Raw genomic sequence first — 144,179 nt, 5'->3', positions numbered from 1 at the left:
TAAGCAAGCCCTTACTGCTTGCTTTTGTAACTTTAATCACTAATTGACTTTTTAAAAAATATCTCATAAATAACAAAGAAAAGCAACATGCATATTAATCTTTTATTCATTTAAAGTGGGAAAAGCCTAAAATATTTTAAGTATGTAATACAGTAGCATAATATTTCTTAATACTGTATGCATGTCACAATTGACATGCCCATTAGTTTTAGATGAACATTTCTTATTCTATATATTTCATTTATTTCAAAATTCTAGATAGATAACATCACAGTGATAATTTTATAGAACTCACTTAGGGCTTAACTCTTAGGGTAATGGTATGTAAAGAATTTGAATCTATTTAAAATCAAATTAGAGACTTCTGGTCCACACAAGATTGCATAAACTTGTTTTCTACTGCTACTTATGAAAACTGAAAACAAAGAAAAAAATCCTTAAATCAAAAGAAACAACATATTACATATACGAAAACGCTAATTTGAATGACAACAAATTCTTTATCTGAAGCCAAGAAAATTAGAAGGAAACAATACATTTTTCAAGAGCCAAAACATTTTTTTTCAACCATTAATTCTATATCTAGTGATACTATCCTTCAGAGACAAAGAAAAAAATAAATGCATTCTTAGACAACTAAAAGAAAATTCAATGACTTTGTCACTAACAGAACCGTCCTTTAAAAATAGAGTCGTTTCTTCAAATGGAAAGTAAAAATTAAAGGAAGAAACCAGTGGGCATCAGAAGGAAGGAAGGAAGAAGAATAGAAAGAGTAGAAATAGAGCAAGCTCGGTTGCTCACGCCTGTAATACTAGCACTTTGGAAGTCCAAGGAGGGTGGATGGTCTGAGCTCAGGAGTTCAAGACCAGCTTGAGCAAGAGCCAGACTCTGCCTCTAAAAATATCCGGGCATTGTGGTGGGGGCCTGTAGTCCCAGCTAGTTGGGAGGCTGAGGCAAGAGAATCACTTGAGCCCAAGAGTTTGAGGTTGGTATGAGCAGTGACAACACAGCACTCTATAGCATGACAGAGTGAGACTTGTCTCAAAAAAAAGTAGAAATATGAGGATAAATAATAAATTAACCCCTTTAATTTTCAAAATCATATTTGACAATCGACAAAATTATAATATACTTTAATACAAAGGACAATAAAACTTAAAAGTTATTAGGGTAAAGGAACAACAGTAGAAGCAAAGTTTTCTCACTCACTTGAAATTGTAAAACACTGAGAGAAGTAGTCTATGATAAGTTGCATACATACATTACGATATTAATTGAGAATATTTCAGATTGTATATGAAACCAGCACATTGTACCCCTTGATTGCACTAATGTACACAGCTATGATTTAACAATAAAAATAAATAAATAAATAAAAAAGAGCAACACTAAGAAAACTATACAAGTGATATACCTAAAACACAAAGGAATCATGATGAAATCCTAAGAAATGCTCAAGTAATCCCCAGGAAGGAAGATGTCCTTTAGGTAAATGATCAAACAAATTGTGATATATCCAAACCCTGGAACAGAACTCATCAAGGAGGAACCAACTAGTAATACACTCGATGACCTGGATGAATCTCTAGGGAATTAGGATAAATAAAAGAAGCCAATCCCCCAAAATGACATTGCATTTTTATTTATACAATGTTTTTAAAACAATAAAATTGTGGGAATTGGAGAAAAGATTAGTTATTTCTAGGGTTTAGAGACAGGTTGAGGGCGGATTCAGAGAAAGGTGGGGAGGAACCATTATGAAATGGAAATACAAAGGATCCTGGTGTTGATGGAAATGTTCCACATCTGGAATATGGTGGTAGATACACAAACGTATATATATGATTAAATTACATAGAAATAAATATATATACACGTATAAAGAATACAAGTAAAACCAGAGAAATCCAAATAAAATTGGTTGATTGCATTGAGGTCAATATTCTGATTGTGATATGATACTATAACTCTACAAGATGTTACCATTAGGATAAACCAGGTAAAAAGTATAAATGATCTCTCCATTTTTTCTTACAAATGTGGGTAAATTTAAAATGATAAATTCAAGCAGGGGGGAAGGGAGGAAGGGGCTTAATAAGTTCCCACCTAATGGGTACAGTGCAGGGATATTTGGCATACCTCCTGGGCAAAGGACTCAAATATAACTCAAATTTTTCCTAACGTACACAAACAGTGTAACCTAATTGCATGTACCCTTACATTAATTCAAAATTAAAAATATATATATATTTAGAGAGCTTCAAAGAAACTCAAAAATAAAATAAAATAATTTTAAAATAAAATTTTAGTTGGCCGAGTGCAGCGACTCATGCCTGTAATCCTAGCATTCTGGGAGGCGAAGGCGGGTGGCTTGTCTGAGCTCACAGGTTTGAGACCAGCCTGAGCCAGAGCAAGACCCTGTCTCTAACAATAGCTGGGCATTGCAATGGATACCTGTAGTCCCTGCTACTAGGGAGGCTGAGGCAAGAGCCCCCAGAAGTTTGAGGTTGCTGTGAGTTGTGATGTCACAGCTCTCTACGGAAGGCCACAGAGTGAGACTCTGTCTCAAAAATAAAATAAAATAAAAATAAAAATTTTAGTTGACAATACCAAATTAGAGAAAATATCAAATAAATTGCAGAACATGAGGTATTTAGCTGTAGGGGCTACATTTAGCCAGAGACTAAATTTAGACTTCTGCGAAGTCAAGAATGTGAGTTCTGGAATCCTGCAAATGTGTCTACTCAGCACTTGTTCTGTAGGTATGAGCATTTGCTTCGCTTTCATGTCGAGATGGTGAGATGGGAACAATTCCACCCAAGTAATGTTGGGGAGGAGGGGTTTACACAAATGAAAATATATGATATTAACAAAAGAGGAATTAGTGATGCTGGGCAAGAAGAACATCAGAGATCTCTACATGCGAAGACACTGAGAGCAGTGAAGGGCCCCAACTCTAGCAGGAAGGATAAGGACACCAATGTTGGCATCATTACACCCTTGTGTAAGCAGGAAGCTGCTACAACGTGTCATAAGGACTTCAGTAATGCTTACACTATGAGGAGAAAAGAAGAAACCTTTGGGAACTGAACACCATTCCATTGAGAGGGACTTGGGCCAAGGAAGAATTAGCCATATTTCAGCTTAAAAGCTGTGGCATGAACTTGAGATTCCTGCATAAGCTCTAGGATTCTGAGTAGGTCACTGTTCATTTCAGTTACACTAAATTAAAATGTTGAATAAAACACTAAAAGGACCTGGTGAAATGCAGCATAGTAGCTCTATCTGGGAGGAAATATTAAATCAGGAAACATCATGTCATAATACATGGATAGTCAGTATACCTGTAGCTGCAGAGACTGCTTTCTAAAGCTTGGATGTAATGCAGAAATATTTTCAAAAAATTATCTAAAATAACTTTAAAAAGATAGGTTTTAGTATGTTTAAGAACATAGGACAATGAACCTCAAAATTGAATCTCATATTATAAAATCTAATAGTTTGCAAAGAGTGATTAACACAAAAAAGAAAAGAAAAGAAATCCCTATATAAGTCAAAGATTTTATTTGGTGAGTAGATATTATGTATACTATGACTCTTGATGACTGACTAGAATATATTAGCAAGTGACTTAATTGTGTTTAATAAAAGAATTTAAAGCTCTGGATTATTTCAATAGCTTTCTAATGTTACCTTTTGGTAGGATCACAATCAGATATTTTAGCTAAATTTAAAAGTTCTTCAGTTTATAATGCCATCTAGCACAGCAAGTGTTCATTAATGGAAAATTAGCACCTTAAGAAAAATATTGATCCCTCATTATAGAGTACTAAATTTGTGAAATTACCTCCCTCAGTAAAATTAAGTAGAAATAATTAAGGATGTTGCAAAGAAAAAAGATCGCCTTTGCTGTTGAAAATATCACTTTACAAACTCACTACAACTTTTATTTTCCTAAGCGAGTGTGACCATTCATTCAGTCAAACAAAAGCAAATTCTGGATATGGAAATACATTTTAAGTGATTTCTTTTCATCCTTTCATAGCTGTGAGAGACGAGCTTTCATAATATTATGATTTTATTCTCCATGTGATAGAGAGTAGATTTCTTATGAAAAGAAAATGATTGTGTGGTGCTCATTCTTAAAAGTAATGGGATGTAAACTACAGTGTGATTGGGAGCCTGGACTTCTACACAAATTCGGGGAGAAATTTAGCTCTGCTTTTGATTTTTTGAATGATCTTGGCCAATTTACCTAATTTTTCTTGGTTTTATCTTACTTATTTTAAAACAGCTGATATGTGACTTATCTATAAGTATGTAACACATAGATTAAATAAAATGTCAATAAAGTATTCAAAACGTTTGATACAATTATTTTCTCACTATCTTAAATAAAATAATGAAAATAATGGTGCTGTAGAGTGGTTGTGGTTAAAAATCTGGAAACTCCAAATGCTTGGATATATGACTCCATTCACAAATTGATTTTTGGCTAAATAATCCATAAATAACCCCAAGGTAAAAGAAACACATTTTTTTTTAAAAAAACTAAAAGTTTAAAGAATAAACAGTTTAAAATGTTTTAAATACATTGTTTCATAGGGTTTGCTGAAGTGTGGTTTAACATAGTCCATGGTTTCAAAGGGGAATGTTTCCTAGTTTATGTATTTCATATATTTTAATTTCATCTTTCTTTCTCTCTTCTGCTCTGAAAGGTAAGGGAGCTGATATAAAGAAGTTGGGTCACTTTAAAATCAAGTCAGAGAAAAATATCATGTGAATTACAGTTTAGGTTGTATTTAATGAATCTAAAAAGAGTGTTAACTATCTCAGGCATTTCAATATAGAAAAAACTGTAGCAAGGTTCTTAGCAACAGATTTTTTACCAGGGAGACATCCCTTTTGCCACAAATCGTGATGACTAAAACAGTCAAGGCATTAAGGAAATGAGCTCTGAGTTCATACAAAAGAAAGGACAGTGTCTGCCCTCTGTCTATTTTATGCAAAACCAGGAGTGGTATCTTCTTAGATGGATGGTAGTCTTCTCTCCAAAACTTTATTTTATGACTGAAAAATTATAGTATGTCAATAACAGATCACTTTTTAGAGCCAGCCCTAAGCAAAATTGTGAAGCAGGTCAGATTACCTTTGGCACTTTCCCCCTTTCCCCCCCCCCTAATAATTCTACTCTCTACTGGAGGCGTATTTTCTTCTACTCCCAGTAGGGTATGATCTCTTAACTGTCACTAATTTAGCAAGTAAGATAATTTCTCTTACAATGTCAAATGTTCAATAATAATACTTCCCAAGAGTACTATAAATATTCTCCAAAAGAAGCATCAATTCCCAAAGAAAACTGTTTCTGGAAGTGCAAGTTAGTATTACCATCCATGCTTATGTATACATGTATATTTTGGGGAGAGAAACTTTATTAACATCACTAAAATTGTGCAACATAGATACTATCCATTGGTAAAGTCTAGTCTCATACTATAATTTTTCATATATTTAGCTTACTTCCCCCCCGAGCAGACAACACAGACACACACACACACAAACATGTATGTATGTTGTTTTAAACAAGCCTTGTTATTCTGTTTTCTTTCATAAAACTGCTCTATAAAACTAGCTGCGACTTTGCTCTGCGCCCATAGCTCAGTGAGTACGGCACCAGCCACATACACTGAAGGTGGAGGGTTTGAGCCCAGCCCAGGCTTGCTAAACAACCATGACAACTGCAACTACAAAAAAAGGCTGGTTCTTCTGGTCCCAGCTACATGGTGAGACTCTGTCTCAAAAAAGAAAAAAAATATATATATAGCTGCCACTTGATCTACATGGCCCAGACACATCTGTGCACTGCTTCTAAAATAAAGCAATGTAGGAGATATGTTTTCCAGGGATGGTTCTGGCAATCATAGGTAGAAAAGACACTCAAGAGACTTTCTTTTCTTTGTCTTTTGGGGGAAAATGGTGATAGTTCAATTTTTGGTATAAAAGTTATCACCTTTATCTCTAATCTGTAATTAAATTTTCCAACAAAACTTCTCCTCTAAGCCTTTTTCCCTTATGCTTACAACGCTACATGCTCAGGAGAAGACAAACAAATACCTTCGACTTAGTCCCTCTACTTGAGTCTTTAGCTAACACTCCTGTTTGCTTTCACTGCTATCTGCTTCAAAGAAGCCATTCCCAGTGATTGCACTCAATCTCAAATTATTATTCTCAAAACCATTTCCACCACTCTTCTTCTAAGTCACTGAAATAATTTTTCAGTCAAGATTTTCCTGGAGGGAAAAAATAAAATAAAACTTGGGCTACCCCTGGGGTCCCCTGAAAGGATATACCGTAGACGCAAGGGAAAACTGGAAATAGATCAGCCCACACGAAAGTAAAAAGCCCAGAATTTATTCCTTTCCACCTAAGACAGAATTAATGTGATCGTCTACCCTAAATTTCTATTAGAATTAAAGAAAATCCTATGTGAATCATCCAGACACTCTAATTATTCACATATGATGACTGGTAATCAATAAGATATTATCAGAAAAACCAAGTAAAGAAAAAACAAGATGAAAAGACTATATAATAGAACAGGGGCACAAATAATGCACATTTATAGTTAACAGACGCAAATTTTAAATGTGACTGATATCTTCAAGTAACTAAATAATAAAATGAAAAATTTCATCAGAATCTGAAGTTTACGAAGATAATGCAATATAATTCTAAAGCAAAAAAATACAACAGTAGAAATCTAAAAATTCAATAGATGTTAACAGCTTGTTGGTTACAGGTTACTATATCAGAAAATAAGTCAATAGAAAATATTTAAAATGAAACATGGATGAAAAATACTGCGAATGTATAGTGAAGAGCTTAAGTGGCTTATGGGATTTCAGGAAAATGTCTAAGAGACATACTAAAGGATTAGAGGAAGAGACAGACAAGGGAGCAGAAAAATCACTGAAAGAGATAATGGCCTCACATTTTCCAAACTGATGGTATTTCTTTTTAAAAAGGGATCAATATTTAAGAGAATCAGAGTAAAACTGCTTAATAGAAATTGTAAAGAAAGGAAGAAAAAAAAGATCTTCAAATATCTTAAAGTAACTGCAAATTAATGAAACCTTTTTGGAGAGAAGTATGGAGAATCCTCAAAAAATTCAAATTAGACCTCCCATTTGATCCTGTAACTCCATTACTAGGCATCTACCCAGAAAGAAAAAAAATCATTTTATCATAAGGTCATTTGCACTAAAGTGTTTATCACCACTCAATTTGCAATTGCCAAAATGAGAATCATTTTTAAAAGAAACAATAAAAGGTATAGCTGACCTCTCAATGAACATTGAAATCCAGAAATACTGAAATATATTTAGAATGTTGAGAGAAACAACTACAAATTCTACCAATATATACAGACAATAATAAAGTTGAGTTAATTTTACATATTGATGAATTGTCACTTCAATTTTGGATTTTCCGACTTCAATTTTGAAGTGGGTGGCAAGAACATTTCTTAAAATTCAAAGGACAAAAGAGGGGAAAGATAAAGGAGTCATTTCTTGACACCAGGATGCAAATATATATATATTTGAAGAAAGAGATCTAAGATGGATCTTAGAATTATCCACCGCATCTGGAATTGAAGACATGAGAAGGAAAAGGATCATGGCGGCTCAGTCCTATAATCCTAGCACTCTGGGGGGCAAAGGCAGGTGAGCTCAGGAGTTCAAGACCAGCCTGAACAACAGGGAAACCCATCTCAGTTAAAAATAGAAACATTAGCCTGATGTGGTAGCTCATGCCTGTAGTCCCAGCTACTCAGGAGGCTGGGGCAAGAGGATCACTTGAGCCGAAGAGTCTGAGGTTGCTGGGAGCTATGACACTATTGAACTCTAGCCTAGGTCAAGAGAGTGTGACTCTGATTCAAAAAAATAAAAAAGAAAATAAATAAATAATAAAAAGTAGGAGAAGATTGAAGAAGTAGGTAGAAAGGAGGTTACTGATAGACGGAGAAGAGCAATCTGAGAAGCAAGGTAGTGACTGTATTAAACAGGGCTCCCCAGAGAAACAGAAATGCAAAAATGGGTGTAAGTGTAAAGAGAGAGAGAGGTCAGGACAGGAGAGAGAGAGACATTAAGGAACTGGCTTACCAGACTGTGGAGGCTGACAAGTCCAAAATCTGCAGAGCAGGACAGCAGGCCAGAGATCCCGAGTCAGGCTGCAGTTTGAGTCCAAGTGTAGTCTGCTGGAAGAATTCCCATTTATTCCAGGGATGTCAATCTTGTTTCTATTAAAATCTTCCATTGATTGATGACGTACAATCGTATTATGGAGAGCAATCTGCTTTATGCAAAGTCTATCAAATAATTTCAATATCAATCTCATCTTAAAAAAAAAATTTCATAGAAAAAAGTAGGATAATGTTTGACCAAATATCTGGGTGTCATGACCTGAACAAGTTCAAATAGAACTGTCACAGGGGTCAAAGCCAGATTGCCTTGGTTTGGAGATTATTTGGGAAATAAAAAAGGGAGTTTTAGCCATTCTTTCAGAAAGTCTGGCTATGAAAGGAAGGGGAACACAAGCAGGAACTGAGGATTATACAGCAATTAGATGGAGGAGTGGTGTCTTGTTTGCAACAGGAGAGACTTGGTGTATTTATATTTGGGAGGAAATATTCAGTAAAGAGAAAGATCGATGACACAGGCAGAGATACAAATGGGGACCAGATCTCCTGTGTAAGAGTGAAACCCTGAAAGTAATATGAGAATTAGCCCATTTTACACAGAAAATTAGCACAATTTTCTTACAGTTTACACATACATTTTTAATTTTTTTAAATATAAATGCAATATATTTAAGTAGTGATACACATATGTTGGTTTTGCAATTTGCTAATTTTCTTAGTTACATAAAATATTTGATGATGTTTGAATACCAAGAAAAATAATAGAACAGCATTTTACTATTATTTCAAGGCAGGTAGATAGAGTCGTCTATCAGGATTACACTGGGAAGTTCAGAGAAAGATTCCTTTCAAGAAACATTTTAAGCTATTCTAGAAGGAGAAAGAAAATGGAAAATACAGAAAGGATGAAATACATGAAGTTCCTAGGAGAATGATAACTTTTGAGTCTAGGAAGAAGTTTCTTTTAGCTGTGCTAAAAAATGATAATAATAATAATACTATCAATGTAACATAAAAATTTAAACTTTCCTAAATAATAATAAAATACAGCACTCTTGTAATTTGTATGTCTTTCTTCAAAATTCAAGCTGAGAATTTAGTTGAGCATAAACATAAACACATATATTTGCAGCACTTAATTATTTTAATCATAAATGTAAAAGCTTTTAGATGGAATTATTTTCAAAAATTACTTGAGATGATGCTATAGATTCAGGAATTGTGGTATTCAAAATGTTTCATATAATGCAAAAAGATCTACACGATTCTAGACCTTATGTAACTTACAATATTATAAAAGCAAAGCTTATAAACGTTATATATGATTCTATTAAATCTAATATATAGCAGTGAGTTTTATAAAAGTACTAAAATAAATAAACTCATGTTTCTTAAGAATTTTCCATCTGAGGCGGAGCAAGATGGCAGCCGAGTAACAGCTTCCTTGCATCTGGGCACCGTGGGTCTGGGGATATAGGACTCCAGGCATCTCTGGCTGGTGGGATCTGCCTATCATCACCCCTGAGAGAATACAAGGAGTCAGCGAGAGACATCTGGATCCCAAGAGGAGGACTAAAACAGTGGAAAACCGGCAAGTGGTCGCGTGTGTTCAATCTCTCTAAACCCGCCCGCAACTGTAAGTTCAGTAGCAGCGAGACTGCAAACCAGAAAGGCCTTACCTATGAACTGTTTTGGTGTCTTTGGACTTGGCACTCAGCTGAACTGCCTTGGGGAGAGCCTGAGTGGGAGTGCGGAGAACTTTGGCCTTTGTCTAGGGCCCCAGTCTGAGCCGCTGAGCCAGACGGAGCTAATAGTGTTTGGCTCTGGGTCACAGGCAGACATTGTGAGCGATCTGCCCTGGCAAGCTCCACCCTCAGGGTCGCAGAGCTGAATTGGGTGGGAGCTGGTAACCCAGCGACCAAGTAGCCTAAGGGCGGGGTCTGAGCCGCCTTGCAGCCCTAACCCTCGGGGGCAGAGGGAGACCAGTTTTGACACACAGGGTAAGTGGATAGCCACTTCAGCAGTGATTCCAGCGACAAGCACTTCCCTGAGAAAGCTTCTGCTCAGTAAGTGAACAAGTTAAAAGTGCCTTTTAAGTGGGCTGAAGAGAGCTTTAGGGTGTCTACCTGCTGGGGTTTGAGAAACTAGCAGCCTCCAGTCGTATCAGAACTGTGATTAACATCTCATACCCCAGAAGACCACGTGTTGCCCAGACAATATTCAATAACATATACATACTGCTTTGTTTTTGGCTGTGTTTTTTTGTTTGTTTGTTTGTTTGTTTGTTTGTTTGTTTGTTTTTTGGTTTGGTTGTTTTTTTTGTTTATTTTGATGTTGTGGATTGTTGTTTTGTTTTTTAAGTTCAACCATTTCCATACAGATCCTTTTTCTTTCTCAATTTTTCTAGTTTAATTATAATTTCCCATTACTGTCTATTTCAATAATTAGAACTTCATTTTCGTTAGTGTTTCTACCGCTATTATTTGGTTTTTCCAGCCAATTTTATCCCGTAAAGTTTTCTGTTTGCTTGTTTTGGTTTGATTTATAGCATTTTTGTCTTTCCTCTCTACTTGGTGGAGGTGGGGTACTGTGTCTGATCAGCTTAGCAAAGAGCTGCTGACCTCAAGGGAACCACCCCACTGGGCACCCCCAGAAGGTGGTTTTTTTTTTAAGGTTGTATCAAAGTACCCTACTGTACACCTATATTGCTCTGTCTCCCTCTTTCTGTGCTCTCTTCTTTTTGTCAATATTCCTTTTACCCACCCCCTCTCCTTTCTCTATTTTTCTTTTTTTTTTTTTTTTCTTATCACTCGGTCCTCCTTTCTTTCATCCCTTTTTTGCTCTTAAACCTTCTCACCCTTCTGGTCCTATAACCCTTAGTCCACAGGCACGAGAGCTCAAAGAGCAAGAGGAAGTGAAAGGAAAATTAGGGCAAGGAAACAGATAAAAGAAATCACCCATGAGGAAGAATCAGCAGAAAACTCCAGGCAACATGAGGAACCAGTCCAGAACAACCCCGCCAAGGGACCATGAGGTAGCTACTGCAGAGGATTCCACCTATACAGAAATGTTAGGAATGACAGAAAGGGAATTTAGAATACACATCTTGAAAACAATGAAAGAAATGATGGAAACAATGAAGAAAACTGCTAATAAAGTGGAAAACAACCAAAAGGAAATCCAAAAACAGAATCAAATAAGAGATGAACGATATGAAGAATATAAAAAGGATATAGCAGAGCTGAAGGAAAAGAAACAGTCAATCAGGGAACTTAAAGATGCAATGGAAAGTATCAGCAACAGGTTAGACCATGCAGAAGAAAGAATTTCAGAGGTAGAAGACAAAGTTTTTGAGATAACTCAGATAGTAAAAGAGGCAGAAAAGAAGAGAGAGAAAGCAGAACGTTCACTGTCAGAATTATGAAGCGTTCCAACATACGAGTTATAGGAATTCCAGAAGGGGAAGAAGAATGCCCCAGAGGAATGGAAGCCATACTAGAGAATATTAGAAAAGAAAATTTCCCAAATATCACCAAAGATTCTGACACACTGCTTTCAGAGGGATATTGGACCCCAGGTCGCCTCAACTCTAACCGAGCTTCTCCAAGACACATTGTGATGAACCTGTCCAAAGTCAAGACAAAAGAAAAGATTCTGCAAGCTGCCAGGAGTAAGGGCCAGTTGACCTACAGGGGCCAATCCATCAGAGTGACCGCAGACTTCTCTAATGAAACTTTCCAAGCAAGAAGACAATGGTCATCTACCTTTAATCTACTTAAACAGAACAATTTCCAGCCCAGAATTCTGTACCCTGCTAAGCTAAGCTTCAAAAATGACGGAGAAATCAAATCATTTACGGATATACAAACATTGAGGAAATTTGCCACAACAAGACCAGCTCTACAGGAAATACTTCAACCTGTTCTGCACACTAACCACCACAATGGATCAGCAGCAAAGTAAGAACTCAGAAATTAAAGGACAGATCCAAACCTCCACACTGATGCAAAAGATAAAACTAAGCAATGGACTCTCACCAAATAAGACGAATAGAATACTACCACACTTATCAATTATCTCAATAAATGTTAATGGCTTGAATTCCCCACTGAAGAGACATAAATTGGTTGACTGGATTAAAAAACACAAGCCATCCATTTGCTGTCTGCAAGAAACACACCTGGCTTCAAAAGCCAAATTAAAGCTCCAAGTCAAGGGTTGCAAGACAATTTTTCAGGCAAATGGAATTCAGAAGAAAAGAGGAGTTGCAATCTTATTTTCAGATACATGTGGATTTAAAGTAACTAAAGTCAAAAAAGACAAAGATGGTCACTTTATATTGGTCAAGGGAAAAATACAACAAGGAGACATTTCAATAATAAATATCTATGCACCCAATTTAAATGCTCCCAGATTCTTGAAACAGACCTTACTCAGTCTGAGCAATATGATATCCGATAATACCATAATAACAGGGGAACTTAACACTCCTCTTAAAGAGCCTGACAGATCCTCTAAACAGAAATTAAACAAGGATATAAGAGACTTAAATGAGACTCTAGAACAACTGTGCTTGATAGACGCATATAGAACACTCCATCCCAAAGATAAAGAATATACATTCTTCTCATCACCCCACGGAACATTCTCCAAAATTGATCATATCCTGGGACACAAAACAAATATCAACAGAATCAAAAGAATTGAAATTTTACCTTGTATCTTCTCAGACCATAAGGCACTAAAGGTGGAACTCAACTCTAACAAAAATGCCCGACACCACCCAAAGGCATGGAAATTAAACAATCCTCTGTTGAATAACAGATGGGTGAAGGAAGAAATAAAACAGGAAATCATTAACTTCCTTGAGCATAACAACAATGAAGACACAAGCTACCAAAACCTGTGGGACACTGCAAAAGCAGTTTTGAGAGGAAAATTCATCGCTTTAGATTCCTACATTCAAAAAACAGAAAGAGAGCACATCAACAATCTCACAAGAGATCTTATGGAATTGGAAAAAGAAGAACAATCTAAGCCTAAACTCAGTAGAAGAAAAGAAATATCCAAAATCAAATCAGAGATCAATGAAATTGAAAACAAAAGAATCATTCAGAAAATTAATGAAACAGGAGTTGTTTTTTTGAAAAAATAAATAAAATAGATAAACCATTGGCCAGACTAACGAGGAATAGAAAAGTAAAATCTCTAGTAACGTCAATCAGAAATGATAAAGGGGAAATAACAACTGATCCCACAGAGACACAAGAGATCATCTCTGAATACTACCAGAAACTCTATGCCCAGAAATTTGACAATGTGAAAGAAATGGATCAATATTTGGAATCACACCCTCTCCCTAGACTCAGCCAGGAAGAAATAGAGCTCCTGAACAGACCAATTTCAAGCACTGAGATCAAAGAAACAATAAAAAATCTTCCAACCAAAAAATGCCCTGGTCCAGATGGCTTCACTCCAGAATTCTATCAAACCTTCAAGGAAGAGCTTATTCCTGTACTGCAGAAATTATTCCAAAAAATTGAGGAAGAAGGAATCTTCCCCAACACATTCTATGAAGCAAACATCACCCTGATACCAAAACCAGGAAAAGACCCAAACAAAAAGGAGAATTTCAGACCAATCTCACTCATGAACATAGATGGAAAAATTCTCAACAAAATCCTAGCCAATAGATTACAGCTTATCATCAAAAAAGTCATTCATCATGATCAAGTAGGCTTCATCCCAGGGATGCAAGGCTGGTTTAACATACACAAGTCTATAAACGTTATCCACCATATTAACAGAGGCAAAAATAAAGATCACATGATCCTCTCAATAGATGCAGAAAAAGCATTTGATAAAATCCAGCATCCTTTTCTAATTAGAACACTGAAGAGTATAGCCATAGGTGGCACATTTCTAAAACTGATTGAAGCTATCTATGACAAACCCACAGCCAATATTTTACTGAATGGAGTAAAACTGAAAGCTTTTCCTCTAGAACTGGAACCAGACAAGGTTGTCCTCTGTCACCTTTACTATTCAACGTAGTGCTGGAAGTTCTAGCCAATACAATTAGGCAAGACAAGGAAATAAAGGGAATCCAAATGGGAGCAGAGGAGGTCAAACTCTCCCTCTTTGCTGACGACATGATCTTATACTTAGAGAACCCCAAAGACTCAACCACAAGACTCCTAGAAGTCATCAAAAAATACAGTAATGTTTCAGGATATAAAATCAATGTCCACAAGTCAGTAGCCGTTGTGTACACCAATAACAGTCAAGATGAGAAGCTAATTAAGGACACAACTCCCTTCACCATAGTCTCAAAGAAAATGAAATACCTAGGAATATACCTAACGAAGGAGGTGAAGGACCTCTATAAAGAAAACTATGAAATCCTCAGAAAGGAAATAGCAGAGGATATTAACAAATGGAAGAACATACCATGCTCATGGATGGGAAGAATCAACATTGTTAAAATGTCTATACTTCCCAAAGCAATCTACCTATTCAATGCCATTCCTATCAAAATACCAACATCGTACTTTCAAGATTTGGAAAAAATGATTCTGCGTTTTGTATGGAACCAGAAAAAAACCCGTATAGCTAAGGCAGTTCTCTGTAACAAAAATAAAGCTGGGGGCATCAGCATACCAGATTTTAGTCTGTACTACAAAGTCATAGTTCTCAAGACAGCATGGTACTGGCACAAAAACAGAGACATAGACACTTGGAATCGAATTGAAAACCAAGATATGAAACTAACATTTTACAACCACCTAATCTTTGATAAACCAAACAAGAACATACCTTGGGGGAAAGACTCCCTATTCAATAAATGGTGTTGGGAGAACTGGATGTCTACATGTAAAAGACTGAAACTGGACCCACACCTTTCCCCACTCACAAAAATTGATTCAAGATGGATAAAGGACTTAAACTTAAGGCATGAAACAATAAAAATCCTCCAGGAAAGCATAGGAAAAACTCTAGAAGATATTGGCCTGGGGATAGACTTCATGAAGAAGACTGCCATGGCAATTGCAACAACAACAAAAATAAACAAATGGGACTTCATTAAACTGAAAAGCTTCTGAACAGCTAAGGAGACAATAACCAAAGCAAAGAGACAACCTACACAATGGGAAAGGATATTTGCATATTTTCAATCAGACAAAAGCTTGATAACTAGGATCTATACAGAACTCAAATTAATCCACATGAAAAAAGCCAACAATCGCTTATATCAATGGGCAAGAGACATGAATAGAACTTTCTCTAAAGACGACAGACGAATGGCTAACAAACATATGAAAAAATGTTCATCATCTCTATATATTAGAGAAATGCAAATCAAAACAACCCTGAGATATCATCTAACCCCAGTGAGAATGGCCCACATCACAAAATCTCAAAACTGCAGATGCTGGCGTGGATGTGGAGAGAAGGGAACACTTTTACACTGCTGGTGGGACTGCAAACTAGTACAACCTTTCTGGAAGGAAGTCTGGAGAAACCTCAAAGCACTCAAGCTAGACCTCCCATTGGATCCAGCAATCCCATTACTGGGCATCTACCCAGAAGGAAAAAAATCCTTTTATCATAAGGACACTTGTACTAGACTGTTTATTGCAGCTCAATTTACAATCACCAAAATGTGGAAACAGCCTAAATGCCCACCAACCCAGGAATGGATTAACAAGCTGTGGTATATGTACACTATGGAATACTATTCAGCTATTAAAAAAAAAATGGAGACTTTACATCCTTCGTATTAACCTGGATGGACGTGGAAGACATTATTCTTAGTAAAGCATCACAAGAATGGAGAAGCATGAATCCTATGTACTCAATTTTGATATGAGGACAATTAATGACAATTATGGTTATGGGGGGGAACAGAAAGAGGGAAGGAGGGAGGTGGGTGGGGCCTTTGTGTGTGTCACACTTTATGGGGGCAAGACATGATTGCAAGAGGGACTTTACCTAATAATTGCAATCAGTGTAACCTGGCTTATTGTACCCTCAATGAATCCCCAACAATAAAAAAAAAAAAAAAAAAAGAATTTTCCATCCAAGAGAGGATGAAGGCCAAATTTATAAATTTTAGTACCTGGTAGAAGGAAGACCAGAGCATAGAGAGGTACCAACACAGCTTTATAGAAGATTACTTCTCAGGGAATCCAGGAAGGCTTTGTAAGGAAGAATTCCATTTTAGATGAACCTCAAGGATTGAGTAGAGTATCCAAGGGTAGGATGTTGCAGTGAGTGAAATTGCAGTGAATGATATCAAAAGAAAATATTTCCCTGAATTCAAAGAACAGTGGGTTAGCCTTCAAATAATTTCTGTGCGAAAAACAGTGAAATTAAGTTACAACTGATAGGAGCTTACGACTGGTCAGCATGTTGTAGAAGTTTGTACAGGAGAAAACTGGACCCTAATTTAGAGTGGTAGAAAAGGAGAGAAGAATGAAAAAGGTCTATTCCAGGGTCCTCAGAATCAGAATTTCATAAGACACTAATCCTTTTTTATTTTTTAAGTGAGGGACTAACTTAGAGCTAGCAACACTCTACTTGACTAGAAAGGACATTTGAAAAGTGAATTCTTGTATAACCTCACGGCCTTCTCTGCAGTTAATGTTGTCCACGCAGTGGTGCTTAGAAGGTCCTCAGTCAGTGTTGGGTCATGAGGCAAGACTTGCTTGTGGCTGCCCATTCAACCTGTGAATGTGTATTGTGCACCCACTGTGTATACGATGCTCTTCTAGGCTCTGGAATACTGTGATAAAAAGAAAAAGTCACCTCTCTGTTAGAGTTTATGCTTTAGCAGAGTAAGACAGATAATTTAAGTATATATTTATTAAATGTATTTATTAAATAGATATTAAAAATATATACATAGGCTAGGAGGAAAAGTAGAACTTTGGATTTTACAGAGATAGATGAGAAGCCTGTGGAGGTGCCTGGTTTTATTTTAAAAAGACAGCTCTTTTCTTGCACTATTAGAAAAGGGGGAGACTAGTTGAGACAGGAAATGAATCAACCCAGGAGAGAGGGGATGGTGGCCTGGACTAAAGAGGTAGCACTAGAATTGGTGATCAATTCCAGGTATGTTTTCAAAGTAGAGTAGATGAGATTTGCTGATGGTATAAATATGAAAGTAAGAGGAAGACGAACAGTGCCACTTGGGCGGGCTATTTCTTTGTTATAGGAGACTGTGCTGAGCGTTATAAATGCCAGTAGCATCTAACAATGTCTTGAGGCATTGCTAAATGTCTCTTGCGGGACAAAATTACCCCTCAGAACTACTGTTGTAGGCTAAAGAAGGAATATATTTGAAAAAGAATTATCGAGAATTTGTTTTAATAAATGCTAAATAAAAACAATTATTATAGCTTAAAGGAAAAGTCAAGCAGAAATTTGGAGATACAAACGTATGGCTCGGGAGAAAAGTCAAGGCTGAAGATACAAATGTGAGCGTCATCAGCAGGCAGATGATCTCAGAATCCCGAGAATTCAGTTAGAGGGCAGAGATGGCTGCGAGCTAAGCCCGGAATGCAGCACGGTTGGCTGTGGGGAAGATGACTCGAGCAGGACAACTGGGAGTAAGCCAGAATGCTGTTTCAGAGGACAAGACAAGAAGGTGTTTAAGAACAGACTTCAAACATGTCTAAAAAGTCAAGAAAGGTAAAAACTGGAATTTGAACTGATTCCCATGAAGATTACTGGGAACATTGAATCCACCAATTTTGTAGACAGGTGGAGATAAAAGTCTGGAATGAATTCAAGAGACAACAGAGGTGGAGAAGTGACGATTGCGAAAATCGAGAAGATTTTAGAAGAGATCGGAGAACGAGAGGAGCAAAGAATTAAGCAGTAGCTGGAAAGGAATGTGAAGTCACGGGAGGTTTGTTTCATTTAGTAGATGGAGAAAACAACTATATGTATACCCTTATATACAGCGTGTGTGTGTGTTGCTGATCTGAATGATACAGTGAGAGAAAGAGCTGGTGATCCGAGAAGGGAAAACCTCTGGAGTGAAGTCCTTGAGTAGAAAAGCAGTGGATATCGGGGTCCAAATCACACAGGGAGAGATGCTGAGAGGACAGATGGCCTAACGCAGGCGCACCAGGAATAAGGAACGCTGGATTTTCAAGATCCTGAGGCAGAAGTCACCACCACACAGAAACTAGTAGACGAACAACTATAGACCTAATGGGAGAAAAACACAATTAAATTCAACAGGGAGGGGGGTTGGTAAACTCTCACCTGTCAGGTACAACATAGAGACATATGGCTCACATCCTGGCTGAAAGACTCAACTCAGACTTTACCTTACAAATGCATGCAAACAATGTAACCTAATCATATGTACCCTTGTACTGACCTCAAAAAAAAAAAAAAAAAAAAGAATTTCACAGGCTTACCACCTGAGTTTGATTCCAAAATCGTCAGCTCTTAGCTTAGAGCACTCAAAGATATTTTGTCAGTCCCCACTATGAGTGCAGCAAGGGCCACTGTGAATATATCTCTTATATTGACGAAGGGGAAAAAAACCCCTGGACATCTCAGTCAGATACTAGCATGCATGCTAATATTTCCGGAGCAATATCATTCACTTGCAAAAGTTCAGCAACACTTAGATGCATACATCCTTTCCCTACTTGGTTCACATCCATACATAATTTCAGAAGCATATTTACTATGTAAAATAACCTCCACAAGAGGTACATCCCCCATCTCTTAATCCTAAAGATATCCTGTTTTACGTACTCGAAATTATTCTTTTCAGCCTAGTACCAGCACAGTCAGTGCTCTCAAGGGGTAAAAACCGAATTGTCATGACCTTGAGAAAGGCAAAAAGCAGAAATTTATTTGGGTCTATTTTGCACCCAGATTTTGTTTTCATTTACACCTACACTTAAAATTTCACTTTTAAAAATACACCAGATAGCAGCATGACAATTTTAATGACTATGAAGAGAATGTCTTGTGAAGTGACTTGTAAAATAATGTCACAAGTTTTTTAATAAAACACATTGAACAACTGTAGAAGTGATTTATTCGTGGAGGTTGTATTTGCTTCTGCAGAGAGTAGGACAGATCCTCTCTGAGGATAGTAATACATTCAGAAGAAAGGCATTTACCAAACATGTACTGTTAATTTTGTTACATGGTTCAGCTTCATTAGATTGTCTTTCTCTTCTAAGAATGGTTTGTTGAAGTTATTCCTTATAGCTATGAAGAATTCAGATTATAAAATCTTATAATGGACTTGCTTATAATTAAAAAGTTAAATTTTGACACTCTTGAACCTTTAAAATACATTCCATGTATAACCAATCTATTTCAATCTTACTCTTGAATTCATTTGGTGCTTTCCTTACTAAAGGTCAGCAATGTAATACTAATTGGATCAAATTCCCCTAAGCATATTTTCATCTCCTTCTGATGTATGACAAAATAAAATAGCTTCTACTATAGACACAATAGAAGCCTAAGAAAGAAATAAGGACAATAACGTTGGATATTTCTAAAGATATAATGATCTCTTTGTAGAGAGGCTTCTTGTGGCTTTTTTTCCCTGTTTGTTCATGTAGATTTATCTGATCATTTTAACCAAAGCATTATTTTAAAAGATGACATTGTTTTTTTTCCTATTTCATAATATTTTATCACCCTTTAATAATAAATTATAAGCTATCTATAATTATGTCCTTGTAAATAATGCTTATAACTATTCCTAGAAAAAGCACAATGCCAACATCCAGAATTTAATTCATCCACCAGGAACAATAGAAATTTCTCTTCTCTTACTATTTGTGGAGTAAAGTACTTAGGAACAAATTGAAGTTTCACTTTGTTTTAAAATATTTATTGTTGGGGCAGTGCCTTTGGCTCAAAGGAGTAGGGTGCCGGCCCCATATGCCGGAAGTGGCAGGTTCAAACCCAGCCCCGGCCAAAATGGCAAAAAAAAAAAAAAAAAAAAAAAAAAATATATATATATATAGTTAACAAAGAGTAGCTCCTTTTCCATACTTTTTAGAAAGGCTCTGTATACAGCCATCATCTTGCCCTCGTTCCCCTGGTGGCTCCACATCTTTCCCTGCTCCCTGGATTCTCTGACAAGGACCTATGAATTACATGTGTCTGACTATCTTCACTTAGCCCATATCGTCAGCCTTTGACATATACAGGGTGGCCATAAAGTTCATGTACAATTTCAATTAGTTTACTATTTTACACACATATGCCTGGATACACCTATATACATACATATATAAATACTGAGCTAGATAATCTTTATGTACATGTACTGAAATACATAAACTTACTATAAAAACATTTGAATTTGATCACGTCCATCCACCACTGTAACTTAAAACATAGAAACTATACAAAGTAAATGATAAAGGGCTAAATGTGTGTAGTTTGTTCCGCAGCAATAGAAAACCCACAGATGCTTCCTAAGCATGCAGATGAAGAGAACCTTAAAGATGGTAAGAAGTAGTTTGTGAACGGCCCCAAGGAAGAGAGGTAGAGAAAAGTATGTGTGTGTGTAAGACAGGAGCTGCTGGGGCCCAGAATGGGCAGAGTCTTGTGCTCCACATTTTGTTTCTAACCTCAAAATTTTAGGAAGACTTCCTTGGAATGGTTTTAATTTTGAGATTGGCAAACTCAATCTTGTCATTTAAACTCATGAATTATTGTTTTCACATTTCTGTGATTGTGCATTGTGTGGGTATAAAATGCAGGTGTCCTTTTTATAAAATGGCCTTTTATCTTTTAGATCCAGCCGCAGAATTGCTAGATCAAATGGTAGGTCTCTTTTGCAGGGTCTTCATACAATTCTCCATGTTTGTACTAGTTTGCAGTCCCATCGAAAGTGTAGAATTCCTTTCTCTCTGCATCTCTCAACATCTATTGTTTTGGGACTTTTAAATATAAGCCATTCTCACCGAAGTTAGGTGATATCTCACTGTGGTTTTGATTTACTTTTCCCTAATGGTTAGAGAAATCCATCCTTTTTTCATGAGTTTGTTGGCCATTAGTAGATCTTCATTTGAAAAGGTTCTGTTCATATCTCTTGCCCATTTTCTAATGGAGTTGTTTGGTTGTTTCTTGCTGATTTGCCTGAGTTCTTTATAGATTCTGGTTACCGGTCTTTTATCAGATGTACAGCACACGAATGTTTTCTCCCATTCTGTGGGTTATCTATTTGCTTTTTTGATTGTGTCCTTAGCTGTGCAGAAGCTTTTTAATTAGATCAGGTCCCATTTATTTATTTTTGTTGTTGCTGTGATTGCTTTTGTGGTCTTCTTCATTAATTCTTTGCCTAGGCCAATATCCCTAGGAATTCTTCCAACATTTTCTTTTAGGATTGTTACAGTTTCATGCCTTAGGTTGAAGTCTTTTATCCATCATGAATCAGTCTTTGTGAGTTGTGAGAAGCGTGGATCCTGTTTGAGTCTTTCATGTCTTCAGCCAGTGCATGTGGTTCTCCATCTTTCCCAGAACCATTTATTGAACAGGGATTCTTTTCCCTAGTATATTTTTTTCTGTTTTTCTCACAAATCAGATGGAAATATGGGGATGACTTCATCTCTGAGTTGTCTGTTATGATCCACAAGTCTATCTCTCTTTTTGTGCCAGTACCATCTGCTTTGGTTACTATAGCCTTGTAGTACACCTTGAAGTCTGGCAAAGTGATACCTCCCACTTTGCTCTTACTATGTAAAGTTGGCTATTCATGGTCTTTTCTGGTTCCATATGAAGCATAGAAGGCACAATCACAAAGACATGGAAATAACCTAAATGCCCACCAATACATGAATGGATTAATAAAATGTGGCATATGCATACTATGGAGTATTACTCAGCCACAAAAAAACTGACAATCTAGTATCTTTTTGGACAATCTGGAGGCAATTGGAAACCAAGTGAAACATCACAAGACTATAGAAACATTTACATGCACCAATTCCAAATTAGAACTAATCGATTGATACTAAAGTCTACACATGGAAGTAAATCTCAATGAAAATCAAGCTGGGGGAAGTGGGAGCATGGGATGAGTAAGTTCACACCTATACGGTGCACACTGACTTTACGAAGGGCATGTTCAAATATATCTCTTTGATTCAACCTGTACAAAAACAATGTAAACAAAACACATGTACCCCCGTAACATTCTGAAATAAAAAACAACAAAAAAAGAAAAAATTATGGCTTATTAAAAACACAGAAAACAAAATAAATGTTATTGAGATAGTCCATAAAGCTAAGATTAAGGAAGAGGATATAGAAAAGTGAATGGGCTTGAGAACTATTGAGGAGGCAGAATCATCATGACCTGTGATTGGATGCAAGGCTAAATCTAGAGCAGTCTAACAGCTAACATCCAGGTACTTCAACCTCGAACTTAAATCCAAGTCAATAAGTTTGGGGAGTGACTACAAACTTATTCCTGTTCCAACTGCATCCCCTAAAAAGATTGCTCACTCTTAAAAAAATGTCACTTGTTTCTGTTTAGAGAAACCATAGCTTACTAAGGTTTTAGGAAACAAGCGATGACATGGAGTAACAGTGACATTTATTTTAGAATCCTAAAGGAATCACTGACACCTAACCATTAAATATTCTCCCTTTTTTGGAAATAAGAGTGGGGCATTAATAGGTTAACAATCTGTGTTTCTAAGCACATAAAGACTTTGTCATAAATTGCTAACTTATGTCCTGGCCTCCCTGGTATGCTGGCTCCACTGTTCCACTATTTAACTTCTCTGCCAGTACAAAGAAAGGAAATGCTCTCTTCACGCTTCACCTATGTTTACTTGCTTATATCCATACGGGTCCTGGCTATGGAAGAGTCTCCTATCATGCTTTTCTTCAAAAATGAAGTTCACTTAATCTTTTGATTTCTTTTTCCACATTCTGTTTTATTAGATTTAGAAAACATTTGAGAATCTTCCAAGTAAATAACATCAAGGAAAGAGGGGTATGACATTGTGCCTACCAAAAGCTTGCAGTTTCGGAAAAGTTAAGTAATTTTTTTTTTTTTTTAGAGTGCTGTGGCATCACACAGCTCACAGTAACCTCCAACTCTTGGCCTTAGGCGATTCTCTTGCCTTAGCCTCCTGAGTAGCTGGGACTACAGAAGCCCCCACAATGTCCAGCTATTTTTTTTTTGTTGCAGTTTGGCCGGGGCTGGGCTCAAACCCGCCACCCTCGGTATGTGGGGCTGGCACCCTACCCACTGAGCCACAGGTGCCGCCCCAAGTTAAGTAACTTTTACAATGTGAAAAATAATATAATGAAGAAGTATGTGGAATCGTATCAAGAAACGTAAGAGAAGAACCAATCTAGATTCAAAATGTTTGGGAAAGCCTTCCTGGAAATTATGTCTGAACTGAAAGAATAAATAAGAATTACCAAGTAGGGGCGGCGCCTGTGGCTCAGTGAGTAGGGCGCCGGCCCCATATGCCGAGGGTGGCGGGTTCAGGCCCAGCCCCGGCCAAACTGCAACAACAAAAAAAAAATAGCCAGGCGTTGTGGCGGGCGCCTGTAGTCCCAGCTGCTCGGGAGGCTGAGGCAAGAGAATCGCGTAAGCCCAAGAGTTAGAGGTTGCTGTGAGCCGTGTGATGCCATGGCACTCTACCGAGGGCAGTACAGTGAGACTCTGTCTCTACAAAAAAAAAAAAAAAGAATTACCAAGTAAATGAAAAGTGGGGGGGGAATGTGGGGGCCTATAAAAAAGACTATTTTAGCAACCAAAATATGAAAAGGCACAGAGGGAAAAGAGTGTGGTGAATTCAGGTTTCTGCAACTCACGCTGAAGACTGAAGCTGAGGGTCGACTTAAAGAAATGCCAAAGAATGAGGCTTGTTGGTAAGTGATGCCCAAACTATGAGAACCACTGTGTGCTGTGAAAGAATCTTTTTATTTTTTAACTTCATATTAACAGGAGGGTACAAACGATTAGGTTACACTGTGTTGCTAAGGTAAAGTTCAAGCTGTCGAGCCCTTCACCCAGAGGGTATGCAGTATGCCGTGTACCCTTACACTGTGCACATTAGGTGAGAGTTTATCATTCCCCCTCCCTCCACTCGAATATAACTGTGTTTTTCTCTTGTGTGGGCCTATAGCTGTTTATCTATTGGTTTCATATTGGTGTTAAGTACATTGGGTACTTGCTTTTCCATTCTTGTGATTCTTTAGAAGACTAAAGATATGCCATCCAAAGCATACAGACAACCTTCAGAATGGGAGAAAATATTTGCATGCTACAAATCCGACAAAGGCTGATAACTAGAATCTACAGAGAACTCAAACTAATCAACAAGAGAAAAACAAACACCATTTGTAAGTAGGCAAGAGACTTGTACAGAAACCTCTTTGAAGACAGACAAATGGCCAAAAAGCACATGAAAAAATGCTCACCATCCCTAATCATCAGAGAAATGCAAATCAAAACCACTTTGAAAATCTCGGTACTGTTATCAAGGCTAGTTAACCTCCAATCCTGACTCCTTGTGCCTAGATTGCCAGCCCCAAAAGGCAAAGAACAAAACCAGTGGTAAAAATTACTCTTGTAATTGTCCATTCTCGCATGTTCTGTCTTCTGCTTTGTTGGTACTCCCAGGTAAAGGCACTTCTGATTAAAACATAGCCTCATGAAAATCAGTTTTACACGTAAGAAAAATGAGAAAGAATTAGATGAAAAGAAGAATAAATGTATGAAGACGGTCTTACCAGGACTGAACTCAGGTTCTGTCAGCTTCTGGTTTCAAAGCCTCTGCTGTTTTCTCCCTTATGCAGCATGAAAGAGAACACCACTACCCCCGCGTCTCTGACCATACCCACAGCTGGCCCCACTGACCCCACAACTGCTCCCAATGTGCCTGTCCAGTCTTGTGTTCACCCTGCTCCCTCACTCTTTAGCCATTCCTGGTGGAATATATCACAGATGGGCCCTCTGCTATGACTTGGCCCTCACACTTCCCTGAGCTTAGAAGCCTTTTATCACTTTTCTACCTGGAAAGTTATTTTCTCAGGCTTTAAAACTAAGCACAAACATCACCCCCTACCTGCAGCTTTCTGTAATTCTTTTCTTTCTTTCTTTTATTTATTTATTTTTGAGACACAGTCTCACTCTGTTGCCCTGGGTAGAGTGCATTGGCATCACAACATGAGGCTCACAGCAACCTCAAACTCATAAGCTAAGGTGATGTTCTTGCTTCAGCCTCCTCTGTAGCTGCAGGCATGCACTACCTTGCCTGGCTAATTTTTCCGTTTTTTTTTTTTTTTTTTAGTAGAAAGAGATCTCAGTCTTGCTGAGGATGGTCTCGAGCTACTGACCTCCAGTACTCCTCCCCCTGCCTGGGCATCCCAGAGTGTTAGGATTACAGGTGTGAGCCACTGCCCCCAGTCAGCTTTCTGTAATTCTGTTTTCATCTCCAACTTGACTGCCAAGCAGAAAAAAATTGCTCCTTTATCAGTCCTCCCATCGTACTTTCTGATTTGGCAACCTCTCATGCTGTGTCACATTCATGTCTGTGCCTCTGACTCCTTTACTTGGCTATAAGGTCCTCAAATATGAAAACTGCTTTTTATTTATATTCCTTTCTTAGTGACCAGATGGAGCACACCAAATACTAGATATCCCATACATGTTAGCTGAGTTGGCTTTAAAAGAATGTTGTCACAGAAGAAACAGTGAACTGGGTTGCCCATCCCATCAGTTTTATTTGATCAGATACGCGATGGAGTAATCAATCAAGCATGTGATTTCCCTGAGCGTTACAAGGCAATTCTTGCAAGGCTGGGTGTAGGGTGGTGGTGATGAACTTGGGTTGTTCACATGAAAGAGAACTGTAAAGTAAACTCAATGTGTTAATATCTGAGGAGTGGTAATTTCCCTGCATCTGTCTATTAAGTGCCTAATTTCTTTCTTCCTGCATGTAGATCCCGAGCCACCAATGCCAGCTATATTTTCTAATTCTGAGTCTGTGATCTTTTTCTCCTGAGGTCTGGGAATACAATGGTGACCAAGTCAGTGAGCACTTCCTACATGGCTGTTATTAATTAGTGTGCTCCCTGAATCAGAAACCTCACCTAACGTGCATAATGCAATGGTACATTTCAGAACTGTTAAGAATAGAGTATAAACGTCTTACCACAACAAATAAGCAAGCGAGGTGATAGTGATATTAATCAGTTCCATGTAAGCATTCCACATTGTTTATCAATTCAGCACACTGTACCCCATAGATACAGTAATGTACTTAGGCATGATTTAATAAAGAAGAAAAACAAACACTGGAGCTGTGTCACTATGTCGACTGAAAGGGAAGTGAGGCTAAAGGCCCACTGCTCTGTAATAAATAAACTCCTGGACTTCCTCCTTGTCTGCATTTCATGCAAAGGAAAAATTATGTTCCTAGCACTAAACCACATCCAGTGTGGTGGAGGCGTGACCAAGTGGCTTCTCTCTATAAGCCTGTTAGTAATGAAGTCCTTTGAGCTGGGAATCACATCTCGTCTAGCTTGACTTTCACTCTGGGAAATGTGTTTATCAACTCACAGATGAATCACCGCTGCATTTATGCTAAAGAGACAAACCAGAGCTACATCGTTATTTTCCACAGCTATAGCAGCCTTTCTCTTCTATTTGCATCTGAATCTCAGCCCATGCCTACGGAACAGAAAGCCTGGCCTCCTTCCCAAATCTGATTATTGAATCCTCCAAGGATAGGTCTGATTGGTATATACTACAGCGAAGGCCAAATCCAGCTCAGTGAGAGTCCTGCTTCTCGGGTCTAAATGGGTGTGCTATGGAGATGTCAGCCGTTCTGACTCATCAGCAAATACACGTTGGCCTAAAAGGGGTCCTGAAATGACACAGGACAAAGCACACTCAGACTTCAACTTTGCTCCCTTCTGACTGCTGGTAATGCACAAGAGATTTGGATCATTAATCTTCATGCTGATTTTTATAATTCCTTAAAAAAAATCATTTGTGAAGCAGTCTGTTGCAGTGGTTAAAGACTGCTATGATCTGAACGTTTACATCCCCCCCAAATTCATGATGTTGAAATCCTTACCCCGAAATGAATGGTATTATGTGGTAGGGTCTTTGGGAAGTGATTAAGTCATGGGGTGGAGAGAGAGAGAGACTCTTGCCCCACGCCCAGTCTGCTGTGTAAGAGTGAGAAGACAGCTATCTCCTACGAAGCTGGCCATCACCAAACACCAAATTTGCTGGTACCTTAATCTTGGATTTCCCAACTTCCAGAACTGTGAGAAATAAATTTCTGTTGATTATAAGACACCCAGCCTGGAGTGTTTAGTTTTAGCAGACTAAATGAACTAAAAGACCTAGGTTAATGAATCAAAAAGAACTAGAGTCAGATCTTATAGCTGATACTTGTAGCTGTACATCCTTGGGCAGATAAATTGGTATTACTAAAAGTTTCCTCATCTGCAAGTTTGCTTAGTGTCTACTCTATAGGGTGGTTTTATGTATTAAATGGAATAAAGCATATAAAAGACACAGCATAGACCCAAATGCTAGTTAAGGGCTCACAAACTGGTAGATATTATGGGCATTATGTCTGTATGTTTAATGTCTCATTTCCAAAAGTAATTATCTGTTTCCATGATAATCCAGCGTTGGTCTAGTTGTTACTACCATAATTCATTCCTCCTATTTAGCCATTGCTTTGGCTTAATCCTCCTCAGCAGACCCCTTCATAGCATACCTTCCCTTTTAATTCCAAACTATCCATTTATCCAAAAGAAAGAAAGGCAAAAGTTAAGCCATGTTTGAGAAGAGGCAGTAATAGTAATGGCTAACACTAACATGACTTTAAAAACCCAAAGACTAACATATCTGAAATGAATTGAACCCAAGACCTGTTAAGACTTGGCCTTGATGTTTGTTTTTGTTTATTTGTTTGTGTCTTGCTATTGTTCATCATTTCTAACAATAAAATGGACGTCCCCAGCTACCTGATTTAAGTCCATTTTTATTGTTAGAGCCTTTACTAATATGCCAGAATTGATAGAGTATTGTGTTAGAAACAATACAAATATAGCATAAAACGCAAAACAAAGAAAGAACAGAAACAAAATCTATTTGCACTTGTAGTCATGGCTTACCTCAGGGTTTTCAGCCATGCTGGCAATTGCCCGCTATTAGTACAAGGCCACGGCCCACTTTGATGTCTCCGAGAGATTTCTATCTTAACCAATCTAATCCTGGCAACAACTCTGCTGAAGTGGCCATTTGCTATTCTTTCAATCCCTTCAGTTTCATAGGCGAATTTTTCGACTACTGGTCTTTCACATATTTCTGGGCTGCCAATCTGAGATGTTCCATACTATAATACTTATATTCATTTGCCAAGGCTTCCATGCCGAAAAATTCCATCCCACAAAATACCACAACCTGGGTGACTTACACAACAGAAATTTATTTCTCACATGCAAATTGATTGCTTTTAATTTGTTGGCTACCCTAACACAAACTATGCCACAAGGAGGATTCTGTACCTGATCTCCTGTTCTGGGGGCTGGGAGTCTGAATCCAAGTAGTCCTCTCTCCTGAGGTCTCCTCCTCTGACGGTCTCTGTCTTGTATGACATTTTCTCTGCTTCATGTATCTCTCATGTCCTTTCTTTTTATTATTAAGGACACCAGTCATATTAGAATATGGCACCATTCTTATCACCTAATTTAACTTTAATACCTTGTGAAAGGCCTTATTTGTGAATATAATCACAATGCGGGGGCGGGGGGGATTAGGGTTTCATCACATGTGTTTTAGGGGAACACAATTAAGTCTGTAAGAACAGACTTTCAGACTTTTGGGTGAGGATCAGCCTGACTGTGTTAGTGCAACAAAGCCAGCTGAACATTCCAGGGGTCCTCAAACGTTTTAAACAGGGGGCCAGTTCACTGTCCCTCAGACCATTGGAGGGCCGGACTATAGTTTAAACGAAAAACTATGAACAAATTCCTATGCACATATCTTATTTTGAAGTAAAAAAAACAAACTGGGAACAAATACAATCCCACTGCCGCATGTGGCCCCCGGGCCGTAGTTTGAGGACCCCTGCTCCAAGTGTGTGATGCTCCTCTGAGTGGGGCCTGGGCCAAATATAATCACATCATTCACATAATTCTTCTTCTTTCAGAAGAAGTATAATATTACAGATTTATTTGTAGATACTCTAAATCTATGATGGATACTTCCTCCTCTCCTTCCCCACATGTAATCAAATTTTCAAGTTTGTTCATGTTTTTATACTTTTGCTTCATATGAACAGGCTACAGTTTTTCATATTAAATTTCACATGAGCGACATTATAATATAAGCATCATTCCAATATTTCCTTTTATACATACGTCATGGCTCAGAAAACCACACCCCAAAATGTGGCACTTTAACCTGCTGAGCTGAGTAAGTCTCGGGTCTCTCTGACTCTGAACTCTCCCTTCTCACTGTCTCTCAACCCTCTGTCTCCCCCAGCGCAAAGGATAAAATTGTTGTCTGAAGTTCCTTAATCTGCCTGAAGTCTGGTGCAGACCTGCTAGCTAGGAAAGTAACCACATCTGATCCCATCCGTGTGTTTTCATTAACTGAACTCATATCACAGGGGAAAGACTGAAATCTGTCCATACACTTGGATAGACTTTTGTCACAAACCATTGTCTGTGGTCCAACAAACTTTGTCTCAGGCCATTGTGTGTTCTCTAAGCCCACTGAATTCGCCTTAAAATAATTTACTAGCCCCCTAAAATCACTCACATTTCGCCAGCTCCCTTTCACACCTAGAAAGTGAAATATGTGAGCATCTGTACCCTATTTTGTGGGGTCGTCACCCTCCAGGTTTTCCCCTGCGCACAGTAATAAGTGCAGACGCCTTTCTCCTATTAATCTGCCTTCTTTTGTTACTTGATTTTTTCCCATGAGGCTTCAGAAGGTGAAGGGGAAGTTTTTCCTTGGCCCCTACACATGTAGCAGCAGTTATTTCCTTTAAATTGTGTACAGCATCTAAAGATAGACCATATCACAATGTAACCATTCTTCTCTTGATGAATACTGAGATTGCTTTCAATTTGTTGCTATTACAAACCATACCACAAGGAGAAATTTTTTACTTAATCTCAGAGTTTTGTTCACAAAGTTTCTATAGAAAATGTCCCTAAGAGACAAAGGATTTTTGTATTTCCATTTTTATTAGATATAGCCAAATCGTTCTCCACAATGGAGACACTAATTATACTCTCCCAGAAACCTCACAAAACTTGGTGTTATAAAGTATCTTCAAATTTTTGATCTTCAGTTGTGTGATATTTTCACAATAATATTTTAACTCACATTTCCCTGATCTTTCTTAAGCATCTTTTACATAAATTTTTGCAAGTTGGGTTTCTCCTTTTTCTCTTAAATCTCGTGGCCCTTTTACCCCTGCTTTGTCTATATTTTCTTATTGATTTCAGGAGTAATTAATACATTTCAGATAAAAATCTCCTTCTGGATATATTCATTGCAAAAAGGATCTGCTGATGTGTAGCTTATCAGATACTTGTTTATGATATCTATTGCTGAATAGAGAATTTTAATTTTAACATACTTAAACTTACCTCTCCTTTCCTTTACAATTATTTGGAAAAAGGAGTTAAGGAAATCCTTCCTTATCCTGGCATCACTCATTCCTCTGTATTTTCTTCTGTATTTTAAAGTTATATTTTAGTCCACCGAATACGTAAAAGATGTGTGAATCCTCCAAAAATGTTGAATAAATAAATTGGTAGGCATGCCTGCCTACTTTATAATCATTGATAGTTCTAATATCTAAAATGTTCAGGGAACTGATACGTATTTTACAGTTTTTTGTATCTGATGATTCTTGCTCATAGTAATTTTGTTCCTTGTGACTTTTGAAACCTTGTACTATAAACTTCTCTTCAAGAAGATTTTCCATGTGGGATGAATCCTGGAAACAGGGGCTTGGTATGTTTCTCCAGAATAACTGAGCTTTTGGATCTGTCAGGAATTCTAGAGTACTGCTGGGTCTGGGTCTACATTTTTTTTTTTTTTTTTTAGAGACAGAGTCTCACTTTATGGCCCTCGGTAGAGTGCCGTGGCATCACACAGCTCACAGCAACCTCCAGCTCCTGGGCTTAAGCGATTCTCTTGCCTCAGCCTCCGGAGCAGCTGGGACTACAGGCGCCCGCCATAGCACCCGGCTATTTTTTTGTTGCAGTTTGGCCGGGGCTGGGTTTGAACCCGCCACCCTCAGCATATGGGGCCGGCGCCCTACTCACTGAGCCACAGGCGCTGCCGGGTCTACAATTTTTAATGTTATTTCAGATTATGGTTTGTTGGACCATTTGTTTAATATAAATTGGAATCCCCAGTTCATACAAGACAGAAGGAGGCACATGGTTATGACTTTCTAGGGGAAACTCTTTTTTTTTTATTATTTATTTATTTATTTATAATTATGCCAGAACCCAGACTACAACTTGTCAGGTTCGTTATGAGGGAAAATTTTTTCTATTCTACTTTTTTAATGGGAGTACAGTCTTTGGGGGGCCTACTTTAGTATAATATCTTAGTTCTGATCTGTCACCCCTTCTTTAGACCCAAGAATGGCAACTTCCTCCACCTACTTTCCACTTCTTTGTTCCATAAACCTAGCATTTAAGGTAATTCAAGTGCTTCAGTACTTTTAATTTTGCATCTTGAATATTATCTTTATTTTCTTGTTTGCTCAGCTATGCATTAAAAAAATTAAAATTATCAAACCCATTCTAATTGTACTATTGCTTGTACATGTTGCTATAAAAGATGTCCTGCTTTTTTATTTATAAATATCGTACATCAAATAGGTTCACTTATTGAATCACTTTAATTGAGCAAAGCAGGATTTATATTATAGAAAAACATTACTATGAACTCTCTGTTCTTTATGTCTGTTTTCTTTGCAGTATTTGTATGCATTTTTTCTAATCATAGATCACATGGGTAACATATTAAAGGCTCTAAAATCAGGATTAATTTCCTATAATTAGTATTAATTTCCCATAAACAGCACTGCACCATGAATTATTACTTTGGAGAATTTCCATTGGCTGTTATTGGCTATCAAATTATTACTATCACATAAATTGCAAAAATACCTGAGAGATTGTGCTATCAAGAAATGTTCCTCATCCCCACCACTTGGGAATGAAAGCACGGCAATTGAAATTTTTCCAGTTTATGTTCTGAGCAGTTTCCCAGCTGCTCACTCTACCCCTAAGACCACTTGTCTAGCTATAGATAGAATCAAATGATTCAGTTCAGATAATGTCTCAATTCTCATTCTGTAAGGTGAGTTGTGTCCTCTTAAAATTCATGTTGAAGCCCTACCCCCAGGACCTCACACGGTGACTGTGTATGAAGATAGATCCTTGAAAGAGGTAATTAAACTAAAATGAGGCCATTGGGATGAGGCCTAATCCAAACTGATGGAAGCCTTTATAAGAAGAGAAAATGTACAGTTATTAAATAAAAAAAAAAAAGAAGAGAAAATGTAGGAACACCAGGAACAACCACATAAAAACACGTGAGGAGTGGCCACTGTAACCATGAAGAGAGGCCTCAGAGGAAACCAGATCTGTGGACAGCTTGACCTTGGACTTTACACCCAGAACTGTGAGAAAATAAATTTGTGCTAAGTCACCTAGTCTGGATATTTTGTTATGGCAGCCGTAGCAAACTAATGCACAGAACTTAAACTAAAGAGTCTGATCTGAGGGTGACACCTGTGGCTCAGTGGGTAGGATGCTGGCCCCATATACCAAGGGTGGGGGGTTCAAACCCAGCCCCAGCCAAACTGCAACAACAACAAAAAAATAGCAGGGAGTTGTGGCAGGTACCTGTAGTCCCAGCTACTCTGGAGGCTGAGGCAAGAGAATCACCTAAGCCCAAGAGCTGGAGGTTGCTGTGAGCTGTGATGCCACAGCACTCTGCTAAGCACAACAAAGTAAGACTCTGTCTCTTAAAAAAAAAAAAAAGAGTCTGATCTGAAAGACCAAAGCCCCAACCACCATTCTGTGGTATCATGACTTCCATGGTAGTCTTTGTTTGTCCCTGAATTTTTAATGAATGTGAGTTGTTCTAATCTACATTATTAATACCCACTGTGATCCTTTTTATTCAGCCAATTGTAGAGAGCTATTTAGGAGTCTAAAAATCACCCTGGGATCTAAGTAACTGTGATGGGTTTCATGTTGATTCACAAATGACAAACCTTGGAAGAGATCACCACAAATCTTGTGATAAACAAATTTTGTTAAAAAAAAAAGTATGTATTTTCATACTACCTGTTCTAGAAGTGATTAAATGATTTTGTTAATAAACTACATCACAGACAACGTTGAGGTCTGAAAATTAGAATCCTATCTGAATATCTCGCTTATTTTAACATTGTCTCCAATAATCCCCAAAGCAATTCTTCCCTGCTATGTGATCGAAGAAAAGGAACCCAAGGGAAGTGCCAGACTCCCTGTTGATGCTTTCTGTGCTTACCTAACGCAGTCAGAAAATCCTGCCTAACATTAAGGAAGAGTTGCCCAGAACCATACAGAAATCATCTGCAAAAAAAATAAATGACTATGCAATTGTGATTCCAAGAACACTGTCACTTTCAACCAATATAGATGGAATACTTTATTTAATGTATACCTACAATGTCCAGAACATTCATTTTCTGGTCAGTGGCTATCTAGCTTCCTAACCCCATAATTTCTTTTCTTTCTTTTAATGTATCGTATCGTATCGAGGTACGAGTCAACAGCATAGAAAGAGGTAGCAACATTGCTATAATGTAAATTGCTTCAAAACTGAATTAGGCTTGTTATTCCAATGCCTTTATTCTGAAGTTCCAAGTTTTTATGATGGCAATCAATTTAATAGACTTCTTGTACTACTGATAGATATGTTAATAACTCCTTCCTCAACAAAACAAGTAGAAATACTATACCAAAAAACTACTAGAGTAATGCTAAACTGGCAAGAAAATAAGGGAAACTCTTTAGATTATAAATGTAAAACAGATCTGAACATTTATGGAAGGCCATCTATGAATGGTGGAAGTCATCTATAGATCTTCTGCTGACTTTGGTAAAACCAATATTTTGAGTTGAATAGTTCCTGAAGGTACAAAATGAAGCTTAGATCATAAATAAGGCTGAGCATTAGAAGTACAGAACAAGGGATAATTTTCCAAACCTAAGGCTATAGGCTAGCTCAGTGTGGGGAGGGCAATGCTTGATCTCTGTCTTTCATTACACATAAATATCAATTCCACATTGGTCAAGAATTAAGTGCGAGAGGCAAAAATGTAAAATATTTTGGAAAAGAAAAGAAAGAAATTCTAAGGAAAAATACATTGTTTCAAAAAATTTAATATTAGAAAATAGGAAAAGAATTAAAACTAAAGTTTAGAAAACTAAGGAAATTTCAAAAAAGATAAAAAAGATCCACAGAATTTAACACAAACAAAGGCAAACAATGTAGATTATAGTGGAATTAGTGAAATAGGAAGCAAAAGTTCAAGAGTTTCAACTAATCTACATAAAGGAGATTTATGGCAATACTAATAAAAAAGACACATTAATAATATGAAGAATCAGAAGGAGCTATAAACATAAGCACAACACACACGTTTTAAAAAAATTATGCAAATAATTTTGGAAAACTCAGTGAAAATGGTCAATTCATAGAGAAAGGACTATTATAACCCAAACTGACTCAATTAGAAACTGAAAATGAGCCTATGTATAATATAAGCATTACAAAATGTATCTATAAGTGGGTTCAAAATGGTATAAGACAATGAAAGATTCTTAAGCTTAAAAATTTTTTTTCAATAGATATCACATTCACAAAAGTCAACAGTGAAGACAGAAGACATGGGAAGGAGAAAGTGAAAATCTTCTTCCCATTCTTGTCCAAATCTACTCAATTTCTAAGACTTACCAACAGGTGGCCAATGTTACAATGTTATTAATAACTTTATATTCTTCTGTATTTCCTTAAGAATATACAAGCAAACATGGACATTTGTTTTTATTCTCCTTCCCACATTTTTACATGGAACATAACATATAACATATAATAACTGAATCGTGCTTTTTTTCCTTAGCAGGATATCTTAGAGATCTTCCTAGTTTGGTATATAAAGAGTTTCCTTGTTTTTTAAAGAGTTGAAACTTAGTAAATGTAGAATGTAAGTGTCTTAGCCCAATAACTGAAAAACGCCAGGAAGGCTATGTCAACCAGTGTGATGAAAATATGTCAAACGGTTTATGAAGCTAGTGTGTGATACCCCATGATCATATCAATGTACACAGCTATGATTTAATAAAAAAAAGAGTTGTGTAGTATATAACATTTTCTGAATATCTATATCAATTTAAGCTGATTGTTTTAGATTTGTATAGCATCCTCTCTACTGCTATTTCATATATATTTAACATTTTTTATTTTCTTTAAATGTTTTGTTCTGGTAAACATCATCTTCTATCCTTGCACATGTATTTCTCAAGTGTGTAAGTATGTTTGAAAGATAACTTTCCAGATGTAGAATGATGAAATCAAAGGATGCTTTCAATTGTATTTTTAATAGACATCTCTAAGTTGTCTTCCATAGGAATTCCATCAATGCTATCCTCCATGACAGAGTATTTTTAAATACTGTATAGTTTGAATTTCTCTCGTTTGCACTATAATGTAGCATCTCTTCTTATTGTTAGAGCCACTATATTTTCTTTTCCATGAACCATCTGTTCTTATCAGTTGTTTATTTATCTACTGAGTTTTTCCTTTGATTTTTAATTTCTTGAAGCTTTTTAATATATTGGAGATACTAGCTTTGTGTTTGTGACATGAGTTGAAAAGTTTTCTGGTCTTTCAGTTGTCTTTTGGCTTCGCTTATGATTTTTTCAATGCAAAACTTCTAAAATTTCACATTTTCATGTTATTTAAAAAATTGTAATAAATAAATAAATAAATAAAGCATTTAAAAATTTAGGTAAAATGAAAGTGGCCAAGAAACTCCAAGGCCTCCCTGTTCCAAACTCAGCAATAAAATGTTAAAATCATCTCAGGAAACATTTGATGCAAACTTTTTTTATTACCTTGTAGTGAACCCAATTAAATAGCTTTGACAGTTAGATTAAACCAATGTATTAATATCTAAAACTTCTCTCCAAAAATTTTGTATGACTAAGAGAGTTCAATTAGTTAGTATTCTGGTCCACAAAATCACTGTAGTAAACGCTATGAGAAAAATACTCCATAAGCTAACTCGGTAAGGGTAAATTCCTGAATCAACCTATGGGAAGGACTCTCTCCCATGTAGTACCAGCGCTCTCTGAAATACTACTGTAGGAATAGGCAAGGTCTCCAATCTGCTAGCATTCTATCCACTTTAAATCGCTGGCAATGTACAGAAGAAATCAAAAGCTTTGTTGGTGGCTGGGTTGAGCTGCTCCCCTTCCTGTCAGCCAAATGAAGGTTATTTGTGAGAGGGAGTTAAAAGGGCACAGAGAAAACATTTTTCTTCTTGAAATCAGGGAGTATTTGCTCCTAAACCTAAGAAAACTGGCTTCACAGAGTGAATATCATTTGATTTAGACATATGCCTGATGAAATCTCATCTTCCCACTGACCTGGGCTCATCTCAAATCTGTTGACTGCTAAAATCCTGAAAGGCTGGGAATAGTGGATATATATGAAGTGTTTCTAATGTAAAGATTGCTAAGTGTTGTCCCCCTTTGCATTAGTAGACATCTACTTAATATAATGCTGATAGAAGATTCTAAGCAGAGTTAAGGATATAGAGAAAATGAAATGAGGTCTTGTGCAACAGACCTCATGTATAACAGAGTTTAACAGTAAAAAATTCAGAAAAGCAAGGGGAAAATTATTAACAGCAACAACAGTATCACTGGACTCATGGAGACCTTGGTTCTAAGACCAGCATTTCTCTTAATTAGTTGCATGACTGTTACTACGACAGACCTTAGAGGTCTCCATTTGCACACTAAGGAAATAAAAAAAAAACTGGATTATTTAATCTCTAAAGGATCTTCCAGCAGCAGTATCTATTACTGTCAAAGCAAGGGAGAAAAGAGGAAGCTTTTGGTTGGGGTGAGAACTAATAAAAAGGCTTATCATTTGTTTATTTCCTTAGGCGTTGATAATTATCTGTTTGCCAGTCTTTATTAATCATATATATTGCAGCATCGCCAAATTTCATCATAATTATTCTAACTTTAAAAACATCCATTCTTAGGTATTTTTAGTTCTATAAAAATATTTTGTATTATTCCCCCAGTTTGTTTTACTACCTTTTTGTTTGTTTGTCTGTTTGTTTGTTTTGAGACAGGATCTCATTCTGCTACCCAGCTCAGGGTGGAATGCAGAGGTGGGCACGATCATAGTGTACTACAGTCTTGAACTCTGGGCTCAAGTGATCCTTCTGCCTCAGCCTCCTGAGTAGCTAAGACTATAGGCCTCTATGCCCAGGAAACTTTTTAAATTTTTTGTAAAGAGGAGGTCTTAACATGTTATCCAGGCTGGTCTTGAACTCCTGGCTTCAGCCTTACAAAGTGCTTGGGATTACAGGTATGAGCTGCTACAGCAGATATTTTAGTATTTTTTAAAAAATTTTATGAGACGATATGTACAATGCCCATTAAATGACAAAAGAACAACTGTGGCAAAAGAAAGATGAAAATTCTTTGTCTTAGAAAAATGCTTTTGAATACCTTTAGTAAATAAGTCATGGGTAAAATCATAATTTATTATGTTATAGAGACTAGCTTAAATCTTCAGTATACAATCCACAAGGGAAATACATTTATAAAGACTTCATAAAGAAATCAGTTCATTGAAACAGGCGACCTGAAAGGTGTCTATACCTTCCTGCCTCTAGAAACAGGATGCTTTATTACCACCATAATAGATGCTCTGCTTCTTCCCTGCATACACCTAATGAATCAATCACCAATGGCCTGAAATATTTCATTATGGAAATCAGGATGTGAAAGGAAAATCAATTTTTATGTTCATTAATTAACACGGCATCCAGCTTGCACTAACATAGACATTCCACTGATTAACTGATTACTTCTTCTGTGAATAAAAACAGAGAAGTTCCATGTTCCTTAAGAAAGGTGTTGTAAAATTACTATTTCATTAAAAAAAAAAGAGAGAGACACCTTTTATGTTCATTAAAAAAAAAGACCTTTAATGTTCTCATAGCCCCTCCTTGATCAGTTATGAGCAACAATCCTGGGATTCTACTTTGCCCATACTTTGACACTTTCCCATCATCAGTTTCTCAAGGTGTTTTATAATATGACCACTTCACAAATAAACCAAAAATTCTCATGACATTTTACACACTCAGAGGAAATAATATTTTCAATACTACCTAAATTAGCCTCTCTAAAACCATATGATTGGGGCTTTCCTTATCTATATTATATAAATTTATGTAAACCCATCAAAGAAAACCAGGGGGTTGTGGTTCTGTCTATGGATAAGGGGAAATAACATATGAAATGGAAAGATTAAAATCTGTCAGAACTTCTTAATCTTTGGTTCCTTTTTGTCTTCTGATAGAAAATCAATGCGTATTTCTCAGTTCATTGTGAGAAATGTGTCAAAGCAGTGCAAAATGTACCTTAGGAGAGACAAAACTGCAGGTGCCAGCGTCTCTGGGTGATACTGAAGAGCACAGATTACAGGATGCATTTTCCCTGCACGTCTACAGCCAGGCAGATGCTGCCGCCAGCTCTGAGCGCAGAGACAGAAACCACAAGAACAAAATAGGCATCCTCAAACCAGAATGAATCAAAGATTATGTTGGTTTTTTCCAGGAAAATGAAAGAGGCAGGTTGTCAACGCAACAAAATCTAGATCTTAATTTGGTACAATTTATTGCCTCATTATGCAGATGAGAAAACAGCGTGCTAGAGGTCACAATATGAAACTAGTCAATCTTCACTACGCCTGCAACTCCCTGCTTTCTCTATGTCTTCTCCACTAGAATGTGACTTTCAGCAGGGCAGGGGCTTTGCTTTGTTTACTCCTTTGTTTACACCAGTGCTCAGACATATTAAGTGCTCAATAAATGTGTTGTGTAAAAAATGAGGTAAGCAGGGTGGTGTCTGTGGTGTCTGTGGCTCGATGAGTAGGGCGCCAGCCCCATATATCAAGGGTGGCAGGTTCGAACCCGGCCCGGCCAAACTGCAACAAAAATATAGCCGGGCATTATGGTGGGCGCCTGTAGTCCCAGGTACTTGGGAGGTTGAGACAAGAGAATCATCTAAGCCCAGGAGCTGGAGGTTGCTGTGAGCTGTGATGCCACTGCACTCTACTGAGAGTTAGACTCTGTCTCTAAAAAAAAAAAAAAAAATGAGGTAAACAGGTAAGCTGAAGCCATTATTTGATCCACTCTACTGCTTTAAGAGGAAGCTTTTTATAACTGATATTGTCTTATATCACAATGTTATCATTCTAGAAGTGAGGGAATTTTTTCTAGTTGATTTGGAATTTGCACCAATTTTATCATGTTTGGTCAAATCAACAATAAACTCAAAATAACATTATAATATAGCCATGCGTGTTTAAAATAAGTTTTAAAAAATTTTCATACTTCCAAATACAAACCTCAGTTTCATAGGACTTCATTTTGTCAATGCTTTTTGTACTATTTTTAGACATGGGTTTTATTGCATTGCCCAGGCTGGACTTGAACCCTTAGGCTCAAGCAATTTTCCTGCCTTAGCCTCCAGAGTGGCTGGGACTATAAGGTGGTTCCATATTTTAATGACAAAGTTATGTATAGCCATTTTATGTGATGTTTTCTAAATATACAGGAATTTAGTTATTAATGAAAAACTGAAAAGTCATATACACACACCCACACTTCTGAAGCTGAAATTTCATGGAGTAACATTTTATTTAAAAGAACTTTATTCATCTTCAGAAACCAACAAGGACAATGAAATAACTCCTCTTTAAAAAAGGAAATAAAACATTAGTCTATGATTTTAAGACTATAATAAACAATGACCTGCTTTGGAAAATTTCTAAATCTATTATACAGTAGACATAATTGATAAAATTACCAAGGAGCATATTCTTGGAGTTCAACCATAAAAGTCAATTATAAAAGAAACAAAATTCAGTGAAAGAGCATATGAACGAGCATGTGAACTTGAGCTCTTTTATTTCTGAAGTAATGCTCAACACATTCTTAAAGACTGGGGAAAAAAGAATGTCAGATGTAAATGGTTTTCGCTGTACAATGTCAAAGAGCAATCGGAAAGAAGCACAGGAAAATTCTGCCTTGTTCCTGAGTAAGAGCCATTAATTCTCCTCTCTAACGAAACGCTTTCAAACTGTTAACCCTGATTGCCATATATTTGTGTAACTTGTGACAAGAAACAATATATATTGATTAACAATGTGCTCCATAGCACACAAAGAAACAGCCCATACCCACCACAAAGCCACTAAAAGATGGGTTGACTTTCGAAAACATTGAAAAATCTCTCCTTATTCTCCAGGTTATAGTTACTTCCTCAATATCACCTGCCAATCCTTTATTTTCAGTATCTTCTTCTTCTTTTTTTCTTTGAGACAGTGTCTCACTCTGTTGCCCTGGTTAGAGTGCCAGGGCATCATAGCTCACAGCAACTCTCCTCCTGAGTAGCTGGACTACAGGTGCCTGTCATAACACCTGGCCGGTTTTCCTAATTCAGTATAGAAGAGGTCTTGTGCTTGCTCAGGCTGGTTCTCAAACTCCTGAGCCGAAGCAATCCACCCACCTCAGCCTCCCAAAGTGCTAGCATTACAGGTGTGAGTCACCACACGTGGCTATTTTCAGTATCTTCCTAATGAATAATATGGTAGAAGATTATTAAACTGGAGGCTTGAATTACCATAATGTAGGGAAAGGCACAAAAATCTAGTTGAGGGAAAGAAATAACATATGTTTGGTAAAAATGAAAAGATAAACTATAATAGATAAAACTCAGAAACCCATCACATCAAGACCCAATATGTAAATAGTTGGATGCTGAAAATTATAAGGAAGTCAGTCCAAGTAGTAGAAAATAAAAATATGAGATAGTTAAAAGCATAACTGATAGTAACATTCTGAAAAAGCCGGAATTAGGGCAGTGCCTGTGGCTCAACAGAGTAGGGCGCTGGTCCCATATGTGGAGGTGGTGGGTTCAAACCCAGCCCCAGCCAAAAACTGCAAAAAAAAAAAGCCGGAATTAAAGGCAAGAGGAGAGAGAAAGTTGGAAAGCAGTTAGAATATATGAGCATGAGCAATTCCTATCATTTTCTGTCAGATAAGTTTTCAAAATAAGAAGAATGTTAAGATATCAAATATAAAACCCGGTTGATTTAAGACTTCTGTTGAAAGGGTGTACAGACTAAATGGCTGCAATAGATTTCCAGATCATGGAAAGATCTTAGAGAGTCAAAGATTATCCTTCTCTTCTTTTTCTTTTTGTTTTCAGTAAAAGTAACTATGTAGGCATATTGTCTAAAATGGCCTACCAATTCTGAAGAAATAATAGTCTATTTACCCCCTGCAATTTTTTAAAAAATTGGAATTAACTAAAATAATCAATAAAGAATAACTCACTATGGTTTTAGTCACAAAATGACTTTTCATTTGGGGTATCTTATACTCTCTGAAAGAGTAAGCTTTGCATATGATAGATACAGGGTCCAACAGCCTAGGAGTAATTTCTAGAGACGAAACTGAAATACTGATGTAAAATGTAGGCTCTGGAGTATAGAGACACCAGAGTTGGGAGGAGTGGGATACATGTATAATTTTTGATTTATGATTCCATTATCATCACAGAAAGTAAAATTTCCCCTTTTAAGATAAGTAATAGGATTTCTTTAATGCTAAAGAAACCAAAAAAAAATCTTTTTCTTTTTTTTTTTTTGCAGTTTTTGGCTGGGGCTGGGCTTGAACCCACCACCTCTGGCATATGGGGCCAGTGCCCTACTCCTTTGAGCCACAGGCCCCACCTAAAAATCCTCTCTTTTAATGCACACTTCTGGCTACTACATAACTTGCTGAAATAATTAAGATCTTCATGAAATTTTTGTGGGTTTGCTACTGTTTCTAGGCACTGATCAAGGCATCGTTAAGGATACAGCAAACAGACAAAAATCCCTGTCCTTATGGTGTTCGTGCATTATTAGGGGAAAATTACAAATTAAATAAATAAAGTATACCGTGTTTTAGTCGATAAAGGAAAATATGAAGAACCCCAGAGCTCTTTCATTTTAAATTGGGAGAAAATGTCTTCCAAAAAAAGATGACATCAGAGCGAAGACCAGAAGGAGATGAGAAAGAAACCTTGTGGGTATCTGGGAGAAAGAGGCAGAGGGAGCAAAACTGCCAACTGTCCTCGAGGAGAGTGCCCTCGACAAGTTCCTGGAACATCAGGATGAAAGTTCAACTCAACAACAGAATATAAAGTAAAGGAGAGATTAAGAGATGATGCAAGAAAAGTGAAGGACAGGGGTGAAAGGACTCCAGAAGCCAGAAACTGAAAGTATTTAACAACTACTTTTGCCTTCTACAGGCAAAAATGTGGGCCCAGTCAGAAGCTATGCTGTTCTGCTCTGTGAATTCTTAGAGACTTCCATCAACCTTCTTATCACAACTCTAAGGATTTGGGTTTTCACTCCTCAAAAGGTTTAGCGAAAAAAGAAATGATTTCAGATACATATGAAGAGACTTATTCTTGGTAGTATGCTGAAAATTAGCTCTAGAAGCTAAGGGCAGAAACAAGGAGACTAGTTTTTAGATGATCAAATATTCCAGTTGAAAAGCGTTGAAGACTTGGCCCAAGGTAGTGATGATGAAGGTTAAAGAAATGGTCAGAGTCTGAACATATTCATATCTGTATGCACACATGCACATGCATTGTGTATTATTTTGAGACAAGGTCTTTATCTATCATCACCCAGGCTGGGGTGCAGTGGCACAATCACAGTTCATTGAGGCCTCAACTCTTGGACTCAAGCAATCTTGCCTCAGCTCCTCAGTAGCTGGGATCATAGATGCGCCACCACAAGTGGCTAATTTTTTCACTTTTTGTAGAGATGGGTTTTTGGTCTGTTGCCCAGGCTGATCTTTATCTCCTGATCTCAAGAAATCCTCTTGCCTTGGCCTCCCAAAGTGCTGAGATTACAGGTGTGAGCCACCACGTCTATGGGTATTTTGAAGGAAAGCCGACAGTATAAGAGATTGGGTATAGTTTTGAAATAGATTGGGTATAGTTTTGAAAGAGGAGAGGAAGAGATAATGACTCCAAACCTTTTAGCCCTAGAAACTAGAAGGTTGGCATAGATATTAGTACGATGAGAAGGCTAAAGGAGAATCGTGTTCAGGGTGAAAGTACAGAAGTCTGATATTGTAGAGGTTAAATTTGACATGTGCATTCAACATCCAATTAAAAATGTCAGACACACGAATGTAGAGGAAAGCATTGAACCAGTCTTCTCCGTGAATGCTGCCTTCAGAGAATACAATACTTTTCTAGCACTAAAAACCATATAATTGTATTTTTTAGAAACTTTAAGTAGTGATTTATAAATCAGCTTACAAATAGCTCAATTGCATACAATTGTGCGAATTACGTTCCTATGTGTATGATCCAGCAACTTTCCTGAAAGGCAACGAAGTGTGTGTGGCTTCTGGCTGACACCATTACGATACCAACTTGAAAAAAAAAGGGAAGGACAGAGCATATTTATTTTTTATTTTTAGAGGAAGAAGTGGTGCTCGGAGGTATGAATTTTGGTGTCGCGGTATCTGCGTAGAAACACACTTCATAACGGAGACCCCACAATCCCTTCCCGTGGCGTCTCTTCCCTGGCCAACTATTTATCAGAGCTCTTGATATCAGAAACCCTTGGAATTCTGAAATAGTTTCCTTTTTATAATTAAAACTATTTTCTCTATGATCCCAGGGGAAGGAACACACCTTTTGGTAAGGAGAAGTGAAGACCCTATCTCTGGTTTTTACTGCATTTTGGGGTTGCCCGGGGCTTATTCCCACTGAGGATACTTCCGCTGGAAACCTGGCTCCTCCAGACATGCATTTAGGAAGAAGCAGAAACTCCCTCAAAAGGCCAAATACTAATTAGTATGTAGTGGTAAATAGGAGTAGCATTTGAGCCAAATAGTAAATAGTGTATTTAGTATTGTCCGAGGACTTACATCACTTCCTTTTAGACATCTTTTTTTTTGTTTGTTTCTTGAGTGCTTTCAAAACAAAAACTATTTGATTTTGTGAGTTTTATTTATTTTTAAACAAATGTGAAATCCAAAAAACTAGATTAGAAACAAGACAATGTTTTGAATTTCTGTTATTTAAATCAATGATAGCCCACAATAGTATTTCAAGATAGTTGAGATTTGTTCACTCTTAAAATTGTTGTTAAAATTTATTTTGATTTTCTTTTAGGTCCATCCCGTTCACCACAAAATTAATTTTGACAGAATAAATCATTTAGGACAGAAATATTTGCATTGAGACTGACAAAATGCTGACAAAACACCTTCTAAATCATAACAACTTCCCCTATTTACTATAGGAGTGCATTTATTGTATTTAAGAACTATAATTATTTGGTTTCTAAACAGTTTTTTTTATTTCAAAAATATCCTTTGCATTGCATTCTTCCTCCTTTGGGAAAAAATGTCCAATTTGAGTGACTCAATCCACGGGATTACTCTTTTATATTTTTACCTACAGTCCAGGGGAAATTATTTCCATATTTAGTACATACTAGAATTCATAGCATTGCTTTCACATGTGGGGTTACTGTCCAGGTATTTATAAAATAAAAACCTGAGGCTCGGTGCCTGTAGCTCAGCAGCTAGGGCGCCAGCCACATACACTGGAGCTGCAGGGTTTGAATCCAGCCCAGGCCTGCTAAACAATGATGACAATTACAACCAAAAAACACCCAGGCATTGTGGCGGGTGCCTGTAATCCCAGCTACATGGGGGATGCTGAGGCAAGAGAATTGCTTAAGCCCAAAAGTTTGAGCTGTGATGTCATGGCACTCTACCGAGGGCAACATAGTAAAACTCTGTCTCAAAAAAAAAAAAAAAAAAAAAAAAAAAAAACACACCTGAATTCGTGAAAAAAAAATTATATTCTCTAAGCCATTAAGATCAGTATATAATAAAGTTACAAAGTCAAGTCTCTTTTGTATTTCTAGTTATTTGTTCCTTTCAAATAGTAAATAATTCCAAATAGTTCTAATAGCATATGGGAAGCTGTTTTTTTCAGGTAAAGTGAAAAGCCACAAAACAAATCCTTTTGGTTATTAGGAAGGTAATTACACACACTGGATATTTGACCAATCTTCCTTTGTTCCAATTTGTATATGAACTGCCTATTCTTACAGAATCTAATGGCCTCACAAATTTTCAAGTGTACTGCTGTGTTTCCGACTATGTACCCATAGAGCAGATCTAAAATGGAATATATTCCTATGAACTTATGGATGGACAAAAATGTAAATAGCATATCTGAGAGTTCAAGTATCATGCCAGAGCTCTTCCTGTTTTAATTTTTGTGTTGAAAATCTCTCTGAAGTGTCCTCATGGCTGATGGCAACTGTTCAAGTAATCACTAATAAGTATACACAAAAAAGAAACAAGGAAATATTATTAACCAGGCAAAGAAGGTAGACCTTTAAATAAAGCAACAGAACAGTGGACAGCTTCTCAGCGAGTTTTCTTCATGTCACTTCTTTAAAGGACCAGAGACATGTCCGTAAACCTAGCTTGTTTGTGGAAAAAGGAAAGCATGTCCTTGAAAATACACTCCATGGCTCTGAAGGCTTCCTTTCGTGAGGTCATATAGATATTTCCCAATGTCTAAAACAACTCTGATTTTCTTGATGCAGTAGAAGGTCTTCTGTTCCCTCAGGATTATTACAGAAACTTCAAATATTTAATTTAGCAATGTGACCTTGTTAATAATATTAAAAGAACCTGGATGCTCATTTTTTCTGCTGATGAAGGTATGAATTTTTAGTAAATATTTATTTATAATGTAAATAAGCATTGCACATATATGAAAAGACTTAATGAATGTCTCTGTCTATAGTTAATGCAAACTATTGTTGAAATGAAAGAAATCATGCATGCCCACTTAAAAACTTCTTGCAAAACTCTAATACTTGTATATTGTTTTGGCATAGTGCCAGGTTTGTTATTAACATGTGTTAAAGTTACTGAATTCAAGTGACACAATAGAGCCTTAATAGTGTTATGAAAATATTGAAAGCAAGGCCTCAAATATCCTTCTTCAAATTATACCTAAATTTTACCCTTATAATATAGATGCATGTGTTTACTTTCTGGAAGAAAGTACAAATAAAATCCCTATGCTGGTATTACTACTTGATTCCATTTTTCAAGAGGCACTTCTTCATATTTCTTAGAGTATATTTTCCTGATGATCTCTTCCTTTTTAAATAGCAAATGAGAACAGGTGCAAATATCACCAACAATATTATAAGAGAAGTTACTTATTTTTAAACCAACTTTGGAAGCAGCTGCCCCTGAATAACTGGGAGAGAGAAAAGATTTCAGAAATAGAAGTTATTGCAGGCAGAGTGAGAGAAGTTAATGGACCACTAGCCTACTGAAGTTAAATGTGGTTAATTCTTGGAAGTCCACAAAATTTCAAGTGACAAGACAACTAAACAAGCAAAGGGGTGTGTGTGTGTATCTAAATGTGTGTAAGTGACAGTGCATTACTGCAATTAAAATAAAGAACGCACGGGTGTTTATTTACTTGGTTATGTAGCAATACACATAGATGTGTGACACAGAATATAACGAGAGGAAAAAATCCCTAAACAGTGCTAACTAGCTGGTGCTAAGGGGAAAATTTATAAAGTTGAACTGAATATCCCTTGTCTAAGCAGCTTCAAAAACATTACTAGAAAATGAGTTTATTCACAGACTGAACTAGATATAGCAATTTCAAAAGGCATCATCGTTGCAATTTGTTCATTCATTTTTACATATTTTACACAATCTAGCCAACTCTCAATTGCTCATTTGAAGACGAGAAGCAATGCAATGCAAAATTTCCAAATGTGGGGCTGGAAGACAGTGTAAATGATACTTATAATTAGACAGGCATACATATAAAATATGCCATTCTAGTTATTTTTATATATGACACTAACTTTCTGATATGAGGAAGAAGCTGACTCTGCTGAAAGAATTCTGGAAACTGGCAATAAATGGTGCATATCAAGAGAAACTCATGAGAATGGAGGGTTGACTGTTCTCTCCTCAGATCATTTCTGCTTTATGCTAGTGGCTCACATTGCCAGACACTAGTTTATATACTAAAGCCCAGAGCTAGGGATAGGATTCTTATAAAGCCATGCTGTGACTTTTGGCTCCAATTCATTCCAATCCTTATAGTAATTACTTGAAAGTCATTATTCCCGTGCCCTTGACAGGAGACTGACATTTATCAGGTATCTTTCATTCATATTAATTAATGCATTTTTGCACACATTAAAAAGTCTAGTTGTACACTGCAGATTGGCAAACTGATCTAGCTTTTTAAGATTTTTGGCTACAGGATTATAAATGGAATATTTTAAGTTTTTGGCTAAAAAATGTAAAGGTCACCATATGGCTTTATTTTTGTTGGTTCCCAAGAGTTCCTGGAGATACGTTTCTTGCAAAAGAATATTTTAATGGTAAGCTCACAATCTCAAGATTTATCATGCTGAAATGTGATAAAAATCTTGCTTTCTCACGTTAAAGTTTGAAATATGGTTATTAATACTTGTGGTAATTATAGAATTTTTATGAAATAAAACTTTAAATAATATATGAATTCCAAATCTAGACATAAACTATTACAGGCTCTCTTACATGCCGTCAGATGATTTCTTTGAATCTCCTGGATACAATGTATTATTTTCACGTTTTATGAAAAGAAATTATACACATAAAGGATCATTAGGATAATTAACTTGAATTTGAGAAAAAATATTTCACTCTTTCTTATTGAATACTACCTATACTATGTTGAAACCTGTTGCTTCTTTGAAAAAAAATATAATTTAAATAAAATGGCACACATTCAAAACTGCATTGTAAATTCAATGTTAATCCCCTTCAATAGATATGCTGAATGTCTGTTTCACTATTTCTCATTTTTCCTAACTTCAGTGGAAGGTTTCCAGATTAGCATCTCACGGAATCATCTATAACATCTCTAAGATCATTGAGTATGTTTGATTTATTTTTACAAGCCTGTCACATCAAAGAATTATTACAGTTTAGTAAAAATATATATGGTGTGTGTGAATATATATCTTTTTCAAACAAGTGCACAATAATTAGAAATCATCCTCTTATCTGTAAGTGGCAAAATTTTATGTTCAAAATTAGCTGTTAAAACGCTATTCACATATGAGTTCTAATTCTCTTGGTCAAAGAATTTGGGGGGAAAATGTTCTTATAGCACATCAAACAGGGGTGCAATGGGATCTTGAATAAGGGGCACGTTGTGAAGATAACAGTTCAGAAAGAATCCATTCTCTGTTACAATTCTACATCTTAGTTGGGGAAACACATCTTTTTTGTGAGATTCCAAGTACTTAAACAATATGGAAAAGTTCAAGTAAGTATTCAGTTTACCAGTTCATCTGCTATTCTTTGTCTCCGAAGGCCAAGGCCAATTACAGTCATCAAGACACGTTTTCTCTGAAATGAAAATCACTACAGAGGAAATATATTAATCAGGATAATTTCCTAGAATCATTTAGTTCCCTGTGCCCATTAAAAGTACATTTGAATACTGACACAGTTTCAGAGAAAAACAATGAAACGATCACTATGATAGCTCAAATACGGCTTCATAGAAAACAGGGCTACGTTTAATTAGCTTTGATTGTTTGTGTGCCTTTTCTGCTTTTCGTTAGAGTTCATATCACTGGTATAGACTTTTGAGCCAATCCTTTCTAAATTAAACTACTACCAAAATTTACAAACTTGACATGAAGATTATATTATATTTACAAAGAACTTGGCACTTACAGAATAAATTATTGACTTTTTAAAATCCAGCCCAGGGCACCCATGGTTCAGGCAAATGGGAAAGCCTGATGCCTTATTATATATTATGCTACATTAACATGAATAAGTCGGTTTCCAGCTGATAATTCCTCCACAGTGCTGTCCCGTTGCTGAAAACCAGAATCTTCCATTTCTAATCCACAAAGGAGTGTGATGTCATTAGTCCAGAGAAAGCAAAGGCTGCATGTTTTCTTCCTCATTTTTATCCATGCGTTTTAGTACTGTAGGATCCACGACTGACTGGGATCTGGAAAGGATAAAGCCTGTGTCAGTGGGTTATTACCAAACAATCACCAACAGATATTCTCTCCTCTGTGTTCTCTGTCACATCACTTCTCCCACTAATGTAGCTCCCCTACCATCAAGAAATTTATGAACTGTGGATGTTGCACATTTAGAGAGAAAACCCCTTATGATAGTGTTTATTTCAAAGTAAGCAATCAGTCCCCTCTGGCTTCTAAATAGAATAGTGAGCAGCAAAGGAGTCTAAATAGAAAAAATAGGGTTAAGTTCTCCTTTTCATAACTAAGCACCATTCTTTTCTTTGAGACATCAAGAAATTTCTAGTGTAGGACCAACATTTTCCAATAAACAATTTTCAAATGGAAAAAAATATTATAATATTATAATGAAATGTTAGTTTGCTTGTTTGTTTGTTTGACACACAGTCTCACTGTGTTGTCCTAAGTAGAGTGCCATGGCGTCACAGCTCACAGCAATCTCAAACTTTTGGGATCAAGCGATTCTTTTGCCTCATCCTCCCAAGTAGCTGGGACTACAGGCGCCTGCCACAACACCCAGCTATTTTTTTGTTGTTGTTGTCATTGTTGTTTAGCTGGCCTGGGCCGGGTTCAAACCCGCCAGCCTCAGGGTATGTGGCCAGAGCCATAACCAGCGAGCTACAGGCACCAAGCCAGTGAAATGATGATTATAAGAAACTAAATAGAAAGGATAGGAGGCTTGATCTCTGTCTTGAAGGAATCCATGAACAAATTAAACATGAACATGCATTTTCTTTAGCCAACATTTTTTTATTTTAATGGTGGCATCGATTAAAAAAACCCAACATATGTGATTTTGTTAAATTTCTCACAAAAACATTTAAATAAAATCAACTTTACTCTTGAACCTTTCACACAATGGTTAGAGACTTTTAAAAAGTAAAAACAACACTTCATGATTAAGAGAAAACCTAATCTGAAAACCTGCTTATCCATGACTCTGATAGCAGGTGGGAATTATATCTTAATTTATCATTAGGAAACAGCATGAGAGTGGAAAGGAGGAAAATCAATGAAACATACTCCCTTTGTGGCAGGAAGCTGCCATCGTAATAGCTATGGCATTAAGGAAGCAGCTGCCCTTTTAAAATTCTCCCCGGTAATGAATTCTTCCCCTGCTGCTGCATTCCAGCCAATTGGCTTTCCCGTGGCAGTAGGCCTCTTCACAGACCTCATTAACTTTGGAAAAGAAAGACTATAAGCTAAGACACAAGTGCACATGCTAATGAAAAAAACAGCAATGGAACTAATTATCAAAGAAAAAATAATTACAGGCTTAACTAATAAATGGATTCCTTCATTTAAATAAACTTAAATTCGTTTCTAAAGAAGGAAGGAAAGGGAGAGCATTAAGAAAAGGAGAGATTTTGTTTCCTAAGTCATGTACACTATTTTAGCTCCATGTTAAATAGGCCTTATCTGCCTCTCTCAGCAAGGGGTAATAACTAAAGTCATTTGTGTGTGTGCATTTTCAAGAGAGAAAGAGGAGGAGGAGGAGAAGAACACACAGAGAGAGAGAAGAAAGATTTTGCACCAATTTTAAATCCAGTAATATATATTTGTCCTTTTTTAAGTACAGGAGCAAAATACTTTTTAAGAAACTGGACAATTGGATGAAACACTTCGTAATTAGACCCTTAACATTGTTTCTGGGTAAAACCCAAGTAAGAAAATGGGTTTCCCAACACAAATCCTTGTCAAAACTGAAAGAGATTCATTTAATGTTACTTGCTAAAACATTAATTTAACAACTGGTACCCACTAGATTATAAGTTCCATGAGCAGGGATTCTATCAGTTTCTCTCCTTAATGTAAATACAATGTGCATCAACATAAAAATGTATTTCTATCAGTGTCTGAATTTCTATCTAATAAATAATGCCCATAGTAAAAGAACTTTGGTATAAAGCATTCAAAATGAAGGTAATGAGGATAATGGCAAAAGCAATTCTTTACAAAAAAAGGAATTCTAAAATTCTCATAAAATTAAATCTACTATATAAATGTTGAGGTATGTCCTGATAATATTCCCTAATACAAGTTTGACGAGTAAGTTCACAAACTGGCCACCATGTGCTTATGTTGGCAGCACTGTACAAACAGCTCAGTAAATTTCACAACCTTGGTATATCAGTGTCTCACAGTTGTGTTTGTGTCAATGTGTGGCAATGTCTTGCTGAATGGTGTTAATTATTGTGTTTTTTTTGTTGTTTGTTTGTTTTTTTGTAGAGACAGAGTCTCACTATACTGCCCTCGGGGTAGAGTGCCGTGGCATCACACGGCTCACAGCAACCTCTAACTCTTGGGCTTACGCAATTCTCTTGCCTCAGCCTCCCAAGCAGCTGGGACTACAGGCGCCCGCCACAACACCCGGCTATTTCTTGTTGCAGTTTGGCTGGGGCTGGGTTTGAACCCGCCACCCTCGGCATCTGGGGCCAGCACCCTACTCACTGAGCCACAGGCGCCGCCCTATTGTGTGGTTTTATTTGCTATTGAAAGAATGTCAGAGCATTGAATCAGAGCACAAAACAAACATTAAATTTCTAGTTAAAATTGACGAGAGTGGAAGAGAAATCAGGGACATGTTACTTCAACTTTATGGAGATAATGCCATGAGAAAAACAGCAGTGTACAAATGGATCAAAAGTTTTTCTGAGGGGAGAGAAAGTATCACAGTGAAGAGAGGTCAGAGTGGCCAATAACGAGCAGAACTGAAAAAAATACTGAAAAATTCATCAGATTCTGAGTCAAAATTGTCAGCTGACCATGAGAAGCATAGCAGACCAACAAACATGGATAGAGAAATAGGAAAATCTTAACTGAAAATCTTGGCATGAGAAAGGTGTGTGCAAAAATGGTCCCAAAGGAGCTTACCAATGAACAAAAGCAAAGAGCTCATATAGACCCCTCTCAGTGGGAGATTTTAGCCCCGTAAACAAATAATTATATTGGAACACTCTCCCTACACACCAGATCTGGCCCCAGTGGCTTCTCTCTTTACCCAAAGACAGAAGCAATATTGAAAAGAAGACATATTGATGACATTTCTGACATCAAGGGCGATACAACGACAGCTCTGATGGCCATTCCAGAAAAAGGGTTTTTCAAAATTGCTTTGAAGTTGTGGACTAGGCACTGGCATCGGTTCTTAGCTTCCCAAGAGGAGTATTTCAGCCATGAGGTATGTAGTACTTTTTCTGGGATGAGTTTGTGAATTTAATTGTCCAGGCTCATACCAAAGCTCTTCAGATAGCAGGAGGTAATTTAAATATTTGTATTTGCCATCATATTCTATTAAAACCCACATCATACAGATGCACATGCAAGCTTTCACACATTCTTCTAAGTCCATATGTGTCATGACTTTTTTGAAAAAGTATTTTTTAACGATATAATGATTTTAGCAAAATATTTTAACTTACAGCGTATTAGTCAACTTGGGATGAGTGCCTAGTTGACTTTTACCCTGTGCTATAGATATCAAATGGTATCTGGGCACCAAATATCAAGCTGGGCACCGGTTCCCTATGTGCAACAATTCTTCAACAACAGAAGAAAGGGCAGGCAGAGACAGACTGTAAGATAAGTTTTTGATATTTTGTTGTCCAAGAATATTGCTGTTTTGGTCCAGATGTTTTGTTTTACTCTCTAATATGAAAGAATAAGATTATTTGTGTAGGGTCAAAACTGTTAATGAACTGGTCTATTCCAGCTGCAGTAGAGAAAGCTATCTATTAATACCTCATAATACATCTCAGGGGTCGCCACACAGTTCCTACTGTCTCTGCAAAGAAAAGGTTTTTTGTTGGTTTGTTTTCCTGTTGTGAAAACCAGTCATTTCAATTTAGGTATCTAGTACTCATGTATTCATTTTTATGCATCTACGATATTGTGCTATTCTATAATGTTTAAGAGGCTAGATTTGGACAGAAGTAGATTCCAATTTCAGTTGCTAATAATAATTTACTGACTCTCTGGTAAGAAGAGGGAAGGCTATTTAAACTTCCTGAGATTTTGTTCTCTTATTTATAAAATGGAAAAAATAACACCTGCATCATTGAGACAGTAATAAGCATCAGCCGTGATAATGCACAAACACTAGCACAAATCCTGGCATATGGAAAATGGTAATGGTTAAGGGAAAAGCTCATGGCACACTACTGCCGGGCTGCCCAGGTTAGCATTGCCCCTTGTAGGTATGCAGCATGCGGAAGCCACTTACCTTTCCTGTGTCTCAGTTTATCAATAAAGTGCGATAGGTACTATCCTTTTCATTGGTTTGAGAAGCAAATGAGCCAATATATACAAAACACTAAAATAAGTGCTTTTTATGCAGTAACAATAAAAATTTAATACTATTCAATAAAATATATTCAGTAATCAGAAATTCCTATCACCTCACTTAACAACATCAGTAGTACACATTACGGCTGTTATGTGCCAGCGCCGGTCTAAGCACTGAAGATACGCAGTAAAAAGTACTCCTTAATTCAAAAATACCCACAATCTAAGGAACATTGTGTCTTTTCACATGACTATACTATTACTTCATAAATTGACATCAGAGCACACAGTTTTCTTCTTACAGACTTGCTAAATTCATCCAAAGGAAGAATTACCCACAGCTCCTTGGTGAAGGAATGATATTATTTCCCTCTCGGTCTAAGAAAAATGTAAAATTGCAAAAAGCAAAAGGGCCAAAGGGAGACCGGGTGGAGGTTAGGACCAACCTTCTCCCATCCTGGGTGGAGAACGGCCAATCCCTCCCTGACAAAGGGAAAAAGGGAATCAAGTGAAACAAGCACTCTCTCAATATCAATTTTCCAATAAAACTACCAATGCTTCAAATGATGCCAAACACACACAAACGCATGAGGTCAGCCCATGTCAGAGGCAAGAAACTCAGGGCTGGGACATTGAAGTGTTGTGAGCAATGCGCAGGGATAAGAATGGCCTCATTAGTTGGAGAAGAGAATCGGGTTCCAAAAAGACTTCAAAGAGTGGACAGACGGAGCCAAATCTAATGGTGGCCATGAAAACGCTACGATCTTGGTGGGGGTGGGGAGGAGCTAAACATAGAAATAATTAAGAGGTTTTAGGTTGATAAATAAAGAGACTTTCTAGTTTTAGGGCGACTTTCTAGTTTTAGGGAGCCCACTACAGGTCAGCAATGTGCTTTGCTTCCTAAAAATCAGAACAGTGACAACAACAACCAGAATCAGAAGAAGCTAGTGATGCCCACACAGTAGAGCCAGAATTCTGGAACCTAAGTGCAAGTAGTAGTTTTAGGGTCAGATGTCATTTACAGTGATTTATAACATATGTACCCCAGCAATAGTATTCCATGAGCTATTTCCTTAACCATTACCATTCTCCATATGCCAGAATTTGTGCTGGGGTTTATGAAGCTTTGCATCTGATGCTCATTAATATGCTGCACTTTCTGGGGGCCACTGTCAGACAGCAGAACACTCCTTCACTCGTTTAACTGGTATTTAGGGAGCACCATCTGTGTGCCAGGACCTTCTCTAGCACTGGGGATTCAGAGGAGAATAGGACAGACAAAATCACTATGGTCTCTGTGAAGCTTACATGGAGAGTTGGGGTGCAGATAGAATATTAAATAAAGTCAACCATTTCACTGATTGAAAAGTGCTATGAAGAACATAAAGGATTGACAGACAGTGACCAGATGGGGAAGAAATAGAGCTAAACATCAGGCCAGTGATAAGGATGAAAGACTCTCAGGGGAGCTGACCTTTGACTGGGATGAGACATTTGAAGATAAAGGAAAAGAGCACTCCAGGCCACAGGTGACAAGCATAAAAGCTCCAGGACAGGAAGAAGCTGGAGAGAGGGGGAAGGAACAAAGAGGAGGCTACTGTGATTTAAAAGGTAGGGGAAGGAGAAGGTGAGATCATCTAGGGAGTGAGGGAGGCAGGGTCAGATCAGGTAGCAATTAAGCCATGTTAAGGAGTTGATTTTATTCACAGTAAAATCTGCAGTTATTTAAAAATTTAAATAACTTATTCATATTTTTAAATCATTTTTGAATTGCCATGTGGATGATAAATGGGGTATAGGGGAGGAAGTAGGGCTGGAGACTCTAAGAGCCGTTAAGGGATTTGGGGAGCAGGTGCAGGTGAGCTTGATGTGGGTGATGGTCGTCATGCAGCAAGGTTGTAGAGTTTATGGAGACAACTGTTGCTTACGTGATTGGACCATGTGAGTGAACACACCACAGGAGAAAGGACTGAAGGAAGAGACCCTTATTAGAAGGCAAAGAAGACAACTAATGGGGGTGGCACCTGTGGCTCAGTGGGTAGGGTGCCGGCTCCATATACCCAGGGTGGTGGGTTCAAACCTGCCCCTGCCAAACTGCAACAAAAAAATAGCCGGGTGTTATGGCGGGCGCCTGTAATCCCAGCTACTCAGGAGGCTGAGGCAAGAGAATAGCCTAAGCCCAGAAGTTGGAGGTTGCTGTGAGCTGTGACAGCACAGCACTCTACTGAGGGTGATAAAGTGAGACTCTGTCTCTAGAAATAAATAAATAAATAAATAAAATACAACCTGAAAATGGCATTTGAAACAAATTAATTAATTAATTAATCAAAAAAGAAGACAACTAATGGACACGGAGGACAACTGTCCCTCAATCCTTACATAGCTTAGTTCCAGAGTGAGGGGGATCTGTGCTGTGCAATCATGAAGGGGAGACAGGCTTTATTTCAACAATGTGAAAGACTTACCTCATGGACTAGAACCTTGTTCTACTACACAGACTACTTAATATTGAGGATACAATTGAGGATACCGCCCTGTTAACAGGGTTAAGGTGAGAATTAAATAAATTAATGTTTTTTAAAAAGGCACAAAGCATAGGCCTAATTCATGATAAGTGCATAGTAAATGATAGATTACAACAACTATTATTAGGATTATTATTTTATTGGAAGGAATCTATTCTTGGTAATTGCTATTAACCATTTTTATTTTGGAACACTTTTTGAGAATTTGATGAAATGTATGACTTCTCTCCAGAAAATGCTCAAACTATATATAGTACATTCACACACATACACACAAGATTTTGCATGCAACATTCATCACTTCACAAAATCCTTTGAGAGCCCATCCATGAATCCATTAGGTTAGGAGGAAAGAGATCTCAAGAAGCTCTGCTCTGAGAGAAAGGAGTTAAGCCTAAAGTTGGTTTAAATATAAGCTCGCCGACTAGCAAAAACCATTTCTCTACAAGATTTTGCAGCAGGGATAGTTAGACCTTTAGACAAAGACTTAGCAGAGATATTGGAAAGTGACCATTAAGTTTTGACCATGGTGTTTTTCAACTGTAGTGTTTGTGTGTGTGTGTATGTGTGTATGCTGACTGCTTTCTTTAAGAGGATGCCGTTTTTCCCCCACTGCTTGGCATGAGGCACTCCATCAAAACCTTTGGCTCCTTGGGGTACAATCTGAAAACCACTGGATTTGGTGACTTCTAAGGGTCCTGCTAGATTCTTAAATCTGGAAAAATGCTAAATTGAGTTTACATCAAAAGACTTTATCTTTTTCTTAAGTGACAAATAATTGGGTAGAATTATGGAGCAGAATGTGATGCACAAACAGAAGCACAGTATCACTTACACGCGCAATCTAAAATAGTTAAACTCATAGAACTACAGAGTAGAGTGCTGCTTACCACACAGTGGAGGATGGGGTGGGAACATGGGGAGGGGGAAGATATTGGCCAAAGGATATAAAGTTTCAATTAGAGAGGAGAAATAAGTCCTGGCAGAGTGGCCATAGTTAACAATGTGTTATACATCTGAAAACTATTCAGTAGATTTTAAACGTACTCACTACAAAAAAAAAAAAAAAAAAAGACTTTATCTTTGACTCAAATTTCCTAGACATCCAATCATGGTGCCATGAAAGGCTTTAAAATTTCACTGGAAAAACAAAACAAAACAAACAAACCTTGGAGGTTAACTCAGAATGCCTCCCGACCCTGGCCGTGGCCCACTTCCCCTCCCACCCCCCGCATACCTCTTCATGGACTTGGGAGAGAGTTCCTTCTCTACTCCCTTCGCAGGCACGCTGTAGGAGTCCACATTGTATTCGCTGTCATCATCATACTCATGGTCTAACAGTGTTCTCGCCCATGTCCCCATGTCATAAGGGGGCAGCATTCCCCCAAACTCAGAGGGCAGAATCTCAGGATGAATGAGTTGGTGTAGACTGTTCAGGTTGTTGCCATGCAAAAATATCTATAAATGCAAGAAGAGGGGAGGGAAGGAAACACACAGAGGAAACTTAATACCATCCACACGTTGAGAAGAGAAAAGGAGAAGAGGAGGAGCAAACACAAGAGTTGTCCATATCTGTTAAGATCTTTAAGACCTCAACCACTCAGTGAAACAGTTGGGGCTGGTACTTTTATCCTAATATTTCATGTAACAATGGTGAGGATCAGAGATCTTCAGCAGTTTCTGTAAGGTCAGATAGTTATTGGGTTAAAGAGTCTGGACCACAAATTTGGTTTCCTGCTATATAGCCAGGGCCCTGAGCAGAGTAAGACCGTGCATGCTGATCTGTGCATCATGCTGGTGTTAGCTGTGCGAACTCGATGATGTGCATAATAAATGCTGGGAAGAAAACAGGCCCTTCTCATAAGGGACTCATCAATTACAGAGCCTATCCAAGGTATGACACCCAAAAGCTGTCACCAGCATGACTTTCTCTTTATCATCAATAAAAATAAGAATACTGCAGCCTCTAAATTACCATTTTATTATACAAAATGGGAGATGTAAATAAAAGAAGTCGATTAGCATCATTATGATGAAAGGCTGAGTGAGGTTCCTGTCCCAAGGGACATTAAGTTCTGCAATGTTGCCAGCACCTCCTGGACTAAAGATTTCCATACTTATTGTCCAAATAGGAAAGAAGGAATGGATTGAAAATGTAAAGCTGTATGTATACATTAATCGTGGGTGAAACTGTCTACATAGTGCTTTTCTTCAAAACTAGGGAAATATTCAAGGCACATTCTCAAGTTTAGGTTCTTCATAAATTATACCAACCTCTTTCCTCTTCTTTCATTTCAATCTCAAAACTGCAGCTCAACCTTCTACGCTACAGAATTGTTGTCACCTCATATAAATTTGCATAATATTTACTTAAAATCATAGCTCATAAGTAACTTAAAAATAATTGCGTTCTCAGACTCAAGAAGAGTAGGCTAACACATTCATATTTGCTTTCTGTACTTTTAGAATCCACTAAAGCAAATATATAGAAAAACAAAGAAAGATTATGCTGTAACTTCAAATAAGATTAGAGGACGGAGTATTTTTAACAAATTATGGAAGAGTAAATGCAGATAACAGCAGGTCACTGGCCAAAAAAGGCAGAGCAAATGGCTGCCTGAAATATATAACACACAGAACAACAGGTGAATTTCTAGCTCTCCACCTTCCGGCTCCTATGTGAGAACACAACAGCCAGGATTTACATCCAGGAAAACACACACACTCCTGGGTTATTCTCATCAGCAATGAGAGAATTTTTGTGAAAAAAAAAAAATCCCCGGGAAAGTTAAGTGCTGGCATCTGAAACTTTTACTTTTTAAGGTATGTAATCCTTCTTTATGTAAGAAATCATCTCCTTCAAGTTGTGTCGTAGTTATGGCAATAAATCCTTTGAACAGCAATGTAATCCTAGCACACGGCCGCTTCCTCACTCTTCTCTAACATTCTGTTACCTCCTCCCTCGGCATCACGTCTAGCTTTGGCCCTGCTTCCACTTTCACTGAGAAAATGGGACAACCAGATGACATCAACCCACCCACGAACATCTGCGTCCATGTGTTTTGCCTTCGCTGTTAGTACAATGGAAGGAGCACCCCTGCCGCTCTCCACCTGCACACCGGAATGCATCTTCTCTCCTCTGCTCCTTCGCCTTTCTCAGCAAGTCCCTCCTGTCTCTCTCACATCATCAAATTTCCTCTCTCCACTGGATCTTTCCCACCAGAGTAAAAACATGCTGACTTCACCAACCCCGTGCAGACACCTAAAACCCTTCTTGGCCCTACATCCACCTCCAGTGGTTATCCTAGTTCTCTCCTCTCCTTTACAGGAAAGCTCACTGCAGAAGTTCTCTACGTTCATTGTCCAAATGCTCTTTCCTCATTGTTCCTAAATTGAAACAGCCTCTGGCTCCCACCATTGCATAAAACCAGCTCTTATCAGGAACCTTCTGACTGCTAAATTCCTTGTCCAATTCTCAGTCCTATTTATCTTGAACTCTCAGTAGCACGGGCTGTAGATGATTGTTCTCAATGAAACATTTTCCCCAATATCTTTTGCTTTTTGCTTCCCTTCCTAGATATTTTCTTCTGGACTATTTTGCTGATAACCCCAACATCTTAACATTGGAGAGCTTCTGGTCTCGGTTCTTGGATCCATTCTTTAACTCTACTCACTCTTTGGTGATTTTCATTTGTTTTATTGCATTCTGTCAGTAGCTTTAAAATATTGTCCATACACGAAAAATAAGTTCCCCATTTGTATTTCCATACTTTACTTAACATATCCACTTAAATGTTCAATGGACATCTCAAATTTAACATGTCCAAAATTGAGCTCACAATCCTCTCTCTAAATCCACTTCTCCCTATTTCCAGCATCAGTTAATGGTATGACTATCCTTCCAGTTTCTCAGACCACAACTTTCTGCTCATCCTTTCCTCCTCTCATCATCTAAGTTGACAGTAAATCCTTCTAGCACCATCTTTAAATGCATCCTAAAAACAATCACTCTGATAAGCCCCTCCCCTAGAACCCCAACACGAGCTTCTGCCCTTTAAGCTGCATTCCCGCACTAGCCTCTCTCTAACTGCTCTCTACTTTCTCACTTCTATCTACACTGTATTCTCAACATAGCAGCTAGAATGACAATGTCACAATATGTCACATCATCTCAATCTATTCACAATTCCCCATTTACCTTTTTTGGTTATTTTGGAGACAGAGTCTCACTTTGTCACTCTCAGTACAGTGCTGTGGGATCATAGCTTACAGCAACCTTAAACTCCTGAGCTCAAGCAGTCCACCTGCCTCGGCCTCCCGGAGTGGTAAGATTCTAGGCGCGAGCCACCGTGCTCAGCCTTGACTTCTTTTTTTCTCTTAGGATAAACCCCATGGGGCCTCACAAGAACTACTTCTATGAACACATCTCCCACTCTTCACTCCTCATTCAAACACACTCTGCATGTGCTTGTCTCAGGACATGTACAAAGGCTCTTTCTTGCCCCTGGAGATTTCTGCCTTCCAAATGTCCCCAGTTTGTTGACCCACACATTCTGCCAACATTTGCTTAAAGTCCTCTGCTCAGGAAGACTTCCCTGATGAGCTTCTTTACCACCTGCTCAACCCAGAAAGTCCTAACATGCTAACTGCATACCTCCCACCTTCTAGTATATTACACAGTTAAGCTATGCATATATTTCCTTGATAATTCATAAAATACAATATCAAAATTGTTTCCCCAAGGCTAATATTTGTTTTAAAAAGAAAGCCAAACATATATAATATGATGATGCTGTTTTAGACCTTCTTAGTTGGGAAGTGCCCTCTGGACTAGGTAATAAAGATGCATTGCAATTGCCCAACTGTTAAGCTTTGGTTTTATATTTTTCTATGTTTTGACTAGTTCTGTGTGTGGCAGCATCATTTACTGATGTTTCACTATTCATTTTTTATCCGTATATTTTTTATCTTCTTCCATTTCTTGCAAGAAATCTGGAGCTGCGGGCTCTTTTGCCTCTGACTCTTTTGCATAATTCTAAGAATTATCCTGCATAATACTTCCAATTTTTATCTTATTTTTGTACACTGTGTCATTAAAGAGATTATGCTAGGTAATCTGCAATGGAAAGAAAGAGGATCAAATTTTGAGAATTAGCAAGCTGTAGAAGAGAAAGTCCACGATATTGATAAAGAGAAAGAAATTTGTGCCAATTAGTAGGGAAACCTGTTTACCACCAGCTCTCCGTAAGTAGTTAAGACCACAACTGTGGACTCACTGAAATGCACTAGAGGTTCTTTGGAGTTTTAGCTGCAACAAATATGCCTATTTTTCACAGGCAACTTGGGAGCAGAAGGAAACCTTAATTCAAGGAACTAATATTAGTTTGAACAATGAGGATATGAGAAGTGCCCATGAGGGATGGGAAGTTTGGCTTTGCATGAAACCTCCCAGATACTGCGGAGACTTTGTGGACAAGGGCCCATTATAATAATACCTGAGGTGGATATCCCTACCAGCTCATAATGTTGAAGATTAAAAATCAGATTTAATTTAACAAAATGAAGAACCAGATGTTTCTTTCACACCTGAGTTTATGGAAAAAGGACAACAACTGCTCTTCAGGTTTTCTTTTACCATTTTCTCAGAACACAGGCTTAAAGCATGTGAGGTACAAGGTGTCTGAGTAACACTGTGATGCTGAGTCACTTGGAGTAATAGTGAGTATATAATAGTTTTGCATTGTGTATTGATTATATACTTATATATATAAGTATATAATAGTTTTGCATTGTGTATTGATTATTTGATTATATGAAATTAAAAGCATTTTAACTTGTAATCATTTTTTCATATGAAAATTTCCAAGTCATATCATTTTAATTAAAACAGTAAAAGTTCAGATACCTATCTTAGACCCAGTGTAATGCTAGCAATACATTCTCTTAGGCTTTATCAAAATTGTCCAATCCCATCACAAAACCCCCAGGCCTAGTGCACTCTTAGTTTCTAGACTTGAACTTCTTCAGTCCTTTCCAGCAGAGTAGAATCAGGTTCAAATCACATCAGAACAAATCACCCCTGTATACAATACCCTTCAAGGGTTTTTGATTTCTCTCTGTCTGAAGACCCTGATCCCTGCAATGGCACAGAAGGCCCTGTGTGATGCAGGACACCCTAGTCCCTCCTAACCCACCCAACTCCCTGCCCCATAACTCACTGTGCTCCAAGCCTTCCTGCTTCCTTCTGCTTATTAAATACACCAGTCCTAGAAGGGTTTCTACCTACACATTTGTGTTGGCTGCTGGTTCCTCTACCTGAAACCTTCTTTCCCATAAATCCACATATCCAGTTCCACTGTCTACTGGCTGTGATTCACAGTAAACTGGTCAACCTTCTGAGCTTATTTTCCCTTCTATATAATGAGAAAAATAACAATACTTACCCTAAAGCATTGTTGCAAATATTAAATGAGTTAACCTATGTAAAGTACCAGAGAACAGCATGTGGCATAGAGTGAACACCGCAGAAGCATTTGCTGGTGTAATTTGTACTAAAAGCCCCAGCAGGTTTTCTGGATCACCTGATCACCTCTTTGTAGAACAAAGCTTGATAGCTTTTGTGTGGCACTTCCATACACTTTCTGAATTCTAAAATATGAATTAATTTGATTCTTGATGGTAGAATAATTCTGAATGCAAATTATAATTGTTTATAGAACTCTTCCTCCTGAACTATGAAACATTTCAATGAAGTCATTTACAGTCAACCCTAGGCTCATGAATGTTAGGTACAAACACATAATTTCTTCTCCTTCAGGCAGACAGTGAGGCCTCCACAACACGGAGACACCTCAAGTGCCTTCTAAGTCACTGAGACACAGGGCCTAGAATTATCTTCCACAGAGATTTAGAAGTAAGCATACTGTACTGTGGAATTAATTATTTGATAATTGGGTATGGCATAAAGAGGTAAAATAGTTCTAAATGTAGAGCTGGAATATTTGGGTTCCTATGTTAGCCCTAAAACTTTTCTGCTGTGTACTTATGAGTATGCAGGTAACTTATCCATTTTAAGACTCACCTTTCTTAGCTCTGAAATAGAAGACAATGCTTAGTAAATTTCCTTTTCAGAGCTGTTGGGAGAATTAAATGAAATAAATTAAGATGTGTTTTTTATTTATTTATTTTTTTACTTTTTATTTTTTCAGACAGAGTCTCACTCTGTCACCCTGGGTAGAGTGCTGTGGCATCACAGCTCACAGCAACCTCAAACTGTTGGGCTCAAGTGATCCTCCTGCTTCAGCCTCCCAAATAGCTAGGACGATAGGTGCCCATCGCAACGCCCAGATAGCTTTTGTATTTTTAGTAGAGATGAGGTCTCATTCTTGCTCAGGCTGGTCTTCAACTCCTGAGCTCAAGCAATCTACCCCTCGCCCTCCCAGAGTGCTAGAATTACAGGCCACCACTTCAGGCTGAGATGTTTTGTTTTTAAATGACAATGCAGCCCTATGCTACACCATGGCTCTCACCACACTCATCAGCTTATAAAATTATAACCTTTGTTTAGACTTTGACTTGAATTAAGTGTTTCCACAGCATTATACTAACATGACCTAGAAGATTTTTTCTGAGGCTTTAATATATATAATGAATATGCTAAAATTTACTCCCCTTTTCTGAGAAGGTTAGAAGAGCAAGTGTTTAAATGTTTCTTTCACATACATTGTTTAGAATTAATCACAAGGTCACTAAAAATTTTAAAATGTCTTTCATGTTGAATGTTTCAACACAATATAGAAGTAGAATTCACTACAGTCAATATGATATACACACTGTACAGCATAATTCACTGAATGAGGGAGAAGAAAGTAAAAAAAAAAAAAACAAAGAAATACCCTTTTCCGAGTCTTCTCCTTAAGGAAAGGCCGGATCACGGTGTATAGGGCATGGATATACCACGGCTGATTAACGAAATGAATTCCTCCGAATCGGGCTGGAAAACTATCCTAGAGTAATATGGAGAAAAAACAAATATCAAAACATGCTTTAATATACTAAGAAGGTTTGGGGAATGTTACATGGTATAAAAATTTGTCATTCCATACACTTAATTGAGATTATCTGCACAGCTAAGGAGAAGGAAGACGACAGAATCTTACCATATTAAGCACTGTAAATTTCATACAGTAACGGAAGCTTGTGTAATAAAGCAAATCCTTCCCAAGGTCAAGGTTACTATAAGTATTGAGGAGAGTTGTATTTTAAGCCTGTAAACTGTTAATAGTCATCATAAGCCAAGGAACAAAAATAAGTTACTAGACATTTGTCAATTAAGGAATTTATGTTAAATAAATGTTTATTAAATTACCACATTGATATTAAAATATGCTTAAGTTAAACCATTTTATTAAATTCCAATATAGTCATCTATAATGTCAGCAACGTTAAAGATATTGGTATTAAAACTCACTATTTTCTCTTTAACCTTATTATTTTGTTAACTTTTAAATAAACATTCTCCCTTCCTTATTTTAACTCTCAAAAGGGAAACATGCCTAGGTAAAATAAGAACACGGAAAGTATTGTAAGAAAACTGGGAGTATATTTTGTTAATGAAAATCAAAACCCTCTGAGCTTACCCCGCAGAAGACAACTGGAGCTATCGTGCTATTAGTCTCCTCTTCAGCAAGAGCTCACCTGTGTAATCTCTCCATCTGGAGTGATGCAGAGAGGTGGTTTTTTCATACCTGTGATTAAATAAATGCTTCCCCAGCCCATTTCAAAATATGAAGGAATCCTTCAGCCAAATGAATGGCAACATTTGACAGTGAACTTGACTATGCTAAGGAATCCACATAAACAGACCTGATTCCTGCTACTGATTCAAATTTACACATTGAACTGACTACAAAGGTCTTAAAAAAAAAAAAAAGGCTAGAAATATTTCTGCAGTGGCAAGGTAATACTTGGCAGTCCTCTGGATTCTGTTCAGAGCATGAACAAGAGCAAAATAAAAGTAAAGGAGCTGAAATAATTGTAGGGTTTTTTTTTTTATTATCTAAATGTTCTCTTGAACAAGAGGTCTGGGGAAATGGAAAAAAAAAACAAACAAACATGCATGGCATAACCCCATTAGAATATTTTGTGTTCTTGTGGGACACTTATGAGCATCAGTAAATTGGTGTTTTTGCATATCGATTTGCAGAACTGCCAAACATTATTTTGCAAAGGAATTTTTTATCTCTGAGTACAGAATACTATACTACAACAGTACTTGAAGAAATAAATTAGTATAGCTGAAGGTAAAACTTGATCTTTCACTCCAGTGTCTTATTTCTTTTATAAATATGGAGTTTTCATTCAAGCAGCTCTTAAAATAATAAAAATGAATCAGACAGAAAGGCAGACATAGTATGTTTTTATGTTATGAAATGTTATACATACAAAGAAGATAAATAATATGCATATAAGCAAAGAGAAAACTAAGACAAGCACCCAGGCATTGTATTATTATTATTATTATTAATAACTTATTACAGTTATTATTTTTCCACCTGGATGTGAAAGTGACAGAGAGCTTCCGTAAGGGTTTGCTGTCCAGCAGGAGTTCTCCTAGCACATCCTTTCCCCAAGGATGCAGGGCCTTGAGGAGCTCAGGGTCTCAATCACTTCCACTCCCCTACTCGCCCTCAACGTGCACAATCCTAGTCTCTGCTCCTGAGCACCCCACACCCAAGCAGCCAATATTCCTTAAAGGTCTAGGTTCCTGCAGCTAACACGTCCCTCCGGAGCCACCTAGCCTTCACCCATTCTCCAGATGCTTTCCTTTAGATCCCTGTGTGTTCTTGACTCAGAGGACTCGTTTCATATTCCTGAGAGCTCAGCCATGCACCTGCAAACATTTTGTGGTAATTGCACCAACATCGTCATATAGCATGGCACAAAAATCTTTAAGAAATTTTAACCTGCTGTACTGCCTGAAGCAACACTATTTAATATGTTTTTAAAATATACTCCTGGATGAGCATTTGATCTTTAGAACAAAATCGAATGAACCCCAGCCATCACAGCTAGGGAGTCTTAATTCAAGTGATTCTTAAACCTTGAGAATCATAGCAGGCCATGCATCTTCCCTCTTGAAAGAATGAACGTCCACACAAATACAAATACACTTGCACACGATGCTGTGGCTTTCTTGGACACATCTTTAAATACAGAAGGTGCCAAAACAATGTATACACATTTTTAGAAAGCAGAAAACTATATTAAAATTGTAAAACTCAATATATATCAATAACAAAAGAGGAATACAAGTTATGTCAGAGCACCTTTTGTAACCGCAGAAGTCAAATGTGACTTGAGTATTACAATTTCAATAGAGTTATTTTTTCTTTTCTTAAAGGTGCATAATTTTTTTGGCATGCTCTGTACACAATGACTTGGTCAGTAACAAATTGTACTTGAGGCAGACTGAGGAAGCAGGGAAAGCCCTAACTTTATAATTAATAGATCTAGCTTAAAATTCTGATTTAATGCCGTCTCTGAAGCATCACAATCCAAAATAAGGACAAAATCCTTCATTTATTTATTTTCCTCACTGGGATCTTACTCCTTTCCAGTCACGTCCCAAGTTCGGCAATATTTATACCTGGCCTCAGTTTCTTGTTCACTTTCATGTTTACTGGGATGCCCACACAATCCCAGTGAAATCCAGAACCCAATATCCCTACTGCACGTCACCTCCCGGTGTCTCCTTCACATCTGTGGTCCCCACCTTGTCTTATAGCTGTTGACCCCTGCCCTCCCATTCGCTGGCCACAGCCTTCACTCCTTTTTGTCTGACCCAGTCTTACCGATCCTTTAAGACTTGTATCTGGGCACATCATGCCAGGAAGTTCCTCCAAGCCCTTCTCTCCCTTCTCACCCGCTCCTATCCACAGAAGCCCATTCTGTGCCTTCGCGAGCACAGTGCCAGAGCCTATCACTGCACTTGCCACATGACTCTGAAGTTGTCTTTTTATTTGTCTGCCTCTACTACTGAACTGTGAGCTCACTGAGTAAGGACGTTGTGTGTTCTATTTGGTCTACTGGGGCCTGGCCTGGAATCCATTTCCACTCATGTCACGCTCCACTGTATGGGCCAGAGGATGGAAGGTTAAGCGAGTGGTAGTTCTGCCAGTGTGATACACCTGAGCCAGACGCACAGGCCCGGAGGGAGAGATTGTTTTCAGCAGTGTCGGGTCCCACCTTCCCCTTTTTAGGAGGTGACAGCCCACTGACACAGCAACAGCACAGGTGGACACAATGTTCCTTGGCCTCTGAATCACATCCACAGGGTATGACTTCGAAACCAAGAGTTCAGCAGTATTCCCTCCCAAATTACACTGCCCCAGGTCTTCCAATGAGGCTTTAAACACTAACTCCCTGTACTAAACCCATTTATTCTTAAATTATCTAGAGAGATTTCTGTTGTGTGTACTGTTCTCTAACCAGACTGTACCTGATTCATCTTTTTGTTCCCAGCATTTCAAAAATGTAGGCGTGTTTGACCCAGAGCAGAGCTAGATAAATATTCATTGAATAGACTCAGATATTTTCAATTTCAGTAAACTATTTATCTTCCCTGATCCACAATTTCCTAACCTATCAAATGGGAACAACATTTAAGGGGATTGCTAATACCTAACCGTATCTATTAATTATTGAGCACACCTCCTAGACACTGGACTATCATATTAACCATGAGCTACCCCACTTTACAAGTGTGGAACTGACCATGGAGGTAATTTTACAGTGTGGTTCTGTCAGCAGTTGTTTGGGCCTAAATAGCACTACAAAATAATGATCATCCCATATGCTGATCACTGACACTGTTGGCCACACTGCTCTCCACAGGAGACAATAAAATGGAAATTTCCTGGCAATCAGTGACTGTGCAGCCAAGACAGGACTGAGAGACCTAACAGAATTCCAAAATAAAATAGAATGGAATTAGTCTGCCTCTACTACTAAGAGAATTCCTACCTTCCAAAAGCTTTGTCATTCACTTGCTCTCATTCATATCATATATATGTATATATCAGTGAGTTATTCATGCATTTCTAGCAAATTTGTTTGCCTCAAATATCTAGCTATTCTATAAGAAAATATGGAGAGATTAACCATTGGGTCCAGTGAATACTATTTATGTGACAGGTACCCTAAAAGCCCTGACTTAACCACTCTACAATTCATCCATGTAACAAAAAACACATGCACTCATAAATCTGTTGAAATAAAAATATTTTAAGTAAATTTGCATGAAATAAAAAAGGTGTGTTTTAAGATAAATACTATGATGTATAATATAGTCAGATGTACAAACAAAATAAATCGATCTAATTTCTGGTGCCATCAGGATATTTTACAGCCACAAAGGAGAGCAAAAGGCGAATGAAATCCACAAGTTTGGTCTTCTTTCACGAGTAACGCTGTCTAGGGCTTCTAAACCAATCAATTGTGTTAACAAGTATCCTCAGTATAAATATAGGCGGAAATGTATGTGTAACTCATCTGTTCCAAAGTTTTCAGGCTTTTTGTTAATTTTTTTCATTTCCTTTTCTGCCTTTCTTGTACTTTTCGAAACATTTAGTTTCAACTACTATATGCACCACAGCAAAGTACATACAGTAATAAGTTATAGCACCTAGCACCTAGAAATTACACCTATAATTCCTTATCTCTAACCATAAAGTTACACTGGGACTCACAACATTGCATTATTCCTATGTGATGCTTTTAGGATAATTATAAAACATTCTAATTATAGATACTTTGAATACAAAGGAGTATAATTAAAAAGTCATAAGCTTAGGGACCAGAGATAAAGCAATACTCTAAGCATCTTGGTGTATTCTTCCACTTTTTTTCAGTAAGTTTTATATAGATCACAATATTACAACTCATAAGTGTGCAACATCCACTCTTTCTGAAAGTGTGGCATACAAAGTAAAAGTAGGTGCTGGTATGACTGGTTTCTTCAGAAGCGTCCTCACTTGCCACCTGCAGGTAATATTTAAGTTTGCTAACTTTGGTTTGCCTTAACATGCTAACCACAATGTGTTTCCCTAAGTAGATCTTTTGAAGTATCTTTTCTAGCTGGCATAATAGTATTTGTGTACCTGATACCCATCTTTTAGAATGCTGTATTAGTTATTTGTAGGCATGTTCCTGCTCATCTTCTAGAAGATTCCAATTCCTGAATGAAGTCATGCTTGTCCTAGTACTAAGCCCCTGCTTCCATTCCCCACCGCTAGCAGCCTTTGCAGCATCTGGAACTGAAATGAATAGCACGATATTTGTAATCCCACATATTTAGTTTCATCATTAGTGGACACACAGAGCCGTGTAAGTCATTCACTTGCTTTCATGAGGAGAGCAAAGATTTTTACCAAAACATTCCAACTAGTGTCTCCTGCCAAATTGAGAAGAGACAGCCAGAAAACTATTTAATTATCAGATAATTAGAATGTCTTTTTCTTTGCCTCACTCATAACTGGTAATGAGCCATACTTAAATGATTGCAAATAGCAGGTTGAACACAAAAAATTTTGACCCTCATAGAGAGATGAGAGTTTAAATTAGAATTATAAGCATGCAGGAGGCTGCTTCATCTCCAGCCTCTTAACTTCCAACTCCTCATTAAAAGCACATACTATCAGGGTAGACGTACGATAAAGGAACTTGATAAGATGCAAAGAATTATGCAGAAGCAAAATTTCACCAAAATGAAAAGTAATCTGATATGTAGGGAAACAATAATAAATTTTTTTTTTTTACATCCAGGTTATTTAAAACTTAGGAGTTTGCCAAAAGAGAAAAGAGACAAAAAATTAATTGAATAGCTAAAAAAAAAAAATAAGAGTAGCCAATTCTGTTATAAATCAGTCTTCAAGGATATATCGTGTTTCAAAATAAACACTAAGGGTAGCTTTCGATTTGGTGAGCAATTTCTGAAACAAAATGCATATAAATCATTTATTCGAATTTTTGGTGATTCCTCAAAAAAGTGTCTTAATTTTAAAAAATGTTTTAAGAAAGCAGCATGGATTTATCATGATATACCTTTTAAAAGAGCGATTTTTTTTCCCCCTTTATGGCTGCCTCTCTCAGAGCCTCCAGACGCTGTCGGCTGCTCTCCTTCACGGTCAGGGCATCTTTGTAATCTCCTTGCAAGGCTCTCTGCAGACCACAGATGGCCTGGAAAACTGAATTCTCACTTTCATTCAGTTCTTTGTGGAAAATCTCAAAGGCTTGCACCTGAAACAGCTTTTCTTCGTTGGACAGGCCGGTGGCCTTCTCCACCACTTCGATGGCACTCTGCAGTTTGTTCAGAACCACGTTTTTTGGCAAAGGAGCCCAGAGAGCCTCCAGCAGCTGTCCAGCGCCCACTGCTTCCTCTGCGCCAGGGCTGCGCCCCTACCCGGTGCAGCCTGATCACGCGCTTCACCCCCTCCACGTGGTCTGCGGCCTGCGTTGCCCACTGAAGTAATGGAAGCTGCCTAAGAGAATCCTCATGATTCAAGTGCAGAGGGCAGCGCAGGGCAATCTAGAGTCCTGCCATCCAGGGCAATCCAAGGTCCCAGAGTCGACCCTGCATTTTAGATATACAATTGCAGCTCTCAGCGCTCCCCGGGGCCGAGGAGCCGCGCCCAGGGCGTCCAACGGGTCATCACCGTGCCCCAACCCGCAGCCCCAGGGCGGCGGCACAGCCTGGGCCCAACTCCGCGGCTCCGGAGCCGAGGGTGCGGCGGGTTCGACCTTCCGCAGGCGGCCCGGGGGCCGGAGGGGAGGGCCTGACCGTGCCCTCTCTGCAGAGAGGACTCTCTGGACGCCTAAAAAGAGTGATTTAAAAATATAATCATATCCCATTAATATGTGGCTGTGTAGGCAAAATTCTTACTTGAATTTTCAAATTTTGAAATATGAAAATATTTTGAAACGATTTGTTCACCCTAAATCTAAATATGCACTGAACTACACATAAGGTTTTAAGTTGAGCTTTTAAATTTGAAAACCGATGTTCTAGGTTTGCACTTACATAATGTTACAGTATCTGTTTTAAGAGGCTTGGGCAAATACCAGCTATTTTTTAAATTGTCTATCATGAATACAAGTATCTCAACAAGCATTTATCTGAAGAATAGACAACGTAATGTGTTCTACCCAAGGCAGACATATTATATCTGACATTTCTATTAAAAATGACTCTCCCATCCCTTGTGCACTAATATTCAGCTAAAATGACTTCATGACACTGCTACTTCTAGAAAGTCTTTCACTCTGCCCTGTCATTCTCTTGTAGGAAATTTAGTTTCCATTTTAGAAATTCACTAGCTTTGCTCTTTTTCAGTTCTGTCTGAGAGTGCCTCTTACTGGTTTGTTTCTTGTTGTTTTAATTAGAAGTGATGCCCAAGTGCAACGATGCTGCCCAAGAGTCTCTGCCCCAGGCTACCCAGAGGGACTTCATGGAGAGACCTGCCTGCTCAGTGAACGCCACCAGGCAGTCTCTCAGAGGAGTGTCACGTCTCAAAGAATCGTGTTCTTTAAGTTGTGAGTAGACAGCAGGTCTCACATCTGCATTTTTTTTTATTAAGTCATGTATACATAGATCATGAATACTTCTATGCCTTTGTGGGATTCAATGTGTTGATTATTTGTACAAATTGGAGTGCTTACATCCTACTAATTGACATAGCTTTAGGCAAAGGGATTTGACTGCACTGCTTTGGTGATTCCACAATCACCAGTTTGTTTGAACAGAGAGATTTTTTAACCTCCATTCAGGAGGACTAAGAGGGATCTTCTAGGCCACTCAGAACACTAGGGTGGTCAGGGCTGCCCCAGTTTATGAAGCCACAGTCCCAGCAAAGGGCACAGAGCAACCCCTTCCCCATCTGTTCCTGCCATGGCTGTGATCTTAATGTGAACTACCATTTCCCCATTTTTAGTTATGTTTTTAAAATCTGAAGAAAAAAAATTATTAGTACAAGTGGTTTGTGGCAACCTGTACTAAATAATTGCATTTCCTCTTTCACCACTACGGTATCACTTTAAATAAGAGCATGTATTGATTCCACGAGAGGCGCAAACGATGTTACTCCTTTCTTTTCATTTTCTAACGTGTTGAATGCATGTACTAAAATAACCTACACCACCCTTGGCTTCTAATTTCCAGGGATAAATCCATTTACCTCTTTAAAAATGTGTCTCTGTCAGCAAAGGTACCCCTGTCCCTCCCTCCCAGCCTCACATACAGAATTTCTAAATAGAACCAGAGGGATTATGGGTCCCAGAAAGCCTAGTTGTGAATACATTGTGTTTACACGCTGAAGGTGTCTGAAACGTGTGGGCTAGAACTGACTTTGCCCCCCTCAAAATATCAGACATATGTCAGTTCTTGACAAGTCATTTTTTTTAGTGTTTTCTGTGTCCACAGTTGATCAGCTGATGCTGTCTAACTACACTTCAAAGACAGCCTCCCACCCCCAACCTCCCCTGGACTCTGGAATGCAATGGTGAGGCATCAGTGTGGACGGGTCCCCATACCGGCATACAACTCTCAGTGTGGGGGATGCTTTATTGGTGACTTGGAGCCATGAGCTATAGATACAGAGAGGAATAGATAAGTTTGGAGTACAGTAAAATACAGACAAATGAAAGTGGAATATTACATGAAATATCGGCCACTGAAAGAGCCTACCTGGATTAAGAACCATTTCCAAAGTAAAACCAACACAACAAACTAATTTACAACATGGTCAGTCATCGTAACTGCACAGACAGGAAGACCTCCCTTTTGTGAGCAAAACAGATGCGGTCTTCTCAGCAGGGACTCTTTCTGTTGGCGAAGGCTGGTAACAGATTGAAGCAAGTCACAGCCACACAGCCTCCACGTAAAGTGTGTGCCTGTTACAAGCCTGAGTGAGCCAGCCTGGAGAATGTGGCACCAAGCCATTCCCGCCCAACCACACAACCCGCAGGCACCCATCTCAACCGAGGGTGACAGCAGAAGAGGACACAAAGTAAAAACTATAAAAGGACACATTGTCACGTTCCTACATTCGGGTCTTTATTAAAACCAATGCACAGCAGGGTAACAAATAACGTGGCACTTCTAAACAAAAGAGAATGGGTACTAATTTTCTGTGAACTGTTTTGAGGCTTGTAGGGCCCACATGTCAGGGGACAGCGAGAGGACCTCCCCGTGCCTCCAGCCAGCGTGCCAGTCAGGGATCGGGTCTCCCACTTCACTTTAAAGCACTTTAGATAACACATTCGCAAGTGCTGCAGAACTTCATCTAACAGAGCTGGGAAGAACTAATTCTAAGAATCAAGCAAAAGTCCTTTAAGGGCCCCTTCAGGCCACTCCTGCCTGTCTCAGACGTGCAAAACCAGCCAAGATGGATTTCGATGGTGAAACTATGCTGCAAGGGTTTGGCAAGACAGTAACTGTCACATTCTGTGGTGGGAACATAAATCAGTAAAACATTCCTGAAAGAAGCTTCACAACATGCTGGTTATGTTCCCTAATGTTGTTTCCAGACATCAATTATAAGAAAATTATCATTAATTTAGGTAAAATTTTATATGCAAGAATATTTCTTTCATTTTTGCCTTTTGTAATTAGGAAAACACTGAAATCAATTTACATTTACTTCAACAAAAGAGTGGATGAAGGACTAACATATTTATAACCTGTAATAGTAAAGGGCCATTAACATGGCATTTTCAAAGAATTCCTAATGCCAAAATATAATATTAGGTCTCATAAATCAGCAAAAAAAAAAAAAAAGAATTATTTGAAAAAGGAATATAAAACAAAAGACTTGGAAAATACAAACTATTAACCTGGTCACCTCTGTGGCATAAAAGATCCCTTTTAATTTTTGTACGCTTTATATTTTGTTAATATTCTGAAATGATCATGTACTACCCTCATGCATACAAATATACATACTTAAAACATGTATAATAGTAAAGTGCCACATGCTGTAGAACAAATCAGCACAAAGAAAGCAACATACAGTACTCTGAGCATCAGTGAATCTTAACAAATATTTACTGGAAACTACTCCAAGCTGGGAAACGTAAGGGTAATGCGGACAAAATACTCCTTACCTGGAAAGAGTTCACAGTCTGGTAAAAAGAAGAAATAACATAAAGCAAAGAAAGATAATTTCCCGGAGATGTTATGAGTTTTAAAGCAGAGAAAGAAGGAGAGGTTGAAAAGTTGGAGGGATGAGGAAAGAAGTCGGGGAGGAGGTGGTATTTGGAATGAATCTCACGGAGAGTCAATGAGAATCTGAATGAGAATCTGGTAGAAGAGTGTCCCGTGCAGAAGGAGCAATAGAAGCACACACGGGAAGGCTGGGCCGTCTTTAGGATACAGTTGCCAGGACCATTTGTCTAAAGTTAAGTGTGCAGAAGTCTCAGCAGCATCGCTGAGAAGACAACTGGGCCGGCCCAGGTTGTCTTGCAGGCACATTTGTATCCCAGCACTGGCCATTCCTGAGAGTGGCGTGTTGAAGTCGTGCTGCTGGAATGTTAATGGAGCGGGGGTAGGTAGCTAGGTATAGAAATGGACACTTTAATTTTTTTTTTCATGTGACCAATTTAATGGGGAGACATTTGGTCACAAGAAAAAAAAAGTACAGTTTTAGTTTAGTTAACATTTTTGTAATGACCAAGTAAGGTCATTAAACCACATGCCCAGTGCCCTACACTGGACAGCAGGGATAAGGAGGTGAGGACCGGGGACGGGTCAGGACTGGAGTGAGACTTGGGAACTGACGGAGACATGAGTGGATTCTCTATTTCTTGGGATAAAAAGTGGTGATGTTATGTTCAGACCCCCCACACACAGTTTGTTTGATGAAGACTTGCAACATTTTCTACCTCCCTGGATTTCCAGTACAGAAAAAGCCAAGACGGAGGCAGAAGCCAAAGCTGTCAGCAGTGTGCAGGTAACCAGATTCGAATCTGTGTCCCCCTGGGGGTTAACTGTAAAAGGCAGCCAAGGACACAGGCTGCGAATATGAGGAAGATGAAGGCTGCTCAACTGACAAACGATTGGATGTGGAGTGGGCAAGGAGGGAGTGGTTGAAAGCAGTTTGCATGTTTCCATCGGGGTTAGAGGAGAGATCCATTAATTGTGCTAGAAACTGAAATAGCAAAAGGACCACATCTGAGAACCAATGAGATGTGTTAAATTTCAGTGTCAGTAGATCACACCCATGAAGATGTCCCAGGCCGGAGTGGCTCAGGCTAGAGTAGAGATGAAGAAAAGCAGAAACACAGCCAAAAAAAGAAAAAAGAAAAACAAATTTAAAGGATGTGTGAAGATGTACAAAGGCATTTTAAAATACTAAGGTAACCTGGATGTTTTAAAATAATAATGATACACATTTTTCTCCCTGATTTAAAATCTTAACCAGTATCAGAGCACTGGCTCGAGTAAGGAGTTGGGAGGCAAGAGGGAGGTTCCTGAGCCAGAGTGATGATTCCCAATCATTTGCCAGAACACTTTTAGCTCTACCACCTCCTTCCAGAACTGTGTGGTGTCCATATGGATTGAGAGGCAGTAGCTTATAAAGATAGCTTGAGAGGATCTAAAGATGTTTCAGGCACATGTTCTTCAAAAAAGCTCACACGAAAAACAGCAGGACTGGGGCCCGGGTGTTGGCAGCCCCTTGGCCTGACACTGCTAGTGAGGAATCCCCATTTGATCTCTAAATGTCCCCTGCAAGGATGGTGGGGAGAGGGCTGATGCTTCAGTTTAGCTAATTTGGGAATATTTGCTTTCTCTTGCCTGCCAGTTTTATAGCAAGAAGGAAGCAAGGTGTTCAGCTTAGGATCAGAACCCCATTTCCAAAATCCAGAAACACTTAATGAAGGTACCTCTAAATACAAAAAGGAAAACAGAAAAAGAACTTCTAATTCAATGCTTCAAAGATTTTACTGTGCTCTTCTTGCATTTATTACAAAATCTTGTAGTACTTATCAATTTTGGTTCATTTGGGAAGATTCTAATTAAACCACCAGGAAACACATAGGGCCTGAGTAGGATTTTTCTTCCTCTTGCTTTACCCCCTGTGACTTTACTGGCAAGTAAAGATAACCCGAAGCTATTCCCTTGAAGTTTTCTTTCATATTTCTGCAAAGTTCCTCCTACAAATAAAGCTTCTTAGAAAGTCCTACTCAAATAAGTTGTTGAACAAGGTGCAGGTCACTGGAAGAGAGGCACTGTGCATTCAGGGTCTCCAGTCACACTTTTACTTTTGTTTGTTTGTTTTTAAATTTCAGGTTAATGTGAGGGTACAAACAACCAGGTCACAATATTTGAACTTGGTAGGCAGAGTCCCTCTTATAGTTGTGTCCTGTACCCAAAAGGTGTGCCACACACCCCTACATTGTGCCCATTAAGTGGGAGCACCCCAAACTCCCCTTTCACCCGCTCGTGTTCCCTCTGGCCCCGATTTGAATTGAAATGAGTTTTTCTCCTATGTGGGAGTGAATTAGATCATCTGCTGGCTTCATATTAGTAGAAAACACATCACAAAGTCCCCAAGTTGCAGATGCTGGCGCAGATGCAGAAGGGGGGGAATGCTTTTACACTGTTGGTAGTACTGCAAACTTATAAAGCTTCTTTGGAAAGAAGTATGGAGAATCCTCAGATTAGATCTCCCATTTGACCCCACAGTCCCACTACTAGGCATCTATCCAGAGGAAAATACGTCATTTTATCATAAGGACATTTGCACTAGATTGTTTATCACAGCTCAATTTATAATCACCAAGAGGCGGAAACAACCTAAATGCCCACCAACTCAGAAATGGATTAACCAACTGTGGTATATGTATGCCATGGAATACTATTCAGCCATAAAAAAGACAGTGACTTCACATCTTTTGTAGTTACCTGGATGAAGCTGAAACACATTCTTCTCAGTAAAGTATCACAAAAATGGAAAAGCAAATATCCATTCACTCTCAAATTTTATCATGGAATTGAAGAGTTCAGTCTTTGACCTACCAATATGCATGAAGAAAACACGCAAGCCTCCCAATCTGTGCAAGCATTCAGACTACACACAACTGCAGTCTTTTCTTCTATAATCTCAGTCTCATAAAAAAGTCTTCCATTGTATCCTATGGAAAAGGTTCAGGTATTAATTCTTAAAAAAAATCCCCATGTTCATAAAAGTCATCAAAGAATCCCCTCACATGTAAAAGTTAACAATTAGGTGGATTTTACTCTTAAGAATTTTGCTTTGTTCTCTCAATATTCTCCCTGTCATATAGATTTGATCAAAACCAAAATAAAACAGCAACAAAATGCACTACTTCTTTTAATGATGCAAAATAAAAATGCTTTCTGAGCATAAACCTATGGGGTTCTTCAAAGGAGATAACATAAGTAGTTTTTCCCCCCATTTAACAGGTATTTATTGGGCCTCCTATATGCCGTACTGACATGATGTTAGCAGTGAGATACTGTGATATTTTTACTTTTTTTTTTTTTAACCATTCAGAAGGTACCTGAATCTATTCACACACTGATTTTGTTTTTCATTTTGAAATAATTATAGACTCACAGGAAGTTGCAAAAACTGAGCTGTGTGATCTCATGCACTTCTCACCCAGCTTCTCCTAATAGGACACTTTACTAGAACAGCCACCAAACCCAGGAAATCAACACTGGTACAATCTGTAGAGCCTATTCACATACCACTAATTGTGCGAGCACTCTCTTGTATGTGTGCGGTTATATAGTTCTATCCAATTTTCTCATCTGTGTAGCTCTTTGTAACTACTACCACATTCAAGATACAGAAATATTCTATCACACAGGGCTGCCTCATGTACCCCACTCAGAGAAATATCCAACCTATCTGACCCCAATTCCCTTTCTAACCCCTGGTAAAAGTCTACTTTTGTTGTTTGGGAATTTTCTGTAAGTAGATGATACAGTAGGTTACCTTTTCAGACTGGCTTTTCTCTCTTGCATAATGCCTTTACTAGCCATCAAAATTGTTGTGTGTTTCAATAATTTGTTTTTTTTTTCTTTCTATGCCTAAGTAATATTTTATGATATGAGCATACTACAGTATCACCTGTTCACCTATGTTAGGACATTTGATTTGCTTCCAGTTTGGAGCTATAATGAATAGAGTTTCTGTGAACATCTGTGTACAGGTTTTAATGAAACATACGTTTTCATTTATCTGTGATAAATATTCCAGAGTCATACGTTGCTGGGTCATATGGTCTCATGTTTAGTTTCACAGAAAAGTGCCAAGAGCTTTCCAGAGTGGCAATACTATTTTACACTCCCACCAGCAATGCAAGAGGGATCCCGATCCTTCATATCCTTTCTGGCATTTACTATTTTCACTTTTTTTTTTTTTTTTTTAATTTTAGCCATTTGGGGCTTGGCGCCCGTAGCATAATGGTTACAGTGTCAGCCACATACACAGAGGCTGGCAGGTTAATCCAGCCTGGGCCAGCGAAACAACAATGACAACTGGCAACAACAAAAAAAAATAGCTGGGCATTTGTGGTGTGCACCTGTAGTCCCAGCTACTCAAGGGGCCGAAGCAAGAGAATCACTTGAGCCCAAGAGTTTAAGGTTGCTGTGAGCTGTGACGCCATGGCACTCTACCAAGGGTGACAAAGTGAGACTCTGTCTCAAAATAAATAAATTTTAGCCACTTGAGAGTTACGTGGCCTTAAATATTTAGTGGTAACTTGAAAAGTCTCTCATTATAGACATTTTGGAATCATGTTTTTCTGAACAAAAATGGAGTCTGTTTCCTTTTCCAAGTTCTAAATAAACATACACTCGGATTTCATAGTTTCACAGAATAAAGGTACTTCATGGATAAAAGATTTTCCTTCAAAAGCAGCTACAATGCTGCACCCACTCTCTATGTGCCCCTGTGACCAGCGGTGCCCCTTGCAGGATCAAAGCACCTGGCGTGGGGCCAAAATCCCCTCAGTATATCTCCATGATTAGGGCCCTTTTCACTGCGTGATATGTCATTGTGGTTTAATTGCATTTCCCACATCCTTCCGTGTGGGTACTGACCATATGTCCATCCTCCTTGTTGAAACGTCTATGTGTTTGACCACATTCTTATTATATGTTTTTACTATTGAGTTTTTAAGAGTTTTTTATATGTCCTACATAAAAGTTCTTTCTCAGATATGTGGTTTGTAAATACTTACTCCCAGTTTGTGGCTTGTCTTTTCATCCTTTTAAATGGCAATTTCTTTTTTAATTTTGATGAGGTTCAATTTATCAACTTTTGCTTTTACTGGTTATGCTTTTGGCACCAAATCTAAGAACACTTTGCCTTGCCCTAGCTTCCAAAAATAGTCTCCTATTTTTTTCTAAAAGTCTTCCTTCCATTTTTGTGTTTTACATTTAAATCCATTATCCACTTGAGTTAATTTTTGCATAAGGTTTAAGGGTTAGACTGAGTTTCATTTCTTTTTGTCTGCAGATGTCCAATCACTTACAGCAACCTTTGTTAAAAACCTAAATGTCATTGCACTGCTTTTGCACTTTTTTCAAACATCAGTTGGGATATCTGTGTAAGTCTATTTCTGGGCTCTCTACTCTTTTCCATTGATCTATATATCTATGCCTTTTTCATTGATCTATGTATTTGTGCTTCAATTCTAATATTTATTTCTCTAATACTATTGCTGTGATATAAATTTGGAAAAAAAACAGTTTACTTGCATTAAGTATGTATATTAAAAATATTTTCCACGTATTTTCCTATGTTGTTCTATGAAAGACGGATAAAAGTTAATTTTTTAAGGAAACAATTCCTTCCCCATAAATAGGTGATAAATTAGCTTGTCAATTGAAATATTTAAATTTAATGAACCAAAAAATATCAGTTTGAAATATTTCCTATAAAAACAATTACTATGTCAACATGAAAAAGATAAATCATAATCCTGAGTCAAAGATGTCTATCTAAGATTGAGAAAAATTAATAGAAGAAAACACAACTAAGAAACGACTAATTTAAAACAAACAAACAAACAAACAAACAAAACCCTGATGTATATAAGGAAACAACAGTCAGAAATCTTTGGTAGTTCTGATTTACAGAATGCCCATAACCTCTTGGACAAACCTGTCATTACATGACCTTGATTTTATACATGAGGAAACTGAGGCTTCAGAAAGTTCAGAATCCTGTGTAATAAAGCTGTTGTTAGTCAAGGTAAGCATGGACCCAATCACGGTTTGAAATCTACTGCTTACTGCACTTGGCTATTTTTTATTCATGGGTAAGAGGGAAGGGATCAATATTAAAGCAGAATGAAGCATTATATGAAAAATTTGCTCCATGTGCTCCTATAGCAATGGCCCTGCCTTACCCACTCTACAACCAACACTCAACTTGGATAATTTTATTAGTTAAGCAAAACATGTGTGTCTGTGTGTAATTGATAATATATTAATTTAAGGAATATTTGTTAAATTCCATTATGGGGGCCATTCCCCTAGTAAGTATAAGACACCATTCTTGCCATCAAGGATTTTGCCATCTAATTGAAATAATATTTTATACTCTATATTTTACCAGAATATCACTGGGTGGCCAGTGACACAGGTATCACTGTAAGTTGGTGAGTATTTTCTGATTTAAAAATGACAGGCTGAGAACCCATAGTTGTCTCCCCCACTCCTGAGACTTCATTAGAAAGGATAGGAAAGGATATTTTGTAAAGGAAATGAACCCATAAATAGTGAAAACACTGAAGAAAATATCATCATCATATAAATTATTTCACAGGATTTTTTAAATAAGAAGAGAAGATAAAAACCTACTGCATAAAACAGAGGCAATATAGACGTGAAAATCCAGGGGGAAACATAGGCAAATTAAATAAACAAAAAAAAAATGGTAGAATTAAATCAAGAGGTAAGTGAAAACCATCCATGATAGTAGCCCTGTAGCAAGACCAGAAAGCAACTAGACAACTAGAAAAGAAAAATTATTATATATTATATTTCTAAATATAAAAAATAAAAATTATTTATCATGGACTAAAAGAAAAATTATTTTGAAAAGAACACAGATAATTTGCTAAATAAATATCATGAAAAAGGTAATTATATAATGTTGGCAGTAACTAGTGGAAAAATGTTTTTTAATTATAAGTTCCTCTATTTCATTTTCATAAAAATGTAAATATCTTAATCGATATGATATTAAATCAACTTACATGTAAATGAAGGAAAAATAAGACCTTATATAAAAATAAAAAATAAGGCCAATATGAAAATAATGTACTTCCAGTAGACTTCAAATACATCCCTGAGTGTTTTAGCAGCAGGATTTGCAGTTTTACTCTCTGGCAATCTTCTGGAAATAACTTATTAAAAGATCATTGGATCCTTCTTTCCTCTTACTTTATTGAAGTATAATTGACAAATAAAAATTGTATACGTTTAAGGTGTACAACTTAGTGTGCTAATATACATATACATTGTGAAATAATCACTAAATCAAGATAATTCACACGTGCATCACCTCACATAGTTAGCGTCTGTGTGTGCATGTGTGTAAAGATCACTTACGGTCTAGCCGCTCAGCAAATTTCAAGTAGTGCATAATACAGTATTATTCATCTTGCATAAATGAAACTTTCTATAATATGACTAACATCGCTTCATCTCCCCCTCCTTTGGCAGCTACATGAGCTGTAGTTAGAAGTGACATTTGCTTGTGCAAACAGAAGTGACCTCATAGAGACACCTAACATAACAGAAGTCCATCCTTCCTCCATTCTTTCAGGCAGAATTAAGATTTCCTCTGTCTTTCAGGCAGAATTAAGATCTTCCTTACAAAATTACCTGACTCTACCCTAATGCACAGCAAACAAATTACTATTTAAGACCCCAGGATTTACCCTGTTTAGTTTGGCTGCGTTGGCTGCAGTCTCAGATGCTAATAATAAGAAAAAAATATGTGCTGTCAATTTGATCTAAACAGCCTTGCTCCACTCCAATCTTACTTTGACTGCAGAGTCCAGTTTATAGATATGGAAAGAGAGACAAAGAAAAGCAGATCTGCAGAAGACGTTTCTGAAGATAGGAACGACCTTTATGCTTAGCCAGCAGGGAGTGAGCAATTCCCCAAGCAAGCATCATACGTGAGTCTGAACAAGCATATAGTTTTAGGCGGCCTAAAGCTTGACTTCAAAGGGACTCATTCCTGCTTCTCTCTGCTAGAGCACTGAGAACGTTAAAACGAAACATTAGACAAGGTTCTTGGATAACTGGGACTCCACTGAAGATTAAACATCACAAAATGAATTCAGGAATCCGGTCTCAGTCTCTTATCTGTCGCTTATAATAGCTTCATGGGACCAGAGAGGAGATCAAATATCAGACACAGATATAAATGAACAAGAAAAGAATTAAATTTGCACACCTTTATTAACAGCCCCCTTCAAGGTCTACTTCAAAGAAATAGGGGACACATGACAGGAAAAGAGACAATGGCATATTACAGGACAACGCTGTGATGGTGATAAACTACACTTCATTTTCTGACAGTCGGAATCTGCTCAGCTTTTACTCTGTTCTCTCTGTAAGGCTTATGAAATGTCCAGTGGGCAGAGATTATGTGCTTTTCGCTAAGTGAAGGCAATGTATCTTTGGTCTAACAGCCATTTGACACGTAGGATGATTCATGAGAGCTAGTAACACAGCAATTTTGACAAAACTGCTCCATCTATCAGTTTTAATAGCCAGATTCCTTACTGCCTATGAATTCAATCATTGGGCAGTATTAGTTAAAAATATGGCTGATGATTTTTGCTCCAAATTCACTGGTATCTTAGTCAATTTGACAACTACAACATTAGGATCAACTGGATTGTTTAAACAACAAACATTTATTTCTCACAGATCAGGGGGCTGCGAAGTAAAGATCAAGTTTGGAGCATGGTCTTGGTCTGAGGAGGGGAACTATTCCCTCACCAGATTTCTTCACAAGGTGGAGAAAGAGAGAGAAAGTAAACTCTCCTGTGTGTCTCTTCTTACAAGAGCACTGATGTGATCACGAGGGCTCCACCCTCCTTACCCAATTACCTTCCAAAAGCCCCCTTCCCAACTACCATCACATTGGCAATGACAGTTTCAATGTGTGAGTTTGGGGGGGAGTCAGAAACATTCAATTGGGATAAACTCACAAAATATTATGAATTCAGAAGGTGGCAGACAGAACAATAGACTTTTTAACAACCATGTCGTGAAGACAAAGGAATGGAGGAACAGGTCATGTGCATTTGGAGAAGAAAATTGTAAAAAAGAGAAATGTCAGATAACTTCAAGTGTTTAAAGGAAGAGACATCTTATGTCTTTGAAAAAAATTTACAAGCGTGACAGTGCAAATGGAGGGGCACTAATCCGTGTTTAAGAGTTGGGACAGGAGAAAATAAAAGTTGATTCGAGGACCAATGAGTGAAAGATTCACAGGTCAACGTTAGCTGAGTTTAGAAAAGAGCTTTGTTGTCAAACTCTTAGAGGAGAAAAGGGCTGCTCTGTGAAATGGCAAGAGCACACTCTGAAGACGCACCAACAGGAACTGCTCACCCTCTCTGAAGATTTCCACAGAAGCAATCGGTACATAAGATGTCTGTGACTTCTCCATTCCCTTCCAATGCTAAGATTCCAAGATTCTAGAATGTCTAAAGGAAACTTTTCATTACAGAATCTGACATAGCATGTGCCTCTGTGTGGTGTCTCTGCTAAATCTAATCTAGATCTACAGGGTACATCTCTACAGAATTCCATTAAGTGCCAAGAGCCAACACCACTGCGAGATAAGAAAGATCACAGCCAGGTACCCCTGGTACTTTCATACTCAGTGTCCATTCACATGCACTCGGTCACTAGTCTGGACAGTCCACAGGAAAAAGGAATGTCCAATAGCACATTTCTAACCCCTAAGAATTTAAAGTATACAAATAGTTGATTATAATCTCCAATGTTTGAATAGATTTCAGATAAAAATGAATGCTATTATTAAACAGTCAAATAATACATTATGCCATTAATACGCTTTCTGTAAATGCAATATTGTATCTGTATATTAATGCAGTGCATTAATATAATAAACAATTTATCATTAGATGCTGAGCAAATGCAAATATAAACCTTTTCAAGCAAATCTTTTCCACGTGAGATTTTCTTTTTTTTTGGTAGAGACAGAGTTTCACTTTATGGCCCTCGGTAGAGTACCATGGCATCACACAGCTCACAGCAACCTCAAACTCCTGGGCTTAAGCGATTCTCTTGCCTCAGCCTCCCGAGTAGCTGGGACTACAGGTGCCCGCCACAACACCCGGCTATTTTTTGGTTGCAGTTCAGCCGGGGCCGGGTTTGAACCCGCCACCCTCGGTATATGGGGCCAGTGCCTTACCGACTGAGCCATTAACCTGAATAACAACTTAATTCATTTTTTTTTTCAAAGAATCTCTATACAGCATTCTAAATTAGGTTCTCAATGGCTGTCTTACCAAAAATCCTTTTCACGTAGGGTCAGCTTGTTGAGCTCTGGGTGTGCGTAACACGGGAGAGCGCTTACTCCCTGTCTATGCAGAGGGCAGGAGGTGAGCAAACCCACGGGGTGGGAGAAAGTGACTGGGGAGAGAGACTAGCTTTAAAGAGATAACTGTGATCACCACACACAGTACAAGTGGACAGGGGCATGCTGGGGGCAGGGCCATAGTTTTGTGTTCTGAGATAACCAAGGTGACACGTAAGAAAGACTTAAATAAGGACAGAAAAAGAAACGTGGACAGGAGAGGACACAGACCTCCTTTTCCATTTCATCATCACTTGAGCTACACTCATGTGGACTCTCAGCATCTCCAGGGTAGATCACTATGAAAATCTCTAAACTGCCTTCTTTTCAAACTTCCTTCTTTCCCACTCAGTATTTGTGGGATGAAGTCACAAACAAATGAATGGTGTCACATTAATTTCTGAATATTCCATTTTTCATGGTTTGCTCTTCTACTCAAAATACTCACTGAGGCTCCAATATTCATAAAATACACTTTACATTCAAAGTCCATCCCATTATTTACCCTGACCTTTCAGATGATTTCTTCTCCTCATCTTGTTTGCCTTCCTTCAGTCACCCCTTCACGTCAGACTGCCCAGCCCCATTACTACCCAGCAACATACTCACCTCCAGCTCTCTAAGCTCAACCTGTTTTTCCTCCTTACATCTATCTACATATAAAAATCATGTCATCCTTGAAGACCTAGCTCAATTTCAATTCTTTCTTAAACTCATTCTTGCATTTTAGTTTCTACAAAACTACACCCTCCTCTGAACTATTAAACAATTTCTGTCTGTAAAATTTATTTTGCCATTTGTACATCACTTCTCAGCCTTTTGGATAAGATCAAGTGTATTTTGCCATTTGTTGATTTGATTTTAATAATATAAGAGTATATCTGAGATGCAGAAGCAACCCATACTGTTTAAAAACATAAGCCTCTTTGTAAGATAAAATATATTTCCGCTTTTTCTTTAACATAATTCATCCATGGCACCTTATTCCAGATTTGCCTACAAATATTTTTTAAATAGTGCTTATTGAGAGCTATTGGACTGGATTCAACTTCCTTCCTTCTTCCTTCCAAAAACTGGTTAGTACATGCCGGGTGTAATATTAGCATGATATTTAGGGTTTTATATCAGTCTTGTGGTTGCATAAACATTCTTTTTTAAGGATGTCTGATATTTTTCCCCAAGGCATATTTACACTTCCACTACCCCTGCTTCTCTGTGTCTTGCTGGAAATTTCCTTTGTGGTCTCAAATGTGACTCATTACAGCACATAATTTTCTTAACATGAGCAGCTGTAGCTTCCTGATTCTGTTAATTTACCCATCAAACTATGCTAATGTTATTTTTTTCTTTTCTTTTTCTTTCTTTTTCCTCCTTTGTAAAATATTTATTTATTAATTTATTCCTTTTTTTGATGTGTGTTCTTTTTTTTTATTTACTCACCTTTTCATCATGGTGCATTATATATTTATTTTTTAAATAATTTTCTTTGTTTTTTCTGTAGATCATGCCTGCTTGCAATGAAGATGTTTTTGTGAAATTGTTGTGTTCCAAATGGCAAAATATGTAAAATGCAGAAAATAGGGAAACAATTTCTTATTTTTTTATTTTTTGTAGAGACAAGAGTCTCACTTTATGGCCCTCGGTAGAATGCCGTGGCCTCACACAGCTCACAGCAACCTCAAACTCCTGGGCTTAAGCGATTCTCTTGCCTCAGCCTCCCGAGTAGCTGGGACTACAGGCGTCTGCCACAACGCCCGGCTATTTTTTTGGTTGCAGTTTGGCCGGGGCTGGGTTTGAACCCGCCACCCTCGGTATATGGGGCCGGCGCCCTACCGACTGAGCCACAGGCGCCGCCCGGGAAACAATTTCTTTCACCACAATTCTGCAACTCTCAAGTAATCACTGAATCCATTCTAATCCTCTCCTTTGCCTCTTTTTTTAATATAAATATAATTTGTAAGTATAATAAAGATGACAATATTTTACCTATATTTATATCACACATATTCCACTTAATATTATACATAACCAGGGGAAGTAATAGTATTCAAAAAGACTATGGGAAAGACAGCTAATGTATTAGATAAAGACCTTTCTGAGCAATGGGGATAGAGGATTTGAAAATAATACTAGCATTTAAACATCAGGAATATGTTAGGCAAGGTTATTGAATTGAGTGATACACTTGGAGTAGCACTTGGCAAACGTTACATGGAAAGATCAGCCATCACAGAAATCTATCTCAGCCCACCTGAATATTTCCTTGCTATCTGATGATTAGGTGAGTCATGATTTTTTATCCTTAAAATTATAATGATATATTTTATAAATACATAATACCAAAAATAATTCTATGTGTTTTAAGAAAGGTTCCCTGGGTAACAGACTCTGAGGCCAAGATTTGTTTATATAAGGATCATCCAGGAGGAGTGATCCTAGGAGCAAAACTCATACGGAAATAAGATAAAGAAACTAGCAGGGGTGTCCAAACTTTTCTTTTTCCTCTGCTGCACACTGGAAGTTTAAGAATTGTCTTGGGCCAGGCAATTAAATACACAAACACTAATGAAATCTGATTAGCAAAAAAGAAGGTCCATGCATACTTTTGTAATATCCAACACTCCAGATAAGCAAAAAAATTCCTTATAATGCCAGCATGCAGTCCAGAGGCTGCAGTTTGGACACCCCTGACTAGGCAGGGGGAGACAACTGTGATGCAGTCACAAAAGAGCCTTCAACTTGTCTGCCAGAAGCTCTGGGGTTTGGGCAGCCTTTCAGTCTTGTCCAGAGTGGAGGAAAGAGGAAACACCGTTTGTATATCTGCATTGAACTAACACTTACTCTCACTTCTATTCCCTGGGGGCATAATCTGTGGCAAAATAGCTACTTTTAAGTGAGGACAATTTTGGGAGAGAGACTTGAAGCAAGTCATCAGCTGGTAGCACTCCCTGCACCTGAGGGAACAACACCCTGGGCTCTAAGGGAGGGATCTGGGCAGCACATCACATTGTCCATCGCAGTTCACCCTAGTGCCACTCAGCTCCACTTGCTTCATATAAATGTCCATATTATTTTCTCTTTGGAAACTTAAAACGGGAAAGTTAATGGTATTAACCACAGTTTTCACTGCTGCTACTGGTCTCAAAGCACTTCCTTCTTGCAACAGATTTCTTCCCAACCAAGGTAAATGAGCCTAAGATTGGTCTATGGATCCAATGGACCCACTATGACCCAGATATTCAGTGATTAGAACTCCATTCATTCATTTCCTCTAGTAGGGGAATGAGGGGTTTAATGAGGGTGCTTGTGTCCCCAGATATCAATGTTGACTTGGCTCCCATGTCCAATACCCTTGAAATGTCTGGGTAAACTCTTTACTCAAGTGCACAGCTACCCAAGTGAATGCCTGTGGGTACCTTTGAAAAAGAACTGATAAAATAATTGTGTAGACTTGTGTTGTAGTGGACCCTTACTCCTGGGGACCTACATTCTTCTTAAGTTCATTTGGAGTCTGATAATTGGCCCCGAGCATGAAACCAAGCATGGTATCCTGACTTTACATTAGGATAGCTGCCCTCACCCTTTTAATTTTGAGGAAGTTGAATATTTTAAATAAGACCTTTATTGCTTTCTCATCTATCTGTCTTATGGGAACCCATAATTTAATAACCATAGTTTCCCAAGTACCAGACCCTGTGGCTGCCACTCCAAGCATTCCCCTCAGTTCAGTAATTGTACCTAACATACTTCTAGTGTTTCAATCCCAGTATTATTTCCAAATTCTAATGTCCTCATTGCTCAGGAAGGTCTTTACCTTATACATTAGCTGTATTTCCCATAATCCTTTCAATTACTTCTTCTCTTGAAGCTTTCAAAATTCCTGAGATATTGAACCCCCCATATCTATGGTCTTTCAAGATAGCCCATCCTACTTCACCTCAGGTGAAAGTTTTAAGAATCATAGTTCAGTGATGTGCCTGTAGTCCACCCAGAACCAATGATACGGTCTCCCTGTCAGTCAGCTGTGAGTTACTTGAACTACATGTTTTTCTTGTCACTGAGAGTGAAATCATCCATTTAAGGACAGTGAGAAGAAGGATATATATTAATTATGACTATGCAAATCTCTTCATGTGGTTTTGGCAAAAAATATTCGTGATAGTCTCAAGAGGGAAAATCCCAAGTCTCAGATCTTAGAAATAAGCAATCCATCCCATTTTTTATAAAGAGTCAATACCTATTACTGTCATATTTATCCAGTACCTTACAGCCTGGAAGACCAGAAATAAGCTCTCTAAACTTCTAAGAGAAAACTACCTATAGTTTTTTGTTTTTTTTTTTTAATCTACTTGGATGAAAACAGAAGAGTTCTTTCTTCCTTACATGGCCTCATGATGAAACACAAATAACAGTACATCAGTCTCTTTTTACATACAATGTAAAAATGTTTTTTGTGTTTTTAAATTAGATTAAAAATAATATTATGAGAAGCCTCCAAGGGGAAAGGAAAGGGAGAGGATAATTCTACTGTCAATGACAATACACGAGCTTCCAGTGAACAATTCCATCAACTTCAAAAGGAGCTAAAAGCGAAGGAAAAGGAGTCTTATAGGGAGAACCTTGGCCACTCAAACACAAATTCTTAAACTCAGGAAAAAGAGGAAAAGCCTTCCTTCTGCAGTGACTCAACCTATTCTAAAAGTGAGAGGGGGCCTAATTTAAAGGCTTTCATGACTAGAGAAAAACAGAACTGCAAAGTTGAAAGGACCCCAGGATATGAATTCCTAAGAGCTCTCCAAGGTGCTGCCCACGTCAGCCTAAGCCTCCTTTGATAGTTTCTAGGCAGCCCTGAAGTCACTTTAACTCTTCCTTGTGTTAAGGTCCTTCCAGTTCTAACTACTAATAAAACTAGAACACAGCATCCCATTATGTACAGAAGAGTGTCTTTACTCCCTTGTCACTGACTAAATTACCTTTCCAAATTTAGTTTACAATAGGACTCATTATGATGTGATCATCAAACCCATGTTGAGACACCAGGCCTCAGATACCCCTAAATGTAATTTGTTTTCCAGTCCTGTGAAACATCATCATTGTCCTATGTAGGGCAGCATGGACTTCTCTTTGGCCATCTTAGGAGCCAGAATTAGCTGACCACAGGCAGCTCTCTGAGGTCTTCTTTTTAAAACCAGTTGCCAAAGTGGACCATGATGGCAGATGGGACAGACTTGTAGCCCACCTCTCCCAAGTCATCAGGTGAGAGGAAAGGAGGTCTGGACCTTTTCCCACGTGTATTATTGGTGTGTGGACCAGCTGTGTGGACACAGCTGGAGACACACAGCAAATTGGTGGATTACTGTATATGAGGTGTAATTTAAAACCACGGACTCTGTTGTAGAGATTTTCCCTGCTTTGCCGTGCTGGCCAGCAGACCACTCCCTCACGGAGGACAGCAGATTGCAATTCCTGGCAAAACCCAACTGACAAAAATTTATTCCTGAGCAGAGTTTGGCACCCAAAAGGGGAGCCACTCAGAATCACAAGGAACTAAGCAACCCAATGGAAAATTGAAGGGAAGGGATCCCACCCGGGGAAACAGACATTTTGAATTGTCCAAAATGGCGGCACCCCCCCACTCCAGAACAACAGGAGTGATTAAATAGACTGGACCATTCCTGGTGGGGAATATTGGTGTGGGCTGGCAGTTCAGGCTGTGCGGCAAACTGGCGGGTGGCTGGACTCAAAAGTCCAGATTCAAAAGTGAGACTCTGAGTCACAAAAATTGAGTATAAGGTCTCTGTGTTCTGCAGCCGGGGCAGCAGCTAGACTTGGCAGCAGCCAGCACCCTCCCCCACAGCCAATTGCAGTTGCCAGTTTGCAGGAGTTCATGAAGCGAGGACTTCTGCACTGAGTAGGGAGGTTGGATAGGAGTGCTGTCTGGAACACAGCAACTGAGGTTGCACAACAATTAGGTAAAAAACTTTTACAGAAACTCCAAAATGGTGATCAGCCAGGTAGGATGGTTACCATGGTAACAGTATAAATCGCGAATTAGGTATAAACCTGAGAACCACTCACAGTGCCACCTGGTGTCCAGAAAGCATATTGCATTATAAATATATTCCTACGAAAGTTGATCCCTACGTCATACATATAGATGTATATTTCTACATATATACAAGAATAATATTTTTGTGGTTGGTGCCTTTCTTTTTTTTCCTCATCATTTTCTTGGAGGAACTACAATAATTTTTATCATTTTCTATATATTCTTTATTTTTATTTTATCTATTTTTAATTTTTTCTTTCTTCTTTTTTTAACTTTTTTATGAACACCACTTTTTTTTTCCCCTTCTCTCTTCCTCTTCTTTCCTTCTTCTGGTTTCTGAGAGTGCCAACATCAGATTTCTAGAGGGTTTTTTTGTTTGTTTGTTCGTTTTTTTTGTATGTTTTTTACCTTTTTTCTCAATTATTTTATGATTATCATTATTTTTATTGTAGTTGGGTTTTTTGTTGTTGTTGTATGTATGTCTATGTGTTTCTGATTGCTTGTGCATCTGTGGGCTTATGTGTCTGGTAGCCTTTTTATCTGTTTATTTGCTCATTTGATCGCAAAGAGTTTGGTGTTTTGACCTACAATTCTGAGCTCCCAGCACTCCCCTCCACTCTCACTCTGAGACTCAGAGGTCTGGAGGCCTGTCCCCCAGGAGTCAAGATTCTTGGGTGCTTTCTCAAGGGGTGTGGACAGGGCCTGGACTGCAGCTGGTCAGTGCTGATTCTGCGGCACAGGAGTGAGGAAATGACAGTCGGCTGAGAGGGAATCACACCAGAATGGCAGTGCCCTGAGACACAGAACAGCAGCCATTTTTGGCAACAATAGGGCCCAACCCCGGATATTCCAAAGCCACAACCCCTGTCTCTCTGGGCAACGAGAGGAGGCTGGGCATCTGCTCAGATGGCAACCACCGCAGAACAGATCTGGGACTGAAACACAGGCCCCATGAGTAAAGGTTTTGCCTGTGGTGGTACCAGCCTGGGTGGAGCGCAGGGACTAGAAAACGCGGTGCAGAGGTGGGAAATTCCCAAGGTGGGGCTGACCCAGAGAACTGCTTTACTGAGCCTAAGACACACCCGGCCCTCGGGGGATCATCAGCCTATAGACAAAGGAAGGCAGGAGGCTAGAGCTGACCGTGCTGCAAATACAAACCCACAGGAGTAAAGACAGGGACTGAGGCACAGTTTCTGAGAACACAAAACAGCTTCTCTTCTGCAGAGTAATTTAGCAGGAACAGAAACAAATTCCCACAGAGTTGTTCTTTTCTGTCAGTAACATCAATCAGGGGTGGGGCTGGAACTGAGTGAACACCCCCCCAGCCTCCATCAAGCGCCCGAGGTTGCCAGGCCTAACAACCCCCTGCTGGATTGAGGCACAGAGCAGTGGCCTGGCTGAGCATATACAGATTTTCTTGTGATTCAGGCATGTGAAAAACCCTAGAGTATCTGCTCACTGGAGGCAACTGAGTCACAGCAATGCAGGGCTGTCAGTGACTGGGTGTGACAGAGGTGAAAGGTGGGGAAGGAGGCATCAACCTTCCTAGACTAATCATGGAGCACCGGAGCAAGTCATATTGGAGTTGTCACCAGACCCCTGCAATCCAGTTCCCAGAGATCTTTGAAACTCTCACACCTGAGATAGGGGCTGACTAAGACAATTGATTTGGACCTTTTGAACTGAGCCAATCGCCTGAGGACTATTCAAGTGGTGCCCTGGGTGTGTGATTGTAGGAAGGTTTGATTTTCCTTTTCCAATTGTTGCCTGTTGGGGTGGGGTGACTTAATTGCTGGTATTTCTCCACAGCTCAGACTTCAACCCAGAGTAACTGTTTCACTAGGGTCAAACAGAGACAAGCTAAAAACAAGACAGAACCACTTAGCCCAACCACACCAAACAGGTCCCCAGTTTCTCAGGCCACAGCACTGTACAGGTCCTCAACAAAGCTCCAGGGGAAAAATCAAATGGTATAAAACAATCATGGGGCGGAATCAGCGGAAAAACTCCGGTAACATGAATAACCAGAATAGATCAACCCCCCCAAGGAAAGATATGGCAGATGTAACTGAAATTCCCATTCATAAACAGCTGGCCGAGATGTCAGAAGTCGAATTCAGAATTTGGATTGCAAACAAGATTAATAGAATGGAGAAAAAATTGGAATTAGAAATTTGAGGAGCAATTCAAAAGTTGGAATTAGAAATTCGAGGAGAAATTCAAAAGTTGTCTAAAGAATTTAACGAATTTAAAGACAAAACCACCAAAGATTTTGATGCACTGAAGCAAGAATTTGCAGCCCTCAAAAATCTGAAAAATACAGTAAAATCCCTCAGTGACAGATTGGAGCAAGAAGAAGAAAGGATTTCTGACATTGAAGACAAAGCTTTTGAACGCTCCCAAACTCTCAAAGAGAAAGAGAAAGAGAAATGGAGAGCAAAAACAGATCATTCTCTCAGAGAGCTCTGGGATAATTCGAAGAAGGCTAATATCCACCGCATTGGAATCCCTGAAAGTGATGAAGTGGCCTCACAAGGCACAGAGGCCCTTCTCCATGAAATTATGAAAGAGAATTTTCCAGACATGCCAAGAGATTCTGAAATTCAGATAGCAGACAGTTTCAGAACACCAGCACGACTCAATCTGAATAAGACAACCCCCAGGCATATCATAATTAACTTCACTAAAGTAAATATGAAGGAGAAAATTCTGAAAGCAGCCAGACATAAGAAACCCATTACCTACAAAGGGAAGAATATTAGAATGACTGCAGATCTCTCTGCTGAAACTTTTCAAGCCAGAAGAAGATGGTCATCATCTTTTAATCTTCTAAAACAAAATAACTTTCAACCCCAGATCCTGTATCCAGCGAAACTGAGTTTTATTTATGATGGAGAAATTAAATACTTTAATGACATTCATATGTTGAAGAAATTTGCCATAACCAAACCAGCTGTTCAGGATATTTTCAGACCTATCCACCATAATGACCAGCCCAATCCTCTACCACAAAAATAAAATCACTCAGACTTTTGATCAAACTCCAAGTTCCACAGTGGCGAAAGGATTAAAAATGTCCACTGGACTTTTGAAAAACTCGATACCCAAAATTTTACCAGACTTACCAATAATCTCCATTAATGTGAACGGCTTAAACTGTCCTCTAAAGAGGCACAGGTTAGCTGACTGGATACAGAAACTTAGGCCATATATTTGCTGCATATAATAGTCACATCTTACCTTAAAAGATAAATATAGACTCAGGGTGAAAGGATGGTCATCCATATTTCAGGCAAATGGTAGCCAGAAAAAAGCAGGCATTGCAATTCTATTTGCAGACACAATAGGCTTTAAACCAACAAAAGTAAGGAAGGATAAGAATGGTTACTTCATATTTGTTAAGGGTAATACTCAAAATGATGAGATTTCAAATATTAATATTTATGCACCCAACCAGAATGTGCCTCAATTTATAAGAGAAACTCTAACAGACATGAGCAACTTGATTTCCTCCAGCTCCATAATAGTCAGAGATTTCAACTCCTTTGGCAGTGTTGGATAGATCCTCCAATAAGAAGATGAGCAAAGATATTTTAGATTTAAACCTAACCATCCAACATTTGCATTTAGCAGACATCTACAGAACATTGCATCCCAACAAAACTGAATACACATATGTCTCATCAGCCCACATAACATACTCCAAAATCGATCACATCTTAGGTCACAAGTCTAACTTCAGTAAATTTAAGGAATAGACATTATTCCTTGCATCTTCTTGGACCACCATGGAATAAAAATTGAACTCTGTAACAACAGGAACCTGGATAGTCATACAAAAACATGGAAGTTAAATGACCTTATGCTAAATGATAGCTGGGTCAGAGATGAGATCAAGAAGGAAATTGCCAAATTTTTGGAACAAAGCAACAATGAAGACACAAATTATCAGAACCTCTGGGATACCACAAAGGCAGTCCTAAGAAGGAAATTTATAGCATTGCAATCCTTCCTCAAGAGAACAGAAATAGAGCAAGTTAACAACTTAATGGGACATCTCAAGGAAAAGGAAGAACATTCCAACCCCAAACCCAGTAGAAGAAAAGAAATAGCCAACATTAGAGCAGAATTAAATGAAATTGAAAACAAAAGAATTATACAACAGATCAATAAATCAAAAAGTTGGTTTTTTGAAAAGGTCAATAAAATAGATAAACCTTTGGCTAACCTAACCGGGAAAAAAAAGAGTAAAATCTCTAATCTCATCAATCAGAAACGACAAAGATGAAATATCAACAGACTCCTCAGAAATTCAAAAAATCCTTAATGAATATTACAAGAAACTTTATTCTCAGAAATATGAAAATCTGAAGGAAATTGACCAATACTTGGAAGCACATCACCTTCCAAGACTTAGCCAGAATGAAGTGGAAATGTTGAACAGGCCAATATCAAGTCCTGAAAAAGCATCAACCTTACAAAATCTCCCTAAAAAGAAAAGCCCGGGACCAGATGGCTTCACTTCAGAATTCTACCAAACCTTTAAAGAGGAATTAGTACCTATATTACTCAACCTGTTCCAAAATGTAGAAAAAGAAGGAAGACTACTGAACATGTTCTATGAAGCAAACATCACACTGATCCCCAAACCAGGAAAAGACCCAACAAGAAAAGAAAATTATAGACCAATATCACTAATGAATATAGATGCAAAAATATTCAACAAGATCCTAACAAACAGAATCCAGCAACACATCAAACAAATTATACATCATGACCAAGTCAGTTTTATCCCAGGGTCTCAAGGCTGATTTAATATATGTAAATATTTAAGTATAATTCAGCACATACACAAATTAAAAAACAAAGAACATATGATTCTCTCAATTGATGCAGAAAAAGCTTTTGATAATATCTAGTATCTCTTCATGATCAGAACACTTAAGAAAATTGGTATAGAAGGGACATTTCTTAAACTGATAGAGGCCATCTACAGCAAACCCACAGCCAATATTGTATTGAATGGAGTTAAACTGAAATCATTTCCACTCAGATCAGGAACCAGACAAGGCTGCCCATTGTCTCCACTGCTCTTTAACATTGTAATGGAAGTTTTAGCCATCGCAATAAGGGAAGAAAAGGCAATCAAGGATATCCATATAGGGTCAGAAGAGATCAAACTTTTGCTCTTCGATAATATATCTGGAAAACACCAGGGATTCTACTACAAAACTCTTAAAAGTGATCAAGGAATACAGCTGCATCTCAGGCTACAAAATCAACATTCAAATTGGTAGTCTTTATATATACCAACAATAGTCAAGCTGAAAAAAAACAGTTAAGGACTCTATTCCGTTCACAGTAGTGCCAAAGAAGATGAAATATTTGGGAGTTTATCTAACAAAGGACATGAAAGATCTCTATAAAGAGAACCATGAAACACTAAGAAAAGAAATAGCTGAAAACATTAACAAATGGAAAAACATACCATGTTCATTGCTGGGAAGAATCAACATTGTTAAAATGTCCATACTTCCCAAAGCAATATACAATTATAATGCAATCCCTATTAAAGCTCCACTGTCATACTTTAAAAATCTTAAAAAAGTAATACGTCGTTTTCTATGGAATCAGAAAAAAACCTCAAATAGCCAAGACATAACTCAGAAATAAAAATAAAGTAGGAGGAATCATGCTACTAGACCTCAGACTATACTATAAATCAATAGTGATCAAAACAGCATGGTACTGGCACAAAAACAGAGAAGTAGATGTCTGGAACAGTATAGAGAACCAAGAAATGAACCCAGCTACTTACCATTATTTGATGTTTGACAAGCCAATTAAAAACATTCAGTGGGGAAAAGATTCCCTATTTAACAAATGGTGCTGGGTCAACTGGTTGGCAACCTGTGGAAGACTGAAACTAGACCCACACCTTTCACCATTAACTAAGACAGACTCTCACTAGATTAAAGATTTAAACTTAAGACATGAAACTAAAAAAATACTAAAAGAGATTGCAGGGAAAACCCTTGAAGAAATCGGTCTGGGCAAGTATTTTGTGAGGAGGACCCCCCGGGCAATTGAAGCAGCTTCAAAAATACACTACTGGGACCTTATCAAACTAAAAAGCTTCTGCACAGCCAAGAACACAGTAAGTAAAGGAAGCAGACAGCCCTCAGAATGGGAGAAGATATTTGCATGTTATCTCTCCGACAAAGGTGTAATAACCAGAATGCACAGAGCACTCAAACGTACAAACAAGAAAAGAACAAGTGATCCCATTGCAGGCTTGGCTAGGGACTTGAAGAGAAACTTCTATAAAGAAGACAGGCACACGGCCTACAGACATCTGAAAAAATATTCATCATCTTTAATCATCAGAGAAATGAAAATCAAAACTACCTTGAGATACCATCTAACTCCAGTAAGATTAGCCCATATCACAAAATCCCAAGACCAGAGATGTTGGTGTGGATGTGGAGAAAAGGGAACACTTCTACACTGCTGGTGGGAATGCAAATTAATACATTCCTTTTGGAAAGATGTTTGGAGAACACTTAGAGATCTAAAAATAGATCTGCCATTCAATCCTGTAATTCCTTTACTAGGTATATACCCAGAAGACCAAAAATCACATTATAACAAAGATATTTGTACCAGAATGTTTATTGCAGCCCAATTCACAATTGCTAAGTCATGGAAAAAGCCCAAGTGCCCATCGATCCACGAATGGATTAATAAATTGTGGTATATGTACACCATGGAATATTATGCAGCCTTAAAGATGGAGACTTTACCTCTTTCATGTTTACATGGATGGAGCTGAAACATATTCTTCTTAGTAAAGTATCTCAAGAATGGAAGAAAAAGTATCCAATGTACTCAGCCCTACTATGAAACTAATTTATGGCTTTCATATGAAGGCTATAACCCAGTTATAACCTAAGAATAGGGGGAAGGGAGAGAGTGAGGGGAGGGAGGTGGGAGGATGAGCAGAGGGAGGGTGATTGGTGGGATTGCACCTGCGGTACATGTGAAACTTAGTAAATGTAGAATATAATTGTCCTAACACAATAACTAAGAAAATGCCAGTATGGCTATGTTAACCAGTGTGATAAAAATGTGTCAAACTGTTTATAAAACCAGTGTATGGTGCCCCATGATCGCATTAATATACAGAGCTATGATTTAATATTAATAAAAAAAAAAACTAAAAAAAAACAGTTGCCTATATGCCTGAGTCATTACTCAGTTGCAAAAAAAAAAAAAAAAAAAAAAAAAAGTGGCTTTCACACATTAAAGTTTTAGATAAGGTTTTCCTGTACTAATTAGTCAGGAACTATGGGTATACCCCTAGAATTTTGATTTTTGAAAACAAATTTATTCCACATTTCATTCTAAAATCTCTCTCTGGGGATTCAAATCAAAGAACATCATTACTATCATCACCATCACTGTCATAAGTCATGATCATAGTACAATTATTACAATATTGAAGAAAAATACTTTCTTTCCTAGATTCTAATGCTAAGGTAAGAATGATGACTCTTGAACTTCATTTCTACCACCTTGTAATCATAAACTAGATTATGATTTTCTTTAGGGAATAAAGAAGCTTCCATATCAATATGGCAGACTTCATAAGTACAATTTACTTCTTCCCCCCCCCAAATTTAAATAACAGTAAACTGAACAAATAAGAGTAAATTTACAGTATCACTGAAAACAAAATGAGGCAGGGTAGCATTAGCAAATCAGACATTTTGATGAAATTTTTCAAGATAATAAAATACTTGTGGCTCTAATTCTTGCTTCCAAGAAGATGAGATACTCATACTTGTCCCATCCCTCTCATTAAGTATAACCAAAAACCTGAACATTATATTTAAAACAAACATAAGAAGACTCTGAAATGTGAAGAGAAGAAATTAGATGACCCTGGTACTCAAAAAATGACACCGTGTTAAGTTCCCAGGGTTTGGCTTTGTTTCATACATCCCAGATTTAAAGCAAAAGACAGTGAAACTAGGAACTCCAAGAGGCACGCACGAACACAAAGCTCTAACAAAAACTTGCTCCCACTAGTGACAGCCCCCAAAAAATACATGACGTTAATGATCCCCAAACTTTTGGATACAGGGACTGATTTCATGAAAGACAACTTTTCCACAGATTACAGTAGGGGGTTATAGTTTGGGGATGATTCAAACACAATAAATTTATTTTGCACTCTATATATATAATTACAAATATATATATAATTACATTATATATATATAATTTGGGGATGTAATTATATATATAATTACAAATATATATATAATTACATTATATATATATATATATACATGTATAATTTGGGGATGTAATGTTGCCACTAATCTGATAGGAGGTGGAGTTCGGGCTGTGGCATGAGTGATGGGGAGTGTCTGTAAGTACAGATGGAACTTTGTTCTCCTCCCAGGCTGCTTACCTTCTGCTGTGTGGCCCAGTTCCTAACAAGTCACAGATTGGTGCTGGTCTGGCACAGGAGCTGGGGCCACAGTATACTGGCAACATAAAAACTGTTAGGCAATAACTGCTTTACACTAGCCCCATATCACAGGAAAAAGTTTTCACCCAAACTAGCAAAGGCTCAGAGGGAACCTAGAGTTATTCTCTCACAGGCTGTAATAAGGCCCTCCATTCCACATGACTATGGTGTCAGAGAAGTGTGAGGACACAACCAGGACTCCCTTCCCTGCTGTAGCAGTGTTAATATCCTCGTTGTGATAGCGTACAATAGTTTTGTAAGATGTTGCCACTGGAGGAGGCATATATGAAATCTTTCTGCATTATTTTTTTCAATTGCACATGAATCTACAGTGATCTTACAATAAAAATAAAAGGTTTAATAAAAATACCTGTCATCATGAAACAGAAACATATGATACACAGGGGATTAAGAACACGAATACAAAATCTAAACTGTAGAAATACCAAAAAAAGGAACCAGAGAAAAATTGAGAGAAAAGAATAATAAATATGTTTCCTTTTCTAACTGAAGGAATTATTAAGTTTCTAGTGGAAACATAACAAGATCTACTCTCAGATACATGTCTGACTGCAAATATGAAAAAAGATCATAAAATCTTTTACAGAGAAATTATAACAATCTGAGAAATAAAAATAAGTTGTTTGAAATAAGGCTTCTTGTTAGAAATCATGGATGCCTAACAATAATGAAATTAAGATGTCAAAGTACCACGGGAAAGTTATTTTGAAGTCACATTTCCCATCTAGCAAAAGCACCAAACAAATGTAAAAACACTATAAATACGTTCTATAGGATGCAAATAATCTGCATTTTCCCTCCCTTATATGCTTTCATATAAAAAATAAGAAAAATCCTTAAGATTGAGTTTATCAAAAAGAAAAAGAGAGAAAAAAATTCAAAGACTTGAGTAAGTAAAATCCAAGAAATGGCTAATATAGCACAAAGGTGAAAATAAAAAAAAATTTCTAAGATGACAGCTCTGATATTAAGTCTAACAAAAAGAGAAAAAAAAAAACATAACATAAAGAATATCCAGAGTACTTCCAAGAGGAAACTAGATTCTTTGTAGTGTATAACAAGATAGGAAAATTAAGTAATGACAATGTAACTTTTACTTTTATTTATTAATTTCCACACTACTTAAAATTACATCTTCTATATGGCCAAAAGGAAGTAAAACTCTAATTGATTTTTTATGTATTTGATAAATCATGATAATATGGTGAATCCTATGGACTCCACATTACAAAGTTTGGCAGTGATCCTATCCTCTAAATCTATACAAGAATTCCTTGGGAAACTCAGTATTTCAGCAGCTAATATTCTTTTCTGAAAGTTTATCAAGTTAGGCCACCTTTAAAAAAAAAAAATGTCTTATTCTCATTTCATGAAAGTTAAATCCCAAATTTGAAAGATTTCTAACTCCAGGACAAAGCAATAACAGCATCACTACTGGTTGAACATACTAAACCCAACCCAAAATCCCAAATGCTCCAAAATCCAAAACTTTTGAGGGCTGACATGGAACTCCTAGGAAATTCTCATTAAAACACCTCATACCTTAGATTTTCATATTTAGAATGGTCAACCAGTAAGTATAATACAAATATTTCAAAGTCTGGAAAAGTCCAAAATCTGAAATACTTTTGGTCGTAAGCATTTTTGATAAGGGATACTCAATCTGTATAGCTTTATAACAGTCAATTTAACGTGTCAACTTGAATGGGCCTAGGGGTGTCCAGATATTTGGTTAAACATTATTGACTGATAGACTGAGTAAAATAGATTCCTCCCCAGTGTGGATGGAGAGGAAAATTAAGGCTTTCATTTAATTAAGGACTTCATTTAATTCAGGCATTCATTTAATCCATGAAAGTCTAAATAGAACAAATTTTCTTTTCATAAAGACCACCTCTCTCTTCGTGTGGTGGTCTTTGAGCTGGGACTCCAGTCTTTTCCTGGCTTTGAATTGGACTTGGACTATAACTATATTATAGGCTTTTTGTTTCTCAGGGCTTTAGATTTGAACTGGACCTATATCATCAGCTCTCTTATGTTTCAAGCCTTGCTCACTGCATATCCTGGGACTTCTCAGCCTCCATAACTATGTAAAGTACATAAACTTCTTTTACTAATCTGTTTTTGATATACATATATGTATATACTCATCCTATTGGTTCTGTTTTTGGAGAGCCTAGACTAATACAACTGTCCTGGACATAGCCTTGAACACGTAGAGGAATTATTTACCTTTTTCTCCTTTTAAATTCAGGATGTTGGAAATACTTACCATAGGACAATCAGAGTAATTTGCAGAAATTTGAATTGCTTGAATCACAACTGTGCTATATTTGTTTTGCAGACATAGCTACACTAATGCAGGACATAGAAACTGCCTGTCCCCTTGCCTTCACACAGCTAGTCAGGTGTAGACATAGCAGTCAGTACATAGAACGAATTGTAGGAAAAAACGTATTTGTTTCTTTGTACTTCGATATAGGAATTAAAGCTCCTCAAAGCACCTTCCAATTATCAACTCTTTCTTTCACATAACATAAGCAAAATATCCTTTAAAAAGCTAACTGAAGACTCATCAAAGTCATTTTTAGGTAATCATCATTGTGAAAGAGAGTACAAGGTGCCCACTTGTTCCTCTTCCTGAGACCATAGTTAGATTCCATTTGTCAACCTCCATTATCATAATGAGTGTTCACCTGTCTGAATTCTAGCCAGTTGACTGCAAAAAGCAGCAATATGTACTATTTCCAGATCTGGCCCATAAAAGTCTATCAAATGCGATCCTGTCTGTTTTTAACCTTACTGGGGGTGGGGGGTGGGGGGAGAGAGAGAGAATTGAGCAAAGTGACCTTGAAAGCCACATGGAGAAGATTGCAGGGTAACAAGGTAGAAGAAATATGAGCCACTGAATCAGAAGAGCAGTACCATCCTCAGATGAAAAACAGCCCCTAGATTTCACATAAGAGATGGATGAGCCAATGTACACATTGTGGTTCATTTTTTACAGAAACCATTATTAAATCAAGTAACTGTCTTATATTCACCTACATTTTAAAAATTCCAAAAGATGGAGGGCTTTCAAAATGCAGTTGACTTTTTTCCATACAAAAACACTGTTATTAATTGTATATTAAAGCCCATTAAAAAGATCTTCTCAGAATAAGGGATAAAGAGCCTTTTAATTTGCAGAACAATCTTAAAATACAGAACAAGAATGATATCCACGGATGAGACAAGTATTACTCACCTGCAAGATCCTGGAAATATGGCACCAGAATTTTAAAATGTAAGGGAAGAAAAATAACACCTGAAATTGATATTTCAGAAGATTTCTAATTAAATGCCCATGAGATAACATTTATAAAGGTGAAATGACTCGACATTTGAAAGATAACTGTGTCAATTTTATCCATATCCATAGGACATCTTGGTTCCACTTAGATACTAAAGTAGTTTTTCAAAAGGATCAATGGATGTTCACATTTTGCAGCTTTGATTTGAAGCCAGTGAAAAACATGAGGTTCTGGCTGGGAAAAGAGCATATATATCAAGATGCATTTACATTGCTGCTGAAAAGAATAAGAGAGAACCTGACTCACTCATCCTTTTTGTTCCAGAGTTCAGGACATGTCTAAACATAGCCAATAAAATGAAATGCAGAAAAGCTCATATGGTTTATTCCCTGTTCTTGATAGATAATAACTTTTTATCTATTCATCATTATCACAATGACTCAGCCCTCCTAAAAGTGTTATCTGTTTCTTTCCCTTGTATTACTTCAATTACTACATACTTGGTTATTTGAAACAAAATGATAACATGTCACTTTGTCAATGGTTGAGTATAGAAATATTGAGTTTTGTTGATAATTACTAATATCTTTACTTGATATAATTCAGTAAATGCATGTTATGTTAAATAACTCCACAGCACTCATGTCTTCATTTTTTTTTCCTTAAGTTGATGCCCTCTTCCTAGAACTAGACACATTTAACAGATTTAGCTGCTCACCAAAAGAAATGAACAGTAATTTTAACACAAGAAATATAGTATAATAGTCAAGCCGAAAAAACAGTCAAGGACTCTATTCTCTTTACAGTTGTGCCAAAGAAGATGAAATATTTGGGAATTTACCTAACAAAGGATGTGAAAGATCTCTATAAAGAGAATTATGAAACTCTGAGAAAAGAGATAGCTGAAGATGTTAACAAATGGAAAAAAACATACCATGCTCATGGCTAGAAGAATCAACATTGTTAAAATGTCCAAATTACCCAAATAATTTACAAATTTAATGCAATCCCTATCAAATCATCACTGTCATACTTTAAAGATCTGGAAAAGATAGTATTTGGTTTTATATGGAACCAGAAAAACTCTTGAATAGCCAAGACATTACTTGGAAATAAAAACAAATCAGGAAGAATCACACTACCAGACTTCAAACTATACTATAAATCTATAGTGATCAAAACAGCATGGTATTGGCACAAAAATGGAAAGGTAGATGTATGGAACGGAATTGAGAACCAAGAGATCAACTCAGACAGTTATCATTACTTGATCTTTGATAAGCCCATCCAAAATATAAATTGGGGGAAAGATTCCCTATTTAACAAATGGTGCTGGGAGAACTGGGTGGCAACTTGTAGAAGACTGAAACTGGACCCACACTTTTCACCATTAACAAAAATTGACTCTCACTGGATAAAAGATTTAAACTTAAGACATGAAACTATAAAGATTCTTGGAGACAGTGTAGGAGAAACACGTGAAGAAATTGGCCTGGGAGAATACTTTATGAGGAGGATCCCTTGGCCAATTTAAGCAACACCAAAAATACATTACTGGGATCTGACCAAACTAAAAAGTTTTTGCACAGCCAAGAACACAGTAAGTACAGCAAGCAGACAGCCTCTAGAATGGGAGAGGATATTTGCAGGTTATGCTTCTGACAAATGTTTGATAACTAGAATTCACAGAGAATGCAAACTTATTAATAAGAAAAGAACAAGTAATCCCATTTCATTGGGGGCAAGGGACTTGAACAGAAGTTTCTCTGAAGATGGTATGCACATGGCCTACAGGCACACAAAAAAATGCTTATCATCTTTAATCATCAGAGAAATGCAAATCAAAATCACTTTGAGATATCATCTAACTCCAGTTAAGAGTGGCTCACATAACAAAATCCTAAAACTACAGACGTTGGCATGAATGTGGAAAAAAGGGAACAATTCTGCACTGCTGGTGGGAATGCAAGCTAATATGCCCCTTTTGGAAAGAAGTATGGAGAATACTCAGTGATCTAAAAATAGACTTGCCATTTGATCCTGCAATTCTTCTAGTAGGTGTACATCCAAAAGACCAAAAATCACTGTATGACAAAGATATTTGCACCAGATTGTTCATTCTAGCTCATTTCATAATAGCCAAGTCATGGAAGAAGCCCAAGTGCCCATCCACCCATGAATGGATTAATAAATTGTGGTATATGTATACCATGGAACATTATGCAGCCTTAAAAAAGATAGAGACTTTACCTGTTTTATTTTTACATGAATGGAGCTGGAACATATCCTACTTAGTAAAGTATCTCAAGAATGGAAGAAAAAATATCCAATGTACTGAGTACTAGTATGAAACCAATTTATAATCACTCACACTTTCATATGAAGACTAGATCACAACCATGGCCCAAGATGAAGGAGGAAGGAGCGGGGGGTGGGAGAGGAGGGGAGATCAGATCAAGGGAGGGTGAATGGTGGCACTTCATAAGGCAAGGGTACATGTTGGATCTATTAGTATAGAGTATAAATGTCTTAACACAATAATTAAGTAAACGAGGTGAGATATATATATTTAAAAAGAGAGAAAAAGAAATACAGTGAATTTATGTGTGTGTCCAGAATTCGTCTATACAATTATCAAATATTATACAACCTTTAGCCTGTCTGCTGAACTGAATATTGCTTGCACCTTTCACATGTCTGTTGTCGGCTTTTGAGAAAAACATACAACGCCCTCCCCCTGGGCCAGACCACATTCTCACACCGTGAAATACAGCAACTTTAGTGTTCTCACTCATTTCATTTTAGGTTAAATAACAACTGAAAGGAAGCACACTTAGCTCAAACAGTTAAGCATGTGATAGAAAAAAATGTCACTTTTTTAACACACTGCCCTTGTCACTGTTTCTCAATATGGTTCTGCCTGTGTGTACAAAATGTGGCAATTCATGCTCCTACCTCCAGGCTGTCTGAATGGATATAATTCCTGAGTTGGTGCATTCATCTTCAAAAAGATAAGCATTGTTTCAACCCCCTCCAATCCACGCATCCTAATGCTGCCTTCAGTTGAAAACGTAGCTTATAAGCAAGAGGCTTCTGCTATTGTCCACAATGTTCTAAACCAGAAAACTAATAGCTTAACCACCATTACAAAGAACACGGTTGTAAATCACCCTCCTTCTGTTTTATTAAAAAGTCCTGATTCACTCAATATTTTGCTGAGTTCTTTTTTATACTCTCATGTTACACACACCACACACACACACTCACATATGTACAGTTTCAAAGCTGCTAGAAATTACAGGTAGGATGTGAAGGACTGAAGCGAATGATAGACTGAAGTTAATGCAGCCCCTCACCGGCCAGCCTTGGACATGATGCGCCAGGCCATTAGCCTGTCCTCTGTTTTGGCAAGATTCCCTAGATAGGACTCAGCTTCCAAACAGTCAGAGCCAGAATTTGTAGCAGCAGCAATTTTTCCCTTCCACATGAATGATCAGAGCCCTCAGAACTAGCAGGGTGAGGGCTGCTGGTAATGCTGGGCTCTTGAGTCAAATGAAAGGGCCAGTGAATTGATTGCATGTTCTTTACTCTGTCACAAGTCCTACTTATTAGGGGCTCTTACAATATCTGGCACTATTTAAGCATTTTGCAATGGTCCTCCATCTGAGTCTTGTGTAGCAATTCAAAGAGCTATTCATTCTCTTGTTACAGCCAAACCCCTTGCCAGAAAGTCATCCTTTGACTCTGTTGTGAACTTTTTTGGCAGCTGAAGTTTGGGGATTCCTGTGGAATTGTGATAGTAAAAGCACAGACACACGGCAGGACAGCACTACAGGGAAAGGACGAATAAATACACCCAAATGCAGCAAGCAACAGGTAGGGTTTGGATCAGTTGCTAAGAATTTTACAGATTGGGAGATTTTGGAATCAGTAAAAAAGTTTGAGGTTTTTCATCAGTAAAGAATTTCAGGGATATTTTATAAGAAAAAACAGAGCAACAGCAATAAAAAAAAGTATGTTCAAAGCACATCATTTCCCTGTAAATTCAGAGTCTATGCTGTTCCAGGTATTTCCAAAGATTTCACATTTTAATTGGCTTCCCAGGCAGATATCCTAGTCTACCAGTCACATTTACTTAATCATGTATTGATTTTCTTTTTTTTTAGAAGAGGAAAGGCTTTATTTCAGCTGGAGGAGCAACAGCACAGAAGACTTCAAAATGGCTACACTCCCCGATTGGCTCAGTCTTCTCCTTTTTATCACTAGTCAAAAAGTTCCAGTTCATGGGTACCTTTCTGATTGGTCAGTTTGAATCAAGCTGGAGAAGCAGTCTTCAGTTTTTATAGAAGCAGAAGTTTCCAGGTCCCAGGAAGTTAAATCTACAAATTCTAAGAGCTGAGTCACCATGGGGTGGACCTCGCAGCTGTATCCTTGGGTTTTCCTTGAGAAGAACTCTGTTCTCTTAGACCCTACTTTTTCTGGGTATCCTCTCTCAATGAGAGTCAAGATTATAGGGAGGGTATTTCCAGAAACTTAGGCCTTGAGGCACTCCAGGAGTCTGAGGAGGGGATCACTAGTTTCTGACCTGATTTTCTTTTTTTCTTTCTTTTTTTTTTTTTTTTTATTGTTGGGGATTCATTGAGGGTACAATAAGCCAAGTTACACTGATTGCATTTGTTAGGTAAAGTCCCTCTTGCAATCATGTCTTGCCCCCAGAAGGTGTGGCACACACCAAGGCCCCACCCCTCACCCTCCTTCCCTCTCTCTGCTTTTCCTTCCCCCCCCCACCCCATGACCTTAATTGTCATTAATTGTCCTCATATCAAAATTGAGTACACAGGATTCATGCTTCTCCATTCTTGTGATGCTTTACTAAGAATTGGCCTGGGGAAAGACTTCATGAAGAAGACTGCCATGGCAATTGCAACAACAACAAAAATAAACAAATGGGACTTCATTAAACTGAAAAGCTTCTGTACAGCCAAGTAGACAACAACCAAAGCAAAGAGACGACCTACACAATGGGAAAGGATATTTGCATATTTTGAATCAGACAAAAGCTTGATAACTAGGATTTATAGGGAAATCAAATTAATCCACATGAAAAAAGCCAACAATCCCATATATCAATGGGCAAGAGACATGAATAGAACCTTCTCTAAAGAAGACAGACGAATGGCTAACAAACATATGAAAAAATGTTCATCATCCCTATCTATTAGAGAAATGCAAATCAAAACCACCCTGAGATACCATCTAACCCCAGTGAGAATGGCCCACATCACAAAATCTCAAAACTGCAGATGCTGGTGTGGATGTGGAGAGAAGGGAACACTTTTACACTGCTGGTGGGACTGCAAACTAGTACAACCTTTCTGGAAGGAAGTATGGAGAAACCTCAAAGCACTCAAGCTAGACCTCCCATTTGATCCTGCAATCCCATTACTGGGCATCTACCCAGAAGGAAAAAAATCCTTTTATCATAAGGACACTTGTACTAGACTGTTTATTGCAGCTCAATTTACAATCGCCAAAATGTGGAAACAGCCTAAATGCCCACCAACCCAGGAATGGATTAACAAGCTGTGGTATATGTATACCATGGAATACTATTCAGCTATTAAAAAAAAAATGGAGACTTTACATCCTTCATATTAACTTGGATGGACGTGTATTGATTTTCTAAGAAACTTTGTGTTTCTATGTCTACCCTAATCAATTAACGTCTTGTGAGTAGCGAGACAATTATCTTTCTCCTTTTTTTTTTAAATGAAACCTAAATAGGTTTCTTCCAGAAAGAAACTACCCGATGTTGCCTCTGACCCATCACAGAGGGGTGGGGGGGAACATTATGTTGCTAGAAATGGTCGATGTCTTTCATATATAAAAATATTTGGGGATTCTGCACACAGAAAGCGTATAGACTTGCCTTGGAACAGCACTATCAATGGCTCATCACTTGCGGTTGTGGTGATAAAACCCTCTTTGGCTATTAGCAAAGAGGCTTCTTCTTCACTTCCATGCCCTATGACAAAGGACTGGGAGGCTGGTGGGCACTTAAAAATGCAACTCACTAAGAAAAAGAAAACGATCTGCTACTTGATGCCAAAAAAACATAAAGCCAGGAGCCAACTATTTGTGACGTCTTTAGTTAGAATTACAATGTCTATCCTAATAAACAAAATGTCGTGTAGGTATTTTAAAATGGCAGGGATTAGGGAAGGAGGCAACAACTTTAACCTGAGCCTACTGACTTTTTGTTAGGGACAGACCTGAAAACAATAGAAACAAAATTCAGAAAAGGCCTTGGTCTTTCAAGTCAGACATCCTAGTCTCGAGTGTTGAGTCAGCTAAGGAAATTTAGTTAAGTATCTTTTAAAATCCCTGAAGTTTCATCTCCTGTCTTATAAAATGAAGAGTATTATAATTACCGCAAAAGTAGTTTGGGGCTTCTCTACATGTAACTTCTCCTCCTTTTAATCAAAGTCTATTCTTCTACCCAAAAGATCTTTCCAGAACAGGAAAGTGATTAGGGTGTTTTCTTTTCCCAAATCTCCCTGTGTCTACCATAGCACACCAGCATATGGTCTTTTGTCCCAGAAATCCAGGTTCCAGCCCCCTTTCCAGGCTCACCGCTGGTTTTAAGTCTCATTTCTCATTCTATTCATGTCCAAACAGATTCATCATGTAGGTTCAATACCCTGTGGCTATGTATTTGTTTCCAGTACTTTTCCAACATTCCCCTGACCAATACTCCTTTACTCTTCTTGTCCACTTAGCAAACTCTTAGTCAACCCTGAAAGCCAAGGATATCTCTCAAAACACCATCTTTCCAGCTGTGCCTGGAGCTTCCACCAAAAGAAACAAAGATTAAATTTCACCAGGTGTAACAATCTCATTTTTTTCTTTGATTTCCAACACGAAAATATATTTTATTTGGTGCTCAATGCAACAAAATCTAGGTGTTATTTAACTACAGAGAAGTAGCAGGGCGGAAACATAATGAAGTCAGCTCATTTACAACGGAGCACCAAACGAAAAATATGGCATTATTAAGATTCCCAAAGTCAGTCGACTTTCATTTGTCACAGTTTATATACTCACTGAGTTCTGAGAAAAGCAGCACACTTCCCAAAAATATGCCATCTGAGAAAGGAGCTGATCCCCGTCAAAGACTTTTGTCATTGATATCAGCTACTAGGTGCAGATGTATTGTTTCTAATATAATTACACTTTAAAATTGGCATGAATGAGTAGACTGTGATTCAAACAAGTTCAGCATTCTTCCCAGGTATTTGATGTGTGGCCAGGTTGCCATCCAAATCCAGGTCTATTGGCCTTTATCGCATGTTCTAATTCCACTCTTGCACATCATTTCCCAGTTGACCTTACACTGTGATTATATATGGCTGAGCGTAATGGTCCATGTATCTTTATACAATGCATTGGATGCTCTCTCTAGCCAGGTCACTCAAAATACCCTTTTGCTTAAGGAAAAGAGAGTTTGGTGATGTGAAAAGACTGGTTACACAGCCAAATCATGAGAAAGAGAGATAAAACCTCTTCAGTTAGGCAGTAGATGATCTAATACAGTGGGGGAGTAGGGGAATGAAGGAGCCAGGAGATTGGGGGAGGGAGAGGAATGGGGGTCATAGTGTATGGCACACCTCTTAGGGCCGGGACACCAGTGTAAGAGGGATTTTACCTAACAAATGCTGTCAGTGTAACCTAATTCTTTGTACCCTCAATGAATCCCAAACAAACAAACAAAAAAGAACGTCTTGAATTCACAGTTTCATACCCTTCATAATGCACATCTTAATTCCCTGTCTTCCTTTGATAGCTTTTCTGATTTTTGGTTCAAACCCCTAGAATATTTTTTATGTTTTCCTGAATAAAAGTAACATTATAGAAGGATAATAGTTTAATTTATCACTGAGTTATTAAAATTATTCTCATATCTTCATTTACCCAGCTGGATTAACTGGAACGGATTTATTATTGTGGTGATGGCGATGACTCTGTTTAGCAGCCTAAAGTTGTGTGTATCTTTGCGTCAAACATTCTCCAGTCTTATGCTAATCTTGAAAAAAATGTTTATTCACATTCTGAATGAAACATACAGCAATGTACAATGATACTTCTCACATAGTAAATGCAAAGCAAAACAGAGACTTCTTAAAAAGTCAGAAAATGTTACTTCAATATGAGGCTGAATATGAAATCGTATGTGTCACATGGAACATCTTTTAGCAATCCTATATTCCTATTTAGACATTTATTACTTCTAGATATATACAGGGGGCAAAAAAATGTATATACATTTTAAGAGATCTTGTTGGAAATAAAATTGATCATTTCCCAAAATTTTAATTTTAATGCAATTCCTATTAAAGCTCCATTGTCATACTTTAAAGATCTTGAAACAATAATACTTTATTTTATATGGAATCAGAAAAAACCTCGAATAGCCAAAACATTACTCAGCAATAAAAACAAAGCAGGAGGAATCACACTACCAGACCTGAGACTGTACTATAAATCGATAGTGATCAAAACAGCATGGTATTGGCACAAAAACTGAGAAGTAGATGTCTGGAACAGAATAGAGAACCAAGAAATGAATCCAGCTACTTACCGTTATTTGATCTTTGACAAGCCAATTGAAAACATTCAGTGGGGAAAAGATTCCCTGTTTAACAAATGGTGCTGGGTGAACTGGCTGGCAACCTGTAGAAGATTGAAACTGGACCCACACTTTCCACCATTAACTAAGATAGACTCTCACTGGATAAAAGATTTAAACTTAAGACATTAAACTATACAAATACTTGAAGAAAGTGCAGGGAAAACTCTTGAAAGAATCGGCCTGGGTGAATATTTTATGAGGAGGACTCCCCAGGCAATTGAAACAGTATCAAAAATACACTACTGGGACCTGATCAAACTAAAAAGCTTCTCTGCACAGCCAAGAACATAGTAAGTAAAGCAAGCAGACAGCCATTAGAATGGGAGAAAATATTTGCAGGTTATACCTCCAATAAAGGTCTAATAACCAGAATCCACAGAGAACTCAAATGTATTAGCAAGAAAAGAACAAGTGATCCCATCTCAGGGTGGACAAGGGACTTGAAGAGAAACTTCTCTAAAGAAGACAGACGCATAATCTACAAACACACAAAAAAAAGCTCATCATCCTTATTCATCAGAGAAATGCAAATCAAAACTACTTTGAGATATCACCTAACCCTAATAAGAGTAGCCCACATAACAAAATCCCAAAACCAGAGATGTTGGCATAGATATGGAGAAAAGGGCACCCTTCTACACTGCTGGTGGGAATGCACACTAATATGTTCCTTCTGGAAGGATGTTTGGAGAATACTTAGAGACCTAAAAATAGACCTGCCATTCGATCCTATAATTCCTTTACTAGGTTTATACCCAGAAAACCAAAAATCACAATATAACAAAGACATCTGTACCAGAATGTTTATTGCAGCCCAATTCATAATTGCTAAGTCATGGAAGAAGCCCAAGTGCCCATCGACCCACGAATGGACTAGCAAATTGTGGTACATGTATACCATGAAATATTATGCAGCCTTAAAGAAAGATGGAGACTTTACCTCTTTCATGTTTACATGAATGGAGCTGGAACATATTCTTCTTAGCAAAGTATCTCAGGAATGGAGAAAAAGTATCCAATATACTCAGCCCCACTATGAAGCTAAATTATGGCTTTCACATAAAGGCTATAACCCAACTATAGCACATGACTATGAGGAAAGGGCCAAGGAAGGGGAAGGGAGGGAGGTGAGGGTAATGGGTGGGGCCACACCTATGGTGCATCTTACAATGGGTACAGGCGAAACTTACTAAAGGCAGAATACAAACGCCTACATACAATAACTAAGAAAATGCCATGAAGGCTGTGTTGAACAGTTTGATGACAATATTTCAGATTGTATATGAAACCAGCACACTGTACCCCTTGATTGCACTAATGTACACAGCTATGATTTAACAATAAAAAAGAGTTAACTTGTAAATCTTTTTAGAAGTTTAAAATCAATTCCATAAATCTTACACACAAAGTAGCATAGAGTACAGAGAAAGAGAAAGACATCCTAGAAGTCAAAAGAAATTGACAACAGCAGGTTTATGACATGCTCCTGAAAAATAATTCATTTTCCATTTCATAATTCCCAACCAGATAATATCACATTCTAGAAGATACGCTATTCCTAAATAAATTCTATGTGACAACCCTTCCAACCCAAACCAAACCAAACAAAAAACCAATCAAGTCTGAAGTCAAAAGTAATTCAAAACGATGACTTTGCATCTTAGACACCAAATAATATGTTGACTGTCTTTCCAACACTATCATAAAATAATGCTGGTCACATCCCAAATTCACCAGGTTAAATGGAATATTAAAGCTGATATTTAGCAAGTTCATTAATATAGAGAGAAAAGGAAAGAAAAGGAAAAACAAGCCTCACTAATCATTAAAAAGTCCAAAAATGTTGCTCATTCTGATTTTCAAGATTAAAAATCTCAGTTCTTCACCTGTATTCATATTTTGTCATCATGAGTGCTGTGCCAAGTCTCAGAAACTCTCATCTAACTATTTCAAAGGCTGACATCCTTCACCTTTTTTTCGCAAGCTTGTTTTCAGTTAATGTTTTAATGTTTGTGCTCAAAAATGATAAAAGCTTTTTTGTTGCGATTGTATTAAGTAACACAGTTTGTTATTCTAACACATAAAATAAGAAAAGCCATGCAAGGGAGACCAAGAAACCGGGTACTTTGTACATCCTTACCTGCAGGCCTTCAATCGCTAATCTCAACATGCTGGGGGTAAGTTTGGAGGCTTGCTTGAAGGTGAAGTTACTCCAGTCTATGATCAAAACAAACCCATTCACTTGGAGCTCCGGATCTTCAATCATAGCTTCTAAAGAAAGCAAGATGGCACGCAAAATATCCACCAGAGTGTACCTACCAGCAACAAGAAAGTACTGAATTAAATCTGACAACCACTTGTATAAAAACTATAGAAAGATTTTTAGCATGCTCAAAATTCCCTTTAAAATATGTCAGGAAACGCAAGGAAATGATTTTGTTCAAAGACCTTCTTTTAAGAAGAGGTTTACTTTACATGTGTTCCAGGGACATATTAGTATTCTATCCAAATAACGCTTTTGAAAATACTACAGTTTGTTTATATTTTATAATCATTTAATCTACCTCTAGGCTTTCCTATGATTTTCTAAAATCTCATTCAATTATCCCGAAACTGGGCATCACACTTCTAAACAACTCTACAAAGCCCTCTGCAATACTGGCACTTCGTGTTTTCACATTTGAAAGAACTGAGTAAGATATCTGAAGGAGTCTCATCCACAAACAAGAACACTGTACGTGATAGGGATAAAAGTTAAAGCAAACTATTTGTATTGAGTTTGTATCATAAGGATAAAAGACAGGGGAAAGGTGGGAAAGATGGAAAAACAGAGAAATAGAAACAAAAGGGGGAAGTCATGGAAATGTACCTATTATAATAAAGTCATTGATATTTAGGAATTGAGTCTTTTTTCTTTTCCTGCCTTGTGCCTTAGCAGTGCCTGGCACATTCCAGAAGCCCAATTAATGCTCTTTACATTCCTGTAAAGGGGGACTCCATTAGCATGCAAAAAAATTGGTTGCAGACTGAGCCTCTGCCTCAGTGAAGCCATCAGAAGTACAAACACAAATAAAAAGGCAAATTTACAAGGCATATTAGAGTAAAACACAGGTTAAAATTTGACAATGCAGGGGCTAAAGTTAGGTAAGAGTAATGCATGACACACAGGTTCTAGTTTCACAGCCGGAATAAATAGTAAAACCTTTAATCAACAGCAATAATGCAACTATAGGATACTGTTGGCGAGGCTAGAAACTGCTTTGAACAGATCCTTTTTAGCTGACAAATGTATAGTGTACCCAGACGAATTATCAAGGCAACATCGGGACAAACAAATCCTACGCTTAGGACAGAACTCAAAGCTGAAAATTCTAAAATCAAAAGCACACAGACCTTAAGTTCAAGAAGTGAAGGAGGCAATGCAATCTAGCTGACAGAAATATCAGGTAATTATTCTAAAAAGGGAGTCCTTAGAGATCCCAGCATTTTAGGAGTCAGCAAATGTATTGAAGACGTTAACAATTTCAATTTTTGTACAACCGCATTTTAAGTTTGTTTTCTCCCTAGACATTCAGGGGTAGATATTCAGGAAAAGCTAAAGAAAAAGATCTAGAGCTCAGAAAAGAGGTGCATTGCGGGTTGGGGTACAAATTATCCCCGTTTATTGGAAGTGATGGACTTATAAGGGAGGCCATGTAAGACAGAGTGCGTTTGAGGACGTAGTTCTGTTTTACTCCCCAAAACATTAAACATTCCGGGGTGAATGGAAAGAGCACGGTAGTTCAGAAAGGGAAGAATGCTTAATGTTAGAACTTCAGGCAATTTGTCGCCATCTCAGGGTCTCATTTCCTCATCTGTAAAAGGAGTAGTTTGGACAGAACCGTTTTAGAATCCTAGCATTAAAGGAGGTGGTTTAACAGGTACAATGCAGGGATACGGTAGCACACCTCCTGGGTGGAGGACTCAACTACAACTCAAACTTTACCTTGCAAATGCAAACAATGTAACCTAATTGTATGTACCCTTATATTAAACAAACAACAACAAAAAAGTATGGTGTCAGAAGACTTCAAGATAGAATCTCTGCCCTGACCCTCATTAGCTTTGTGGTCCTGGATGTGTCAGGGATTTATAATTCCGAGGATCAGCTCCTGTATCTGAAAAAAAAAGGAGTAATTATCACTGGTTGGGGGGGGGGGCGGTGGTGAACATAACAGTGTAAAGAGATGATTCAGGTGAAAGCATTTGCACAATCCTAGGTATGCAGCAAATATTCAGTAAATGTTCATTGAAATAAATATATAGCATAACTTTTGTTATACTAGAGGCCACAGACGCAGTGTAGTAAGCAGAACATCATGAGAACTGAAGAATGTCTTACTTCAAAAGTTAATGAGGATCTTTAGGATACCCTATTAGTCTTATAAAAAGCAAGGATAAAGAGGCCTAGCATATGGCATCCAAAAATACTTCCTGAATATATCAGCTGATACAACTATTAGTAGGTCTCTGTTATGTATTTGTTATCACATCTGTGAAATATGCATGGTCAAATACCTTTACCTGTCACTTTATGGCTGGCCTATGTCTGTCTTAAACATAACGGCCTGAAACACTGTTGTGAAACAAAAGACCAGAAAGCCAGAACAGGAAGATTATATTTCTGGTTAAAATTTAGACCTCCCCAACCCTCCACATCATTTCTATTTCTGAAATTCACAATGTCATGATAAAGGAAACTAAAAAGTAGAAAAGGCCAACTTAGAATGCTCCCCTCGTTATGAAGTTGATCATTCTTATGATACCCATGAGAATAACAAGTACCAGTAACACCAAAATACCAGTAAATAAAACTTCAATCTGAAATCACTTTTGAAAAAAGGATGCCCTTGTATGTAGTGAAAATAAATTAGGGCACCAGGAAGAACCGAAAATAGGCAATTCATTCTAAGTAATGCACTTGAAATATGGTTATCCTAAACTGTGTCAAAATCAAAAGAAAAATTTATATATACATCTTTCTTCCAATAAAAGGAATGTAAGGTGAGTCTCGAAATTAGCAATAGGAAAGCAATCTTGCAAAGTTTTCAAGAGTATAACCAATTGTTTTGAATTTAATACCTTGCTCCAAGAAGAAAATTAAATGACCTTTATACAAATCATATTAATTTATAAATTTAAAAAAAGAACATGAAAACATTCCAGCTAACTGTATTCAATAGACAGGTCAGGGCGGCACCTGTGGCTCAGTCGGTAAGGCGCCGGCCCCATATACCGAGGGTGGCGGGTTAAAACCCGGCCCCGGCTGAACTGCAACCAAAAAATAGCCGGGCATTGTGGTGGGCACCTGTAGTCCCAGCTACTCGGGAGGCTGAGGCAGGAGAATCGCTTAAGCCCAGGAGTTGGAGGTTGCTGTGAGCTGTGTGATGCCACGGCACTCAACCGAGGGCCATAAAGTGAGACTCTGTCTCTACAAAAAAAAATAGACAGGTCAAAACCACTCTTGACTTAACTCCAGTCCTCTGTTGTCAAACATGTCACATTATTGCCATTAGCAGCTCAGCAGGCTATTCCTGAGCAAAACATGATTCTACAAAACATGATCTCATCAGAGTCTGTAAAATTTCTTTCAAAGAAATGCAGCATCTATAAATTTTCTCTATTCAGGACTCCTGCCATCATTCTCCTTTTAAAAACTATTTCGATTAGTCTATTTTCCACCACAATGTAGAGGTCACTATCCTGAACTAAGCCACATGTTCATGTTTGGAGTTTACACCCAAATTGTATGGGTTCCGTCATTGCTATACTTCCCTTGTATATTTGAAGAAAGCTGTGAATATTAATAACATAGTAGCAAATTATTAGGACTTCTCCGTGTGCTTCTCAAAATAGCATTAAGTAAAACCTAAATTGGTGGGGAAAGTGATGCTATCGTCTAGTGAGAAGAAATTGTGACACCAATTAGGAATTTTACAACTAACACCAGACTAGGTAGACGACTACTTTTGAAAGGAGGCAAAGCAGCTGTCATGTGTAGACAATACCTGGAGAAGCTCTGACACTGCCTGCACAATCAGAATGCAAACATTTAATCCCCCTTGCAATGTTTCAGTTATAAAATCAGTGGGCCTTGCTGAGTAGGGTATATGTTCATGCATTAATAACGTGGGTGTATATTACTAAACTTAAAACGTCGTTAACGTAAAATTTTCAGCTATAACAAATACAAAATTAAAACGAAGACTCTTGATTATTTTTCTAATAGCTTTCCCTTTTACCTTGAAGAAGTTACTGAACCTTCCTAAGCCTCCATTTCCACTTTTAAAAAATGGGGATAATTATGGTTCCTTCACAGAACACAGCACAGAGCACTTAACACACACCAAGGTCTACGAATGCTACGACTTTGACATTTGTTCTTCCCACAATCACATATTCTACACTTGCTTGTTATGCTTTTAAACCATTTATTCTTCACTTCATAGAATTGTTGTGAAACAGAAATGAAAAATGCATAGTTTTCACCAGTACTTGACATATAACAGAAACAATTCATATTTGCTATAATAATGGTTGTTGCAAATCTGCCTTCTGTTTGGTTCTGTGATGTCTTATTGAACTGTTTCTCCTCCTACTTTTCTGGCCACTATATATCCTTCATCTTTGTTCCACTTCCTTCTCGAATCACCCAAATGTATAAACAGACTTGGCTCCCTGCTCTCATCATGGAGTATCTCACAGAATTACTGACCCATGCACTTGTGCTTTGGCCAGAACACTGGAGAATGTCCCCTCTGTACCCCCAGGGCAAGGGTCCTGAGCAACACCCTCATTTCTCGGTTGCCATCAATACCTTGCTGACTGCTTATTACCCGGAGTATTTTATATTAAGGTAACTTATCTCAGTGCCTCAGAAATTCACCTTCCCTCTAGGATTGCCTATATTAATCAATTAATGACGAATCATTCTCAGAACTCCCTTTTAGTTCTCTCTCTCTCTCTCTCTGTTTAACCACTAAGTCTCAAACATTTTTCTTTTCCTTTATATATTTATGCCTTTGTCACCTAACATCTCCTTTCCACTAGAGTGCCAGCTTCACCATAGCCTAATATAATGGAACTTCTCTTTTTCTTTCTCTCCACTCTTTCTCTTCCAGAAATCTTGCATACCCCCTATTGTGAGATTAATCATCTTAAAACCTGCACATAACACTACTTACTACCTCATGAGGCTTTCAAAACCCCACAGTTCCCTTAATACTGTCACTTTTACCTTGCACACCCATGCACTGGCTCTCTCGAGCCATCAAGGTCTTACCAAATCTGTCCCCCAGCAAACTAATCCACTCCTCTGCTCTCCTCTCACTTACATCTACAGGGAACATTCCTCTGCCTGTTCGCTTTATCTGAGTCCCTGGGCCTGTCTTCCGTTCTTCCCTTCTGAGATTGCCTTCATCTGCCAGAGACAAGTTCGCTCTCCTATTCTGAAATTCTAGTGCACTTGATTATCAGTGTTTGTCGTGTGATCCCAGACATATAGCTTAACTGAAAGCTGTGTTTCACTGTTCAGTACCACTTTTGATCTTTGGCACCCAAAAGTGAGCTTCGTTGTAGGTGCACAGTAGCATATGTTAAAATCAAACTATTTCTCAAGGGCACAGGACACACTCCTTTAGCTAAAAAGGTCATCAAAGTGCCATGCCAGCCTCATTTTACGCCTTCCTCAGCCAGAGGGAGGACAAGAGCCTGGGCAGGCAGCACTGAGAGGGCAGCACCTGCCTGCAGCCAGCAGGAGCCCCATCATCGTTTTTACAAGAAAAGTTAATAGTGGAAAATTAATTATAAACGTACTTTCAAAAAATATGGAATGAAATCAGGGAGGCTTCTTCTCTTGCCTCTGGCCGTGCACTTTTTTAGTAACTACCTGGCTGGGCTTCTGGCCGGGGTTCACTGCCTCTTCTCCTCTCCTACAGCTCACAGGAAGCAGAAGGGTCAACTTCCATCACAAAGAGGTCAAATCCTTCTACTTCCCAACCTTTCTTGCATGACAAGGAAAAACTGGCATCTTGGCAGCAAATTAAGCAACACAAGAGCCAACAATTTCCTTTTGTCACTAAATCAATCAGCCAGTATTAAATTCTTCATTAGGGTTGCCCCCGCCCCTGGGTTTCATTAAGCCACATTTTCTAATGTCTGAAGCACTTCGCGTTAGAAAGGTGCTTGGGGGAGAGACAAAGGAGAAAAATCACTTGTATTAATGCCTCAAGATACCATCAGTACCAAAGTTAATGAATCCATGTGGGTGCTTTATATTGCTGAGTGATAATAAGAATACCTCTGTCTGCGTAATAGTTAAAACTTCCATAGCAATTTCTCAAATGCATTATATCAATCTCAAAACAGCCACAAAGTCTCTGAGCTGGCTTTGTTCCTAATATTTCTCAGATGAGGGCACAGGGTCTCAGAGAAATTAAACAGTTTGCCCAAATCACCAATGGAAGAAAGAGGAGGGCCTAAATTAGAAGCCAAATCTTTCTGGCATTGTGTAGATCAGTGTTCATCTACGTGTACTCCCTGCAGTGACTCGACCTAGAACAGAGTTTGATCAATAGCTGTCTGCTTTTTCAGGGTAGCATAATATGTGTGTTGTAAAATGGGAGACCAGGACCCTGCAGGCCCTCTCCAGCCTGGCTGTGGTAAGGGGCTTTGGTGGAGAAAAAGTCATCCACAGAGCCAGGACAAGAGGCGGTAGAGTCTACAATCCCCAGAGGAAATACGAACTCTGAAATTTTCAACTGTCTGGCTTGTATCAATGAGCACAAAAAATTAGCTCTCTGAGCCTTGCTTTAATTTTATGGCCATGGTAATATAAATGAAGGAAAACAAGAGAAGCACAGAAATAAAACATCTACCTCAAGAAAGGTGAAATGCCTTTCTTGAAAAAAAGAAAGTAAAAATAAAAATTTTGCACCTTTTGCCACCAAAGAAATTAAACAGAATTGTCTTGGTACAATACAAACACAACAGGGCCAAATGTTCTAAGCCAGTATCCAGATAGAAAGCCTCTGTCCTCAGAAAATTTATTCTTCAACCATAATTTTCTGTTTCTAATTGTCTGTATTCTGAAGTTTAATCAAGATTTTTCTAAACCATAGATAGAATTGTTTTTAATTAACAAAGCTTGATTTTTTTTATATATTTGTCATTCTGTTAGGATGGTAACTGTATAGAAACACACAAAAAAGTGACTACTAATTCATTGATTAGTTGTATGTTCATGAGCAAAGCACTTAAGTGCCATACCACATACTAACAAATGGTTTTAAAGTAAATGAATGAACCAACGAAAGAATGCAAATGGAACAATAAAAGATTTAATTCAGTCAACCAAGGAGGCAATGTTCTTTTGAGTTTACATAGTGCTGAGTAGCCACTGCTGCGCCTCAGTCCTCAATTTCCAGCCCTGGTAAACACTCTCCTCATTAATCACATATGACCTCTTTGGTAGTTAGTCAGCTTTTCATGTTTTTTCTTCCCAGAGAGTTTATATGTCACTTAAAGGTACAAGGTATGCAGTATGAATTTTTATTTGCCCTAGTACCTACTAAATGCCTAGACATAGCAAAGGCTCAACCAAAGTGTATTGATTTAATTAATTTAACTGAAATACAAATCGCTCAATTTGTTATTTGATGTCATAAGGTTCCAACCTAACAGGCGTATCCTTTCCTTCATGTTAATATTGCCACTTACTATAATAGCGAAATAGACGATCTCAATAAAGTAATAGTTCAATCACTCTCCAAAAATGAAGAAAATGTATTCATTTACTAAAGGGAATTTATTAATGTATTAACTATGGGCTCATGTTTCAAAATACCTTTAAACATTTTTTTCTTTGAGGCATTCCTTAAGGGTACTGTAGTAACTGCAAATCCTTTGCTTCTGTTCAACCTTGTTAAAGTTGCATATTTGAAACATAAAAATAGCTTGGCTCGGGCCAGGCCTAATCGACGTCCTACTGAAGGTTGGCACTCCTGTATTTTGCTGTTATTTCCGGATTATTTTACTAATTACTGCATAATTGCCCCAGTTTTTAGAGACTGTCCTATTTTTCAGAGATTCCTTACAATATTCACCTAACATTTCTCACGACAACTTTTTTCCAACCTATTTTCCATTGTATGTACCAAGAGTATAATTTGGAATAAGCTGCAGGTTCCAGAGTATTGTTAAAAGAGTCCCCCTCTGAGGGAACAATAAATAGGAAGCTGTGCGGAGACAGAAACCCCACGGACTCTGCCCTGCCATTCATAGTTTCGCCTTAATCAAGATCCACTCAAACACAGCACATCAATGCCTCTAGAACTTCTGTTTTATTTTAAAGAGTGATGGTTCGTTAGAGGATAGAAAAGTTTCCAATACAATGGAAATAAGGGGTCACAAACAGATTGCCCCCCAAATTATCACTATGATTATTATTTTTATTAATAGAAAAATGAAGGAAGGTTTGTATCGTAGCATGAGAGGGAATGAAAAATGGTGTCTAGAAAGAGAGGAGCCATGAGATTTGGTGGTGTGAATGTTATTAGTAATGACAGGATTAATAATTCCAGGAGAATTATGGATAGAAGCCAGAATGTCAAAAGTAAAAAAAAAAAAATAAATAAGAGGATAGAAAAATGAATCTAAGACCAGGTCGTGTTCTTATGAGAATTCTGACCATGACAGTAGGTATGACACAGTAAAGGAAAAAGTGGAGAAGTATTTAGAGACAAGAATGATTAAAAAATCAAGCCTAAAATGTAAGCCTCCTTTTTAAACTTGTTCTTGTCTTTAATACCATGTACAAGGGATTCTACATAATTATCTGGTCCACTGCACTTCACGGTTTTAATCTGTTTTATTTTATTGATTTCTTCATATACTTGCAGAGACAAGGCAAGCATAATGGCTGGCTGCATTAATGCCCACCTGTATGAGTCTGTGGCTATTTTTTAAATTGCAAATTATCATCATCATAATCTTCTTTCATCGTGACCATTGGCCACATTATTTTAGCAAACGAGAGCATGATCATAATTCAGACTTAAGCCTAAAGCCATTGATCATTTATACAATGTTTTCTTTTGCATAAAAGAGCCACATGATAGGAACAAACTGGCAATAAGTTTTAGGCAGATTTCAGGATGAGTCAGAGGATCGTTGTAATATCTGACCAGTCTGCTTTCAACTGGAAAGTCTTCTCCACCAAAAGTAATAATCAATGCCTAGTCTGCCAAGCCAGAGACCGTGACCATAGGAGACAGTCAGTGCTTTCTGAATTGCCACTATACTAAGGATCATTTTAGCTCTAGTTGTGTTTAATTGTTTTCTAATGGCTATTAACCAGATACCAGATAAACTGTTGTTTGCTGAACTGAAGTATAGAAAACTTCTTTATAAGTCTAATGAGGCCTATAGAAGTAGAATGTGACTTACAAGCAAACTGACAACTTACAGGCCAACTCTCAGACTTCATGTCATTTACATAACATAATTTCACTCATGAATATTACCAATAATTATGTACCAGTGCATTTCAACTTCTCAGATACCTGCTGCCATGACTAGGGCCTAGAATGCCATCTACTTTCATGCCAGGGTCCTTTTCCCAAGTAGTGCTATCTCCTCTGGCTTCATGGTACGTTATCCTCATACTGTGTTGATGAAATCACGTGACAATTTGAAGGCATCTCCTGAATCCTGAGCAGGTCACTATCTTTAGGAAGGAACCACGGCACATAATGCAAAGAGCACGGCTGCATTCCCGTGGTGCAGGGTAACACTCAGATTGTGGTGCAGGGTAACAATCAGATTGTTTTTAGTTTTGTGCAGTTTACTTTTGTTTTTGGAAATTATGTTAGACAACCTGAAAAAAGGGAGATAAAATCATATGAATCCTTTTCAAGGTATGGCCTGCCAATCAATTGAACAAGTCATCTAAGCCTGTTCTAGTTCCAGTCTTTTCTAAAAGAACCACAGACCACACTGAAAGTCATTTTGACATTTCCGTATTTCCATTCTTTTTTTATTTGTTAGAAAGTTGAGTACACTGTGAATGTTATTATTTTACCTTAGTCTTCTTGATGACTCCATGACTTCTCATAAAAGCTTTAGAAATAGTCCAATTCTTTACAATCACCTGAAACTAATGATACTGTATTGCCGTAGAAAGAGACACTGTTTCATTTACAGTCACTGTCTCACAAACATTTATGCCTTCAGTGTCCTGAGGAGCACAATAAACTGTCCTACAAATTTGAGATAGGGGAAAGCATATATCGATAAAATCCTACTCAGAATTGCTTTTTCAAAAAATGCATAACTCAATTCCACTCAAATATTTATTGAGCAGATACTCTAATTCATATATGTGAACATAACAAGGTCCTTTTTGCTATACAGATCAATTCTTTCAGGGGTCTTAACAAACTTTTTAAAAATTCATAAAGTCCTGCTTTGTACTTGGAAAGTTGAAAGTAAACCTGTTTCCAGGGGAGGCATTTTTCTTCTACTTCATTTCTGGGATTTCCTTTTGTCATCTTCACTTGCCACCCACTATTTTTTTAAAACGACACTATAAATAAATAAGTAAATAAATAAATGAATAAATAAATAAAACTACTTTTTCTTTTCTTTTTTTTTTAATTTTAAAAAGTTGTTGAAAGCCAGGTGATTCACTTAACAACTCAAGGAATGTAGTTGTTTGAATTAGTGTTTGAATTAAATTATGTTCAAATGTGTCTACCGCTTCTCCTGAAACCCAGGTGATTTGAACTGGGAAGATGAGAGCAAGGAAGGTGAAAACACCTGCCTGAGAAGAGGAGCGGTGTGAAAAGCAAGGGAATTTGGTTTGTGGAACGTCCACATGAGCAGCAGTAACAGTAAAGTAAACACGTAGGGCAGGGGGTGGAGACTTCTACAGAAGTCAAGTCAGATAAGCCTCAGGCTTCATGGCAGAGAGAAGGGATTCAGGCTGAGAAAGGCTGGAACGCCCAGGACTGCCAGAAAGGCAGCTGTCCTTCAGTCTCTGGACAGGGGCCAAGGCAGTTCTTACGCACAAATCCCAATGATAAAGGTTTACAGAGGACGCCAAGAGGACAGGTCTACTTGTCCACTAGTCCCTGCCACTGGGTATGGTATATATATTTTGTGGGGGGGGGATAGGTAGGGGAAACAAGGGAAAGATATTCTTTTAAAGAAAGAATACAGGAAGAGGAAACCCAACCAAATTTAGAAAAGCTCTAAATTACTTGTGCACCATTTTACCCTGATGTACTGTAACTTTTAGAGTAAACCTGTTCACCTGGAACCAGAGAAATAGAATTCACAATGATTAGTCTCTAGGTGCTGACAGTATTTCTACAGGACATAGCTTCTCACTTTTATTTTTCAAAGGACAGAATTTTCAGTAACCTGTCCTTCATATGAAAGGATAGCTAACTAAAAGTTTCTCTAGTAAATCCAAAATAATCACCTTCTTATTTACCTCAGAACTATGGCTTGCATCTTAATTAGGTTTGTAAATCAATTATGAATATCAATTCAGTTAGAGAAATAAATGAAAATAGGTTTAATGCAATCTTCCTCTATAATGATGTCTCTAACAGACTTCGAGGCATATTTAAATGTAAAATTTCCACAGATCCCATTTCGCTATAGCTCAATAAACACAGTTCCAATCTAACTGGGATAAAAAAAATGTTAGCTGATTTCTTGAATGAAATTTTCAGTTTTGACATGCACGATCATTTACACAATCCTACAATGTAATACTCTGATTTAAAAAAATAAAAAACTTCTTAAAAATTGTGGTCAATAGATGGAATTTTATAGTCCTTTAAACTGTAAGTTATCTAATAAAAAGTGGAATAAGATCTCTATAACCAACAGGTAAAGTAAAACATCATTCCCTCACAATGGCTTACTCTATGAGTTTCTTAGCTTTATGATTCTTCAGGTAGTAGTTTTTCTTTATATTTACCTTAAAAAACTCAAGTAATTCTCAATCTAGAATTATGGAGAAAAAATGTCTAATTAAACAAGGGAAAAACAGTTAAAAGGTTAATTTGCATTCAAAGATCCCAAGACTCTAAGAAGCCAATTCAGAAATCTCCAAGATCTACAAGCTCTCTCAGTGAGTATAGAAGTCTTTTACAATTGCTCCAGAGATGGTATAAACTAACCAGATGCATTCAAAGTCACCATTCACAGAACTAAAAATACATCAATGTTTTTAAGAACCAGCTCTTATGATTCATAGTTCTGGTAGCATTTTTAAGTCCCATGAAATATATTTAACTTTGAACTCAATTGAAACCGCATTACAAAAGAGCCTTTTATAATGTCTTTGTATCTTACACTCTGAGAAAACAATTCTGATTGAGGAGATAGAAGTGTCATTGTTTGTGTGTAATACGGTAGATAAGATAAGAATATTATTTTATTTCTCCTCTTATGACAAGTGAGCTCAAGACGTGTATCCACTGACATATCTGAACATTTTCCACTTCTTTCCAGAAGATGAAAAATCACATCAGACAGGAAACATATTCTTTAGATTAGTGACAGGTGTAGGACAAGTGCATCAGTCAGTCTTTATTTTCAGTGTCAGCAGACGTGCTTGGCAACAGAGGATACAACTCTTCCTTTTCCTTGAAGTGACAACCATCACATTGCTCCTTCATCTACATATCAAGCAGAAAAGTTCCCAAGCAATAAAACTACCTGTGCCTGATGCATAACAGGCTATTCTTAAAAGACAAAACATCAGTACTACAGAGAGAGAATGGGGTTGATAATGAGTTTGGTTTATGAATTTCTTTAGGAGGAAGGAGAAAAAAGTTGTTTCCATTCTCATAATCATTTCTGCAGATCAAGGAAGTTATTTGGGAGGTGAAAAATTTAGGAGCTTTATATAGAAGTTAAGTGATTTAGATCTTAGCACAATATGGTACAGGAGACACTTAAAGCTTCCATAGAAACTGGGTGTTAGTGAAGTAACAGTTTTAAAATTGAAAATAAAAGCCCCCCCCCACCATCCTAGGATGCCCACCAAAAACTCATTTCTCATTTCCAATTTCTCTTTTCTCTCAGCCAAATAAACAAAAATATCAAAGCTACAAAGTAATTACACTGCTCAGGGTAGATTCTGGAAAATGGGAGAGTAAAAGGATCTCTAGCACAAGTTTGAATTTAAGACCTACCTGCTCTGATCCCAGTTGGCAGCAAAAAGGACTAGAATCTTCCTGCCATAGTGGTCCAAATTGGCCAGGCCCCCAGGGAAGCCATCCTTCAGGGCCTGCTTGATGCCAGGGTCAGTGGCCTTGAAGCTTTTGAACATGTCCAGATTCTGTTGCCGGTACTCAAAGTACTGTGCCAGGAGGCGGAAGGCCTCGAAGTGGTGAAACTTCCGGGCCCGCAAGAAGCGCAAGATGAAGGCGTCGTCTGTGCGCAGGAAGCCGATGTCCGGCCTGGTGATGACCATGTCCCTCACCTCCTGGATGTCCTGGTGCAGCGTGTCTGGGTTCTCGTTGAGTTCCAGGCGAGCCTTCTCCAGCGTCTCAGGAGAGAGACCAGCTTGCAAATGAGTCATTGTTCTGCTTGCTCCCGAGCCTTCCCTCTGAAGCTCTTGTCGACTCTTCCACAGCAAACCTGGCCCTTGCCACCACCACACTCTGGGCCCCCAGACCCGGCTGCCCTCTGCTTCCTCTCCCTGACGGAAAACGATCCGTCGTGGTGTCCAATCAAGGACCCTGTTGCTCCTGCTTTCCCACGGCTTTACTGTGGGGGGATATAAACTTCTTCCCCCACCCCCCAAAACACAACGCTCCACTTTGGTTCCCTCTTCCCTTTCCCTGAAAGGGAGGTGGACCTCCGGGGGGCTCTGACCTCCTCTTCTTGTCCTTTTTCCTCACCAAACACCCTTAATCCCACCTAGCGCGAGTGGTTCTGATCTTGGTACCGGCCTCTTCTCTTCTCTTCCAAGATGTAACAACAACCCCCACGCACATCTCAGCCCGGCACTGTGCTGCTTCTGCGGTCTCTACTCAGGGATGAGGGATGCGCCTGCCAGGGATCGCGATGGAAATTCTGATTAATAATAAGGTGGATCTTCAGCGCCGAGCGCCAGGGCGGGGAGAGAGCATCTTTACCAGAAAGAAAGAAAGAAAGAAAGGAGCTTATTTCTCCCTCTACTTAGTCGAAGATGCTATTTTAAAAAGACATATTTGTGGGATTTTATTTAAGATGATTGCGATCCAATTAGGTGGAGACTCTGCAGATAGCACACCTTCCCTCCTCCCCTCTAGATACACCGTGATCTCATAAGGCGCCAGCTCTGGTTTTGGTGGCGTTGGCACCAGCGTGGGCTCCCCACACCCCACCCCCAACTTCTGCCTTCTTCTAGCCCTTTATTTCAACGACTTGCCATGGGGGGGGAGGGAGGGGATCTCCCTCTAGATAGATATGTTTCAAAAACCGGGGTAGGAGAGGGAGTTGAGGAGAATAAAATAAAAATGTCTTTTTCTTTTCTGTATAAAATCCCAAAGCAAAAAAGAAGAAAGAGCAGCCGGCTCCTACCAGCAAACCCGGAGGCGGGGACGCTAAGCAATGCGGCACTCCCTGGCATCCATCAGCCCGGCGTCAGCGGCGGCGGCGACCGCGGCGACAGCAGCAGCAAATCCTCTCGGAGGCACAGAAGGAGCAGAGAAGAGGGGCGGCAGCGGGGACCCGGGCCGAAGATGCACTGGGGAGCAGCTGCGGGCTCATCGTCCGCAGGCAGCCCGCTGCCTCTCCCAGCAGGAGGGGTGGGGACCGCAGAGCTAGGGCCACCGCTGTTCCAGGTCCTCGCTTGGCACTGTCATTTTCGCCTTCAGGAGAAAAGGGAGGCAGCGGGACCCTAGTGCCTGGCTGTAGGAGGCCAGGGGCGCCGCTCCTGCCTTTGTGCGCCGCCTGGGCGGTGGGTGCGGCGGGCGGCTCTGCGCGGCGCTGGCCTGTCCCGGTGCGCTCCCGAGCGGCCGAGCCTCGCGCGCCCCACCAGGCTGCTGCTGCGGCGGCTCCGGCTGCTGCTGCTGCTAAAACAGGACTCGGCTCAGCCCAACTCCTCTCTAATTATCCCCGCACAGATCTCGCTGCGACGTAAGCACTCACTCAGCTAGCGCACGCACTCCGCTCCTCTTTCCCTGCCTGCTCGGGGTAGGACAGCGATTTGGGAGGCATTGAAATATCCTGAGCCCCAAGTTTAGCTCCTTGTCCTCACTCCCCAGCCCGCTGCTGGGCGAGGCGTCCGGCCAGGCGGGGCCGCGGGGCCTGCCAGCCTCCCACGCCCCTCTCTGGCCCTTTGTGTGGAGACCCCAGAGCCGCCCGGAAAAGAGCTGCTGTAATTCACAGGGACGCGCATTGCTTAGTTCCTGTAGGAGGTAATTGTGACAGGGAAGGAGTACGGAAACATTTTGTACTTGCCGCAGTTGTTGTTGACTGAGATGTTTAATTTAGAAAAGAAGACCAGAGTGATTCCAGGGCATCGCGTTGATGATTAAGCCTCCGGAGGAACTTATGTGAATAGTTTTTCGACCATAAACTCTTCCTGCTAAATTCCTACTGAAGAGGATGAAAATGAGCATTGGGGCCAATAAGAATAATAATGCAACTCTCAAAGGAAGAAAAATATAGGCACGTATTGACTCATAGCTCATAATAAAGCAAATACTTCTGGAGACGCGTATGATCTTTCCCTCAAATTTGTGCATTTGTATACCAGCTCAAAAGGAGCTTAAGATGACTGTTAAAGGAATCCAAGAAAAGCAATTATCTTCTACCTTCAAAACACATCATGTATTGCCGAGCATGTCACTGAGAAAAACTTTTGGCTTACAAAATGTAGAACAGAAGGCTGAATGCAAGTTAACTCAAATGCAACAGATATTTACCGAGTTCGACTAGGTGTGGGCCATTGTTCCAGATTCCATGGGTAGCAGGTGGTGTCAAAGATAAGAAAATTTTGTCATGCTATGAAGACTATCAGAACCCTCAAATTGCAAGCAAACCATTCTCGTTGTTTTCATGGCAGTGTTGTTAATAAAAGTAAAGAAAGAAGAAGGTTGTATGACAGAACTATACCATCTTATTAAATTAATGCAAAATAATGTAGGAACAGAATGAGAGAATAAATTATGCACACACAGTTATTATTTCTCAAGGAATTTATATTTTAAATGGTGGAAAATAAACCATATAGATATGAGTGCATGTCTATGTGTTTATGTAGGAGTGTTAGATATATGCATTGTATATTTAAGGTCCTTCCAGGACATTATGTAATTATGACTCTCACAAGCATCCCAAATGCAATGCAAACTGTTAAATAATTTGGTCCACACTTGAAAAAATTTTGAAAAATTATTTCTGGCCTATCTTTCTGCAGTGTTTTTTTTTCAACCTTTTTTTTTTTTTAATCTCATTGCACACTTGTAGTATATGGAGTTAAACTTCCATGGCACACTTCATTTATGTTCATAAAAAAAAAAGAGTAAAAAAAAACATACTGTGCTTTGAACTTCTTTCAAAAATAATTTAATTAATTATCTTTCTTCAAAAATTTTCATCGCACACCATGAAAATTTTCATGGCACACCATTTTCAACAGTTGAAAATTACTGTTTTAGAGGTTGAACAAAATTTCTGTCTGGTACCAACTGTATGAAGAGATTTTAGTCATCACCAATAGGGAAAGACATGTATCTCTCGTGTCTCTGTGTGTCTTTCAAGACCATCTTTTCAAAGAAGTTTGTGTAGTGAACAGCTGTGGAAGGTCTTTGGAAGATATAGTATCTCCATCCAAACAAAGAGTAGGTTTATTGACAGCCTCACAAGCCTCAGTGTGTCTGTCCTGAGCAAAGGGTAGGCAAGCTTATTTAAATTCCCTGACAGACTCAGAGAAACTCTGTTGTAATCCCACCCAGTGTGTGTGAAAGTATTACCCTCTTCTCTAAGCCCAATGGGAATGCATGCTCAGGGACCAGGGCAAGATACTGCTTGCTGTGCCAAGGTGCGAAACACCTTCATCTCTCTCCTAGGAGTTTTGCATCTTCTATCAGCATCCTGAAACTATAACTGGCTAATCTGTTAGCTTGTAAAGGGTTAAAACTCAGATCCTTCATCTTGCTGAAAAACTAATTGCTTAATTTAGTTCCTTAGATTATATTTTTGAAAGGAATTTAGAAAATTCAACTAAATCTATTGGCCCATAATATAATGGCCAATTTATAATTATAATTTATACTACAATTTAGTTACATTTGTATTATTTGTTGTTTATGAATAACAGACTTGCTTCAAATAGATTTATTTTAACATATCAATATATGATATAAATAGCCTCTATCATTCACTAGGATTGTTGAAGTAAGTGAGGTAGATAGAAGAATATTTTTTATCATATTTACAATCTATTAAGTCCTTCCTCCAATGACTGTACCATTATTCGCTCCCTACTTGTACATTTGAAATCAGATCTGAGATCAAAAATAAATATACAGAGCCACCTAAAATTAAACAAGGTGGTCATCCAGATGACATCAGAGCATTTATTTTATTATATATTATATATAATATATATATTAATTTACCTTGCAAAATTAATGTGAAGAAATGTAGGAACTAGAATATGAGAATAAATTAAAGCATTATTGAAAAATAATTAAATCAAGGACTACAGTTGTTTTCAAGTAACTAGAAAGGCAAGTTTGGTTTACTAATGTATTTAAAATAGATAGAATAAGTAACTTATGTTTTAAAACATTTTATTCCATTCATTGTAAATATATATATAATGTATATATACACAAAAAGCAGCACAAAACAAAGGTGTACAGCTAAATTATATATTCCCAAAGGTGTACAGCTAAAATATATATTATATATTTATAATATATAAAATATATATTATATATTCTGCTTGGGAATATCAAGTCAAGTTAAATATCTCTGTAAATACCTCTGTAAATATCAAGTCAAGTTAAGGAATTGAGCATTGCCAGTTGCCAGAAAGCACCTCTCCCATCCCTGGTCTCTTCTTTCCAACAAAGAAAGCCACACTGTCTTCATTTTAAAAGCAATCTTTGATTTTTTTTTTTTTTTTTTGCAAACTAACTAACTACAATTTAGTTTTCTCTCCTGTTTTAATATAATCACTCATGCATAATTTTGTGATTGGCCTTTTTCATTCAACATTATGTTTGTAAAATTCATCTAGGTCATTGCATATGGTTAGTTCATTCATATTCTATAAGGATATATGCAATTACATTGTGTATATGTAATACAATATATTTTTCCATTCTTCTGCTAATGGAAATTTGTTTTTTTCTTTTTTCAATTTTGGACTATTATGACTCAGGATTTATAAACATTCTGGTACAAGTCTCTGGGTGCACATGAACATATCCAGGTATGAAAATTGCATGACATAGTCACATCTAATTTAGTAAAGAATCCTGAACTATTTTCCAAATGATTGTACCATTTCGCCCTCCCGCCCAGCAATACATAAGAGTTCTCACCATGCTATATTCACATTAATTATTTTATTGTCTGTAACTTTAACTTTATCCATTCCAATTTTGAGCAGGAGTGCTACATTATGATTTAGGTAGGCATTTCTATGATTTCAAAAGAGGTTAAGTTTTCACATTGTTTTGGGCCATTTGTATACCTGTTAGTGATTTTTCCGGTGTTTATGGTGGGTTTATTGTTTTATTATTGACTCATAGCTCTTTATAGATTCTAAATATGAGCCCTCTGTACATTTCGTGTGTGCAAGTGTCTCCCCAGTCTGTGGCTCATCTTGTCACTCTTTTATAGTATCTTTTAATTAACTTAATTTTAAATTTTGATGTAGTTTATTTTTTTTCCCTATGAATACTGCTTTTGGGGGGTTCTGTTTAAAAATATCCCACACTTAGCCAGGCGTTGTGGCAGGCGCCTGTAGTCCCAGCTACTCAGGAAGCTGAGGCAAGAGAATAGCTTAAAGCCCAGGAGTTGGAGGTTGCTGTGAGCTGTGTGAGGCCATGGCACTCTACCCAGGGCTATAAAGTGAGACTCTGTCTCTACAAAAAAAAAACAGTTTTAAAATTTAAATTAAAAAAAATATATATCCCACACTTACTCAGTTATTCTCTTATATACCTTCTAGAAGTTTCATTGTTTTGGTCTTTCCCATTTAGACTTGCAGTCCACAAGGATTGCCCTTAGTGTCCAGTGTGAGAAAGAGATCAGTTTTTTTAATGTGAATATCCAGGAGACTATTAAAAAGATCATGTTTTGTTTTGTTTTTGATTAGACAGAAGGGCAACAATTGTCACAAAATAATTGCTCATGTATGCATGGATTTTAGTTCAATATAGATTTTAAATTCCAACTTGTTTTACACAAATGAAATTTCTCAGTGGTTCTCAAAGACGGGGCCCCAGAGCAGCAGCAATATCATTACCTGAGAACTTGTTAGAATTGCAAATTCCCATGCCTGAAATACTGAATCAGAAATCCTCCCAAACAATAGGCTAGTATTCTGGTTCGCTCTTTGATTGATTCTAATTTACACTAAAGTTTGAGAATCAGTACTTCAAATTTGCCCACATATTTGTACTATTCATTGATATTTATTCCTTCCTCTATCTCTGAGTTTCCATATAAGAATGGCCATCTTTTTACTTGAAGAACACTTCTTATTAGGTCCTTTTGTACAGATCTGAAGGTTATATACTATTTGTTTTGTTTGCCTGAAAATCACCTTATTTTATTATCACTACCAAGAATATTTTTGTTAAGTATAGAATTCAAAATTAGCCACTATATTCTTTAATACTTCACATATTTTATTCCATTTCTTTCTGGCTTGTCTTATTTCTGTTTTTATAAAATTAGCTATAAATATTTTCATTATTCCTTTGAAAGAAATCTCTACTTTTCTCTAACTGATTTTATTTTCTCCTGTCACTAATTTTCATCAGTTTTACTCTCCACTTTTTATTACTTTACACCTTTACACTCTTTTATTCTTGCATTACTTTGTACATTTTTGTTGTTGTTGAGACAGAGTTTCACTGTGTTGCCCTCGGTAGAGTGCTGTGGTGTCACAGCTCACAGCAACCTCAAACTCTTGGGCTTAAGCCATTCTCTTAAGGCCTCAGCCTCCCGAGTAACTGGGACTACAGGTGCCCGCCACAATGCCTGGCTATTTTCTGTTGCAGTTGTCATCGTTGTTTTTAGCTGGCCCGGGCTGGGTTCGAACCCGCCACCTTCCGTGTATGTGGCTGGCTCTGTAACCACGGTGCTACAGGCACCCAGCCTACTTTGCACATTTTTTAAATTCTGCTTGGCACTTATCGGACTTCTTAACTTTATCTTGATGGCTCTTATTTGATTTGGAGTGATCTAAATCATAATATCTTCCAATATTGTTTCTGTTTCATTTTATTTCTTCTCTGCTTCTGGAATTCCAGTTACCCAGATGTTATATCTCTTCACTGTTTCCTCAGTATCTCCTTCCATAGTATCTGTATTTTCCATCATTTTTAATCTCCATTTTTAATTTTGGAGATTTCTGTCCAACTTCATTTCAGATCATTCTTCAGCTCTTTCCAGTGTGCCTCTCCATCTCCTCACGGAATTCTTCATTTTCATTATTGTATTTTCTGGTTCTAGGATTTCTACTTGATACATACACAGACATACAGACACAAATACGTTAGCTGAGTTGTAATTATTAATGTAAGTTTTTATCTCCTCGCATATAATAAACATGGTGATTTAGACGTTTCTAATAACTTGAATATCTGGGTCCCTTGTGGATCTGCTCTGTTCACCCCTTCTGCCAGATTACAACAGTGAGGTGGTTATAAGTGAACCAGACACCGAGGACTGCTCTCAGACTTCCCAGGCTCCAGAACTATCAGAAATAAATTTTAGTTGTTTATACATAGTTAACCCAACAAGTTTATGGGATTTTTGTTTTAACATCCCAAATAGACTATACTTCTAATAAACTTCCTCGTGTTGAGCTCACGACTCTACACCTGGCTTCTAGAACTTCAAAGATGTCAGCCTCTCCACTTCTAAGCTACTCTTTCTTCAATCATAAAATACCTCCAGAGAAAAAAGTGACTACAAATACTGGGCTTCCCTCCGCTGACTTTCCTCTGTCCTGTTACTGTCTGTCTGATATATCAGACATGGTTTGCTTATACATACTGTCCCCTCTAGATGTCCTCACTGGCAGGGTTCATTTCCAGCATACCTAGACTAAGTCCTTTTTTCTTAAGAGACTGAAGCTTAACGTAAACAAATTCTCTTCTTACTGATAGACAATTGCTTAATGTCAGAGATTATAAATTAATAGCTATATCCATACCTAACCATCTCCTACTGATTAGGAGGAATATAGGAACTTTTTCATGAGAAGGAAGTACATGTACATTATTAAGTCATTGCTAGGAGGTCACAAGTTCATAAGAACAACAACAAAAAAAATGTACTTAAGTATTAAAACCACGTTTTTAAATTTCCCCTTTACTGTTTATTTGTCTAGTCTGTCCTTATTTCATTACCAAGAAGTATCACAGATAAGTGACAGCTGATCCCAAAGCATAATCAAAAGTTTATAGTTTTAAAATTTAATTAAACTAAAGTTTAAAATTGGGCATTGTTTATTTCAATTTCTATTTTGAGATAACCGTACATTCACATACAGTTTATGAAATGATACAGAGAGATCACATGTATCCTTAGCCCAATTTCTCCCAATGGCAACATCTTATAAAACTATAGTATAGTGTTGTGATTGGGATATGGATATGGATACAGTCAGGAGTCAGAGCAGTTTAGTTCAGCACAGATATCCCTCATGGGAAGGATATCCCTCCTTTAATGAACTCATTCACTTCCCATAAGCTCTATTTATCCTCAGACCCCAAAAGACCAGTGTCCCTAATATATCTAAATGCACCAAAGACTTCAGAATCCTTTTCCTTGTGCAATTAGAGGGTTCATAACTAATACTCACCTAAACCCAAGGGAGCATTATGAACATTGAAATAATACTCAGCAATCCTCATTGTCATAATAACAATTCACAACCACCATTGGCACTGTCATTGTTAATACGCAATTTTTTTTTCCTCTAGGCATTTACTTTAGTTTCTTCATTCTTTTTCTCAAATCTAGGTAGTACTCTAGATAAAGTTAAAAGCTCAAATGAGAGCATTGCCTTTGAAAGCATTGCAAAGGATAGGGGTTGCAAATGTAGTTAGGAAATTCTCATTTCATCTGAGTGCTGTGATGTGCTATCACTAATATCACACCTTTGCAGAAGCCAGTAATAGCAAATTGGTCCAAGTAGTCCCCTTGTGATATGAACACTTCCCCCCCGACCCCCCAGCTATCTGGTTAGACACAATAGAGACTGTATTGCTCTCCTTTCTTTCTGAGAAGTAAATGTAATCAAGTACATGCTCATCTTAAATCTTATTATTCTGAAGAGTTTTACTTAAAATTATGATATATAGAATACAGGGTGGCCATAAAGTTGGCATGCAGTTTTAAATTGCACATGAATTCTACCACCACCTTATATACAAATATTGTAATAGTATTTCATTTCACAGATCTATATGAGGACAATTTTTTCAGTTATTTTATTTCATTCTGTAATGTTATGCCTTATTTTTAATAAAGGCTATCCTAAAAGGATATAATTTTCCGGAGTCACTTAATTCCATGTGTCAATAGTTTCAAAATGACTAAACAGGTGAAACTAGATTAATATAATCATCAAGCACAGACACTTCCTAAAAGGTCTGATGGGGTTCTGTGTGTGTGTGTGCATGAGTGTGTGTTAGGCGGGTATAAAGTGACGAAGGGTTGGTTGGCTGTATAAAAGCCTCAACTATTTTTAACACAATCAGCAGCCATGTGCTCCCTCCCTCGGCTGCACCCAGGAATACACAACACTGACTCTCCTAAAGTGTCTATCCAGGGGGAACATAGTTCATAACTATAACTACGCATATGGAAAACGACCATTTTGCTGACTTTTTGAGAGTTGTCATTTCTTCTATGAATGCAGTTATATCCAAGTTTGTCAATGGCAGCAAACATGCCTGTGACCAAATGTCACCCTGTTGGTGATGTCTCATCAGTAGATAAGAACAGATTCAGTTCTGCTCCATTGCTCTTGTTTGGAGCATATCATTTTAGTTCTAACATATTTTCATACCAACTGTTCAAACTTGAATCTCTTTCATTTTCTCGGGAGTGATTTCCTTCTCAAAGATATTGACAATCTTGTCATGGCATCGTATCTGTTAATAACCATCTCCTAAACCAAACCTAACCTGGGTTTGTTTTAGTGCAACATAATCAGCTAAACTTCAAAACATTAGAAGTGAATTTTTTTACCATAAGTACATGGAAACTGTACATGTGTTTGCCCTGCTTGGTGGTCCTAATGCCAGCACACAGGAAGTACCCCAAAGGCCATCAGTGGGGGGAGGGACAACTGTGCCAGGCAACTGCCCTGCTTCATTCTCAGCTCACCACCATACAATCTGCTATAGATACATTGCCTAAACTGTCAGAGACTTATTTTCCAGAAGCTCACTTTTAGGATTACCAAGGTCATATTTTCTAGTTTAAGATAGACATGGATTTGTAAATTAAAACAAATTTTGAACCCTATAGGATAATGAGTTCATAACCCTATAGGATAATGACTGCTATCAGCGACAATGTGGCTTTTGTTCAAATCAATAATATAACTTAAAAAGTATCGTTCAGCATCCCGTAGGAGTTTTTCTCAACTACTCAGTTTTAGATGACTACACATAGAAGGGCGTCATCCGCGGACCATAGAGAAGACTTGTCCTTAGGTTTCATGCAATTCCTGCAAAGCTTGCTTCGTCTGGCATTCTTCCAACTAAAAAAAATGTATATATCAGAAAAATAAGAGTGAGTTATAAGAATATAACTGGGAATTCTACTTGCAGGTTTTCATGTAAAAGTCAATCATTTCCAAAAACTTCAGTCCTTTAAGTCCTAGTGGCAACAAATTACATGTAATGCACCACAACTAATCATTGGCAAGGTGTGTCTGTTGGGTCCCTGTAATTATGGAACTACTGATCTTGATTTCATCAATTGAAGTAAAGCTTAGCAAGTTTCTGTGTCTAAATAATTTGATGTCTTTGCTAACAGCACTTTTGATGACAGTTTTCTCTTTAACAGTCAGTAGCAACCTTACTTTCCCAACCTCTGATTGACCCCTCTCCATATAGCTCAATGCAGTGCTGGCTGCACTGGGAAATTCTGGTCCTCCTGTGCTTTCCAGATTGATCCAAACAATAGTAAGGTGTAAACCAAAGGGCTCCAATTCAAATGTCATTAAAGACCCAGACAGGTGTCCTGTGATGTGGAGCAGTCTATGTAAGGCCATGGGGAGTGTTGATAATTGTGACAAAGTGAAGAGCATGCCCAGCCTCCACGGCGTGCCTCCATTTCTTTTCATACTGCACAGGATGCCAAAACAACTACTTGGCTACCAGTTTGGAACTCTTGACATTAACTAATATATTCTGCCCAAGCTAGTCCTTTCCCATGTTTCAAACCTGAGATTTAGGGGACAGATTCTGCTCTGTACTCACTCCCCACACAGCACCTGAGAACTTTCTTGTGTCTTACCCACAGGGATCCAATCCACAGGACTGAGGTATGAAGCATGACCAAGACCCTTACATACTGTGGTTACAGACCAGCTGTCTGTTGTTCTGATTTAGTCCTTGGGTTTCTTTCCCTGTGGCTAGAACTTTGCCTATTGTGTCTGTTGCCTTCTCTCTGAAACCAGGTGCCGGCCACCAATAAACTCTTTCTCTAGAATGGTGATTTCCAATCAGTGCACTGCAGCACACTGGTGTGCTAGGAGAGGATCTTAGGTGTGCCATGAAAATTTTAAAAGATCATTAGTTAAGTTATTTTTAAAAGAAGTTCAAAGCACAGTAAGTATAATCTTGTTTTTGCTCTTTTTTTATATCAACATAATTTAAGTTTGCCGTGGAAGTTTATAGGTTCAAATGTATGGTGATATAAAACGGGTTGGAAAATACTGCTCTAGAAGCTCACCATGAGCCCTCTGACTCCTGATTGTTCTTCCGCTAGTGTGGGGACTGGAGGCTACACCCCGTCTACCTGAACATGCAGCCAGAACTTACTGCTGTTATGATCATGGTCAAGAGAATGTCTCTGCTCTGACGCTGTACTTAATGGGCACAATCCCCTCCATGCAAGCACCTGAAGTCCAGCGGCATTTCAGAGACATCTTATGGCTCCATATTTCTTTTTATATCCAAAAAATATTGTTCCTGAGTTCACCAAAATCGTAATTCAAGGGTGTATCTACCTTGAATTAGCCTTTAGTTTTCCACTTGCTGGGCTATGCAAGTTTCTCTCCACTTTTCAAGAAACCATGGAGAGCCTGGTATTGACCACCTAGAAGGAAAGCCATCCATAATTCACATACCACAATTATCTGTTCTGTAATAGTGGCAGGCAGCTTGCTCAAACTGTTCACTGTCCCTTTTCCTGCTGCTTGGTTGCTAAGGTTAAGAGGCGTATTACTGTAAACATTTTCGTATACCACAGCAACTTTGCGGCATATGCCTATCAAGTTACGCTGGAAAAAGACATGAAGAGTGCTCACAAAGAGGGAACACATAGTAAGAAAATAACATCATTAAACTGTAGGCAGCAATTGTCTCCAACTAGAGTTTCTGAATTGTCTATTGCTAGAACCCTAACCACTGGAAATCATGTCTTACTTCTATCCTCTGATCCTGTAATCCCCTAGAAGCTACAGTACAGGACACTACAAAGACCTGCACGTTTCCTGAAATCCAAGTACAAGGGAGTGTCAAAAGAGATTGATATATATTTATTCTTCGGTAGAAGAAATAAAATACTGGTGTCGTGATTTCAAAATTAGTCAAAGAATAATCGACTTCATAAGGCTGTAAGAATTCCTTAAATATAAAACAACAGAGGGAAACAATTCAACTCAAATCTCCAAAATACTTCCATAGCTTCAGGCAAACAGATCTACTTACTATCTCCTATAGGGTCAAAGTACACATTTTCCCAATGCCATCGGTTCCTCCAAGCTCATAACCTCTGAGCAGAGCTGTAGTCAAAGATGTGGTCTGACTTCCCACCAGGGGGAGCTGCGAACTTGACTAACATCAAGCAGCCGGTGGTCACTTGGGGTCTGGTCTACTTAATGTCAGTTAAAATTAAGGTAGCACTATTTAAGGAGGTGAGAAAATATGCTCTGAAAATGTTTAATTTCAGGTGAACAACCAATGATTTTGAGCTTAAGTATGTACCAGGCAATATTGGAGACATACTAAAATACTTTAATTAAATTAAAATCTAACTGACATACTATATTTTCTCTGGCAACCCTAGTAGAAAAGTATGTTGGCTACAGAGAGGAAGAAAGAATAGCCAGTAAAAGACAGGGACTATTTTCTGAATACCAGAAATGGAAGCATGGAGGAAAAGGGAGGAGGAGTTCATGGTGACCGCGTTGCCCCTGTCAGATCAAGTGATCAAGTGTCTGCAGAGGAGTGGCCTACGGGAACTCACTCAAGCTGTCCACGACCCGGTAAGTATTGTCATCCAACCTGTCTTACGTGATTTCCCCGACTTTGAAAATAGGATGGAAACTCTGGGACATTCTCCTGTCCCATGAAAGGGCATTGAAGGGTTGAAAAATTGGAAGTTAAGATAAACTTGGTGTATATTTGAATTAATACTCACCAGTAGCGGATACAAACCTGTCTCAGGGGAGACAGCTATAGATATCTGTCATTTTGACGTATTGTGATCATGAGACTGAATATGAAGTTTCTCCAAAGAAATGGGTCTCCCAAGGCCTCAGGAACTGTGTTTGTTTTGAAAATGACCTATAATTCAAAGTATAACTGAGATTATTTTAAGTAAAATAAAATTAATCTGGTAAAAATAATAACACATATACAATTATAATATGTTTCTTTGTTTGAATGCTAGAAACCACCGAAGCCATATCTGTGCATGACCCAACACCCAACCTTTTAGGAAATGGTTAGCTGCACTTCAGCAGCAGAGTAATCTCAACATGACTGGGATTTAAATTATTGAGTGAATGAGGAGTATGTCACGGGGAAGCAGTGAGCTTAATATCTGGTGATGTGTCTGGAATAATGTCCTGTTTTATCTTCCTTCTACCTCACATCACTGGCCCACTGCCCTGACCTGGACTGCTGTGACATGTCCTTCCCAATAGATAAAGTGCATAATTCACAAGGAAAACCGGTGCTTCAGCCTAACTGGCTTAACCTGGACAATGTCACATTTTGAGCATAAAATGATATATAAGACACCATGCAAATAAAGAGCGTCAGACAAAACAAAAATCCCAGCTTATCTCATAAGTCCTGTCTTTCACTATAATGTCCAGACTGGTTTACACGAAAAGTCACTTGGCTGATGTGACTTAAGTCACCTCATAAAGTCCACTGTATTACTTACGTAAAAATAAACGGTTTCAAAATTGAGATTATTTTAGTGCCAATTTTGTACTAATTTCTGACAGCTGTCATTTTAAATCTATGCAAATAACAAAATGAGAATGTATTCTTAAAAAAAATTACCTCTTGCAGAGGACTCACCAAATTCATAAAATGTATAACTATTCAGGTGAACCAGAATGATAAGATCCAACAGGAATAGCACAGGGCTTTAAATGATTTGGTTGTGTTTTATTTGGGGAAATGTAGGGTGACTGTGATGGTTTCCTTGTAATATAGTTTCTATGTGGTATATGTTCCTATGTCTTAAATGTTTCATAATTAGCTTTTTTTTTTTTTTTGGCCAGGGCTGGGTTTGAACCCGCCACCTCCGGCATATGGGACCGGCACCCTACCCGCTGAGCCACAGGCGCCGCCCTCATAATTAGCTTTTAAAGAGAAGTAGAATCAGAGTTACTTCAATTATACATCTCCTTTATGTCACCTTTATATACAGAACAATCTATGTGACACACATTTAATTGTATGATTTTTGTCTTCGTGGACATAATCACTCATACCCTCTGATTACTCATCCAGTTACAAATCAAAGGAAATATTTTGATGAGCAAACAAAATGGCTTTAGGGTTAGAGTTAGATATACAGAAAATAGGACGTGTATTATTCGAGACTCCTCCAAACCATAAACCTAACTGCCTCCTCCCTCTCCTCTTCTTCAACATTTTGAAAAACCTGTTTAAAGTCACTATTTCTTCTTAGCCATCCTCAATTTATCCTCAGCCATGTCCTCTGACTCACTCCATTAATATCATAGGGATGCATTAGTGGCTGTTACCCCCAAATTCTTACTAAATCTTACTTAATCTCTGTCGCATCTGCACTGTTAATCTCCTCATCTTTCTTGTGCTGTTATCCTGTCTTGTTTAGGCTTCAGGATATGATGTTTATTTGGATTTTCTCCTCTGAGTCCAGATTCTAACACTTATCCACTTCTTGAGAATTTTACTGTAAGCCTAATTTCACTGGTAAGACTAATTGTTTTTCCTGCAAAGTTTGCTCACTGCAGCATCACTTAGACTGTTGTTTCTGGACAATACAAAACAAGGCAGTAACTTTAAAATATAAAGTAAATCAGTTGTATCTGGAGAAAGTAAGCTGCACAACAGTAGTTTTTAAAAAGGAATTATTGCTAAAATCAATAGTTATATAAATATGTACATAAAAATCAGGAAAAATTAGAAACACATGCGCTATTCTTTCTTTACCAAAAGTTGTTTTATGGAGTGGATTATATAGAATATTTACCTTCTAAATGACGTATTTCTATTAGTGTAAATTTTGCATAAGTATATGTTAACTTGATAGCTATAAAATAAGAAAAAGAAAGTGAGGAAGGGGAATAGAATAGACTTCATTGTATATCCAGGTTGATTTAAATGATGCAGCGCTTGCCTTGTGTTGGGTTTAACCGTCTGTAGGACATGTAAGCCCATAATGAAAGTTAACTTTTATTATTACCTCAATGCACCTTTGTAGTTTCACTTTTGTTCTCCCTAAAATCCTAAAATGTTTGTGTGTCCCTCAAGGTTGCCACTTTTGCTCTTTTCCACCCCTCTGTCCACCCTGCCATTCCCATGCCAATGACTCACATTTCTAACCCAATTACCTTGTGAAGCTCCAGACCCACCTATCACAGTCTTGAGCATATTTCTACTTGCAGATACCACAGGCTCCAAAATGCAACATGCATAAATCTAAAGTCTTCATCTTGACCTTCTCTAGGTGCTCAGCCTCTGGGATCCCTATTTCAGTGCCTGGTACCCCCACTCACCCATTGTTTGAGTCAGGAATCTGAAGGTCAAAAAATATTCTGCTGACATCTCTCATAACTGATAACTTGTCCAGTCAATTCCTCCCTTTCATCTCCTTCATAGCTCTATAATCCATCCCCTTCTGTTCAACCTCATTACTATTCCCTACATCACATCTATAATTGCCACCTCCTGGTCTCACTGCCCAGCTTTGCACTGCTTCAATTCATTTATTCAACAAGTATTTACAGAGAAGAATTTATAGTCCTTGGGGAGAAAAATAAGCAGATTTGCAATCACAACTTGCATTTCCATCAGTGTTGGCTTTATTGTCCTTATTCTGTATAATATTGCACAAACATACACGCCATTCATGCTCTTTTTTTTAAGAATGTAAACATTATAACGCAATCATACTGTAGGATGACAGTGATGGTACACGGGGTCTTGACGACACAGGGTAAAAACCCAGCTTAGAGCAGGTTATCTTAATGAAAGCTTCCTGAGGAAAGCGACATCTAAGCTGAAACTGAATGTATGAGTAGGTGTTGGCTAGACAGAGAGAAAGAGGAAAAGTGTTCCGTGCCAGAAGCACCATTTTTTAGTGTCCAGGAAGCCAGTTTTCTTAGCATGAAATATTCTGTTCCAACGTAGTTGTGATTTGTCATCAGGGTACAAGAAACAGAAGAAGCAGAAGCAGATATCTATAAACTTTGCAAGGGGGACACTAGACCCCCTTCTAAGGAGAAGGGGAACCATTGCACGATTCACAGTAGGAGCATCACATAGTAAGATGATCACCCTGGCCACAGTGGCACCGGCTCTGCCCTCCCATCAGAGGGAACTTTACACTTTCTACTTAAGATCTTCCATCGGATCTCTATCTCCTTCAGTTTTAAGTCCA

At 38.0% G+C, this 144,179-nt stretch overlaps 1 protein-coding gene across 1 annotated transcript; it reads right to left on the bottom strand.

The window, feature by feature from the left end:
- Positions 1 to 41,674: 41,674 nt before the first annotated feature.
- CLVS2 (clavesin 2) lies at positions 41,675 to 129,193 on the bottom strand. The gene is made up of 6 exons (XM_053592785.1): positions 128,430 to 129,193; positions 127,055 to 127,996; positions 113,944 to 114,118; positions 64,444 to 64,554; positions 57,786 to 58,006; positions 41,675 to 49,705 (listed from the first exon to the last, which is right to left on the bottom strand). Exons 2-6 carry the CDS (start codon positions 127,441 to 127,443, stop codon positions 49,618 to 49,620), a joined length of 984 nt encoding a protein of 327 aa, XP_053448760.1. The 5' UTR covers positions 127,444 to 127,996; positions 128,430 to 129,193; the 3' UTR covers positions 41,675 to 49,617.
- Between the last annotated feature and the right edge of the window lie 14,986 nt (positions 129,194 to 144,179).

Source organism: Nycticebus coucang, chromosome 5 (assembly GCF_027406575.1).
Source record: "Nycticebus coucang isolate mNycCou1 chromosome 5, mNycCou1.pri, whole genome shotgun sequence".
In the NCBI taxonomy this organism is placed as follows: Eukaryota; Metazoa; Chordata; class Mammalia; order Primates; family Lorisidae; genus Nycticebus; species Nycticebus coucang.
This window is presented reverse-complemented; position numbering and strand designations above follow the sequence as displayed.

What these genes read in the sequence shown, in the direction of transcription:
- CLVS2 (XM_053592785.1), bottom strand. Translation starts at nt 127,443, where the DNA reads ATGACTCATTTGCAAGCTGGTCTCTCTCCTGAGACGCTGGAGAAGGCT. An exon ending in AGGAGAAGACTCGGAAAAGG is followed by an intron (nt 58,007 to 64,443) that starts GTATTTCTTTGT and finishes TTGCATTTATAG; the next exon opens with ATATTTTTGCATGGCAACAA. An exon ending in TCTCCCAAGTCCATGAAGAG is followed by an intron (nt 49,706 to 57,785) that starts GTATGCGGGGGG and finishes TATCCTTTCCAG; the next exon opens with ATCCCAGTCAGTCGTGGATC.